This window comes from Astyanax mexicanus, chromosome 5 (genome assembly GCF_023375975.1).
Source record: "Astyanax mexicanus isolate ESR-SI-001 chromosome 5, AstMex3_surface, whole genome shotgun sequence".
Lineage (NCBI taxonomy): Eukaryota > Metazoa > Chordata > Actinopteri > Characiformes > Acestrorhamphidae > Astyanax > Astyanax mexicanus.
Genome location: NC_064412.1, coordinates 48,011,118 through 48,155,296, shown reverse-complemented (window position 1 = coordinate 48,155,296; position 144,179 = coordinate 48,011,118). Strand labels below are relative to the sequence as shown.

Sequence of the window (144,179 nt, the reverse complement as noted above, 5' to 3'; positions counted from 1 at the left end):
GAGATGAGACATTACGTGATTATGTAATGATGAATAAAATTGTCATGATTTATTTTCAGTTCAGTTAGGCTGACAAAATAACATCTTACATTTTCTTTGGCTTTTATTTGACTGCAGACAATATGAACTTAATATAATTCAGGTTATATCTGCACAACTTAACTAATTCATTAATATACATCCATTCCTGCATTCTAGACCTGCAGCACATTCCAAATTAAGTTGGGACAGAAATTTTAGGGTTATAATTGATGTAAAAATTAGGTGATTATAATCATGATTATAGGTGGCGTCTCTAAAAGGACTTAAGTCTTCAGTTTGAGAAATGTGTGAGAAAATGATTGAAATGTTTAAAAACAATGTTCTGAAAGGGATATACAGTGTATATATATATTTCACTCACCTTTGTTGATGTGATGTCCCAATAAATCGATTGACTTAATTTAAAGTTGAGTGTACACAATAACAGTTCTGTGTAACAAACTAATGACATATGATTGAGCTAACAGAGAACATTATAAGAACGTTCAGTGATGTTTTGAAAAGGTTCCAGGAAGGTTAATTTGTAACATTACAGAAATAATGTTTCAGGAATTTTCAGAAAACACATGACATAACAATGTTTAGAATCACAGGGTTATTAGAACTTTGTTGCACCCCGTTCCCAGCTAGATTTTTAAGAACATTATGGAAATGTTAAAAGTAACATTCCCAAAACTATGATGTACGAAAATCCAGAGAACTTGACAGATTGAACATTCTAAGGACGTTAATTGTAACATTCAGAAAATGTTCAACACAAAAGTTGTTCCAGTGATACAGTGTATCCATGCTGATAAACAATATGATACCGCATGTAAGGAACATATTGTTACGTACACGGACTAACTGCACATTTTCACAGAACAAAAGTGACCCACTTCCATCATATTTACTAAACAGAACCGGGTGCGGGTTTAACACTGTCTGCAAACAGCTTCAGAACAGAGGACTGGAATGTGCTGCTGACTTACAGAGCTGGTGTTTACGCTCCAAACAACGGCGCTCTATTCCTGAAGGCCACAAACTGTAAGAACGGCTTTTCCAGCCAATCGGAATACTTTTCCGCAACACTGATATCATGGAATGCCTGACCTTCTGCGGGTGGCATAAGGGCAAGTCCTGGCATTGCTCGTTTTTCGGTATTCAGCACTGACACTGTTTTCCACTGTTTTCCATTGTTTGTTGCACTGATAACGCAAAGGTTATCAGTTTTGTTAGCTTTACCTGGAGGTTAACGTATAGAGCCATAAACATATAGCATATTATTGTCTGTAAACACAAGCTACTATGTATAGAGGTGCCTGAAAGCGTGTGAAACCTTTAAACCTCATTTTTACACACACCAATCATGCGTAACATGCGTAACATCTGTTTCTCTGTTTTCTTTATTATTGTCCTTATTACACCCTGTTCTTCAATACTCAGAACCCCACAGGAGAGAAAACCACCACAGATCAGTTATTATTATTATTATTATTATTTGCGTGGTGGGTCGTTATTTTCAGCACTGCAGTGATTAGCACTGATTATCATGGTGGTGGTGTATGAGGTGTTATTGTGTGTTGTGCTGGTACAGTGAGTGGATCAGATACAGCAGTGCTGCTGGAGTTTTTAAACACTGTGTTTAATCTCTCACTGTCCTCCACTCTATTACACACTCCTACCTACAGCTGCTCCACCTTGTAGATAAAGTAAAGTCAGAGACAGGATGCTGCTCACAGGATGTTATTGGTGGACTATTCTCTATCCAGCAGGGACACTAAGGTGTTTAAAAACTCCAGCAGCACTGCTGTTTTTGACTCTGATTTTAGGTGATGTTTTAGGTCGAATGTATGCAGAAATATACCATTTTAAAGGATTCAAAAACTTTCAAGCTCTACTGTACCTGGACAAGTGGTGTGCAATATCACATTGTACTTAATTGCATCATTATATATATTTTCAACTACATAAAAAATAGTTTTAAAAAGTTGTGATGATAATGGTATACTGTGGTATTGTGTGTAAAGCTGTGTGTTTTGAATTTGTTTTGCTATTTACTGTAAGGTTTAAGGATATTTTCTTTATACTCATTAATGTTTGCAGTGTATATGCATGCACAAAATGTTCCGCTCTAAACTGTTTTAATATTCCGTTATTTATTTTGCCCACCTCTAATCTGGGCTGCATACATTCTATTCTCCTAGAGAGTCTGTCATTAAAAATATACCTGTCCACACTTGCCGTTAGTGCTGTTTAATGAAAAGTGGCAGTAGGTGCTGATTAGGTCTGTGTTTTACTGTGTTTTACTGTGTTTTCTTAGTAAATGTCGTGCAGTAATCTGCACCAGTTTGAGCAGCAGTCTTCAGCCTAACACACAAGCCAGGCCTTTGTTCCTTGTGTGCGCTCGGAGGCGCCGACCAAAGCCTCCATTGTGTTCTTTACAGCGGCGGGGAAAGTTGTAACCTGGCTTTGAAGGTGGCTGTCAGTGAGACATTTGGAGTTCAATTAAAAACCCAGGGCAGACGTCACTGGTGTGTCACAGAGCAGGAGGAAATGAAGCCAGAGTGAGCTCAGTGACCACCTGCATAACCGATACCATTCCTAACATTCTGGGCCAACACGAATGTCAAGAGGGCACTGTATTATGAGATCTATGGTGAAGCTTCCAGTGGTGAAGCTTCCCCATACAGTTTATACTATAGTTTAAATTGTGAGTTTTTTAATATACAATAAAACCTTTAGATATAAGACACAACAAATCATGAAAGTTTGGGTATTAACAAAAATGTGCAGGCCAGTCCTGTACCAATACACTGTTCTACCACAGCCATGTTATGTCATGTAGAGTGTGCAGGTGGTTTTGCATTGTCTTGTTGAAAACTGCCTGGATGTCCCTAGACAAGATGTGGTTTGGGAGCACCTACACTGTAAACCCATACGTTGTTTGAACTCAAATGATTTAAGTCTGTTTTACATGAAATTGGATATTTATAAACAATACTCAACTAATTTGGGTTAGGTAAACGTTTGTGGACACATTTACATTTAAACTGAGATCTTTGAGTTGAACCAACTTATAATAATTGAGTTTAGTCTGTTGCCACTGGCAGCTTCTTTTCCATTGGCTTCTGTCAAAATCTATTTGCATACTGGGTGTGTCCAACAGTTTCTGACAGACACTCACCATCAGTGTGTAGTGATTCCCCCTGGGCTAACTTAGAAATAAAAATCAAGTTCCCCTTCAGTTGTAAAAACCTGATGTTTTAATTTATGTTAACTCAAGTTTTCATTGCTTAAAAAAATTGAGCAAACAATGCAGGGGTGAATGTATATTAATAAATTATGTTAATTTGAGCAGATAAAACATAAAATATATGATTTGGATTTGTAGAAACAGCATGTGTTTCCATTATGAAGTGCAGTGTTCACTGATTTCCCATCAGTATTTCTACTTAGGCTTTAAAACAGAGCTCATGACATGTGGGACAGTGGTATGATGAGTGGAGCATGAGGCGCGTAACTGAGTGGACAGCTGAGGGACTCATCCAGATGACCCAGAGTGTGGCCAGGACAAAGGAGGACAGTGATAAGGATGGTCACAGATAATTACGTGTGTCCAGGACGTGTGCAGCTGTCATGTTGGTCTGTGCGTGCATTTGTGTGGGCAGGGGTGGGGTTCATTGAGCTATTAGGGGGCTGTTGCGGGCTGCTTTGGGCTGTTAGGGGCTGCTGTGGACTGTTGTGTGTCTGCTTTAGGCTGATTGGGGGGTGCTGTGGACTGTTGGAGGATGCTGTGCGCTATTAGGGTGCTACAGTTGGCTGTCAGGGGGCTGAAGTGGGCTGTTTTAGGGTTGCTGTGGACTGTAAGGGGGCTACGATGGACTGTTAGGTGGCTGCTGTGTACTGTTGGGGGCTGCTGTGGCTGTTAGAAGGCTGCTGTGGACTGTTGTGGGCTGTTAGGGGGTTGCTGTGGAATGTTAGAAGGCTGTTGTGGGCTGCAGTGGGCTGTCAAGAGGCTGCTGTGGACTGTTTGGGCTGCTTTGGAGTGTTTTTGGCTGTTGGGGGGCTACAGTTGGCTGTTAGTGGGCTGCTGTGGAATGTTTGGGGCTGCTGTGGCTGTTAGGGGTAGCTGTGGACTGTTAGGGGGCTGCTGTAGGCTGTTGGAGCTGGAATGGGCTCTTATGGGGCTGCTATGCACTGTTACGTGGCTGTTTTAGGGTTGCTGTGGACTGCTAGGGGCTGCTGTGGGCTGTTAGGTGGTTGTTGTGGACTTTCTGGGGCTGCTGTGGGCTGTTAGGGGGCTGCTGTGGACTGTGGGGGCTGCAGTGGGTTGTTAGGGGGTTGCTGTGGGCTGTTGAAAGGGCTGCTGTGCGCTATTAGAAGCTGCAGTTGGCTGTTAGGGGGCTGCTGTGCACTATTACGAGCTGTAGTTGGATGTTGGGGGGCTGCAGTTGGCTGTTGGGGGGCTGCGGTTGGCTGTTGGGGGGCTGCAGTTGGCTGTTATGGGGCTACTGTGGAATGTTGGGTGCCGCAGTGGGCTGTTTTGGGGGCTGCTGTGGCCCTCAGGCAGGGATGAATTTGGTTAGGCAAATGAAAGGTCAATGGGTCAGGGGGAAATATGGGCGATAAGGATCTGCTCCAGCAGCTGCACTCTGACCCCTGATAAGCTGTGACCCCTGGCTGCTGCCGCTCTAACTGATGAAGCTGACAGTACAGGGTGGTGATGGGTGGTGGTGGGGTACTATTGAAATTGATGAGCTGTTCTGCATTTGTTTTTTGTCTTTTTTTATCATTAAATTGTTCTTAGAACAGTAGAACATTTGGAGGTAAGTATAAGGTAACCAGGGTGTTTTATTTTACGGCTTAGAAGCTTTTTGGGTTTAGTCAACTGGTATCAAAACCTTTTTTCCAGGTTAAATATTGAGTTTATTGGCTATTTAAAGAGGCACCAGAAGTCCAAACATTTCCTTATCGGGTTTTAATTCGAGAAATTAACCTATATACATTATAGTTATCAGTGGAGATGACAAAAAGCATTCTAGAAGGATGTTAGTATCTCCAAATTTCTAATTTTAGTAAACAAGGACAATCATTGTTCCTAGATTTTTTATTGGCAGTCAAAGTAAAATTTGATGTTACTTTTAAGCAGTTATATTGGTCCATTTATCATAACATTTAACCCACATAAACTAAAAAGAAAACTAGAAAGAATAGAATATAAAAAAGAAATAACAGAAAGAAAAAAAATATAGTAAATAAAAGCAAAAATGATTAGCAAATATTTTTTCTGGATAGTGAAAATTCCAGAATCATTTGATTTTACTTAAGACAATGAAACATTTAAAATAGAAAGATGTGCTGTGATCCTGCACATCAAAAACCAAAACAAAATATTCATTTTTATTATATATATATATATATATATATATATATATATATATATATATATATATATATATATATATATATATATATATATTTCTTTTGACTTTTTTCAAAAAATTAAAGATGTTATTTAATGGGACTGGACAAAGGTCTATGAACTGAGCGTAATCTACTGTGTAACTAGTTAACAGTATGTGTAGTTATATGTATGTAAGTGGTATAATTAAACTCTAAGGGTTAAAGAAGTATTACAATAAAGGCTTTGTTTATTAGGTCAATATAAATACTTACATGTTTATACTGTGTAATTGCTCTGCGTGTCTCATTACTACAGATCTGTCAAAAGATCCGAGACTAAACTGACTGTGTCCCCCCACAGGAAGCTGGTCGGGGGGTTGTTTGTTTGTCAGTGGTGCGCTGGTGAGGAATTTGCTGCAGGCAGGTGCAGTTGGAGTCTGTCTAACAGCACACACTAGGGGTAAATACAGCGTAACGGCTGCTGTTCGACACACTCCTCACAGCATTCGACTGTTTACTGTTTGTCTCTTACTGGCATTCAGACAGCAGCAGCCCTGTCACAGTGTTCGCTTAGTGCGGTCAAGAGCAAACACCCGCCCTCAACGTTATACAATCATTCATCCTTTAAACTGTAGGTTCTAATGCAGAAAGTACTGTGAAGTCCTGGAGTCCCACAGGGTTCTATTTTAGGGTCTAATGTTAAACTAAATGTTAAATATGACAATACTACATTTATAAAGGTGAAAACCTGAAGTATGCACTTACAAACCAAAAGCTCAATGGGTCAAATTCTACCTAGACACTGATCAATCTTAAGTACACAGCTCTGGAAAAAAATAAAAGACAACTTCAGTTTCTGAATCAGTTTCTCTGATTTTGCTATTTATATGTATATGTGTTAGTAAAATAAACATTGTTGTTTTATTCTATAAACTATGAAATTACAATATTTGGTGGAATAACCCTGTTTTTTAATCACAGTTTTCATGCATCTTGTCTTGTTCTCCTCCACCAGTCTTGCACACTGCTTTTGGATAACTTTATGCCACTCCTGGTGCAAAGATTCAAGCAGTTGATCTTGGTTTGATGGCATCTGATCATCCATCTTTTTTATTATATTCCAGAGGTTTTTAATTTGGTAAAATCAAAGCATCCCATCATTCTTAAGTGTTCTTTTATTTTTTCCAGAGCTGTATATATTTCAAGATATGTATCTGTCTGCTCAACTTTATTTTATTTATCAATATAACTCTATTCCTGCTTTTCAAACCTGCTACACATTTCAAAGAAAGTTACCACAGTAAGGCATTTATCACTTTATAATGTTGCCATTTCTTCCCATAACACTTAAAAGACATTTTGGCACTGAAGATACCAAGTGATGAAGTGTTTGAGGTGTTATTTTGTCTAATTCATACTCATCTTAAGGTGTTTAACATGAGTGTAGGCAGTCTAGTCCAGTACTCCAGTATCCTTTTTCCCTATTCCATGCCTTTGTAAAATGTGCAGCATGTGGCTTTGCTTTGCATCGAAATGTTAAACCCTGTTATTTAGTAATTTTAACATCATTACTAGCTTTAAATTGTACCATTCCACATTTTTTAATACAACCACGAATGTATATCTATTTTATTGAGACTTTTTAAGTGATAGACCTATAGAAATAGCACATCATTGTGAAGAGGGAAGAAAATGATACATGGTTTTCAAACATTTTAATCAAATAAAAATCTGAAAACTGTGACGTACAAAGGTATTCAACCCCCTTTACTCTTAGACCCCTAAATAAAATCCAGTGCAATCAACTACCTTCAGAATGAACTTAATTCATGATTGGGTTCCTACTATGTGTAATTTAGTCTCAGTATAAATACTCTTGTTCTATGAAGGCCTCAGTGGTTTGTTACAGAAAACCATCATAAAGACCAAGGAACTCACCAGACAGTTCAGATATAAAGTTGCGGAGACGTTCAAAGCAGGGTTAGGTTATAAAAACATATCCTGAGCTTTGAGAATCCTATCGAACACTGTTCAATCTATCATCCAAAAATGGAAGAATTCTACAACTGCAACCCTACCAAACATGGCCATGGTCCTCCCAAACTGACAGACCAAGTAAAAAGAGTACTGGTGAGAAAACAGCCAAGAGGCCCATGGTCACTCTGGAGGAGCTGCAGAAATGCACAGCTTGGGTGGGAGAGTCTGTCCACAGGACAAGTAATGCACTTCACAAATCTAGCGTTAATGGAAAAGGGGAAAAAATAGGAAAACTATTGTTTGCAGTTTGCCACAAGCCATGTAGGAACACAGCAAGCATGTGAAAGAAGGTGCTACGGTTAGATGAAGCTGAATGTTTTGGGCTAAAGAAAAAAGCACTATGTATGGGAGAGTAGTAACACTGCTAAACCTGATCTAAACCTGATGAACTGAGATGGTGATTTGAGGTGATTTAGGATGAGCTGGAGCTTCACAGCGTGAAGGAAAAGCAGCAACTATTGTTCAGCACCTCCAGGAACTCCTTCAAGACACTATTACAAAATTATTCCAGGTGACTCTACCTCATGAAGACACTGAGATTAAATATCAAGAGTGTGCAGATCTGTCCTCAAAGATTAATGTGTTACGTAGAAGAATCTAAAGTATAAAACATATTCTGGTTTGTTTAACACTTTTTGTTTATAAGATAATTTTAATTTTTTAAGCATGTTTTCCTAAATTACTGTAATGTCTTTAATGTTAAATCTATGATGTATATGTAAATGTAATGTATATGAAGTGGGGAACACTGTCATTATGTCATTTCTCTCCAAAGAATAAACACACATACACAAACACACACACACACGCACTCACACACACACACACACACACTGCTTCCATTGTGTGGTATACATGTGGTAGCTCGGGCACTCAGGCATGTAGATGTGTTGTTTGTAAAGAAAAGTCTAATTAAGTAGAAAATGCGAGACCCCCCCTTAACCCCCCAATCCCCCGCCCCCCTCCCCCCGCCATAATAGCTGACACACCCCTCCCATTGCTCATGCTAATGTGTGGAATGCAGCCATTTCCTCCCTCCGCAGGAAGACAAAGGGAGTCAAGGTCGAGGCTGGCAGTCCGGCAGGCCCAGCTTTATCTCACCTCTGGCCTGTTTTACCAGGGTAAGCTCTGACTTTTGAGCCCCACTGGTTATAAAGCCATATAACCTACTAATCTAATTTCATATACAAACTTCATAGTGTCATATTCGACACATCACTCCTAACAACCCAAAGAATGCAGGTTCAGCAGGTCCAGTTTGTAATGGTTGGGCAGCTGAGACCATCAGAACTTTTCACAGCCATTAGCATTGGCCATTCTTACTTACAGAACTTTATTCGTAAATTTCTTAAATGTAAGGGTCTGCATGTGAGCCTGAATTTAAATTTCTCATTCTTTATCACATTCACATTAGTAACTTTGCAGTTACACAGTAGTGGAATGTTTTAAATGGACAGTAGATAAAGTGTATATAGGGAGGTGTTTGGAAAAGCCTGTCTTATTGCAACCTAAGGGACCAGTGGTCAGTTTTACTTAATGCTTTTACTTGTGCTTAATTGTGCATTATCACAGATAAAATTCCAGATTCTAAACCAATGCTGATGTGTTTGTTACATTGTATTCTGCTTATTTAGTCTGGTTAGTTTTGATTAGTTTCACACAGCAGTTTAGTGACTGAGCGACTAAGCAACTTAACTACATCCTGACGTCATCAACTACATGGGTAGAGCCTCCCTATATTTTATTCTGGTTTGGAATGTTGTCAGTTTGACACACTGGCTTGCCAAATAAAGTCTCCCTGGAATCCTTTTAAGTGCGCCTTTTGAGTCATGCAGCAGAATGATCAGATTCTGTAACTGTAGATTGATCTACAGCTACAATAGATACAGAATCACCAGCACCGTAATCAGTTGTACTCATACTGTTGCGTAACGCTCCTGCACATCCCCAAGGGAAACATATTTTAGCACAACAATTCTTCTTTTACTTCTTCTATTGTTTTATGGGTGACGATAGTCTGACTCAATTTTCTGTAATTGTTCCAAAAGCCTGAACCATTTACAAAAGAGTTTTTACACTGCAAACAAACCAGACCATGAATCAATTAATCTATTTTGTTGGACCACATTTTGATCCTTTGGTCTCTTTTGTTCAGGAAAGCTTTTCACTGGATTTTGGAGCATTGCTGTGAGGATTTGTTTTTGCTAGTGAGGTCAGGTTTGTGGATGATCACTAACCCACCCCGATCCCCAACTAACCAAAGTATTATTTAAAGCAACATAATTTAGTGAGCCTCACTGTTGAATCAAAATCACAAGCAGAGAGTTTGTATTGAAGTCAACATCACCTTCAAATTAAAATAAATGAGTGGGATAGAGAAAATGGATGATATACTCAGCATTACCCTTAAACATAAAAAGGAATCTGTTTCATTTATCTGATACAGTATATTGTATATAAATTTTATGATGAATGGCGCAATAGAAATGGCTTTGTTTAGCTCTATTTAGCTTTGAGCGTTATGTAAAAAACATTCTAATAATGTTGTAAAGCAAACCTTTATTATACATACTACTACTATATCACACGGGTTTAGAACATTTTTGAACATTTTGTAATATTATTTTATAATAACATTACAGGCTAACCTTCCTAGACCCTTTTTAAAAACATTGCCAAGCGTTCTCATAGCGTTCTCTGTTAGTGAGTACAGCTGAGTTAGTGAGTACAGCTACTAATAGTACAGCTACTAATAATACTAATAGTACTTCCTGAAAAATAGTACTAGTAATAGTAATAGTACTAATAGTTCTTCCTGAAAAAAAATATATATATCCCTTCTATCATTTAATGTTAGTAGAATATAAATTATCTAAAATGTATTTAACACTGGTTTGTTATTTTCTTCTAGTCTATTGGCAATACATTACTACAGGGAAATGTTAATGATAAATAAACACTACGTATTACCCGATTTTGGATTAAAATCTCTTAGCTTAGCTTAAACAGCTTAGAGAATGCTATCTCTGTTAACTAAGTGATTTTTGTTATCTCCGGGCGTTTTCTGAGTGAAATGTTTGCTGATGATCCGGTTCTTGGGTGGGTTTAGTTTGTTAACTGAAGGATGTTGGTAAAAGCAGATCCATGTGGTGATATGATTGCAGTGGATCCACACATCCGGCACACCAACTGCTCACTAGCATCAACAAGCGAGGACATGCTGCTTTACACACAGCTGCCTCTCACTAACCATCTGGACTCAGTATTGGGTTAAATGGACTGATTTTACGTGCTGCAAAAACTGAGATCAGTCCTATTCTCCTTTTCACAAAGCACCTGCATTCTGTAGATTGTATAGGGGTGTGTGCGTGCAGGTGAGTGTGTTTACAGTACGTATGTAGTGTTTACGTACTTTATATACAGGCACTGTTATTGCCCTAGGCAAAGGTAAGCAGCTGCACAGGACATCTTATAAGCTAAGTGTCCTACAAAAAAGATATGGCCTATATTTGATCTATTCTGATTTTCTGAAACACACTTTTTGGACAAAGGTACTGGGACAACTGCACACTACACACTTACAGGAGCTTTTAAAATAATCCCAGGTGAACAGACTCTAGTGTGACTCTTGCACCACCAAAATTTTAATAGAAAGTTATTAATTATGTTGACATTGATGTCTATTAAACTCATCATAAACACTTAGTTCCAACCCAGATAATAGAGAATGTTATAAGAATGTTTATTAAGGTTTTGAAAAGGTTCTAGGACAGTTAGCTTGTAATGTTACAGTAATAAACTCACAGGAATGTCCTGAAAAGTGTGACATAATAATGGTTTGCATCACAATGCTATTTGAATGTTTCACCCAACATTCCCAGCTAGATGAATACTAGCATTATGAAAATGTTAATAAAAACGAAACATTTAAACATTGACACAAACTATGTTGCAGCAACGCTACCAGAATATCTAAAAGTGTAAAATTAAAATATTCTAAGAACATCCAGAAAACTTAACAGATTAAATATTCTAAGAATGTTACCTGTAGCTGCTCAATAATGCTAGATCTTTTTTTGCCAGATTTTTTCTTTTATAATGTACCAAATGTTTTCTGTTTTAAATGGCATGCTGTGTGCTGATAACAAGCTGGATGGTCACTATATGTATCATCAGTATTTTCTGTGTGCTTCAACATGTAAACAATAAAAAAAATACTTTGAATTATTTGGAATAAAATCATCATACATTCTTACAAAAACATACGTCATACAAAAACATTATGCACACATACACACACACACACACACACACATATATATATATATATATATATATATATATATATATATATATATATATATATATTTTTTTTTTTTTTTTTTTTTTTTTTTGGGTTGTGTAAAAAACGTTGATATATAGTGAGAGGGGTCTGTAGGGGGATGGTGTATGGTGTGTGTATGGTGTGGGGGGTGTGTATGGTGGTGTATGGTGTATGTAGGAGCAGATGGTAGACTCTCCCCTGTAATTCTGCTGTGGGAAGAACAATGCGTCTATCTGAAAGCTTATTAAGGAGGGGTAGACCAGTGCACTCCAGAGACAGCTGGCAGGCAGCATGCCTCTCTCACACACACACACACACCCCTCCCTCACTGTCCACACAGACACACACTCAGCAATTAACTGGCACGGGCCAGGGCTTAAATATTCACCAGCTGAAGGCAAACAAAAGAGCTCAAATCAATACTTTACCAGCTTTCTCATTCAACACATTCCACACTCACCATACACACTCCTGTTCAAATATACCGCTTTAATCTTACAGAGGAGGTTTCAGTATTCTTTAGTTTTTTTTAGATATGTGCTGCAAACAACATAATAGAATAAATAGATTAAATTGGTGAAAAACAGTGTTTTCTTTTTTTAATAATGAAATGAATAGGAAAATTGCACTGTGGCAAAGCATTCAGAATTCAGAATGTGAACTTAAACATTATCATTTTTATATTGGAATTTTATGATAATTGGACCAATAGAAACACTTCAAAATGGCTTGAAATAACATATTTTTACATTGACCTTTTTTCTTACTCCTGTAATTTTGTACAACAAAAAAGTAGCTGTTTGCGAGATATGATTTGTGTGAAAAGCATGTATCTCCATTTTTGTTGATTTTTTTTTCTATTATTTAAACCCATTTAAACTCAAATGATATGGTGAATAGACTAATAGAAATGACTCAAAGTTATTTGGAATAAAACAATTGGATACTTTTCTCTGAACCACTTCTAACTTCCAGTGGAAGTCAATGTAAAAACCTGGACACAATGTGAACGGCAGCTGGTGTGTTCAAATGCTGTAAACAATAAATAACTATTACTTACCCATACCTTGTGTAGATGTGTGTAAAATATTTGGGGGGTATAGAGCAGTGAAATAAAGGACAAATTATGTTGAACACATATGGCTGCCTTTGTCCTCATCCAACATTCTGCTCTCAGTAACACTTGTCACTGAAAGCAATTAAATCTCTACAGTAATGTTTAAAAATCTATGAGAAAACAGGAGTCAACATTCCTTCTATTCATGTTTACTCTATTCATATACATACACACACATATAGGCCTACATGCCAAACTAACCTGCACCCATTCACACCTAATGGAACATTCCTGCCATTCACGCTACAGATACACTATACTGTCCAAATGTTTGTGGACACCCCTTCTAATGAATCCATCAGTAGCAGAAATGCTTCAGAAATTATACAAAATATACTTTTAATAATTTCTGCTTCAAGAACCCTGACAAACTTACCATTTCACTACAGCCAGTGTAATTAGTGCTGTTTAATTAGATGAAGTTCAGCCACAATAAAAATGTATGTGTATGTTTGGCTGCATAATATTTTTATACAATACTTTATTGATTTAGCACATTTCATACGATCACCAATAAAAACACAAAGAAAACATATATGTAAATAAATGTAAACTTACAATAAAACATCAATAAAATAAGAGAAAATGATAATAATAGCAATAAAATTATGAAACGAAATATAAACTATACAAATATATTGAAAATAGATGGATTAAAGCTAAGTATAAATAAACTAACTATCTTTTTGTAAATCTAAGCTAGATCTACATAATTGTTCTAGAATTAATCTAAATATATATTTTAGAAATTCCTAAATAGAAGTTAAATATGTATAAATAAATGTTTTAGTTGCTTTGTTAAGTTGGTAAAAAACTGTTCATATATGAAAAAGTGGTTAAAAACTCGAGTAAATCTAAATATAATCATTAATAAACATGATTAAATAAAATATATCTCAACATATAAGCACTGAGCTCTGCACCAATCCCAGCAGAGGAGCGGGAACGCAAGCAGCCAATCCTGGTCCGGTGGGCGGGGCTTGTGTGAATCCCTGTGGGACCCGCAGCCTTCACATTCCTGACATTCCGGAGCCGGAGAACAATCAGCGCGAGCGCTTAATAAGCGCGGCTCCTCCCCCCGGCCTCAGTCCGCCGCCGGAGCGCAGCGCGAGCACAGCCCGCGAGCAGCTTTAACACGGATATAAACACAGCCGCCGAGCTGTACAGACTTCTAAAGGATCTAAAACTCAGCATTTACCCTCATAAACTTCATATTTCTGCAGGGATGCCGGAGTAACTCGGTGAGTTCTGGGGTAAAACAGCCACAAACTGCGGGTTTATGTGTATTTGTTTTCAGTTTAAGCTCATTTTCGCTTTCTTTTTAACATACATTTGTGTATCTTATCTATTTTCCTTTACTGGATTCCTATTTCTGTTCTCTCACTAAACTAGTTATCTGTTATTTCTGTGTTTTATTACTTCTGTTTAAAGAATGTAGCTTGCTGTGTTAGTTATTTAGCTAGAGGTGGACGATATGGTATATAATATTGTATCACAATACTTTTATTGCAATATTTTGACATGCACAAAAAATCAGATTTGTGAAAACTAATATTCAGATGCTTCCAATACTTTTAGCTAATATAGTTATTTTATTACAAATATACTAAACTAAAATCCAATTAAACACTAATAATTAGCTACACTTTCTGTAATGATATATCAAGTATGTTTGAAAAAAGAAAAAACGTTTTTATCCATTTTATTGCATAAAGTAAAGAAGACCTTTTCCTTCTTTTATAAAGACAATATATGGAATACATGATTTTCTTTGGACAGTTTAGCTATGATTTGCAGTGGATCAGTGTTTTTTAGCACTGCCAATATTTATTGTATGTTCATAAAACTATATTTATTGTGATACAACAAAATACTAACCTATTATCTAGTTAGTACAACATCTGTACCAAGAACTATTAAAGCGTTCCCATGTTTCCAATGTTTCCTATGTTGTCCAGCTTTTTGGACTGTTAAATGTGGATCTGGGGTTGTGTGGAATACTCTGGCACTATTTGCTGTAAATGAGGCCTTATTTGCTTGCTCAATAATGTGAGTTTGCTCAGTTGCGTGAAGGTGAGGCTACAGGAGAGGAATTTGGAGCAGGAAAAGACTGACGCAAATGCAGGTTCAGAAGTCTCACTCAGACTCTAGTAAATGCCATAAGGTCAAACTGCCTCAAGTTACACATACCTGGAGGTTTTGTTGGTTATGTTGGGTCTGTGTGTGAAACTGTGTTTCACAAGCTGTAATCTAGTGCAAAAAACCTTTATGAAATTAATGACAAGCAAAAATTGATAGTGAATGTGTGAGGATATTTGTGAAAAGCCATAATGTAGTTGGTTGAGGGGGTTTATGTGGGATTTTTATTGGCTGAGGTGGTGTTGTTGCTCTAGAGGGGGCATGTGGACTGGAGGGAAACCCATTTCACAACCTAAATTTCTCTTTTTGAATGATGCTCTATGATTAAACTACAGCTAAGCATTAAACAAAAACAACTGTTATGTAAGTTACACATTAAAACAACAGATATTACTTTTATTTAGTGCATTCCACACATTTTCTGAGGTCATCTGGTATACCAACAGTGGGACACAGACCACAGTTTAAGAACTACTGCCTTTACCTGCTGAAACATAGGCCAATTTTAGTTTGTTGTACTAAACTGAACTTAAGTGTGGGTCTACACACAATGTTTAAGAGTATAATCCACTGAACCACAGGCTATTTTTAGTTTTTAATATTATTTATTTACATATATATATACTTTTTATAATTTTATTATCATGCTATTTTCATTACTAATGTTTGTAATTGTTTTAACTTTTAAACCCAGGTTGACCGGTCAAGCCACATAATCGCTCAATCATCACGTCAAGTGTTATATTCTTTTGGCACTACACTTGAACCTTGACTGAGATGAGAACCGCGGAGGAGTCCTCGGGCACGGTGCTGCACCGGCTGATCCAGGAACAGCTTCGGTATGGCAACCCCACGGATACCCGCACTCTCCTGGCCATCCAACAGCAGGCCCTGCGTGGCAGTGGCAGCGGCGGGGGCGCTGGCAGCCCTCGCTCGTCCCTGGAGAGCCTAACTCAGGAGGAGTCCCAGTTCCTCCAGATGTCCACGAGACAGGAACCCCAGGGTCAGGAGCACCAGGGGGACTACCAGCACTCGGAAAGCCCCGTGTGCCACTTGTACCAGCTCCACACGGAAGAGCTGCCCACCTACGAGGAGGCCAAGGCCCACTCACAGTACCTGGCCTCTCAGAGGGGTCAGGCCGGCCTGCAGCAGGGTGGGCTGGACACCCCCGGCGCAGATTCGGGGCTCGAGCAGGACCAGGGCACATGGGACCTCAAACGGGAGCATGCCAGGTCACTAAGTGAGCGCCTCATGCAGCTTTCCCTGGAAAGGAACGGTGCTCATGATAACATGCCAATGAGCTCATCGCATAGTTACCCCCAGCTATTCGGGCATAGCCACGCTGGTGCTGCTGTCCTTGATCACGGGCATGATCAGCGCGGGCCACCTCCGGAGTACCCCTTTACCGTTAAATCCCCTGGATATATGCTGAGCCATTCGCAGGAGAACGGGCACTATTACAAAGAACCCCCTCCGGCGTTCCACTCGCAGCACCACAGGTAAATAATCAATATTTGATCATTGGAATAGACAATATTATTGACGTTATATTGACATTCATAAACATTCATAACAAAGTTAACACAACTGCCAGTATCACTGTCAGCAAAAATGACATTTTCGTATTCTGTAAGATAAATTGCTAACATAATTATTTTGACAGGTCTATCTTTTCATATCACATATAATACACGTTTTTTGCAAAAGTAAATTAAATAAGCATACCAACCCTGATTTTTGGTTTGTTTCTTCCAGATATGTACCAGCCCAGTCACAGGTGATCAGAAACAATACCCTGCCCACACTGCCCCCTGCTGGCCAGGAGGTCATCGTCGCAGGATACAGCATCCAGGCTCCTAATCCTCAAATGGAACAACTCATAAAGGAAAATGAGAAGCTGAGAAGGGAGGTGGAGAGCTACAGTGAGAAAGCAGTGAGACTACAGAAGGTAAGAGAAATCGATTGGTTTTGCCTTGACATGACATGTTTTGAGCTTTATACTAAGTATGGACATGTGTGTGAATATATATATATATATATATATATATATATATATATATATATATATATATATATGTTTATTTGGTCCGTGTTCTTTAAGCATTGATAATATCCATGATGTGCTCAGAAAAGTAGTGTATAGTGTATATCACAATACAAAAAAAAATCACGATTAAATAAAATATGCTACATTTTTTTTACACATTTTGAATAGGACAGCATTTGGGCTCCCTCCTGTTTTGAGCTGAAAAACAGCTTACAGTGGGTGTGGATGAAAGAAAGAAATCATAGAGTGCAGTCACCGCCAAAAGCTGCATTCCGCAGAGATTAGGTCTCTAGCCATGTCGGAATGTGTGCAGTGAAAGGGATCACAAGGATTTTCATTTCATTTTGAAGCGTTTATTCCCAGAAGCTGAGCAGAATTTCTTCGAATTTCTGTTTGTGTTCATGAAAAGGCATATTGAATTGGTCTGTGTCTGAAATGCCTAGCGCTTTTCTTATAATAGGATGATTAAAGAATTAAACTTGTTTGATTGGCTGTTCTTTAGAAATCTAAGTTTACTATTCATTTATTTGATTTGATGTAAAAGTCTACATGTAGTTCTGTCTCTTCTTTTAAAAAGCACATTGTCTGTAAACATTAGGGATTCTACAAGTCAGGCCCAGCTCCTACAGATCAATAGGCTATAAATTGAGGCAGGAAGCTGCTGGTGGAGGTGGGAGGGGGGGGGGGGGGGGCTTCCCTGGATTCCGGTTTCTTTTGTCTGCCAGTTGTAGCAGAGCAGATGTCTGTGCTCATCCCAGTTTCTCTGAGACTGCTGAAGGGATTCTGAGCTCCTAGCAGCTGATAGTAAACCCTACAGCTGTTTGTGGACGTCCAGACTGAATGGGTTCTTTCACTTTCAGCCCTAAAATTAGAATAACGTTCAAGTAACCCATTTAGTTTGTCTTCTATTATAGTGTTTACATTCTGCATTTTGATAGGCCTGTTTGTTCATTGTAATTGGTTTACACAGTATAATTCTGAAATGGATGTAAATATAAAATCAGAAATATTTAGTATGGATGTATTGATTTTTTTTTTGTAAACTGAAACAAAGAAAGAAATGCTAAAGCTAAGATACTTAGCTACCTATTACTAACATTACTATACTAGTCCTGAACAACTCATAGCTTTCTGCTGGGAATCAGTCTGCTCATACTCTGTGAATTCCTAATGCTAAAAAATTTAAGGATCAGAAATGCGTTTAAAACCCATATCATATTAAAATATTTCCTATCGTGCTGTACAAATATAATGTTATTAAATTGTCTAGCCCCTATGTAAAAGTGCACTAGTTCACTACTGATAAAGTGCAATTCTTCCTTTTTTGGTACAGCATGTATCTCTATCTCTCTGGATGTGTGGATATCTTTAGAATGGTCAACTTGTCTTCTTGTCTTCAACACATCCTTTTCCTTTGTTCTTCTCTGGCTTGTGTTTGGCGTCTCGCCATGCAGGGAGATGAATGTGCGAACACCTGGGACTCATAAGAGTTCGTTCTGGAATGTTGATTCAATTCCCAGTCCCCGAAGAGACCTGAGAGAGAGTGATTCACTTGTGGGCGAGCGTAATGATTAGCCCAGCCAAGCACATTCCTCCCAGTCTCTGGTTCTCACCCCTCACCCTGTCCCAGTTTACTCATAGGTGTAACATGTGAAGCTTTCTTTAAGATCATTGAAATGACTACTGAGGAATTCTTGTGATCATAAATATGTGAACATTTTATTACAGAAAATTATAAACAATTGTGTATTGCCCACTGAAAATAATGGGCAATAAAAATATTGCCCACCTCTTCACCTCCGCTTCACGCATGGTCATCTATAATATATACATATAATTTACAATGGGCCCTTTTCTCTTTTTCCTAGCTGGAGCTGGAGATTCAGAGGATATCAGAGGCATATGAGACACTGATGAAAGGATCTGCGAAGAGAGAAACGCTGGAAAAAACGATGAGAAACAAACTTGAGTGTGAAATTAAGAGACTTCACGACTTTAACAGAGATCTTAGAGGTAAGTGCCGCTCTATAGATTTTAGCATTTTGGTTCAACATTTGATGCATTCCTAATAATAAAAAAATGACTTACGCAATAGTGAAAAAAAATGTCAAAATCACTTTCCAGTATTCAACTTTCACCCAAATGTTTCATTTTGTATGGTTTAGTTTAAGTCAGATGTTTTCATTTTGGGGCATCCCTAACTCCCACATGTTCCCAATCAGCATATTAATCTGTTTGGCTTTAAGAAAAACATTTTTCTGCAAATTCATATTTCCACTTATTCCACCTCTGTGTCTTATTATAGATCGCCTGGAAACAGCCAACAAACAGAGAGCTGCCATGGAAGATCAGGATCACAGTCAGCACGTCTTCGCCAAACTGGCCGAGCAGAGTAAGTAAAAATTTCCCCTCGTACTTTTTCAGTTTACTCCAAAATACCCCTGCTAATGTGCTGCTGTTGAAGCTGCAGCTGTTTAGATGTTTTACCTCAGTTATATAGACATACCTCAGCGTTACATACCTCTACAGCACTGTGCCGCATGTTTGCGATGGCTGTGATTCCTGAGAAAGCTCTTGTTTTGACATATCGCATTCCAAGATTAAACAGCCCATTAGCATCGCAAAGGGCAGCTCGCTCTCCTGTGACAAATTACACTGGCATGTGGCATGTGAGTAGCTGCTCACAGTGGAGGATAAAGTACAAAAAAACATGTATTTGAGTTAAAGCTGAGATACTGAAGGTAAAATATTACTGCAGTTAAAGTTTAAGTCTTCCTTTTAGTCCTCCACTTCAGTAAAAGTACCAAAGTATTAGTAGGTTTAAAATGTAATAGACTGGAAGTAAAACAAATCACCCAAAAAATAATTACTTCAGGAAAGTAAAAAGAAAGTTTGCTTGCAATGCAACTTGAAGCTGTTCTCTCTCACTGGAAGGAGACCAAAGTTTGTGTCTTAGAGTCACACAGAGAACGCAGACACTGCATAAAGACACTGACCATAGTTAACCATAGTTGTTATAGTGGTTAAAAGAGGCTGTGAAATGAATGGCCACACTTAAGGTCGGTCTAGGGTGTGCCGGAGCATTCCCCGGGCCTCCTCTTCATTCTGATCCTTCACAAGATTCTCGTGAGACAAATCGTCCCTTCCCACAGCATTCTGGGACAAAAGAGTAAATCAAGACTGCCTGATTTACACATGCCGGTCTGGGCCGGAGGAGGAGGAGCGGCAGCATATTCGCCGCTGTCCTTTGACCCGGCATACCAGGGACCCGGCAAAATTCCCAGACTGACTACTAAAGCGGCCAAAGTGAATTATAATTTGGTACAGCGAATTCCACAACCCCAATTAGCACTTAACATCTCTCGCTCTCAGAGAGGAGAAAGAAAAGAGCGCACTTCAGCTTCAGTGGCTTGTTTATTCGGGTCGGAATGCTTTGCTGAGCAAGAAAACAAAAAATTAGAAAGCATTAGTTCTTGGACTCGGTACTCAAGCCCCGCTTATACAACCCAAAACTCCTGCCAAGCAGGGAATGGAATGCAGACTTCCTCTTATCCACTTACGCACACAGGCGTGTCTTTATATCCAGCAGAGCTCTGGAATGCCTTTGGGCCAATCGGTAAACAAGTAAGACAAATACCTCCTCAAGGTCATGCAGCGCTAACATACACACTTCACTTCGCTTCGCTTTAAAAGATATGCAGAACTGAATCACATGATCTCCTGAGCTAACACTTCATTCTGAGTAAAGGGATTGGGACCAAAAACATCTGAACATTATGACTTTTGATTCCTAGAAAATTCAATCTCTCAGGATTTCAGGATATGCCCACAAATTTTTTTAAAATAATCCAATAATATTTTTTATTTATTTATTCTCACATATATTTTACATTCAGTAGTTTTAAGTATTTAAAAAAACAATTAAAAGTAAAGTACATCATGTAAACTTTTTAAATGTAACTAGAAAAGATTCTATTCCAATTTATTCCTTTTCCATTTCATTCTTCCATTCATGCTTAAGTGTAAATATCCAAAGTCTTGATATTGCAATACTGTATTGATTTTCTTATAATTTTCTAATAACATTATGATTCTGTGACCCATTATTACAAGCTAAACTTTCTGTAAACAGAAATCTGTAAAAACGCTGATGTTAGCTCTGTTAGCTGGGCAAACATCACAATCAGTCATTTTGCAACGTTGCAACACTCCATTTCATCAAGTATTTACAGAAATGGAGACGCAAACACAGCCATTAAGCAAAGGATTCGAGTGCTAGAGGGAAAGCTAATTCCATTATGCAACAAAAGTAAATAAGTAAAGTAAGGATCACTTAGCTTAGCAGATTAGCGTCCAGTGCAAGGCCCAAATTAACATTCTTTTGAATCGAGAGAGAGGCTGTAATTCAGGAGGTTCATTATTCAAACAGCTTAACAATGGATGGCCAAACTGCCCCAGAGATGTGTGCTTAGCTTTAGCGTTTAGCATCTGAATGGCTCAGCCCTGCTGCTATTGCACAAACCCTGTTTACTTCATTTCTGCATTCTTTAGCACCTCTATGCCCAAACAAGGAAAGACACTAAGCCAAGGTAGTTCTCGCTTAAATCTGGAATGAGTGTCAGAGGCTCCGGAGAAGGGTAGCCACAGCCGAGCAGGGCTTGGGGGTAGAGTTATGTGGAGTAATGGGAGGATACATTCCCTGAGCGGCGATGTGGAATAGCCCAAAATACCTGAAAATATTCCAGGAATCCAGGCTGGCCACATTTACCAATGTTGTTAATTAAGGCTTGAGCTTGAGTTCTGAAAGCAGCTCTCCCTCTTACTCTCTTTCTTAATTCTCAGGATTGGGCTAATGTGTGTTAGGATATTAGCATGGTATGTTGCTCTGCAGTACTGGACTTTTAGCTAAAACAAACTACCAACCAACTAGTTTTGAACAGTAACAAGCTCTCTAACATGGAGAAGAGTAGGTTTGCTATAGATGATTCTGTGCAGCCAATGACAGCCCAGCATAATGACTCTTGTTTGATGCTAACTACTGTTCTCTCTCTCCATCTCTTTTGTTACAGATGAGGAGCACCAGCAAGAGCGTGATCGCCTGGAGCTTGAGATCCAGCGTTTGAGAAGTTCTGGAGATGATTGGTGTCGGCGACGGGAGGCCCTGGAGCAGGCCTTGGTGTCAGCTCAGTCCCGGAACAGGCAGCTGGAGGAGGAGCTGCGTAAGAAGCGAGCGTACGTGGAGAAGGTTGAGCGTCTGCAGAGTGCTCTGGCTCAGCTGCAGGCTGCCTGCGAGAAGAGGGAGGCACTGGAGCTGAAGCTACGCACCAGACTGGAGCATGAGCTGAAGAGTCTGCGGGCACAGCAGGTAGAGAGATGTGATACATCCCTGATTACTCATTATCTGTGATCTGAGAAACTTGCCTTGGGCAAGACTGGACAATTTTAAGACTCTCTGACTAACCGTCTGACTATCTTGTCATTGCTCTTCTTCCTCCTCCTTCAGTGGCAGTCTCAAGGCCAGCAGATGAGCAGCAGCACCACCATCTCGTCCAGCCTGAGTACCACCTCAATGCAGCAGAGGCTGAGGGAACGAGAGGAGCGCATCCTGGCACTGGAGGCCGATATCACCCGCTGGGAACAGAAGTACCTGGAGGAGAGCACCATGCGCCAGTTTGCCATGGATGCTGCCGCCACTGCTGCTGCCCAGAGGTAAGTAGCATAGCTACTTTGCATTAGCATCAGAATGCTTCTGGCTGATTGTGATTGTGGGCGAGCATTGTCCTGCTGAAAAATGCAATATCTGACCTGTTCTTTTCCCATTTTTAAACAGGGACACAACCATCATCAACCATTCACCCAGAGACTCACCCAATAGCAGCTTCAACGAGGTCCTTCCGTCGTCCAATCACAGACATCAAGAGATGGAAAACAGGTATGTAATATCCTGTTAATTCAACACATTTTCGGGGGGACAACTATATATATATATAGATATTGTTTTTGTCTGCTAAGAATGTGAAATTTAAACTACTTTTGTGTTGTTTTCTGAAGGATTAGAGCTCTGTATGCCAAGCTGCTGGAGAAAGACGCTGTGATCAAGGTCCTGCAGCAGCGTTCACGTCGAGAGCAGGGGCGCCCCGAACTCACCGGTCTCCGGCCTGCCCGATCCGTCCCATCTATCAGCACTTCCACCACCATGAGCATCGCTCTGCCCAAAGGTAGGGGGTTACAGATCATAAACAGTCCTAGGTTTAGAATTGCCCGAAAGAGCACATGTTTTATCTAGACAACTGGCGGCTCCGTCAGTCCACGACTATGTAAAGTTGTCTGGAAAGAATGCGCCATCCAAAATAATGTCACTGAAGCTGCTTACAGAGTGCTGCAAATAGGCCCAAGTCCTGTGAAGCGGAATGCGTTTTAACGCTCCTGTTCTGGAATAGAACCCTCCAGAATAGTTAAAGGGAGGGTGGGGTCTACAGGGGGCAGATGATTGGTATGTGTGTGTATTTGTAAGAGAGCTGGTAATTAAACTGCTTCCTTTTTCTGTCTGTGTTGGCAGGGAAGAGCCTCTCAGATGACCAGACAGCAGCCGCTATGCTGCCCCCCACTGCACCCCATCCGCTGTCCAAATCCCAGAGTCGAGACTGCAGCACGCAGTGTGACGAGACATCCGGCGAGACAAACCCCACACCAGAGCCCAGCAGTGTGCCAGCTGCTTCAGTACCCACACATGTGTCCAGTTCTGGTGTGTACCTGTACTCTTTAAATTGACTGCAATTTTGATAAAATCAGCAAATAAGAGTTTATTGTATTGAAAAGGTCAACTTTTGAAGCGCACCAGAGTACCCACTTTTTTGTGGGGGGGGCGTGTTATTTGGGGAGTTGAATTGGGGTTGGGTTGTTGGATTGGAAAACAATGCACTGAATATTTTTCCAACTGAAACCATTTTCAAATTTTTTTTTGTATCTTTTTACAGTTTCTACCACAGAGTCGATGTCACAGGGTCAAACTTCCATCAGTACGGCAAAGAGCAGCAGTGGCAGTGGTGCCGAAAGTGAAGTTGTGGAGATTCTTATCTAAAGACAATGGAACTGAATCCTGCTTCATACACGATCAGTTTTGGGCTTGACGGAGCTATCCGAACCCATGACCCACTTGGAATTATAGCCAAGCATGAAGTACCGTCTCATCTCTAACAGTGCTCAAAAGCCTGAGACAGTGCTTACCAGTGGTTAACAATGGAGCCAGTCTCTTTCCTGAACGAAGAGGCGAAAGGAAAGAAGACGTACATAAGAGAGGAGATAGCAGACATCCCTGTTCGTTCCCAGTGAGGAAAGGGGAGCTGAGCTCCTTTAACTGGTTTCTCTACACTTTAAAAAGTGCAAATCGGACACTCATCTGGTGAATCTCCCAGCATGCCTTGCTGGAAGCTTGCTGGAATCTGAGGTACTTGTACAGTAACTCTGTATGCAGAACTCCAAGAGGCTGCTGCTGTGATTATGGCATAAAAAAACAACATATATGTAAGACAGTATGTTTGCGCGTGTGTGCATATGTAAGTATGTATGTATTTATATTTATGACAATTGCTGCTGAACCGCTATTGTGAGGTTGTTTTTTTTTTGTTTGTTTTTATATATTTTATTTTATTATTTTCCCTCCTTTGAAGAGTGTTATTGTTCAGTATGTGAGGTGTTTCGGAAGGAATATAAGAATGTTTTTTTGAAAATGGTTTATTTTAATTTTTTTTCAATCCAACTGTGTTTGACACACCTGTATTTCATTCTTTGTTTTTTTTTTTTTGGTTCTGCAAATTCATCATTCATTTACTTAAGAAAGATTTTTTATTTTCACCGCAAGTGAATCATATCATATTATTATTTCGCCGATATCCTAGGCATTCCTGGACTAGATCACTACTAACTTGGTCATAGAAGGATTTAGTGGACATGTGCTGTCAGGCATGTGCAACTGCGTGAACCTAAAACAAAAAACGTCCCAAAATAAGATTAGCTAAATTTCAGGAAGGGTAGGGTGTCCAACTGCTGCACAAAATTAGCCCAAAACTCTAGATCTAGGATTACACTCTATATACTCTTTACCAGAATAGTTGGGTAAAAACTGCCTGACTGACTGAAGTGCGACACTCCCTCCGACTAAATTAACGTTACAGTTGGCGTTCTTATTATAATTGTCTGCCACTGGGCTTCTCTCCCCGATTTAAGCATCGGAATGAGAAGCCTCCTTTTGTGGATTTAGCTGCTGGGAACATTCTTGTCTCTTTTAGCGACACTTAAGAGACGTGTTACCCTCGGGACGGTCGGGGAGCGATGCCTCAGATGCCAGATTATCATTTTGTGCCTCTAACAGCAGCTCCCAGCGTGCCTCACTGTCCTTTGCTGACAGGCTGGAGCTAATCTTCTCGTGGTGCTGCGTGGCGGTATGCTCCGGCCTGGTGTAAAAGGCTATCTGCTGCCTGACCCCTGGCCTGTTTCACATGGCTGGCATTCATGCTACTATTCTCTTTCTGGGGCTATTTATTCCTTTGCTAGTACAGTAGCTGGTCCTACTGTACTAGGACATGGGAATAGGAGAGAGATGTACCATAGAATTCATATAGCGCCATGTATATAGAGACATCCTACCATATTTGACCATGCTTCATTGACCTTTTAATAATAACTAGGACTTTGATTCAGTTTCCAGTTTTCCAGGACAAAATATTATTAGATTTCCAATTCCAAATTTGATTCAGTTCAATACAGATTCATTTAGAGATTTGTTAGGCTACAACCTTACTCGACCGTTAATTTTATTTTATTAATGCATTAATAATAAGTTGGTCTGTATCACTACTGATTTTTGGAATTGCTAAGGTCTAAATTTGATTTAATTTCTAATTCCAATTTGATTTAATTTAATACCAGTTCTGGGATAAAATAACAAGTAAAAATATATATATATATATATTTAAAAGAGCAATCTTAGGTTAATATATACCAATACTAGATCATTTAAATGCAATAGATTTTAACCCAGTTGAATATCATTGTTGATACATGGAATACTATATCACCAAAATTATATTAATATTATAATTATGGTATTATAATAAGAAATGTTACTGTCGCAGCATACTTTACATTTTTATGGTCAAAAACGTTGGATATTGTGGGATGTAAATTCACGAGAATAGGCCTGGTGTGTAAAGGGTGAAGTACAGTGAACTGGTTGTAACTATAATAGACTGTGGAAAGCCACAGGAATGTTCTCTCTGAGTGACTCTGTAGACTGGAATTGTGGGTAATCACTATATCAGTATTGCACCATGTTCCTTCCTGAACACTGAACACAACTCTTTCTTTATTTTCTTTTTTTTCCCTCCCTCTCCACCTCTCCTAAACAAAGTATTTGCTGGTCAATGATTTGTCGAGGAGTCGGTCACATGCTTCCTGAACGCATTGTTGTTGTTTTGTTTTCTTTTTTTTTTTCTCTGTCCTCGGACTGTTTACAGAAAGGGCTGTTTGGAAAAGAAAAACATTAATATATTTTGTATATTATTTTGCATTTTATAGTATCTAGTGACACGAACATAATGCCAAAGATTTGCATTACGAGTAAGTTATATTGTAATGAGAATACAAGAACTGGTGAGGTGCGGTGTAGACGCCTCACTCGGTCAGACTGGTTGACCCATACTTAGATGTTGCTGTGAACTTCTGGAATGGGATTTTTTTGTTTTTGTTTTGTATGCCATTAACATTTCATTAATTGAATAAAACTTTAATATATATCTTTTAAAAAACATGCTCTGTGTTGCTCTGTTTATTTTATTTATAACAACGACTTTCACATGCATTCTCTACAATGGTGTTTTAGGGCTACATTAAAAAAAAACAAAAAAAACAGTTGACTTGAGGATAAATTTGTAATATTTTGAGAAAAAAGACGTACAATATGGCATTTTGAGAATGAAGTCTTAATTAGGGCTGGGCATCAAAATCAGAAAGGCACCGATCGAAATGTCTCGGTACTCGGTAGTCTAATGAATTCTGAATTTTAAAATGAATTTTAATTAATTCAAGTGATTGACACCACTAATATAAATAGAATAAAATTCTGCCAATCTAATGCTGATATTTCTTAAAAATAACTGTTAAAAACGGAACTGCATCCAGCAGTATACAAGAGGGAAAAGATTTATAGTTTAAGTATATAGGTATAAGTATATAGGGAAAAGATTTATAGTTTAAGCAGTTAAAGTAATGCTGTGGTTCTTGTTCTTAATAAAGCCAAAAATAAATGATCCCTGTTTGTTCCAACAGGATTCATAAAGATGGAGTCTCTCATGGTGACAGTATGAGAATGAGATTACTTATGCCGGCTGTTAAATAAATAAACTTTGTGAGAATAATTACCGCTTTTTGTATTTTTGGTTGCAATTTAGAAAAAGATATCAAACAATGAATTGGTTGGATATCGAATTTAAGGTATCGTGCCGTTATTGGTATTAAAAATATAAAACGATACATAGCCCCAGTCTAAATATTTCAAGAATAAAGATTAAAATAAAAATATTATAGGAAAAAAGTTGCAGTATTTTGAGCACAGTAATTGGGCTATTGTTCATTTCCAAACACATAGAAATAAGATTATTTACAGATCCAGCAAATGAGTGGGTAAGAATGTCTTCTGGACTCTCTAGAATGGAATGGGACCACATCCCCCAATATGTTGCAAGTCAGTGGCGTGCACAGACATTTTGGGGGGCAAGGGCTCAGGGCACTTTTTCGTGCACGTGAAACACTTCATTATAAAAAAAATTACATGCATGTTGAATTAAATTTGTCTTTTATTTGTAACATTCTCTAAATGTGAGTTTTCAAAGGAAAATGTCACACCACCAACTGATAAAATACATAGTAGTTTGGTGCTGTATGAGACATTTTACTGCCCAACAAAATTATTTCACGTTGGGCTTAGAGGGCAAACGGTAGGATTTTACTTGATGTGTATGTTACCTGGCTGGTGGGACTCGGGGGAGAAGAAGCCTATCTGTTGCCGTGCGTGCTGTGCTGAAGACTCGCTGAACTGAACTGCTGCTGCAGCACATCTAGTGTGCCTTGCGCGCGACCGCGTGGGGTCACGTGACAGAGGAAGAGAGAGGTCGGGTGTGTGCGAGCTGATTTCAGGGCATTCTGTTTTCAATTGTTTTTAATCGCTCAGGTTTTCAAAAGATCATTTCAAACCGGCCTCAGTAAAATCTTAATAAAAAAAAAATATATATATATATATATATATATTTTTTTTTTTAAACGAAGTTTCAAAAGGGCACTTTGGTTGATAAAGGGCAGAGTTGGTGATGTCTATGTCTGCCTCTGTTGCAAGGTGTTGCTTAGTGATTGCTATAATACAGTTGTTGGCTACTAAGGTATTACTAGGTGGTTGCTGTTGGCTACTAATGTGTTGTCAGACGGTCATTAAGGTGCTACTAGACTGGAACAGAAAGGCAAATGTACCACATAAGTAGGTAGTCTTTGGACCCTGGTTTCAAATTTGACGACATTGCTGATATTGTTTCTTAATTTCTGTAGAACAGAATAGAACTACGCCCTCCATGTTTATATACAGGCACTGGTTTATAAGCTTTTATGATAAACCACACCATTGGATGGATGCCATGCCTGGAGGTGCCAGGAAGAGGCAGATGCATCCAGGCGGTGAATGGGGCGGAGCTTGTGGTCTGACCTGCTGACATTTTTGTACAAGTGTACAAGTCTGTACACACTCCTCTAATCTGAGTCCCTCCATCGGCATGAATGGTATCTTTCATTCCGGGCAGAAGAAGGCGGCATTATTCCCCCCAGCAGAACAGCGCTGCCACCTGCTCCACTGCTGCCAGCCTGCACCCATCTCTGTGCCCCGGCTCTTCTTCAGGACAACTGGGAAAACAATGATGCTCTCATCATACTTATCAATTTATCTAATGCTATGCAAAACGTTTGGCACCCTGGTCAACAAAACACATCAGCTGCTGATTTGTTAAGTAAAATAGGTTTGCATCCCCTGTAGAAAATAAAAAATAGTTTCTACTAAATAAGTGAATAATAAATATATGGATATTTATTACTTTATATGTGAAACGCATTGCAAATACATTTAAAAGATACATTAATTTTAAATGAAATATTTCAAAAAATTGTTTTTTGTCAGAATTACATTTACATATATTTATTTTCTACATTTTAAACTGTGAGTTTAATTGCAGCTCTGTGGCATTGCTGAGGTTTTGCTTTGGTATTGGTGTTGGTTGCTAAGCTGTTGTTAGGTGGTTGCTAAGTTGTTGCTATGGTACAGGTATTGGTTGCTAAAGTATTGCTAGGTGGTTGCTAAGGTGTTGCTATCATACAATTGTTGGCTTTTAAGGTGTTGCTAGGAGGTTGCTAAGGTTTTCCTATGGTACAGTTGTTGGTTTTTAAGGTATTGCTAGGCACTCACTAGTTGTTGGTTGTTAAGTGGTTGCCAAAGTGTTGCTGTGCACATGAATTAAATGAAGGGTGTGCAGCAAGGGCTTTTTTATTGGTTGCATTGGTATTGATTTACTGTTGGTTACAGTGTATGTGTTGGTTGCTAATTTGATGTTAGGAGGATGCTAAGGTCTTGCCATACCTTAGTTGTTGGTTGCTATAGTGTTGCAAGGCAGTTGCTAAGGTGTTGATGGGTGGTCGCAGAGGCTTTGTTAGATGGTTGCTATAGAGCCATTAAAGCAGAGAATCATAAAGAGATGGAATTAGTTTTGACTGGATGTATGAAGAACAGAGAATGTGATCGGAACTACAATAGACTAACTAAAAGAAGAGAGACGTAGACACAAGGCTTCTTTTAAATTAAAATGAGTCTAATTTAATGAATTTGAGGTGAAATCCTACTTTTTTTTTGAGTACCTGTCTCTACTGAACAGGGAAGACTTCCTACTAGATTTTGGATTGACAGCATTGCTGTGAGGATTTGATTGGATTCATGTTATATTCTTGTCTACCCCAGAGAGACCTGTTCTATTCTTTTAACTTCTCTTAACATTGGGTGTAACTTGAAGTGGCTGAATGCAGCATTAATTATAAGTGTTGTCCACAAATATTTGGACATATAACGTAGCTCAGCAACAGTGGAATATTTGAAATTGAAAAACACTTTACTTGGATGGTAAATTTTTTGGCCTTGTTGATGCTCAACTGACATTCACCCAACAGTGAATTGAATGTCCATTAAATTTAACTTAACCCTATGTTGAATGTAAATGATTCAAAATAGAACCTAACCCTACACCTATCCCTAACCTTAACCCTTAATCAACCAGAAAATCGAACCCTACACCTAACCCTTACCCTAACCTTAACCTAAACTTAAAATCTAACACTAAACCCAATCCTAAAATATTAAGATAAGCGTTTGGGTTAGAGTTGAATGTAGGGTTATATTCAATAGAGAATCATTTACTTTCACCTTTTAGTTCATTTACATTTAATAGACATGTAGTTGAATGTTAGTTGAATGTCTGTTGAGCATCAAAGAGGCCATCAAATGGACCATCCAAGTAAAGTGTTACTGAAATTTCTTATATTTAATTCATTGAGATGTTTTACTGTCCCATTCCAAATGAGGAAGAACAGCAGTTTCAGATATGCAAGAACTCAAATGAGGCTTTATTTGATTAGATATTTTTATGACTGATCTTCAGTGCGGTGCTGTGGAAAGATTGCTGCATGTGCTTCTTTATGATGGTTGAATCCATTCCAGTGGTTAATATCTGAAATCTGTCTGGAGAGCATTTACTGCAGAATATCTGTTTCCAAGGACATTGAAACTGTAATTGTTCTTGTACCCAACAGAGGCTACAGTGCGTTGACATTACAATCTACAATAATCATAAAAAAAAATATTTTTGGGTTCATATTCATAAACGTAAGTAATCTGAATCTACAATATCTGTATTGAAAACAAATCTGTCCCTGTATTATACAGTCTTCTTCAACTTAGCATACTAAATAAATGTCAAATAGAGAATAATGAATTCTCACACCAGCTACAGCTTCACATCAGCCTTATTCAACATCGCTACTGCAGCATTAGCATTCTGGCAACCCTCCTTAATCCAACACTGGCTGATGACAAGCCTCGTACAACATAACTGTTGCAATATAAGCATGCAGACTACACGCCAACATCATCCAACATCCCTAACACAGTATTAGCAGACAATCTATTCTCTCAAACGTCTCTTAACACTCGGTGCAACTTGAAGTGGCTAATTGCAGCATTCATCATAAGTGTTGTCCACAAATATTTGTACATATAACGTAGCTCAGCAACAGTGGAATATTTGGAATTTTTTACATTTGATTCAGTGAGATGTTTTAGTGTTCCATTCCAAATGAGGAAGAACAGCAGTTTCAGATATGCAAGAACTCAAATGAGGCTTTATTTGATTAGATATTTTTATGACTGATCTTCAGTGCGGTGCTGTGGGAAGATTGCTGCATGTGCTTCTTTATGATGGTTGAATCTGTTCCAGTGGTTAATATCTGAAAACTGTCTGGAGAGCGTTCACCTTTCCTCCCTTTCTGACTCTGGTGAATGGCGTTAATCTCTCCAGAACTTTTACTCCCACCTCACAGCACCGCAAACATTTCTAACATACTTTCTTAAAGAATTCAGACAGTTGATTCACTAGCACGAACTGAGAACTACTTATGCATATGTGTGTGTGTTTGTGTCTGTCTGTTTGTGTGTCTTTCTATGTGTGAGTGTGTATGTTTGTGTGCACGTTTTGGTAATTTTGTGAGGACCTGATTTTCCCAACCAGCATAGTGGTATGTCATAATTTGTCTTCACATCTCACAAAAAGTTTTTTTTTATTAAATAAAAATTGGTCCTTAACAAGAAAATCTATAAAAGTGAAATGATTACTATTGGTCACTGAGGTTTAGGTTGTTAAGGTGTTGTTAGGTGGTTGCTCAGTTGTTATGGTTAGGGTTAGGTGCAGTATAAATTAGCTACAGGTACTTTTTATGTGAATAGAATGTCCTAACAAGAACAGCAAAACCAACATGCATCTGTGTGTGTGCGTGTGTGCGTGTGTGTGTCGGCTGGTTGAGATACTTCGTGTCTGAAGCTTTGCTTGAGGGAATTAGAAGTATGAGGTCAGTCCATAGGTCACCCTGGAGAACATTCCTGTGGCAGAACAATGCTGCCTTTATTGATCAGACATCTTCTCAAAAATGTTCAGATCTGATCTGTGATGATAAGTCTGATTACAGTAAGGATTAACTGCAGAATATCTGTTTCCAAGGACATTCTAACTGTAACTGTTATTGTACCCAACAGAGGATAAAGTGTGTTCACATTAGAATCTTCATTAATTAGATCAGATTTTGTTATTTTGTTAAACATACGTGATCTAAATTAGTTTGTAATGTAAACAAATCTGTTCCTGAATTACACTGTCATCTAACATGTTAGCATGTTAGCATTACCACACAGGCTACAGGCCTTGACCCACATCGCTAACACAGTATTACCACACAGGCTACAGGCCTCATTCCACATCGCCAACACAGCATTACCACACAGGCTACAGGCCTCATTCCACATCGCCAACACAGCATTACCACACAGGCTACAGGCCTCATTCCACATCGCCAACACAGCATTACCACACAGGCTACAGGCCTCATTCCACATCGCCAACACAGCATTACCACACAGGCTACAGGCCTCGTCCAACATCGCTAACACAGCATTACCACACAGGCTACAGGCCTCATCCAACATCACCAACACAGCATTACCACACAGGCTACAGGCCTCATCCAACATCACCAACACAGCATTACCACACAGGCTTCAGGCCTCATCCAACATCACCAACACAGCATTACCACACAGGCTACAGGCCTCATCCAACATCACCAACACAGCATTACCACACAGGCTACAGGCCTCATCCAACATCACCAACACAGCATTACCACACAGGCTTCAGGCCTCATCCAACATCACCAACACAGCATTACCAAACAGGCTACAGGCCTCGTCCAACATCGCTAACACAACATTACCACCCAGGCTACAATCCTCGTCCAAAATCGCTAACACAGCATTACCACAAAGGCTACAGGCCTCATTCCACATCGCTAACACAGCATTACCACACAGGCTACAGGCCTCATACAACATCGCCAACACAGCATTACCAAACAGGCTACAGGCCTTGTCCAACATCGCTAACACAGCATTACCACACAGGCTACAGGCCTTGTCTCACATCGCTAACACAGCATTACCACACAGGCTACAGGCCTTGACCCACATCGCTAACACAGCATTACCACACAGGCTACAGGCCTCATTCCACATCACTAACACAGCATTACCACACAGGCTACAGGCCTCATTCCACATCACTAACACAGCATTACCACACAGGCTACAGGCCTCATTCCACATCGCCAACACAGCATTACCACACAGGCTACAGGCCTCGTCCAACATCGCTAACACAGCATTACCACACAGGCTACAGGCCTCATCCAACATCCCCAACACAGCATTACCAAACAGGCTACAGGTCTTATTCAACATCGCTAACAAAACATTACCACCCAGGCTACAGGCCTCATTCAACATTGCTAATACAGCATTACCTTACAGGCTACAGGCCTTGACCCACATCGCCAACACAGCATTACCACACAGGCTACAGGCCTCGTCCCACATCGCTAACACAGCATTACCAAACAGGCTACAGGCCTCATTAAAATCGCTAACACAGCATTACCACACAGGCTACAGGTCTTATTCAACATCGCTAAGATAACATTACCACCCAGGCTACAGGCCTCATTCAACGTTTCTAACACAGCATTACCACACAGGCTACAGGCCTCATCCCACATCGCTAACACAGCATTACCATACAGGCTACAGGCCTCATCCCACATCACTAACACAGCATTACGACGCATGCTACAGGCCTCGTCCAGCATCGCTAACACAGTATTACCTATCCAACATCACTAACACAGCATTACGACACATGCTACAGGCCTCATCCAACATTGCTAACACAGTACTACGACACAGGCTACAGGCCTCGTCTCACATTGCTAACCCAGCATTGCCACAAAGGCTACAGGCTCATCCAACATCGCTAACATAGCATTACCAAGCTGGCCTCATCCCACATCGCTACTGGCATCAACAAGCATTGCTACCTTAGCATTGACATGTTCATTCTGGTCGTGTTAGCATACTAATAAGCAGATTTGTTCTGTCCTCGTCCAACATTGCTACAATAGTGTTAGCATTCCGGCACCAGGACTCATCCCACATCACTGGCGACTTCATCAAACATCGCTACCACAGCATTACTATGCTGGTGATTAGCTTCATCCAACACCGCCTTCACAGCGTAAGAACATATGTAAGATCTCATGTCACACATCCCATTAGCTTGCTAAGTAGGGGCCTTATCCCACATCCAGCCTCACAAAACATTACTGTCGCTAACTGGAACTAAAAATGTTAGCTTGAGTGTGTTTGGGTCACATATGACCAAAAAGATGGAACTTTAACCTGCTGTGTGAACATAGCCAAAGTATTTCCTTTCTGTTCTGCTTCTCTGGGTAGGTATGAGATGGCATTCTTCAGATGTTCTGCATGTTTCTATGCTGGTATGCTTCTCAGCTCAGTCAGGTTGAGCTGGAGGTAATAGAGGTAACTCGAGGAATATCTCACTCTTTTCAATTCATAGAGAACATGGTAGAACCCTACATTTTTCAAGGTCATCCAGTGGGTTAGCATACTATTTGATCATATTCTACTCTTGTGAGAACCTGGAAACAGCTAGGCATCTCATTTGCTAATGCTGTTCTTCAGGTGAGCCATCAATTGTGCACCGTGCAGCATGATTTAGGGCGTGTCAGTATGTCTTTGCTATCGTAATGACGGCAAAAGTCGTTAAAGCTTAAAGCGTGCAAAAGGCATGTACTAATTCTCTTAATTAATTATGGGTGTTCAAACCAAACACATGCAGTAAACCAATTAGCATGTTACTTGTCATTCCCTTTAAGAACCATGTGTGCACTGACTTTGGCTGATTGCTATTTTAGGGGTGCAGCTACCTGGACCTGTGCAACACTTCTCAGTGGAGGAAAGTGACATTTTCGTTTACGCTCATTCATTCTGTTTATTGTTTATGTAAACGTTTGTAGAGCTGGCAACAGGCACATGCTATGGGTTTGTGCACATGCCTTTCTTGACAGTTCACTGCCAATATAGCAATAAATGTCTAACTGTTAACATCTGTCTAGGTTCATTTCATTCAGTGGCACACCTGTGCTTTCCTTTGCCAAGTTAGCAATTTACCAGAAATGTATCTGCACGAACCTCATTTCCAGATCACCACAGCCTTGGACATATATGGACAGATATATTCAAAAGTGCCTTTGCTATTTAAACCATGCATGCACAAGGTGTGAAAACAGACTGTTGACGGAGTGTAAGATAGCGATAAGCATTGTGACGTGCCTTGTGTGGGATGTATGATTGTGTCCGAATGTTTGTCCCCTTCTAATGAATCTATTCAGGTACATTTTCACATTTGAAATAGTCAATGTTTTCACACTGCAAACTATGGTTAAGTTGATCCAGACCATGGCCACCTCTTTTGGCCGGACCAACTACCAAATAAGGTACTGCGGATATGGATGTGCGATTTAACACACACAGCTTGTTTCATCCCTGCAGATCAGAAGTACTGCCAGTAAACAAAAGTAAATCTATTGGCACCAGGCATAAAGCACCCAGTATTGAGCTGTGGAGCAGTGGACCTGTGTTCTCTGGAATGATGGAGCTCCATCCAGTACTTTTGGATGGGTTGAATTGGGGATGAGGTGGGGTGGTGATCATCATATTTAATTCTTGTGCAATCTTAACATTCTGTTTACTCCTCTTGTCCTACGGGTCAAAACTTACCCGCCCCAAAGCCCCAAAATAAAGCAGCCTAATTGAATTTTGAATCCTCCAAATTTGTTTCTGCAAGATGATATTTTCGATGGCTGGTGTGATGAACAGGAGAAAGGTGGATGGTCATTCTTATGATGTTTGATGCTGTGTGTATTAGAGAGAGTTTGTGTGTGGCCTTTTTTCTTAAATGCTTTTAACATTCATGGGTCAAAAATTACACATAAGACAATCTTTGTACCCTAGTGATGTACAGCTCACATGGAAACAAAAACAAAAACAAAGTATCACTCTTTCTAATGATTGGGTGCCTTCAGGAAAAGTCATAAAATTTCAAGTTGGAGAAAGATAGTTTAAGGTACTTTTTCTACAGCTGATCATGGTAGCGGGTCACTTTTGACCCGCAAAACAACACAAGGGTTAACATCCTGACCTTACTAACTTTAAGGTTTTGTTGCTGAATGCAATCAAATCCTCACAGCAATGTAAATACATAATCCTAAAAAATAAAGTCTTTACTAGTCAGAATTACATTGTAGATATCTTGAGTATCTACTGCTAAAAAAGTAGACCTGGATGATATAAGCCAAATTTATATTGTCGCTGAATACATTCAAACAAAATCACACAATCAAATGTTCTGAATATCCTTGAATGAGCATGTACTATTGGGACAATACTTTTCTAAACAAATCTAAATTTCAGTCTTGTTCTGGAAGGTTGTTAAGCAGTGCTTCAACATCTGTATATGAGTGTGTGTATGTATGTGTATAATGTGAGATCCAAGTCTTCTCTACAGGGAAATCTGATTTCTGGTGCTCTGCTTGTGTCAGCAGGCTGAATTTTCCCTTAAACCTCTGCGGAATGGGTGCAGAGCCTGGGCACATTCCAGAAATGTCTGTAGTTTTCCGGGGAACAATAAATCATATTACAATGGTGGCTCTGTGTTTATTAAAAATAAACAGCCAGATTCACTGCAGAATAATTGTAATAATTTGTAATAAAAGCAGTATCCATAAAAGGCAAAGTCTCTGAAGAGTAAAGATGAGCAGAGGATCTCTAGTTTGTAACAAATGTGTGAGAAAATTATTGGAATGTTTAAAAATGTTTTTTAAAGAAAGATTGAAAAGGATTTACATATTTTACATACTTCCTCTACAGCCCATATTATCATTTAACATATCAAGAGGAATTTCAGTGCATAAAGAATAAGAGCACAAGCCTAAAGCTACACCTCTGTATCATTAATCCTTCAGACACCATGCTTCAAAAACCATCATTCAACAACATCTGATAAAACCACATGAACAAGAGATTACTGTACTAACCTTCATCACCAACAATCTCTACAATACAGAGTTACTATATTCACTAATACCACTTACAACTTTACTGTACACAACACAAGCATTATGTTCACCATGTCCAGAAGCTCCACCCACTTCTCTACAATACAGAGTTACTATATTCACTAATACCACTTACAACTTTACTGTACACAACACAAGTCTTATATTCACCATGTCCAGAAGCTCCGCCCACTTCTCTACTGGACTGGAGGAATCTGGGATAATGGACCACCACACAGTGGAAACAGTGTACTGTGGTCGGACTAATCAGTTTTCCAGATTTTTTTGGAAAAAACAATATGCCATGAGCTCCAGCCCAAAGACAAAACGGCAGGTTCTGTGATTACACTGAGATCTTAGAGTAAGATATGATGTATTTTCTGCATTTTTCAACAAGATAACGCAAAACCACATACTGCACACATTACAAAGGCATGGATGTGAAAGAAGAGAGTATGGGTACTGGACTGACCTGCCTGAGGTTCTGACCTGTCTCCAGAAGAGAATGTGTGGAGAATTGTGTATGGAACGAAATATGTGATAAGGACTCTGTACTGTTGTAAAACTGATGTAAAATAAAATAACAACTGAAACACTTCATCACTTGGTATCCTCAGTGCTGAAACTTATTTTAACTGTTGTTATCATACAAACTTTTGTTGTGTAGCAGCTCCAAAATGCCCAAATTTATGTTTATGTAGATATAACATTAAATAAACTTGGGTTTATTGGAATTTAAGTTTGTAGAAAGCTCTGAGAGATGAGCAGAGTTTTGGCCCCTGATGTTGGCCTTTGCACATACTTCTGGCCTGAGATTTCAGTGAGAAATATGTGGAAAAATGGCTCAGTGCTGTGTTTTGCTTAGATTTCCATGGAGATTCCAAAACTTCCTGCTCGGAGCGTTCCTGGAATGCATTCTTCCCCCACCCTCTTTTCCTTTTCCCTCGGAGCCATAAGTATACCCTTATTAAAGACGTGCTGTTCAAGAACTGCTGTCACTAACTACATACACTATATGTCAATGTTGGCACCCATTCTAATGAATGCATTGATCTAAGGTGCAAAATCTTCTGGTCTAGTCGCTGTAGAAGAGAAGTACTGCCAATATAATAGGGTCCCCTAGGAACTTTTTTCTAATTGTTTCACAATTTGTAGACGCAGTTTTTGGCAGAATTGTGAAGTTCTGCTCTGATCCTTTGCTTCTGAAAGACTCTTTCTCTTTAAAATGCCCTTTTTATACCCAGTCAAGTGAAATTGCTACTTTTTTAGTCTTTTGTTGCTCCGAGATTCATTACAGACATCAAGTTCTAAATGGGTTTAAGCATTTGATTTGTGTTATTGTGAATAATATATGTGTTTGAGATTTGCAAATCACTGAATTGTTTATAATTAGACCTATTTACATTTTACACAGTGTACCAAATTTTTAAATTGTTTTAGGGACTCAGATTCAGTTAAATCACAGACTATAAAGGCTTTTTAATGGTAAATCATCATTATTGCTCTAGACTAAGCCTTCCTTTATGCCCACAAAACCAAGCCTTAGTGTTTTATTGTGTAACAACAGTATTTTCTTTTAAGAAAATTCACCAGCCTTCATACCAGCACTCATTAAAATGCCAAAAGCTCGCGCTGCATTATTTCTGAACCCAGAAAAATCCCTTCTTGTGAAACGAGCTGCTTGTTCTTGGAAAATTGAAGCGGTTGGAAAACAGTTTACTGTGTGTCACATTCGCCCTCAGACCAGTTCCCTCCAGAATGGCGTTCCAGTGCCCACAAAGGCAGCAGCTCTGACTCAGGGCCTTTCCAGACTGGCGCTGTTCTGTCTCCACAGGTGAGACATAAAGAAGGGGCAATAGGAAGCAGCAGAAGTGCCCGTCAACAGTGCCCGTAGTGCCAGCGGGTGTGAAAGTATTTATAACAGTGTGAGTCACAATGTTATGTGCAGGTGAGGCAATGAGGCAGACAGGTACATTAAAAAAGTGTGCAATTAGGACGGTTTATATAACAGGTCACCTTGATCAGAAATTTCATCATAGGGGTGTCGAACACCATAATAACATGCTTACATAACATCAAACCACACCAAATGAATCAGAATTATATGTATAATCTGTTTTAACTGAAAGAGAACAGAGAATGAGATCAGATTATCAGAGTGTGGCTAATATCGACAGATCTGACTATAACAGCCGAACTAAAATGAGAAAGCCAGAGGGTAACATAGACACACAGGCTCCCTCTGTAAAGCAACTACATCACAAAGAGAGTGTAAATAAATTTTACAATACATTGCGATTTGAACATCCTCTCATTGGACAGCTGTGGATGGTGCATTTGTTGAGTAGCTAAGAGATCCAGAAGCAGCATCTGAAGTAAGAGAAACTAAAATCTGAGGTGGTGATACTGGAATAATATTACAGGATTTTACACTGATAAAACTCGGGTTACACATTTCAGTTCAAATCAGATTTGTTCTTTTATGTAGCATCTTTTGTTTAAGACTGACTCCCAAAGCAGCATCCTTTAAACTTTCTTTGAAAAATGTAGGCCAGACAGGTGTGCAGCCATTACCTGGGAGCAGAGGTGGAAAGTAATGAATTACATTTACTCGCATTACTGTAATTGAGTAGACTTTATGAGTAATTTGTAGTTTTTAAAGTAGTTTTTAAAATAGGTAATTTTACTTTTTCTCAAGTACATTTTGACACAAGTAATTTACTTCACTACATTGGAAAACTCCCAATTACTGAGTAAAAAATAAAATGCTGAGAAAAAAAATTGTCTGAATTAAAAAAAAATAACTGGCGTGGATGCACTGGTGCACGGATGCTCACGTGTGGAATAACGAGGCATGTTGTATCCCGCCAGACAGAGCTGTCAGCTTTCAAAAATTCCAAATCAAACCTGAGAAAGCATGTAGTGGTAAGTATTTTTATCAATAAACAATCTCCTTGAATGTTAAAAACAAACATGTAAATAGCAGTTAAAGCATAGTAATGACATGTTAAAAAATAATAATGAACTGTAAAACTATAAAAATACGGTTTATAGTCACATATATTACCATAACTTTTTAACAGTAAAGAAAAAAATTTATCATAGAAACCTATAACACTTGTTCTTAAAAAAATGTTTTATGGAGTAGTCTGAACAAATACTGCCTAAAAAGTCAAAATTATTATGTGCAATAATAGCATTAAAACAATTTAAGTACATCAAATAATTAAAAGTAACTATGTAACTTTTACTCAAAGTTAATTTTAAATTAAATAGTTTTTTACTTTTACTCAAGTAGATTTTTCTAGATTGGTACTTTTACTTTTACTTGAGTAGAATTTTAGCAAAGTAAAGGTACTTTTACTTAATTACAATTTTTCAGTATTTTTTCCACCTCTGCCTGGGAGACAGAAAAAGAGATTAGTTCTGAATTAGTTGTGGGTAATGACTTTAGCAGATCTGACTATAACAGACTTACTAAAAGCAGAGAGCCAGAGGGTAACATAGACACGACGGCCTCCCTCTGTACCTATTTGTTTTTAGTTAAATCTATGAAGTTACACTGAAAAACAACTTAATTTATAAGACATGCCAGATTTTACAAATATTGTAAACTGGTCATAAAGACTTCCTAAATGGTAGATTGTTAGGTGTTATCTTGTGAGTGAAGTTGATTGAACACTGGTCAGTGTGCTTATGGTAAGGCCAGGTGAATTATGGGAGTTGTAGTGATGTAGGATAGTGGGTGCATACGGATGGGACATTCTGAAATTGTGTGAGTAAGATGACATGAATTTTAGAAGCTAACCATTGGTCATACATCAGACGGACCGTAACTAGGCACTATATTTGTGGTGGCTTAACTTTGAAAGAAGCTGTGCTGTTCATGCTAACATACACTCACTGGTTTTTACATACATCTTCACTAGCCGGATACACCAGTACTCTGTGTTACTTTGTTAATATTCTGATGTTGAGAAACAACTAATAAATATACTCACTTCTCAGCTCAAATAAACCCCTCCGCTGAGCTGGCAGTACGCAGCTCTTTGGGAATGTAGAGTGAGGTCAGGTGAGGTTGGTGAGTGACGGAAATGATTTGTAGGTTTGAAAATGATTCATAGTCTCTAAATGACCTGACAAGACCTGGCAACAAGTTCCAGAGGTGATGTGTGGTTTATGAGATTTACTTGTAGAACACAGTGCCACTAGGCTGTCCACACACACACTCTCTCACACACACACACACACACACACACACACACACTAAATTATTATTATCTGTATGCCAGGAGTATTCAGATCAATCAGCCAAGACATATTTAGCATCTGGAAATAATAGCATAATGGAAAACCAATTACTAGGATTGTGAAAACTGCAATATTAAACACAACTGTGTCAGATACAATATGTGGTAGTAGTATAGTATATTTCGACATTTCTCTAGCAAATACCATGTTAAAGAATCATGCCAACTTAAAGAACTATTTGCCAACTTAAATCATTCTACCTATTGTAAAAAAAAAGCTTTATAAGGGCAGTCAAAAAATGAATTGCTATTCAAAAGGATATCAGAAACAATATCAGGACAAATGGTTGATTCTCTTCATACATATAAGTTACCATCGGGCTGGGAAAGTTCTAGGAACCTTCCCCTAACATTCCCTTAACCTTAAAATGACTAACACACCTCAGGCGACTCTGTTTGTGGCGTGCTTGCAGAAACGGCTTCTTTCGCATCACTCTCCCATACAGCTTCTCCTTGTGCAAAGTGCGCTGTATTGTTGACCGATGCACAGTGACGCCATCTGCAGCAAGATGATGCTGCAGCTCTTTGGAGGTGGTCTGTGGATTGTCCTTGACTGTTCTCACCATTCTTCTTCTCTGCCTTTCTGATATTTTTCTTGGCCTGCCACTTCTGGGCTTAACAAGAACTGTCCCTGTGCTCTTCCATTTCCTTACTATGTTCCTCACAGTGGAAACTGACAGGTTAAATCTCTGAGACAACTTTTTGTATCCTTACCCTGAAAAACTATGTTGAACAATCTTTGTTTATAGGTCATTTGAGAGTTGTTTTGATGAGCCCATGATGCCACTCTTCAGAGGAGATTCAAATAGGAGAACAACTTGCAATTGGCCACCTTAAATACCTTTTCTCATGATTGGATACACTTGGCTATGAAGTTCAAAGCTCAATGAGGTTAACAAACCAATTTTGTGCTTAAGTAAGTCAGTAAAAAGTAGTTAGGAGTATTCAAATCAATAAAATGATAAGGGTGCCCATACTTATAGACCGGTCAAATTTTGGTTTAATGCATATTGCACGTTTTCTGTTAGTACAATAAAACTCATTTAAATCCATCAGTTATTAGATATATCAAACTGAAATGGCTGTTGCAAACACCCAAATGATTAAGATTAATAGGGGTGCCCAAACTTTTTCATATGACTGTAATGCTAGGGTTGCAAAATTTCTAAGTATTTTATGTTGACAGACCGAGTTGCTGCTGTTTCCAGTCACTTTTACTGTATTATAATATCACTGACAGTTGGCTGTGGAATATATTTTTTCTCTTCTTCTCTAAGACTGGATTGTTGCACAGGTGCTGGATCCTAATCACGATACTACACTGAAATTCACTGACCCCCTGAGAGAGACCCATTCCTTCATTCTTTCAATAGTGTTTGTAGAAGCAGTCTGCATGACTAAGTGCTTGGTGTATGTATATGTTTGTGTATGGGGGATATACAGTATGTACTTTTTTTGAGAATTCTCCTGTTCTTTCTGTCTCTACGTCTCTCTCTCTCTTTTTCTATGTCTGCCTTTCTCTGACAGACGGCCAGTGGTAAGAATCAGTGCCAAAAATGTGCATGCTGGTAAGTTTGGCGTCGGGCTGTATAATCTATGTTTTGACCCAGACAGAAATGCAGGGAGCTTCGACTGGAACAGAGATATATTTGTGTTGTTTTTAGTCAACCTTAGAATGGAATTTTATACTTCACTACTCGTACCATGACTTATGAAATGGCAGCTTTCAGCCGAAGGAAAAAAAAACACATTCCATACAAAAAAAAGGACAGCTGACCTTTACGGCCTTCGGGCCTCGTCTCTTAACATGCTTCAGATTCCCAGCGAGGCTCGGGAAGTTTAAGGGGTGCTGTGGAGACAAGACAAATACACACTTCAGGCTTCTCCCAGTGCTGTCTTTTCATCTATCTGCAGAAGGACACAGTAAAACACTTATCATAAAAGTAGAGCTGCACTCAGGAGGACTTATACTTGGTGGGTTGTCATGACAGATTGACACGGAGTCCTGCTTTTGTCTTTGTGAATATGCCCAACAAATTCATATGTGGAGGCACCGTGGTCAGTCCCAAGATCAGGAAGGACTGGTGTGATGCGTGTGGTGCAATTTGGTATGATGCCAGATCATCTTTGGTCTTCATAACAAGCTTGACTTTTACACCCCAAAGTGTTGTTAATGAGGTCCTGATGAGAGTAAATACCCATCAATGTCTTTTTAATTAAATGCATGTACACTTTTGCCCGTATGAGGCTTCAGACAGCTCTAACAGTCTGGGATTTTATATAAAAGTTATAAAAAACTATTATATAAAAAACTATTTCTTCAGATATTCTCTCTCGTTCACTCTCTCACTCAATCACACTTGCCCATTCACTCTCAGCATGCACAAATACAAAAAAAATTTGTGAGCACAAATGTGAGCTATGTGGCAGTGTGCCCACTCTCACCTGTCAGTGTTTGGCTGCAACAGAGCGGTTGTGAAACAGACATGTTGAACATTCCTGAGTGTAGAGTGTAGTGCAGGGCTACGCTAGGGGCCTAGAGTTGTTGTTATGTTGATACACTTATTATAACCTAGTTAAACAAACTGGTACAAATAAACACATTACAAAAAGATAAAATCTACAGGGAGCTGGAGCAAACCTTTCTATAATCTATATCTAAGTAACAAAAGTGGATTTTGATATGCAGTTACTATATATATATATATATGTATATACAGTAAGTACATATACACACTATATACATACAGTGGACAGTGGTGGCTCAGTGGTTAGAGCACTTATTCATTTAAAACAAGGTTATGGGTTCAATGCCCAGGTCTGTTATGTTGGACCCTGCCTGACCAGTGGTACTGTAGCGCAATGGCAGACCCTTTTCTCTGTTGGGGCAGTGATGGCTCAGCAGATAGAGCACTGGATCATTAAAAATAAAGGTTGTGGGTTCTATACAGGGATCTATTATGCCACAATTATTAAGCCACAGGGCAAGGCCTTTAACCCGCCCCTGCACTGCCTGGTTGATCTCTGGAGCAGTAGGAGCACTAGGTCATCAATAACAAATTTGTGGGTTCAATTCCCAGATCTATTATGCGATCACTATTATGCGGTCCACATAATTGCAAAGTCAGTTTTTTGGGTCTTCGGAGTTCAGAGTTGGATCCCATTAAAGCCCCTGTAGGTGAAATGTGTCCCAATATTTTTATTTGCGTAGTATAGCTGCAAAAGAGTGATAAACTCAACACTGATGCCTATGAGTTCAGAATGGAATGTCACAAAAACTCCTTTAGGTGTGCCTATTCTTTTGTCATTTTAGTATACTGTAGCTGCAGAAGGAAACATGTTCTAAATGAATGTCTTTGAGTTTAGAATGGGATGTCACAAAATCCCACAATTATAGGTGTCCCCATACTTTTGTTCACATAGAACATTTTCCTTACTTTTTACTACTGGTTTTAGACAATGTGTTTGGAATGAGAGAAAAAAATAGTGCAAATTTAATTTCTACTCCATCACAAGGTGAAAAGCCAGTGAGTGAGTTTAGACGAGGGGCCCTGGGGGCCGGTGGAATGTCCGACCGTTTTGGATCTGAAAGCCTCCGAGCACTGACAACAATCCTGGAGCTTTAGCGTCAGGTTACTGTCACATTTCTTTGGGTGCATTACATCATGGGGGTATCTGTGCTCCAGGCCAGTGCCAGGTTGATGTGTGACCCAAGGTGTCGTAGCTATTTTTCCAGGGGACCAGTGCGTTATTTCTGTCCTCCACTTTACCCTTGCTGAAAAAGAGTCTTCGCACAGCTGAGGCATGTGTCCAGGACGAATTTATAGGGCCACCTTAGTCACACATGTACGTACTTGTATTTATTGCCTGTAGTCTATTGCACTTATTGTCTATGCATAATAAGTGTTTTGTCTTTGTCATTTGTCATATGTCCTTTATTTAATACTGCACTACTACTGAATTTAATTGAATAGACCTGAATCACTACCAGAGATCTCAGTCTAATGATTCACTCTATTTCAACATCTGTTTTCCAGTGCATTGTAAAGGCATGATTAGCACTCAATGATCTCTCATTAAACTCTGAGAGCCTTTTTATAGGGCAGTAAGGGAAACCCTTTTATGTCCTCATGCGACCCTATTGCTTTTTCCTTAATTTTATAATTGTTCATGTCAAACAGAAATATATGCCTTTATATTTCCTTTTTTGGTATGGATTCTGGATTGTAGAAATCATTGGCCCTACAAAATAAACTCACCAAATAAAGGCTCACCCGATCATCAAATCCCCATCTCAAAGTGTGTCAACTAGGCAGAATGTTTTTAAGTGCACTGTAGAGGCAGGTCTAGCAGAAATGATCTCTCATCAAGAAGTGTACTACCCAAAATGTTAATAGGGCAGAGGTGGAAACTTTTACGCCCTGTTGTGGCAAGACCCAATGTTTTTTTTCCGTGCATATATATGAAAATACATGCCCTTACATTTATTTTTGGTATGGTTTTTGCATCGCAATAACCATCTCCGCTCAGTCTTTAAAGGGAAACATGAAAACTCATAAAATCACACTGTTCATTCAATCTGAAATTTACCAGCAATTCAGCTCTGAATAACAGATGGCGGTGATAGCACTGGAATGTGGTTTGGAGGACCTTGTCCGTGAGTTTTGCTCAGGCAGAGATTAGGACAGCGCATTATTTCTGAGCGGCACACTGCAAAGCAGCAAACAGACCATAACCCCCAGCTGTATGATGGCCGTAAACAGTCATTCACTGAGGAATGAACAAGTGCTGTGTGCAAGACCAGACCTGATAAGTAGCCATAAAACGATGGACGCCTGTCCATAAAGTTGTTAACAACAGCCATGATGTGTCATTCATGATAAAGAATAGCTGTAATTAGTGTGGACTTCCTCATCAGAAATAACACACGTAGTCTAGAACTGTGCCTAAACAATAAACAGCTCAACAATGTGCATTACACTACGTGTCCGGATATTTGTGGACACCTCTTCTAATAAATGCTACATTCAGCTCTTTTCTCCACAATTTGGAAAGTCAATTATGGTACTATATCTCCATTCACATGAACTCCTGCTATCACTGCAATGCTCTCCAAAACTAGGAGGGTGAAGAACAGTGCACACCTCCTTCCATACGACCTCCAACATCAGCCTGTGATGTCTGTGCTGACCAGCATCACAATAGCAGTGATAAGGGGAGAGAGTGCCACCTACTGTACCCACCCAGAGAGAAACAACATAACCTGGGATTCAAACCAGTGATCATTGGAGTATAGTGACAATGCCATGGTTCACTGGACCATTTGAAGTGGTGCAGAAGTGCTGCTGGAGGTTTTAAATACTGTTTTTAAACACTGTCCACTTCATTAGACACTCCTACCTACAGCTGCTGCACCTTGTAGATAAAGTAAAGTCAGAGACAGAAGCCCTGAATCTGTTGCTCATCCTCTAGTCCTTCATCAGTGGGCACAGGATACTGCCAGGGTGCTGCCCATGGGACACTGGGACATTTCTGATTGGTGTACTATTTTCAGTCAGTGACACTGAGCTGTTTAAAAATTCCAGCAGCACTGCTGTGCCTAAATCACTCATACCGGCACAAAACACTAACCCCTTATACAACACCACCATAAAGTGCTCCTATATGATCAGAGGAGCTAATAAGGTTACCAGAGATTAAAAAACTTCACAAGATAACCATCTCTGAATCATAGACATGCACAGACTGCTTGTTTCCCATACCAACATGACATCTGTGAGTTTTTGCAGTAAAAAATGGCAACCTTCACCTTCCTGACTGTAAAAAAAACTCCAGCGGCGAGTGTGTTGGTGGGGTGATGGATGCCAGATCTCTCCTGCAGGAATGCTCCTTTGCCCTACTTTCAGAGACAGTCATTTATCTATGAATGAATTACTCCGCGGGGCTGAGAGGCAGCAGTGTTGCTCAACGTCAGTGTTTGCGCAACACTGTGCTGCATGTCGGAAATCCTGACGGCTCCCACAGGAAAACATTGGACAAGAGCATCACAAAATGTTAAATTAGACACTCTCCAATTACTGGAAATGATAAAACGGAGACATAACGAGAGCAGGTACAATATTGTTCGTGAAAGGGCAAGCATACCCATAAGGCCTAGGCTTTTAAAGAGGTTTTGCTGTCCAAATATTTATGGACTGCCTTTATAATGAATGCTAACACTGCTGCCAAAGATGTGCAAAGAATGCACTTACACAGCTATCTAGTCCAGTCTAGTCAAGTATTGCTAATTGGTTCCAGCCCTGAGAAAGCCAGCTGTTAGCATTATGGTTGACCCTGCTGAGATTGGCTGTTAACATCATGGATAACCTTGCTGAGACTCACTGTTAGCATTACGTCTAGCTCGCTCCAACCATGACTAGCTGCTCTGTCTATTAACATTGTGACTCTAACTCTGCTGAGCCCAGCTATTAACATCTTAACCTTACTGAGCCTGATTGCTGTGACTAGTAGCATAATGGCTCCAACCCTGCTGAGGCTAGCTTTTAGCCTGGCTGCTGTGTCTTTTAGCATCTTGGTTCTAACCCTGTTAGCACTGCAACTAACTTCCTCCAAACATAGCAATCTGAGTACCATGTCTGTTTTTTTGCGTGTCACATGCCAACCCTGCTAAACACTGCCGTCAGAATTGCAGTTAACCCTCCCTAAACCTACTGAGCCTAGATCCTGCTAAACCTAGCCTAATTGCTGTGTCTGGTAGCATCACCCAGCCCTGCAGAGGCCGGCTTTTAGCATTGTGTCTAATCTGCTTCAACTCTGCTTACGCCACCTGTTAGCACTGTAGCTAACATCCTTATTGAGTCTAGCTGCTGTGTTGACATCACAGTAAACCGGCTCAGACCGTACTAAGCCTTGCAGGTAGCATTATGGCTAACCCAATTCAAAACCTTCCAAGCCCAGCATCTGTGTCTGTTAGCACAGCCCTTCCCCCAACCCTACCAGGTCCAGCTGTTAGCATTACAGCTAACCCTCTCCAAACCTTCTAAGCCTAACTGCTGTCTGTTAGCATCGCTCCTCCCAACATTGCTGAGGCCAGCTGTTAGCATTGCAGCTAATCCAATCCAAACACTGCCGGGGCCAGCTGTTAGCATTATGGCTAACTTAATCCAAACCTTTAAGCCTAGCAGCTGTCTGTTAGCATAGCCTCTCCCAACCAAGACTGTATATAAGTATGGACAGCACGACAGGGTTTGAAGAGTGAAGCCACTACATCTCTTACACCCTTTGGTGGTTGTCTCCAGTACAACTTTTAACCCCGCCTATTTCCATTTAACTGACTGAGAGTTTCATCTTTAACTGACTGATCTTTCATCTAAAATTACACATTCAGGATTTTTTTTAGAAGTTGGATTCTGTACATTCTGCAAGCTCCCCTCCTGTGTTATTAACCCCCAGTGGTTTTCTTTACAGTTAATACGTTTTATAGGAGTTATTCAAAGGGGTGTGGTGATGTAGTGATTGACAGCTGAGGGCAAGTTGATTGACAGTTCGCCTGAGAGCCTGAACGCGCCTCCACTGTGGCTCAGTCATGGAGCTCACAGTCAGATCTTTATGACATTCTGATTTTACTGTTAAAAATGACATTTCTGAAGTAAAGCAGTGGCTTGTTCAGCAGTTAACTGTTGTAACAGCCCCTTAGGAAAACGTTCTATGCAGTTTTTTCGGTAAGTGGATAATTTTCCCCCATCAATTCATTAGTATTCATACTTTGTTCTTCTTCCTAATTTTAGTATCTAGGTTAGGTTTTTAACCTAGCGTTAGGTACTTCACACTAGCTAACTAGTTAACTAGGTTAGCTAAGTTAGGTAAAAATGCTGGTTTTGGTAAACGGCAGGTCCGCAGGCTTAGCGCGTCCGTAAAGGAAAGGGTGGGGTTTGGGCAGTCACACGGCCCCGCCTTACGGTGGCCGAGAAAGCCCAGCGCAGTGCAAATTGAAAAGCGCTGCAAAAGCACAAAACACATTCATCAAAATTACAACACAGGCGCAGCAAATAGAAAAACGCGCTGCAAAAAGAAAAACGCGCTGCAAAAAGAAAAACGCGCTGCAAAAAGAAAAACGCGCTGCAAATAGAAAAACGCGCTGCAAATAGAACCACAACACAACGGAAGTGAGTCACAACACAACGGAATTTTCCCGGGGGACCTTAAAAGATGCTGTACCAGCTGTATACAAAGGACAATAAGTGGCAAACAAGCTTCTGAAAAGTAAGTTATGTTTATTACCTGTGATTACCACGGTTGTGTGCATATTATTAAAAGTTCTGCTTCACAAAACGCCTTGTTTGCCACTTATTGTCCTTTGTACACATAGTGAAGTCCGAGACGTTACTGAAGACGCAGCTTAGCTGGTACAGTATCTTTTAAGGTCCCCCGGGAAAATTCCGTTGTGTTGTGACTCACTTCCGTTGTGTTGTGGTTCTATTTGCAGCGCGTTTTTCTAGTTGCAGCGCGTTTTTCTATTTGCTGCGCCTGTGTTGTAATTTTGATGGATGTGTTTTGTGCTTTTGCAGCGCTTTTCAATTTGCACTGCGTTGGGCTTTCTCGGCCACCGTACCGCCTCCCACCTCTGCAGCGCCAGTTCTGGCTCCAATTTGCCTCTACTGCGCAAGCGCACGCAAGATGGCAGCTTCCATTTCGGCCATATTTTGGCTTCAAAACGCAGTAATGAGAGTGAATGGGGACGTCCTGTCCATATTTATGTACAGTCTATGATCCCAACCCTTCCAGAGCCAGCTGTTAGCATTACGGCTAACCCAATCCCAACCTTCCAACCCCCGCATCTGTGACTGTTTGCATCGCCCCTCCCAACCCTGCCAGGACCAGCTGTTAGCATTACAGCTAAACCTCTCCGTGCCATCTAAGCCTGGCTGTTGTCTGTTAGAATAGCTAACTCCACTATCATTAGATAGGATATAGTTGTATGCTGAACATTCTGTGCAACTGTTATATCTTAAAAAATGGACAAAATGAACAAAACACATATCACTTCTACAGAAAACTGGATGTGAGAGAAGCAGTTTTGTATTTTTTAACACACTGCATTACACTACACATTCACTGGAAGTAGTTCTTAATGAAAACAGTCTCTGACTGATGGTATGGAGAAGTAGAGATGAGGAACAGTCTATATCTGTTTGTTGCTCCACAGTGTTGCGTAAAACTCAGCCCAGAGTTGCTGAAATTTCTCTGGCCCGGGGGAAAACCCACAAAGACTCTCATACCATCAGATAAGATCCGCAGATTTGTTGAACCTGACAAAAGAACTAATTACGAGCGTGGCAGAGACAAATTACCGCTACAACGGTAATTCTGCAGAATTCAGATGCAGTGAGGCTAACTGCGGTGATTTTAGGGGAATATGGAGGAATGCCTGTGTAAATATTGGTGGAGGCCCCTGGAATGCGATCTGGACCGGAGCCAGACAGGAAGTCTGAAACATTTGTTCTTCTGATCCCAATTTCCACGGACAATCATGCTGAGAGATATTTTGGGACGCGGTTCTTTACCATTGGACCACAGGCAATGCCGGGTCAAACATAACAAAGCATCGGCCGGTGTCGGGTCATCTGACCACAGTACGATTTTTATATGGGTCAGTATTAATACAGGGTGTCTTCTGTGTCAGAGTATACTTGTTTACATTTCATAAAAACACCACATTACATGTACAACAAAACATTTTACATTATTTACATTTTACATTATTACAAATATAGAGTAATGTTATCTTTAATTTTAAAGAGTTTTTTTATACATCTTGGGATAACCTTTGACATCATCAGTGACCATCCTCATCACAACCTTTACACTGTTTATTATTTAAAGGACTGAAGACAGTTGCTGCTACATGTTCAGCAATTTATAATATTAATTTCACATCAGATTTCTCATGTTGTCTCCATACTAAGCTTAAAGAGGTGTATGGCTTATAAGCTTTGGTCCATCTTGTCGCAGTAAAATGTCACACTAATTAAAATGTGTTTTTTAAAAGAACAAGAAACAGTGTCTATGAACAATTCAACATGTCTGCAGGTCTAGAACAAACACATTTCCATCGAATGCCAATTTTTGCTAAAACTGTCCATGCTATCGCACTGCTTGCAGGAACAGGGTGGACACATGCATTACAGGAAATAAAAAAGTAAAACTAAAAATGTTACAGCAAGGACAGATTGTAATGTTATATATATATCTTATGTCAGGAAAATTCTAAAACCATGTGATATAATAAAGGTTTTGATCACAATGTTATTATAACAGGCTGCAGGATGGTGAGTGTGTGAAAGTAAATAGATCAGATACTGGTCTGCTGAAGCTGCTGTTTATAGTACTATTTAGCTCCACATGCTCTGTTAGTGTGGAATGAGGAAGTGTGGCAACACTGTTAAAAAAAAACACACACACACACACACGCACAAGCATATACAGGCTTAACTTACACTTTCACACCTTTACTGCTATTTTACATGTGCTTGTATTCATGACTGCAGCAGTAATGTCAGTTCTGACATTTTGGCCTAATCAACTCATAAACAACTACTCAACAATTACAGACTAACCTGTTGCATTTACTGCCATCTAGTGGCTACATTAATACAGGGTTTAGATTACACTTAAATCACACCTTTGCTGTTGTATTACATCAATTTATACACAGGAAAGCAGTCAGCTGGCTCTCATCAGGACCGTCCCAAGAAAGAAAGAGCAAGAGTTATCTCTGTTGCACAGGATAAGCCTCAGAAACAGCACAACAGATAAGAGCCACCTAAACACTAGTTTAATACATGATTCCTAATGTGTCCCTTCATAATCTGGATTACTTCAGTATTAATTTACAATATAGAAAAAAAGAAGAAAACATGAGAAGGTGTGTCCAAACTTTTGACTGGTACTGTATATCTCCAAATGGCTTTCCTTGTGTATATACGAAATGCTATGAATTTTGAAATCTAGAATAAAGAATATAAGATATAGATAAAGAATATAAGATATATTTTTACATACAAATAATATGGAAATATATTTGAATATATGAATACACTGTCCACTGTTTTAACAAACTGCTATTTTTGAGAGAACAATTTTTGGATTGTTTAGTTGTCTTTTCAAACACAGTAAAAAAAAAAACTTATAATCAAATTATTTTTCGTATAGATAATGATGTAAATTTTGTCCTGAGCTAATCCAAACGGAAAGTTAATTAATCTGTATATTTATATTGCCATCTAGTGGCTGCAGTAACACAGAGCAGCTACACGACTTTTATGTTTGAACTACAAACCATTTAAATTTGCCAGTTTTGTATAAAAAAACTGCCATATAAGTTACATTTTGTTCTGTATTGTTTTCTACATATGTTCAAAGTTTTGATCTGACTAATAGCTGCATTATTGTTGTACATAAACAACACAGCAATTTTTGCAATTTGTTGCTGTAATATGCATTCTGTAAATTGAATTACAGTAAATATAAAATACTGTACAACAATACTGTAATTTAAACGACAGTATTTTATACGTTTTAGAAAAGTGTTAAACAAACATGAACATGTTTTGTATTTTAGATTCTTCTAAGTACCACATTTATCTTTGAGGACAGATCTGCAAACTGTTGGTATTTTAATCTCAGTGTCTGTATGAGTTCACCTGGAATCGTTTTCCCAGCGTCTTGAATGAGTTCCTGGGGGTGCTGAACAATAGTTGCTGCTTTTCCTTCACGCAGTGAAGCTACAGCTCATCCTAAATCACCCATTGGGTGTAGACAAAATGTTTTTTTTTTTTTTTTTTTTACCGTTTAACACATAATTCTATATTTGTCCCTTAATAGTTTTCATATATTTAATATACAATGTAGAAAATAATTTTAAAAAAGAGCATGCGTGATGAAGGTGTGTCTAAACGTTTGACATGCTGTGTGTGTACATGTTCTCCAGTAAAACTGTGTGCATTGTAGGTACAACAGGATTGCAGTGAGAACAAAAATAACATTGGGACCTTTATTTTAAAGAGCTGTGTTGTAGTCTTCATGTCTCTATCCGGGTATGTGTGTACTGCTGTTTTCACTTCGCAGCGATGGAGCGGCGCTGAACCCGCAGTCCCGGTAATACCGAGCCGATACCGGGCTTCCCCTTCAGAACCCGGAGCGCAAATCACTAGATATTAATCATTAATACCTGCTCTTACAGAGACACAGCACGTGGGAGAATCAGAGCTCCAGCAGCGCTTAAACACGAGCTGATATCTGTAGTAAATAATAATTAGCAGCTAGGCTAAGCTAACCGCCTGTAGTCAGTTATCGGTATAAATCTGTAAATTTTAATGTAAATTAGTGTAAATCCTGCCTGTCCCCGTGTTAATCCGCAGTGTGCTGCATGGGTAATGTCTGGGTATTTATGAGGAAGCTCTGTAACTAGTTAGCAATGCTAGCTAACGTTGACTAGCCTTGTTTACTGTTGTGTTTTTAAAAGGGAGAGTACTCTAACCCTAAATATGTCCAAATAACAGTTATTTACATTATCTCACAAAAGTGAGTACCCCTCACATTTATGTAAATGGTTTATTATTATATATTTTAATGGAACAACACCACAAATATGGCACTTTGATACAGTGTAGTCAGTGTACAGCTAAAGTATAACTGTGTAAATATGCTATGCCTTTTAAAACAACTCAACACAGTTATTAACGTCTAAACCGCTGCAGCCCTAATCCTGACCTCACTAACGTTGAGCTTTTGTTGCTGTTTGCAATTAATTCCTCACAGCAAATCTAAAACAAGTCTTTACTAGTCAAAATGACTATGTAAATATCTACTAGTAAAAAAAAAAGAAGAAGTAGGGCCCTCATTTATATCACAATGTATTTGTTAATTGCGGTCGATACAATATTATTCTGATACGAATTTGAACAGTACACAATAAACTGTCTGCGGTTACACCACACACTGGCACTGCTAGGCTAAGGAGGTCTAGACTTTAGATTGAATGTAGTGAACTGATGGCATCTACCTGTAACAGTGACAGATTCTGTAATTAGTGTGTCGGAACATTGGGAAACTTTACAATATACAGCTCTGGAAAAAATAAGAGACTACTTAAAATGATGAGTTTCTTTTATTTTACCAAATTGAAAACATCTGCAATATAATCAAAAGGGAGGCCACAATCCATTAAATATCACTATCCAGCAAGATCACAAGCCATCAACCCAAGCTGAACTGCTTTAATTTTTGCACCAGGAGTGGCAAAAATGTATCCAAAAGCAGTGTGTAAGACTGGTGGAGGAGAACATGCCAAGATGCATGAAAACTGTGATTAAAAACCAGGGGTATTTCACCAAAAATGTATTTCCGAACTTAAAACTTTATGAATATGAACTTGTTTTCTTTGCATTATTTGAGGTCTAAAAGCTCTGCATCTTTTTTGTTTTTTCGGCAATTTCTAATTTTCTGCAAATAAATGCTCTAAATGACAATATTTTATTTGGAATTTGGGAGAAGTGTTGTCCATAGTTTATAGAATAGAACAACAATGTTCATTTTACTTATACCTATAAATAGCAAATTAATTCAGAAATTGAAGTGATCTTTTTTTTTCAGAGCTTTATATATTGATATTGAATTGTTATCCAGCCATATAAACAAAATAGTTATAGATAGCTGTGTAATTTTAGACTAAAACAACTCATTTCATTAGGTTGAAAATATGTTGTAAATATTGATATGCAAAACTGTTTTCATACAATATTTTTAAAAGGTCTGTATTGTAATGTCTCATTAGCTATGCAGATTATTTTTGTGTGCAAATTAATTGCAAATCAAGTACAACTAATGCCATAAAAATAGGCCTATCACAATAAAAAATAGTTTGTGGATGATAATGATAATGATAATAGAAAACACTAGCAAACAATAGCTAAACAAATATGACCTTTTAAAGACAAGTCATTTTAAACATAGATTGGGAAAATATGATATACTTTTTTTCTTTGTCTACTTTATTGCACACTGCGTGGAATCACAGGTCTTGAACCACTGGTCATTGCATGACTGGCCAAACATGTGACCATACAACATACAAATAAACGCAACAGACGATATAATGATTATCAAATATTATTGAGGTCATGTCCATTTGTTGTACGATAAGTCAGTAATGTAATTATCGTGACAGGCCTACATAGAAACATTGCAAATAGAGGTTCAAGTGTTTTTCTTCAGTTTATAACATAACATGACTGAGTCAGTAAGATAGTTTGAAATTCCTCATATATAAAATTTTGTCAATTTGCCCAGCCTTAGCCACACCCCTGAATTACTTCATGCCAGCTGTATAACACAGTGATCTGTATTTGTAGGTTATTGACGGAAGATGAGTTCTCAGCAGTTTCCTCGAGCACCATTGCCACCCTCTGGCATTGCCCAAGGCCTGGCACAGGCTGGCAGCAGTAACCTTCTGCCAGGAATTCAACCAGGTAGATGCATGTTGTTGCTAATGTTTTTAAAGTACTCTTTGCTGATTGATTCTGAATGTGATAGATTACTGCAGTATAGTGAACCCCTTTATTGCTTTCATCTAGGTGGTGAAGATGGCAGCAGAGAGGCGGATCACCCTCAGGACCCCCTGCCCGCTGGCAGTGCCGGCGGTGGAGCTTTACCATTCCGTGATGATAAGCAGGAGGCGGTAGTTGTCAGGCCCTATCCTCAAGTCCAGACTCTGAGCCAACCGCAAGCCTTGCCCCAGCATGTGCCTATCCAGCCAAGCCCCATGGTGACTGTGGCAGCTCCGCCAGCCCACCTGGCACAGGCCCAACAGCCTGCCTTCAATGAGGGGACAGTGAAGGTGATTCCCTTTCTAATTAATCAGGGGTATTAAAGAGATATTTTATCCTGCTATTGTTGGAGTAACTGTCTCTACTGTCCAGAGAAAATTCATATGGAGGTTTTTTCATTTATTTCATATGTTTAACATATGTAATCAGATAAAGTAGATGACTGGAAAGTGTAAAGTGTTTATGTAACAACTCGGTCAGTTTGTGCTGCAAGATTCCCTATAGATTCCTTTTATTTACGTCTATAAATAAGTATTAATCTACAGTTACAGTAGATACAGAATCACCAGCACCGTAATGTTTACCCATACTGCTAAGTAACTTGCCTGCATGGATGCCCAAGGATTTCGGCACAACACCTCTTTTTCTTCTTCTATTGTTTAATGGGTGACGATAGCCTGACTCAAATTCCTGTGATTGTTCTGATAGTCTGAACAGTCTAAAAAAGTGTTTGGATCAGGTATCAGTTAACTGAGACGGCCTCTTTTGGACAGACAAAAGTTTTGGCCATGGCCGTGGTTCAAACAACTTTCACAAGTGCTATTTTGCGATGTGTAAATAAGCGATATTAAGCGATAGGTTGTGGTGTAACGTGTAATATTGGCACAGCTGTGCTGCAGTCTTAGGCACTAGTGCTTTGGTTACAGTGAATTACGGGTGTTATCGGCACTCATACAACACTTCGCAGCCAATCACAATGCAGTGTTCAAACTAACTGTGGTGTAATAGAGAATAATGTAAATTTGGAAATGCTGATGTCTTTAGAATTCCTCTTTTTTCTCTGGCCATTAACCAGTTGATTTGGGCACATTACTGGTTGGTTGTTTGAGTATAAATTGTGTTTAGTTGATTTTAATGCATTTATTGTTTGTCATCGTTTTTTCATATAAAACTATACTGTTTCTCCCTCCAGGCTGGCCTAAAGCCCCCGATGCCCAGTCGGCTAATTGCCCCAGCTCCCGCTGTCAGTCAGGGGCACATTGCTGGACCAGCTAAGGTTCCTGGACACATCACTGTTACCCTAGAGAGCAGCATGGCTCCAGCGTCCATCCCTGTCGCTACCATCAGTGGTCAGCAGGTAGGTCCATTTGCCTGTTGCTGTGTTTATTCAGCTTTGGGGAGTGGTTCTATTTTCCTCATTGGGCAGGAAGTGGGGAGACTGGATATATAACGTGATATAAACCACTGATTTTAATTCTTACAGGGACAGGGTAACTTACACCATCTCATTCCGACCAATGTGCAGATCATCAGGAGCAGCACCCCTGCACTTCAGATCGGATCTCCCGCTGCTCCCCCTCATCCCTTCACCTCCCACCTACCCCGAGGTCAGACATTTACTACCAAATTTATCCCGTATGTAATGTATTTTTTGGAGCTAATGAGCCTTGTTTTTGCACATGTGGCACAGTTTAGCAAAGTAATAAACAATTACTCAGGCATGCCAGGCGCAAATACAGTACCAGTCAAAAGTTTGGACACACCTTCTCATCTATGTTTCTCTTCATTTATTAATTTCATTTATTTTTCTACATTGTACATTAATGTTTAAGACATGAAAACAATTAAGGGACCGCTATGAATTATGTAGTACACAATAAAATAAAGTGTTTATCCTCCACAATCCCCTGATCTAAACCTGATCAACTGAGATGGTGATTTGGGATGAGCTAGAGCTTCACAGCATGAAATAAAAGCAGCATCTATTGTTTAGCACCTCCAGGAACTCCAAGACGCTGAGTAAACTATTCCAGGTGACTCTCCCTCATGAAGATATTGATATTAAAATACCAAGAGTTCGCAGATCTGTCCTCAAAGCTAAGTGTCGTACTTAAGAGTTAAGGCAGCCAACTTGCCTAGATACTGCTGGTGTGTCCAAACTTTTGACTGATTTATGATATGTGTATATAATAAATGAATATTAAGTTTTGAATATGTTTGAAGTAGGATTGTACTGATACCAGTATTAGTGCTAATACTGGCACTTGGGGAAATGGTGTAGCTACAAAGTATAGTTTGTGTTTTTGAATGGTGGTCAGCTGATACAGTTTATTTGTTAAAGGTCAGCTTTTCAAATATGCAGTTATTTAATCCGTTAATGCTTTCTTTTTAAGCTTATTATATCTTATTTGGGATACTATTTTTGGATCTTTTTTTGAAAACCCCTATAAAATTTCCAACGCTATAGCCACATAATAAATAAACCATAAATTATGGTTTGTATCAGCACTCTGTATCAGCAGATACTCAGAAATGGTGTGGGTAATGATATTGAAAGGAAAAAAGTGGTTTTGGGGCATGCAACTGCTTTGTTTTTATACTCACAACTAGCAAACAGCACTAACCACACATAACACCAAGCACTTTAGAGCATATTTAACCACCACCAGGTGCAGCAGTCAGAAAGCTAAAACTATAGAAATCACGTTCAGAATATTTTTAGTGCTAATTATTTTTCTATTATTTTTAATATTTGTTATAATTGTTATTGTTATTATTGTTATTTTAGGTTTTGTTGCCACTCTGATTTCCACAGTATAGTTGTATACAGGGGATTCACTAACTCCCTAACCCTGCGTTCACACTGACTGGCAACAAGCGACACATGGATTTGAGATTGTCTCAACTTTATGCAAACCAATTTTAGTGAGGTGAAGTGACATTCTACACTGATTGGCCGAACAAATTCTTCAGTCCAATCACAGGCATAGAGGCACGAGGTCCACAGCTTCTGCTCTGTGAACTTTTCTCCTATTTCTGTTTTAAGTACTGCATTTTAGCACAAATACATGGGAAATTTGGAGAGAAAAAAAAAGCTTATAAGAAATTAGTGGATAGATCGTTTTACAGCCTTGAACAATAAAATAATAACTTACTTGTGTATTTTTAAAAATAAAGGTAGGCTATTTTAAGCAGAAAAGTTACTCCAGAAAACAGTCAGTGAGACCCGCCAATGTTAGGATACCTGTTCCTGTGGTATTGGCATTTTAAGCAACCAAATTATTGTTATATTAAAAAAAAAATACAATAAAGCAGTGTTAAGATATAAACGACAGATGATTACAGTGAATGTAAATACGATTCTTCAAATGTCTACTTATTTGTCTGCACACCGGTTACTATATTGATAAGGGTGCTGTATAAGTCATATTACACTGTGCTTTCATTTTGCTGCTGAAACTGTAAACAATCACCATAAATACCAGGCATGGCTTATCTAGTGCAATAGATCTCTCATATTCTACAATAACACTAAAGACCAAACTACCAGTAAATAATCACATTGGTCAATCCCATCACTTTTTTAATAAAAGAAGCATTTTTATCATTTTCTCACTTTTTTGTAGATTTTCAGTCATAATTTTACATTTTAAATCTATTAGTTAATTAATCTGTAGCCAGCAGGTGGAGCTGTTAATTTACTGTTCAGTTCTAAGATACTCATATTATAATGGGAGTCATTGGCTTGTGAGCTGCTGACTACTTTCTTCTTTTCTCACTATCAAAGCATCTGCATGGATAAGGGTGTGTCTCATGTAATCCAGCTCTATAGTGAAGTGTTCTGTTTACAAATTATATGTTGTTTGATTCAGCTCATGCTGGATTCTATGCAGCGTAGAAGAGCAGTGTAGATAACCAGGTTTTATTTTATTTAGATGAATTTTGGACTTTGATTGTTGATTGTTAGAGTGAGATGAAATCACTGCAGTGTGTGTGTGATGACCCTCTGTGTTTCTTTGTGTGTTTTGGGTTTGTTTGGGGGCGCAGGCGCAGCTGCTGCAGCTGTTATGTCCAGTACTAAAGGCCCCACTGTTTTGAGACCTGCATGCGGGGCAAACGCAGGCCCAGGGCAGCCTGCAGCCATGCAGCACATCATTCACCAGTCCATTCAGGTACGCTAGTCTGGGTATTTACTGATGTTAAATATGAGTATTTTTATTTTTATTTATTTATATTAGATTATTAAGTGATACATGGATGTCTGTACCTTCTGTATTAACGCATGTCAGAACCTCTTTCACCACTTCTAAACATTCATACGTGCCACATCTGGAATTTGCATCATACATGATAAAATCAGGAAGCTATCTACTAGAGATGGAAAGATCGATATGCTATGTATCGTATCGATTCATTTTCTCTAATGAAAGACTAATGTGACACATGGAGAAATGAAAATAAAGATTTTAACCCCACTAATTTACTTCTGTTTGAGTCTCTGGTGAACATTTAAAAACATGTAAATTCATGTTATATACTTCTGGTTTTTAACCTGGGACTTCTATATCTGCAGTCTCGACCCACAGCCACCACCTCCACTGCTGTCCTGCCCACAGTGGTTGCCCCAATTTCAGCAGCTCGTACCCAGTCCCCCGTCATCAACCCGCCGGTTACCCACGCTGCAGAGATTGTGCACGGGTAGGGCAGCATTCACACGGTTCTTCATACAACTCTGTCATGTTTCATTTAGGTTTATTATTATTTAAAATATGGCAAGATATGGTTTAGTGTTTAATAGTATATATCCTCTTTTGTTAAATGTTTTTGTTACTGTTTGCGTTCACAGGCGCCCTGGCCTCGCTCTTCATCCTCCCCCCACCACCATCAGTATCCAGCGCCCCCCGACTCCCAGAGACACAGCCACCCGCATCACGCTGCCCTCACACCCTGCCATGGGAGCCCAGAAAGCCCAGCCTCCACACACTATGACTCAGGTCAGTCTCTCTTACCGATATAATAATTCATAAATAAATCATTTCTATAATTATGTCCATAAAATGTGTTTAGTTGTACTGTAACAGATTAAGTTTGAATTGCATCACAGATTTTGAGTCACAGATAATTTATTTTGGTTCAGCTAAAAAGAAAAAAGGGGGACAAAATTAGATGGAAATTTGACTTTTTAAAAAAGATTTTGTAGCAGCTTTTGACTTATTTTGACATGAGCTGTTCGTTTGTATTAGGGATTTATTTTGTCATAGTCTCTTTGTTCGTTTGTTTTAGTTCATTTTATTTAGATGCAGTCTAAAGTATGTTGATGACTTTCACACAGTATTTTTGTATAGGGGACTTTTACTTTGATACAGACTGTTTACTTACCAGTAGGGGTTTAATAATATATATATATTTTTATGTCAAATATTAAATTGAAATATTATATTGAAATATTTTATTTGACTGGAACTGGAAAATGCAAAATTGCAGGTGCAATTAAAATTAAAAAAAAATAATAAATATGTACCGTATTTTTCGGACTATAAGGCGCACCGTATTATAAGACGCACTATCAAAGAACGCCTATTTTCTGCTATTTTTCCATACATAGGGCGCATCGCATTATAAGGCGCGTTAAGTGACACTAGAAAGGGTGCCTATATCAAAGTGAACAGGGGTGGCGCCATGTTTCCCTTCCCCCACCGGGGGTGGTCGCTTGCCGGTGGAGCGTCTCAGTATACAAATCTAGCTATTTCAAAGTCAAACGAGTGCTGGATATTAATCTACACAGATTCCTCTCCTGAAAACTGTTTATTTGGGTGAGTAACATGCTTCAGTTTATTTACAGTAAGCTTAGATTTCCAGATGTCCACTAAGGCTTGCTGCACCAGCGTTAGCATAGCTATCCGCTAGCACGCTAGCTAGTCACCTAAACTAGTAAAGTTAACCCAAACTTAAACGACAGCGTTACACTGAGTAATCCTGCGTGTTCTGGTAAGACAGTGAGATATTAGCTAGCGATTCGTCCCCCGTAGCTTGTTTTAACACGGTAAACAAGCAGATTACAGGCTGATAAAACTCACCTCTGAGAGAGTTAGCGCTTAGCATCTAGCTAATGCTAGCCAGGCAAAGCAGCACAGACTTACAGGCCGATAACTCACCTCTGAACGGTGAACGCTTAGCGATTAGCATCTAACTCTAATAATACTGCTCCAGCAGTATTAAAAGTGCTAAATTTAGAAAATACTGATCTCTGAACAGTGAAAAAGCTAGCTAGCTAAGCGGTTAGCATCTAGCTATTGCTGCTCCAGCCTCGGAGCGGCACGGCTCTGCACGGAGTGTGTGTTTACTGCTCCTTACACCTGACGGGTAAAATTTAGATAATACTGATCTCTGAACAGTGAATAAGCTAGCTAATGCTATTTGCTGCTCCAGCCTCGGAGCTGCACGGCTCTGGACTCTGTATAGCACTGAAACTCTGTATAACGCTGCACGGAGTGTGTGTTTACTGCTCCTTACAACCTGACGAGTAAAATTTAGATAATACTGATCTCAGTGAATAAGCTAGCTAGCTTAGCGGTTAGCATCTAGCTAATGCTATTGCTGCTCAGCCTCGGAGCTGCACGGCTCTGGACTCTGTATAGCACTGAAACTCTGTATAACGCTGCACGGAGTGTGTGTTTACTGCTCCTTACAACCTGACGAGTAAAATTTAGATAATACTGATCTCAGTGAATAAGCTAGCTAGCTTAGCAGTTAGCATCTAGCTAATGCTATTGCTGCTCAGCCTCGGAGCTGCACGGCTCTGGACTCTGTATAGCACTGAAACTCTCTATAACGCTGCACGGAGTGTGTGTTTACTGCTCCTTACAACCTGACGAGTAAAATCCATACAAAAGGCGCACCGTATTATAAGACGCACTGTCAATTTTTGTGAAAATTAAACGTTTTTAAGTGCGCCTTATAGTCCGAAAAATACGGTAATGGATGTCAATAATTTTTTACTCTGAATATGAATTCTGTATGATTTATAACATGCTGTAAAAGACAACAATATGCAAGTACTGCAGCTGGTTTTAACATAAACCCAACAACTACTTTCCTGTTTGATCACATGAGTCTTTTCAGATCCTAGAACTATCGTCAGAATCCACCAGTGAGGGTTCTGTATTTAACTAGCAATCCCCCTTGAGGGTTATATACAGACCTGGCAACCTATGGCTGAATCTTAGCTGCTTGCCTTCGCGTATGTCTGTGATTCTGCGTTGCCCTGCAGTTTAAACCGCTATTGTGAGACTATTTGGGAGGGAACACAAGCTTGGACCAGCATATCAGCGCTGCTGTTTGCTGCCATTATGACCAAGGTCTCTTTCACTGCAGCTGTGGGTCCAGATTGAGAAAACCACAAATTCTACATCACTCAGTCAAGTTGGTGCATCGGCATGTAGCATAGTTAATATTACTTATAAATGTAATATTGTTCTCATTTGTGTTTAATTATTTTCTACAGAAGCCAATTTTCAGCACTGTGACTCCTGTTGCTGCTGCAACTGTTGCCCCCATCCTCGCTACCAATACTGTATCATCTACTACTACAACAGGTACAGTTCCAGAACCAGTCTTTTTGAATATGGATTGAGGGTCAATAGTAAACATTTTGCATATTGACAGTAAATATTTTTTTTTTCTAAAAGGTCCTGCCCCGCATACCCAGATGACTAGCAGTACCATAGTTACCATGACCATGGCATCCCACTCCTCTCATGCCACAGCTGTAACAAGTTCTGCCATTCCTGTTGGTAAGCACCTGCACTACATTTATAGAGCAAAGATTAGCTGCTGGTTTCTGTAGATTAATTTATTCTAATAGTTTAGTTCACTCACAGTTGAAATGTCTGCAGATTTTGAGCAAATTTAATGACATTCTTATTAATGCACTGTATTATTTATCTACACTTCTGTAGAAGGAAGAAAGTGTCAGAAGGAAGATAGAAAGTTACCAGGAACAATAAATGGTTATAAAAATAGTCTGATAAGGGTATTTAATCTTTGCATAAAGAAGTTGTGTTGCACACAAGTTGTAGAGGTTCCTAATGGAGTCCTATGATAATCCATCTCATGCCACTCTAATATTCTCACACTGTTCCTGCAGATTGTGCGGTAGGGGTGGAGTGTTGATAGCATGTCTAATAGCACCTCACACATTTTCAATCAGACATAAATATGGTGATGCAGCTGGATATGCATTTTTTCTGGCAATTTTTCTTACCATTAGTCAAAAACAGGCCAAATTAAATAAAGTGCAGTAATATGCAAAGAAATGCTCGCACACTGTGCTTTATCTGCTGACCTGGTTCATCATACTCAATGCTGAAGCCCAAGTGGTCCCAAGCAGAGGATTTATAAGATGACGGCGCCTCTTCAAACTTCCTTTTCTCCATTTCGCGTTTACTCGCCATGATCACGGAGCTGAGAACGTTTTGTTTAATTAACACTCAAATCTTCAGCGTCTGCCTTCAAAGCACTGATTTGCTCCTGGGAAATTCAGAAAAATGTCTGATTGGTTGTTGCATGTTTGTAGAGAGACACGCTGAGAGAAATATATTTAAAAAAGTGTCCCCAGGGTCCTAAGCAGTCCTGAATGTGTCTAATCAATAACCACAACTTTATTTTATCAACAGCGAATTAGCAAACTCAAAGTGGGTGGTTGTGGGGTGGAGACAATTGTTTGGCAGGTACCAAGACAGATCTGCAGAGAAGATGATGGTTTAGTATATGTTTGGTTCTTTCAGTTCTCCCATAACCTTACAGTACATTTTTTGTGCAGCTAAGGTGGTTCCACAACCGATTGCCCACACTTCCCCTCGGATCCAGCAGGAGTATTCAGGAGAGAGGGCTAATCTGATCCCTATCTCTGGCCACCGCTCTTCCCCAAACCCCGTCACCATGGAGGGCCGCAGTGATAACAGGTGGCGCCTGAATTTTACACCGTCTACATAATAAAAGTGTTTAATAATTTGGATAATAAAGGGACCCTGAATTGTGAATTACCTACAATTACTGTGATTCCTGAGTAGTCTCTAATCCTGCAGTGTGTTTTACTGACCTGTTGATCACTTTGTTTTCCATAGGCCATCTGTGCCAGTCCAGTTCCAGTACTTTTTGCCAACGTACCCCTCGTCTGCCTATCCGCTGACACACACCTACACCCCCATTACCAGCTCAGTGTCCACCATTCGCCCGTACCCAGGTAAGCCTGACCAGTTTCTGTGCTATAGTATAGTTGCAGTATTACTGTCTCACTGGATCTGGGTGTAACTAATTTGGTCTGAACCAAAAGAGGTGATATCTGTCTGGATCAGCTAAACCATGGTCCAGTTTAGGCTGCAGTGTAAAAAAAAAAGTTTTTGGATAATACACACTTTCAGTTGAGGCAGACATATCAGACAAATCAGAATCCGTCTCCCCTTGGTGATGTGTTGGCATGTCACGCATGGCATGATTCCTGTATCTACTGTAACTCTAGATTAACCTTTATTCCTGGAAAGGAAATCCGCAGAATTGACAATATGCAGACATCCGACTCGCACCTTTCTATAAACCAATCAGTGTCAAATATACAGAGACTCCGCCTACATAGTTGATCATGACAGATTGTAGTAAAGTTCTTTAGTGCTGCTCAGTCACTAAACTGCAGTGTGAAACCAAATCTAACTGGATATAATGTACACACAAATATGACCCATGGTTTAGACTTTAGACTAGACTGTTGATTTTGTCTTTCTTTTTGGTCAACAGCACAAACGCCAAGCTCCGCCCTTCCTGCACAGGCTGGAGTGGGTGTGGCCACCACTGTTCATTTGAACCCCATGCAGTTGATGGCTGTGGATCGCATCGGCCTGCAGTCCGCCCAGATCAGCACCCAGAATATCCAACCAGCTTCTATGACTGCCCAGGGCATTCAGCCTGCACCAATTGGAGTGCAGGGTCTGCACGCCACTGCTCCAATCAGCACGCAAGGGATCCAGCAGGCAACGGTCTCCGCCCAGCAACCGCAGCCAGACGCCAAACCTTCTGGTAACAATTGACAAAAACATCCCAGTTTGTTTAGTTTTCTTGATTTTTTTTTATTGAATTTAATAAATAGAAGACAATAAAGCTATACAGGAACACATGCAGATTTTTTTTAGTAAACAAAACCAGAAAATGTTTTTTAGATTCTTCCACATTTATCTTTGAGGACAGATCTCCACACTCTTGGTATTTTAATCTCAGTATCTTCATGAGGGAGAGTCACCTGGAATAGTTTTCCCAGCATCTTAAAGGAGTTCCTGGAGGTGCTGAACAATAGTTGCTGCTTTTTCTTCACACTGTGAAGCTCCAGCTCATCCCAAATCACCTTAAATCACCATCTCAGTTCATCAGGTTTACATCAGGGGATTAATATGGAGGAGTAACACTTTTTTGTTTACTATGTAATTCCATATGTGTCCCCTAATTCTTTTGTTGTCTTTAATATTAATCTACAAAAAATAAATAAATAAATAAATAAATAATAAAAAATATAATAAGAAGGTGTGTCTGAACTTTTGGCTTGTACTTTATTTAATCTGATGTAACACTATTCTCCCTGTTGTTTATCAGGTGTAGTTTTGGCAGATACCACAGCGTTTGTGACCAACCCCATCGGCAGCACCTTCAGTGCTACTCAACCAGTCACCACTGTTGTTCAGACACACCCACAGGGGGTGGGAACTGGGGCACCAACGCTGGTCTCCTCCCCCAGACCCAGCATCCTCCGAAAGAAACCTGTCAATGAGGGGTGAGTGTTTCATCTTTTACATATAAACATTTTTCTCAATAGAAATATTTCAAATTTGACACTTAAATACTTAAATAATGTTAGAGCTTGTACACACCTGGCATTAAGGTGTATCCTGGGTGATTATCTGATTATAACTGTTTAGTGTAAAGTGTGAACGGGATATAGAGCTTCGTAATAATAATAATAATAATTATACATTTTATTTATATAGCGCTTTTCAAGATTCTCAAAGACACTTTACATACAAAATAAGGCACAAATTAAAAGGCAAAAATTACAACAACCAATCAATCCAATCACTCAAATCACGATCACATTCAGAGGAGAACAAAGTTGCAAATGACCACATTATTATTGTAGTGTGAACAGCAAACTAGCTGCTTATCTAAATTTTTCAAACAAAACTGCAAGACTCTTACAGTAACCAGAAGCACCTATAGCAGAAATGACTTGAGAAATACCATCATAAGTAGTCACAGGAGACACATTTAAAATACCAGGTGTGAACAGCTGGTATATGAGTTAGGAAATCATTTGTGATCTGATCACCCATGAATCATGTTAGTGAATAGGAATCATGTTGGTGAATGGGGTCTTAGTGTACTTTGGATATATCAGTATCAGACTGTTTAAAGCTGGGTATACAGTAAGTGCATGCCCCTATCCTGTAGGAAATGTATTGTGCCCATTTCAGGTTTTGGGGAATGTGGGGAGTATTTGTTGGGCTGTGCGTGAGTCTGGTTTTGGGGTGTATTTTTTAGGGCTGTGCGCAAAAGCCTGATCCCAGCGCAGCCGAGTGAGCCTAACTCTGGCAGAGTGGATAGTGGCGTAAGGCTGGCAGGATCCCCACGACCAGCAGGGTAAGCCCTGGCTGATGCTCCTTTATCTGGAATGTTACAAGATTTTTTTTTTTTTATCTATCCTTTTATCCCTGAAATTACATTCCTAATCTATATGTGTGTGTACTCTAATTGTCCTTGGCTTTATGGGTAGTAATAGGTAGTTATGGCCTTATGGGTATTAAATGAGCAGAATACCAAATTTGAATATGCTTTTCCACAGGTGTTTATGAAACTGACCCATTTTTTACCATTAAATAAGTTAAGTAGCATACATGTATTTTTGTTTTGCTTTTCAAAGAAATGATTATTCCAAAACACTATAATTTAAATATGTTTATTAAGCACAGAATGTTTTTAATATGCTAGCATACATACCAAAAAGCTCAATACATTTACCACAGCAGTGGAATTTTTATCATGAATTTACCTAAGTAGTGCTATTTGAGCCATACATTTACATCAGTAGGGCTAATCTATTAACATTTAATCTATTATCTCTTTTAACGTGTGATGTTACAGCCCATGCTTGACCATATATGTTATATACTGAGGAATTGCAGTTTAATACAGCTTCTTTTTCCTGTTTGGTAATTAGTGTGAAGCCCAAACCGGACGTTCACGTTGCGATGACACCCCCTGTGATGGCTGCTGTGGAGGCACTGCCAGCACATGGAGGAGAGCTGCAGGCACTGCCAGCTCCTGCTCAGCACCTATCACAGGCCATACCCACCCTTCTGGCACCGCCCATACCCGCACCATCCTCTCAGCCAGCTGCGGTTCTGTCTGCCTTGCCCGCAGCCATGGCCGTCACGCCGCCTGTGCCCGCCTCCATGGCCAATGCAGTGGCTTCGCCTACTCAGCCGGCTGCCAGCAGCACTGCTGCACTAAGCTCCGCCCTCTCAGAGGTCAAGGTGAAGCAGGAGGCGGAGTCTATGGACGTGTCACTTCCAGGTGGATAATCTTGTTTTTTTTCTGTTTGTTTAGTTACTGGAACATGTCTTTTACCTCATTACATTATTTTTAGTCCTTGTGCTACTGTAAGTTGACTTGTTTGTAGAAGTCCTTTTGTAATTGTTGTCATATTTATTTTGCTATGAGGGCTTTGCGGTAATATACGTAGCACTAGTGCTAACAAAGAAAATATGTATTAACAGTTTCATTGACAATTAAATTGTTAAATCTCCAGACTGGTCTGTATGATATGAGTTTACATGCATTTCGTAACCTGATTTCTACATCGGCATTTCAGTAAAAAGTATGTAATCATCCCGATTTCCAATCATGTGATATGGTCAGGTACATACCTAGTAATTAGTTCTTTTTAACTGGGTGAGCCACAGTCGATTTTGGATAAAAATCATGGTAATATAAATATATATATATATATATATATATATATATATATATATATATATAATATATATATATATATATATATATATATATATATATATATATATATATATATATATAATAGAAATCATGGTAACATATATATGTCGCAAGGCGAATTGTGCTCTCTCAGGGCTCCAGTAGCTGATGGCAAGCTACATGAACAGGATTCGAACCGGCAATCTCTTGATCATAGAAATTGCAACAATATTGTGTTGTGAAACTCATGTATTCGGGTGTTGTGTATAATGTGTTCTAAACAATGATATCAATGTGAAAAATGAAGAAATAAATTCTAGTTTTAAAAACAATGCTGTATGTAAAACACCTGTGCTGTTTCTTCTGCAGCTCACTCCATCCCCTTGTCCATGGCCCCAGGTTCTGGGTTCCCCTCCCAGGCCTCGAGCCTGGCCGTGCCCCCCCAGCCTGGGGATCTGCTGCCTGGAGCGTCTCCACGGAAGAAACCCCGCAAGCAGCAGCACGTTATCTCGACTGAGGAGAGCGAGATGATGGAAACTAACAGCACAGACGAGGAGCGGACGAGCAGCAGACCACCAACCAGCAAGGCCGAGAGACACGAGTCCCCACCTAGAGAATACGTGGGTGAGTGAAAGACTCAGTCTTACTTGATTTATTGAGTGTATTGTGAGTATAATAATATGTTGGATCATACACTTCTGTTACGATCTGTGAAAAAATATTTTTTTTATATCACTGACAAGAAAACTTTTCCAATGCCTGTTTTGTACACTGTCTTAAAAGCAGTCTGTTAATGTATGTGAAGTTTTAAAGGTATTTTTTGTATAAATGGTTTTCTTTAGTATTTTAGTCGATTTTACTAGACATTATTAATTTACCCAAAATTAGGTCTATAGGTTAACAGTATAAATAGAAACAAATTATTTTTTGTTTGTTTCTGATGAACATTTGAAATTGTTATTCTTTCATGAAATAAAATGCAATTTTTTTTTGTTGCAGAAGTATATTTTTGTCAGAAATATCTTTTTCATCTAGTCTAGTAAAGCACTTTATGAGAATGCTTTTCACTTAGTCTCATGCAGATACAGAGTGTGGTCAGATTGAAGATTGTTTTTTTTAACTTGTTCTTCAGATGAAGAAGGTGTGCGATATGTGCCAGTTCGCCCAAGACCCCCCATCACCCTCCTGCGCCACTACCGGAATCCCTGGAAAGCTGCTTACCATCACTTTCAGAGATACAGTGACATCAAAGTTAAAGGTAAGTGCTGTTGGTTTAGGGGGGGGACAAAAGATGTGATGTGAATTTAAACGCATTTATGATATTTTAATTAACATTATTTCCAGCATCCATCACTGACTGGCTAATTTTAAAGTTTGTAGGATAAGACATCTGTTGTAAGTCTTGTTTTTCAAAATTATATCCTGTTTAGTTTTGTTGGAAACCCATGTGGTAACATGGAGATTGTTTAGATCAGCTTTTTTTTATTTGCCACACTTTATTTACAGTTAAACAGAACCACAAAGGTGCATTTGGTCATTGCTCTTTAATCACTGATTATATCCACAGGATGTTAAGGTAAATATATTGTGTATCACAATTAAATTTGCTATTTTGTATTTCCCATGTCTAGGAGCAACCTAAATGATTACCCTTGTTTAACCACTGTTTAATCTTTGTTAAAACACATTTTTAAAGGAATTTGGTAACTATTTTCCAGAGGATAAGAAGAATTCTCTGCAGGATGTGGCCAATCAGAGGGGAGTAGCATGTCGTGCTCAGGGCTGGAAGGTGCATTTGTGCGCTGCCCAGCTCATGCAGTTGGTAAGACCCGCATCTAAAATCCATTTCAGAAAACAGTTAGATTAGTGTAAAATTTAAGAATTAGGGATTACTTGTCATTTATTTGTTGTTGAGTTTTGCACATCCTATTTCTATAGACCAATCTGGAGCATGATGTATACAGCCGCCTCACCACCCTGCAAGAGGGGCTCATCCCAAAGAAACGAGCTGGCGCTGACGACGACCTGCACCGCATTAATGAGCTCATACAGGTTAGAGTGAAAGACAAAACTGCACTGCTGTTTCATTATACATTACTCACAGATTTTATTTCTGCTCATATTCAGCATCAATTTCTCTTTTTATAGTTAGGTCTAGAAAAATTATCAGGTGACTAAAAAATAAAATTGCAATGGCAGATGTTTGTACACCAACATATTTTGCTTAATTTTCAGATCAAAGAATTTTAAGTTAAAAATAAAATAAAATAAGACAAAATAACGTTACAAAGTGCTGACAGTTTAGTGCAACATATGCAATTATATAACACAATAGTATACTGCTTTTAAGACAGAATACTGCTATTATTATGATATTGAGTATGATCTGGCACACACCAAATCACAGTTAATTTGAAGCCTATTATTGAGTTAAAATTATGTGTTAAAGCAGGAAAAAAACAAAATGTGCGGTGGGCCTCCAGGACTAAGGTTGGGAAAACTGTTACACCAAAATAATAAATATAATCTGTTCAGTCAGTAACAAATTGTTGGCTAACTGCTTGTGGGTGTTTTGACGTGTGTGCAGGGTAACATGCAGCGCTGTAAGCTGGTGATGGATCAGGTGACGGAGGCGAGGGACACCATGATGAAAGTGCTGGACCATAAAGAGAGAGTCCTCAAACTTCTCAACAAGAATGGCACTGCCAAGAAGAGCACCAAGTTAAAGCGCAAAGAGCGGGCATAGATCTCACCACAGCTCACCCTACCACTAGATCTCTCTATTCAAACACACACACACCCTCTCTCTCTCTCTCTCTCTCTCTCTACCACTTACTCTTTCCTCCATCACACACACTCTTCTCACTTTCTTTTAATCTCTTCCTTTCTCTTTTTCTTCCTCTCTCCTCTCTCTGTTTTTTGAACCAGTATAAGGTCAAGCGGAAACATTAGGTCCAGTATTTGGACCGGTCATGTTTGTGGTCTACCCCCTCATTTACATTTTTTGTTCAGAGAAGCTAGGTCTCTAAACTGTTGCATCTTGCAGACCACAGCTCACAGGAACTGCTGCTTACTATAGACAGCCAACAGAGAGATTTAACATCCCTGTTATAAGATGACTTGTGCAACCAACACCACCATCACCACCACCACAGTAATTTCTGAAGTATGTCTTTAGATCATGTTTATCGTCACTGTAGTTCTGTAGCATTTACCATAGTGAGCTTCAGAAGATCACATACACTCAAATCTGTGATGATTTGCTGCCTTTTCATCATGTTGATCTAAGATAATCTAATGCTGCATTTCATTTGGTTGAATTCACCATAAAACACTGGTAAAGGATTGACTGATTGATTGTCAAACCAATTGTGGTCAATTCCAAGGTCTTTGGATACGTTTTTTTGTAATAGTTTTAAAACTATATATTGTTTTTTAGTATGTTTAGCTGGACTGTCATCCACTCATATGTGACATCATCCCCAGCTTTGACTTACAGGCAGAATGGAATGCAGCATTAAAGCACATATTTATATCCCCATGTTAAATTTTGCTGAGCCAGCTGAAGAAATGTATATAAGAATGATACAGGTATGAATCTTGGTATTCAGCACACACCACATCACCAACTCCAGCAGTGTGTACACTGTCCAAGTTTCAGTGCCTTTTATCATGTGGTATTCAAAATAATATATAAAATAATTCAAAATTATAAAAACCTGGTCACTTCATTCGTATTGAGTATCAGGATTATATCTGAACTCAAACCAATTTTAAATACAAGTGTAAACACACTCAAGATGCACTTCAGGAGGTGGTCTGAGATGCATTTAAAACTGATATAAATCCTATCACTCAAAACCATTTCAGGAGGTGGTCTGAGACACATTTAAACCAGATACAAATCAGATTTATCGAAGCATTCAGTAAAAATATGCAGTACTGATTTGATGCACGCATCCTTTTGTTATTTTCCCTTTTTATTCCCTTTACTTTTAATAATCAGACTTGCTGAAGTGGTGAAGTTGGCGGTGTTACATAAAGAGGACAGTTATGTACTAGAAAGAGAACAATAGAATTGTGTAATAAGAATGTGAAGATTGTTTTACATTTCAGAATATGATTGTTGTGTAAATGCGACTGATTCGCTGTTTTTTGGTTTGTGTTTGTGTGCCCTATTGATGTGGCTCTTCTTTTACAGATTGTACGTGAATGCTGCGGTTAACTGGGTTTGAGGAATAATGTTGAATCTTTTGTACATTTTTATTTTCCTTTTTCGTTTTCAGTATACTATTCTGTGCTGTTGCAGTAAAAGGAAACTGTATGTACTGTACTTGTATCTGTGTCGTTATTTTGGTTTTTAAATCACTGCCTGACCAAAAAAGGTCATTACCTGATGCAAATTAGGCAAACAGGTTGCAGCCCCAATTGGATAATTACTACATGGGTGATTAAATTTCAGCTGGTAACAAGTATTTAATCCTGATTGATGCAGTGAGTAGCTTCTCATTTGTTAATGTGGAAAGATATATCTTGTGGTTGTGGAAGGGTCAAATCATTGGCATGCATAAAGCAGAGCAAAATAGCTAAAACTACTAAAATCAGGCTAAGAGCTATCCAACACATTATGAAACAGTGGAAGGACAGTGGGGACCCATCTTTAGGAAAGTAATGTGGTCGGGAAAAAAATCTTGAATTATGGTGATTGCCAATCACTTAAACATTTGGTAAGATCAAATGGTAGAAAAAACACTAGAATCCAGGGCTATGTTTAAAAGTGACAGTAAGAGCATTTTCACATAATTTTAATGGAATTCAAGGGATTGGGACTAAACGGCTGTGTATCCTTAAGAGAGTCTAACCGGAAAAACAGCTTCAGTCCAGATTGGACTCTGGAGCAATAGAATTAGGTCGTGTGGTCTAATGAGTCTAGATTTACCCTGTTCCAGAGTGATGGAGCATCAGGGTAAGTAGAGAGGCAGGTGAAGTGCCTAGTGTCCACTGTACAAGCCTTTAGGGGTGGAGCTATGACCTGGAATTGCTGTAATTTGCAGAAAGAATGAGGTCAGCTGACTTCCTGAATGTACTGAATGACCAGGTTATTCCATCAATGGATTGTCATGTTTTAATTAATCAGGTTTCAACGGTTAATTCTAATCCAATTTTCAGTCTGTGGCTGTGACCGAAATGGCTCCCTATTTACTATTTAAGGCACTATTTAGTTCATCAGCCATTTTTCAGTGACAGAATCTTAAAGGGAAATAAAAAACATGATTTTGAGGGAACTAAAAACTCACATAATGCATCAGGATTCATAGTAAACATCACTGCATACTATGCATTGAATGTGTCCCAGAATGCATTGTGAGTCTCGCTACCTTGCAACAGACTGTCAAACAAATTGAGCGGACAGCGAGCCAGCAGGGTTGCCAGATTGTTACAATGGGATTAAGATAAAAGTTCCAAAAATGCTCCATTACCGGACAGTCTTGTCCAGCTGGCAGCTCTCTGGAGGAGAGGTGAATGAAAGAGTTTGCAGTGTTTTAAAGGAACTCTATCCACAGTTGTCACGGGTGTACCAGGAATACGTCATAAAAGGCTCATATTACCACCCATAGTAGGCAGTGCATTGGGGGTAATGATGGTGACCTGAACCGTCTGTCTGGAGTTGTCTGTGTGAAGAAAAAGAGACTCGCAGGAATCACTTCCACATTCAATGCAGGAGACACTGCCCACATATCCCACAGGCCAGTGCAGCACCATTTAGGTTCCTATCCCTTGATTTTTGTCATGGAGGTATTGGGACTCCTGATGGTTCATTGTTTCTACTTTTAAACCCTCAGCTATTAAAGAGAATGTCCTGCTTTTTTTGGAGTAACTGTCTTTACTGTACAGAGAAAGATTTTGTCCTAAAAGATTTGCAACACTGCTGTGAAAATTTGATTAAATTGTTTGATCACATTGCCTTGCACACTCGCCAGTGTTTCAACATTACTCTCAAGATAACACCTAACCACCTATACAAGTGTAAGTGTTTCCACATACTGATGTCCATGACTTTTGGCATGGCAGTGTATTTTATGCACTATTTGTGCAGTATTTGCTGTGTGTTTTTTCTTGTTTTATCGGTTGGTGCACAGCAGAGTTATAAAATACTGCCAGTGTCAAGGAAACCTCGCCAAACCTCAGTAAACAACAGACCTCCTGTCCACCACACCTACAGAAGATGACGGATTCATACACCTAAGGGCAGACACTGTAGAGTAGAATTTCCAATACAGTAGGACTCTCTGGAGCAGATAAACAAACATGAACCAATTGTCACCATGCCTAATGCCATGTGTGCGATATAGAGCGGTATAAATAAGAGTGGGAATCACAGGGCATCTCACAATATATCACAATACATTGCCATGATGACAATGATATCACAATACTGTGATTTAGTGGTATTTAATATATCTCAAGACAATTCTTTACGACAATTAACAGCATCTGTGTTAATGAAGACGATGAAATACTCTAAAAATAAAATACTCCAAACAAAACATCAGGAATCATGGATTTAATGGTGTCAGTTTCACAGAATTTAACAACCAACGTTCTTCACCGCAGGTTTACCCTATTAAATTAATTATAATCATGCCATCATGTGGAGTAATGAAGCAGTAATTGATATTTGCAAGTCAAATTAGGGTGAGAGTCTTAGAGAGTTTAGAGCGCATATGTTTTAATAAATATAGCTCTGGAAAAAAATAAGAGACCACCTAAGTCTCTGAATCAGTGTCTCTAATTTTGCTATTTATATGTATATGTTTGAGTAAAATTAACGTTGTTTTGTTCTATAAACTACAGACAACATTTCTTCCAAATTCCAAATAAAAATATTGTCATTTAGAGCATTTATTTGCAGAAAATGAGAAATGTCTGAAATTTGCAAAAAAAAAAAAAATATTGCAAATAATGAAAAAAAAAACTCAAACAATGCAAAGAAAACAGGTTAATATTTATTAACTCAATATTTGGTGGATTAACCCTGGTTTTTAATCACAGTTTTCATGCATCTTGGCATGTTCTCCTCCACCAGTCTTACACACTGCTTTTGCATAACTTTATGCCTTTACTCCTGGTGAAAAAAATCAAGCAGTTCAGCTTGGTTTAATGGCTTGTGATTATCCATCTTCCTCTTGATTATATTCCACAGGTTTTCGGAATTTAAGTGGTCTCTTATTTTTTATTTAGTACTGAGCTGTGGAGCAATAGAACTGTGTCCTGATTTGGCTTAAATATTTGTTTGTTTTCTTTATATAGAGAAGAACATTATCAGTATGGAAACTATTTCCCAGCATGACTCCGCCCGCTGTACCTGAGGTGTGTGCTCAGTCATTTACTGCTTAATTACCCCCCTGTGATCTAACCACTACACTGCACGAGTGTCCAAGTCCAAAGGTCCAGCTTCCTTCCAGATCACAGCATCTGTGTCCTATCAGTGGCTGCTAATCCCTGTAAATACTGTTTACTCATTTTTGACAAAATTCAAAATAATATGTTTAAAGCTAATTAATGTGTCCTTATTTTAGAACTGTCCCAACATTTATGGCACTGTTGTGGTAGAACCCGCTATGTTCTAGAGTAATATATATATATGTAATAGGGAGGATGGCACTTCCTGTATGTCCAGCGCTGGCATTACGACTGGAGAGCAAAGTCAAAGTGCAATAAACGGCTGCGGGAAGGGAAACACCCAAGCCCACCATTTTATTCTGATAGTACCGGGAACTGGGACTGGGACGAGTGGACCGCTACAACTAGGCCACAGGTTTGTGCTTCTTTTCACTGTTTTGGACAATTAGTCAATAATTACAAGTAAAAATGATAAATTATGTCTATTTTTGTGCTTTTTTAACTAGAGAATATTAATTAGGTAACAAAAGGATATCTGAAAACCAAAATGATTCAGTTAAACATTTTGATGTTTAAATCATATATTTTACAATAAGTCAAAAAGAATTTAGCAAAAATGGCCTGGTTGTTAAAAATGCTCTGTGTTCACTAAATATGTTTAAAAAGTATTTTTTAATTGCTTGTAATTGCATGACAAAAAACATTTAGATTATTTAATTTGGGAGAAAGTTATGAAATGGCAAAATCAATGCAAACCCCGCAAAAAATGGTGTTCATCTTTTGTCCTTCGGTTTTCAGCCCAAAATGTCAGTTTTAGTGCATCCTTGTTCAGAATTCAAAAGTAGTTGTTATAGTTGTTAAAATATGTGCCAGTGCAATATGTGACAGTGCAATACATTATATAAAGTTCTGATTGTATATATCAGCTGCTGCTCATGCTGACTGATCATTAATGGTACTATACTAATGCTAATATTGTCACTCTCAGGACAAAACAAAAAAACATGACATAATGTGATACTGTTAGTTGTTATTTATATTAAATAGCAAAATTACATGACAAATGGACCAACAGAAAAATAAAAAAATAAATAAATTGATTCAAAAATCCATAAAATGTAAAAAAAGAAAACCCAGAATCCTTTTACTTAGAATTCCAAAGAATAAATGTATATATATTTTGTAAATATTTCAGTAAATACTAAAACTAAAACTGGTGAATAATTTCTTTTTTGTGCTATTTTAACTTAAAAATGAAAATGAAGTTCTTGTACACTGTACATATCAGGTCCAGCTTGATCATCAGTGCGCCTGCCACATATAATAATTATAATTTTATAATAATTATTTTGTTGATACACTGGTACATAAACAATACATCAATGTAACCTCAATAACACTGGCTGACCTTGATGTCATTAATGAGATTGGTGCAGTAGGTTGACTTAAAAAAAAAAAAAAAAAAAAAGTGGCTTAAGATTTATTTATATTTTATTATTATTTATGATTTTTAAATATTTCTATATTCCTAAATATTACATTATCTGAATATTCCCAGTAACTAAAATCTGATTGTTCCTTAAAGAAAGTGATTGCATTTTTATGCTGTTATATTCCTATAGTTTTTAGTGTCATTAAATTACTTTTTAACATTTACTTTACTTTTTCACAATTGTTATTTAAATGAGAATTATTACATAAATTAAAAATGTATGATTCTGTTTTCCCTCTCAGACTCGGGGAAGGAGGGACTCAGTCATGGTGGTCCTAAGAAAGGTGAGTAAATCTGGAAACAGGATTTTATAATCTGTCCTGTTTAAATTTAAGATGAATTACACTGAGCAGCTAATCTTAAACTACATTAAACTGTGAATCTGATCCACATTAATGAAACATGTTCATTTACCTTTATTTACAGCAAACAACTTAAATGCCATAGCAACCTCCTAATAAAAAAAACATATCAACCACCTTGCAACCACTAGATATACCATAGCAACCTCCTAATAAAAAAAAAACATATCAACCACTATGCAACCACTAGATATACCATAGCAACCTCCTAGGAAGCTAAAACAACCACTTAGTAACACAACAGCAAACACCTGGGATATCACTGCAACCACTACAGCAGCATACTATCAAAACCCTAGCAATCACCTAGAAACCACTATGCAACAGAAAGTACCATAGAAACCATCTAACAGTTACTTAGCAACACCATAGCAACCACTTAGGAAACCCTTGAAACTCTTATCCCTTATACAATCACTTAAATCCCATGGATATCATAGCAGCCACCAAGTAACACCCTGGAAACCACCTGGAATGTTATAGCAACTATGTAGCAACAGCCTAGCAGCTGCCTAAAAGCAGAATCCACTTTAGCTGTGCAGCCATCCTGCATGTCCTTTATTTTATCATCGTAAATCATTGTGTTCTGATTACTGTAAGGATGTGATTGATAGCTGATTGTTTTTTGATGGTTTTAGGGAGATTATGTGTGGGTAGACTCCAGCATTGGTGTACCGATCGGTGCTGAAGTGACCATCTCAAAAACAGGTCAACTCCAGCTCATCGATGATGAGGGCAAGGTAACAATATCCGTTCATCTGGTTCTGTCCATTTGTTTGATGTGGCGAATCTGAATGTTTTATTATCAATATATTGTGTCTTTTGTTTAAATTGCATAAAAATATTGTGTTACATACATTTATCCACATTTACTCTGAATGAACACATTATTACACATCGAGGACGAGTAACCTTCAATTTAAAGAACTATTTCTAATTTTTTACAGTTTTCTTTGTTGTAAGTTTTTTTTTGCCAGCATTTCTGTATTGTTGTCTAGTTAGGTTAATAATAATTATGTTATGTGGTTCAATAAGACATTTTTAAATGTTGAAAATTTTGTGGGAAAAAAATATTTTTGCTTTTTTTTAATTAAAAAATTAGGCTATTTAAGTTTTCAAGTGACATCAAAACCTTCATACTGTTTTATTTTCAGAACAAGACCAAGCCTATTAATTCAACGTCTGCAACTCTAGGTCAACCAAATTTTAGTCAAATGCTAATTTTCACATAAATTGTCCACCCCGTCATTGTCCACTCTGTTGCGCAGTTTGCCATAACAGTGTAACCTTGCTTAACTCCATGAGCTCTAGCTCCACTATGTTTCTATTATGTGGCAATTGTCAGTAAAATCGTCCATTCTGTTATTGTCCACCCAGGTTACCATAACAAGTTGGATGCATTCATGACAGAAAATAAGAAATTATTATGCTGGGCAATTTGATTTCTATGTAGTGTAAAGTCTTATAAATATGAACATTTTTTAAAAGTTATTTAATGCCGTAAGGATAGTGACTCTTAATGTTCTTCTCAGGAGCACAAGATAAAGAAGGATGTCACCCTGAAGTCAATGCACCCCACCTCAGTCAGTGGGGTGGACGATATGATCCGACTGGGTGATCTGAATGAGGCTGGGCTGCTGAGGAACCTGCTGGTCCGCCATCGAGACGGCATCATTTACGTAAGTCAGACAGAGCCAGATTCAGTAAAACCCCGTACACTCGTGATGTGTGTTTCTCCACAGATTAACAGACAGTGGTTTCAGACAGATCCAGTATGAATCCTGGGTCTTGGGCTGAATCTGAGGTCCGTCTGTGAGGAGTCAGCTGCCGGCTGCTCTCGGACTTTGGCCTCTGTCTCTGGTTAATAGCAGGATTGTTTGTGTACAAAAGCGAAAAGGTCTCTGTCTGAGGAGCTGAGCCAGCCTGAGCACTATAGCATCTCTCTGTGGGCAGAATGTCCTCTATAAAGTTTGATCGTTGAAGATGATGGCTTGTTAAAACATTTTTTTTGCATAATTACAGAAAAGACTTTTGTCTTTTGCCTTTGTTATAGGATCTGTCTGTCTTTAATAAATTAATTTAAACAGGGTCTTTCACAACAAAACCTCCTAAGACAATCCAAACCTTTCTATAGCATTATTACAACACACAAATGCATCACACTGATTGTTATGTTTTATTTGCATAGATTTAAATGGGTTAGTGTATTCTTTTTTTGCCATTTTTTAATTTACAATTACATACAATTAAGTTAACTGTCCAATAATCAACCCCTTTCAATACTGAAATATGGAAAAATATATGAATATATGAGGAACAATTAAGTATTATTTTAGATTTTTGTATTTATCTTGCAATACATTTACAGTATTTTTGCTAAATAATTATTTATTTTGATAAATAATTATTTGTTGGTTTTATGTCAAAATAAAAAAAAGAAAGTTCTTTTGAGATTTTGAGATACTAATTCACTTTTTTGGTACATTGTACCTGGTTTGTTTTCCACTATGACAGCTCGCCCAGAAATGCCGCCATTATGTCATCTTTAGAAAAATTATACATTAACAGTGGGGACAGCTGCAGGGATTGTGCTCCAGATTCTCTGTTTGGAGCTTTTTGCTTTGCGTAACATGATGATTCTCCCACCAATCTGCAAGAATTACATGTCACTTTTAGTCACTATTCAGTTCATACATACTCAGTGTAAGAGTGGGTACTAAAAAGTACATTGTTCCATGTATCAAATTTGCCATTAGTGGACCAGGCTACAGAATCCACAAGTGATAAACTAAAGGGCCCAATATCGGCTGTTTGATGAGTGTGGGAATTGAGCCCACAACCCTGTAAACAAAAAGTTGAATCCTAGATTGATGTACTGAATGGCCTAAAGGTTGTACCTTAGCATACTGAAGAATTGAACCCACAATCCTGTGAATAATAAGTTGCATTCTTGATTGATGTACTGAATGGCCGTATGATTTCAGACCAAGAACTTGATCCCTCATCCCTATGAATAATAAGCTGAATCCTTAATTGATGTACAGAATGGCCTTATGATGGCAGCTTACCACACTGAGGAATTGAACCCACAACCCTGTAAATAATAAGTTGAGTCTTTAAGTGATGTACAGAATGGCCTTATGGTGGCAGCTTAGAAAACTAAGGAGTTGATCCTGAACACCAGCAGCAAGCCTTGGTTTTGGCTGCGGCGCTGCTCACTGAGAGCCTTGCTCTTGCTAGCGGGAAGGTCAGTAGTTGTAGCCCTGCCTACTGTTCATTTACATGTATTTGCATGCTGGTGAAGTAGAAAAAGAAACAGAAAAGTTTAAAATGAAAAAGAAAAATAATCTTCCTTTGCGATTGCCTTTTTATTCTCGCACTTAAAGGGCCGTCCATGCCAAACACTCAGTCACAAAATGTTACTTTGCTATTGATTTTTCCATTTTGTGTTTTCATTTTAATTCTGTCAGACATGCAGCCCATTGCAAGGACTTATAAATAAAAACATTACCATTTCATTTTGATTTTATTTTTGACATTTATTATGCAGCTTTTATTTTTCTTTATACAGTTAGCTTATTAGATTTGCCTGTAAAATACCTGTATGGTAATGGAAATAAAATGGCAGAAGCCTTTTTAATTAAAATTTTATTTTTGTCACATATGACCTGTGCTCATGCGAAAAATCTAATTACAAATAAAGTGATTTAATTTTGTTTTTTATTTTTGTCATAATATTTTTACACGTTTGGAAAAAGAAAGTGCAAAACAGTATTTGCATTTTCATTTTAGTGTTTTCATTTCAGTTTTTGGCAGGATTTACTTCCCATATTATAGATCACACCTGGCATTTGGAATGGTGCCAGTAACTACATTTTTTTTTCTTTTCCAGAGAGACAGATCTGTGTCAGCAATGGGTGTAAAAAGACATAGCTGAAACTGGACATATAGTGCATTTCCAGTGTATTTATTTGTTTGTTTATAGACTGTTAGAGTTGTTTGCAGATACTAGGCCTGCACTATGCAGAGAAGAATTAAGTGTTGTAAATAATCTTTGGCTCTCTGTTATTCAGACATACACAGGGTCCATTCTGGTGGCGGTGAACCCGTACCAGCTGCTGCCCATCTACACTCCAGAGCAGGTGCAGCTGTACACAGACCGGCGGCTGGGCGAGCTGCCCCCGCACGTATTCGCCATCGCAGACAGCTGCTTCTTTAACATGCGCCGCAACCGCAAGGACCAGTGCTGCGTCATCAGGTCAGTCCTAAACACTGATGTATTGTAGCTGCCCATTAGCCAAACCCAGTCATCTAATTAAATAAAATGTATTTATACCGAACTTTTGTTGATGAGTAATGCTATTGCAAAGCAGCCTAAATATGTACACTACAAGTTGAATTTTAGCATTGAGGTTTACATGCTGTAAATGACATATTTAATTGTTATTAACTGATATTGCTAACAATGCTAACATGTGACAGTGCTAACAACGCTAACCTGGGACAATGCTAACCTGTGACAGTGCTAAAAATGCTAACCTGTGACAGTGCTAACAGCGCTAACCTTTAACAGTATTAACACTGCTAACCTGTGACAGTGCTAACAGCGATAACCTTTAACAGTATTAACAATGCTAACCTGTGACAGTGCTAACAGCGATAACCTTTAACAGTATTAACAATGCTAACCTGTGACAGTGCTAACAGCGATAACCTTTAACAGTATTAACAATGCTAATCTGTGACAGTGCTAACAGCGCTAACCTTTAACAGTATTAACACTGCTAACCTGTGACAGTGCTAACAGCGATAACCTTTAACAGTATTAACAATGCTAACCTGTGACAGTGCTAACAGCGATAACCTTTAACAGTATTAACAATGCTAACCTGTGACAGTGCTAACAGCGATAACCTTTAACAGTATTAACAATGCTAACCTGTGACAGTGCTAACAGCGATAACCTTTAACAGTATTAACAATGCTAACCTGTGACAGTGCTAACAGCGATAACCTTTAACAGTATTAACAATGCTAACCTGTGACAGTGCTAACAGCGCTAACCTTTAACAGTATTAACACTGCTAACCTGTGACAGTGCTAACAGCGATAACCTTTAACAGTATTAACAATGCTAACCTGTGACAGTGCTAACAGCGATAACCTTTAACAGTATTAACAATGCTAACCTGTGACAGTGCTAACAGCGCTAACCTTTAACAGCATTAACAATGCTAACCTGTGACAGTGCTAACAGCGCTAACCTTTAACAGTATTAACAATGCTAACCTGTGACAGTGCTAACAGCGCTAACCTTTAACAGTATTAACAATGCTAACCTGTGACAGTGCTAACAGCGATAACCTTTAACAGTATTAACAATGCTAACCTGTGACAGTGCTAAAAGCGCTAACCTTTAACAGTATTAACAATGCTAACCTGTGACAGTGCTAACAGCGCTAACCTTTAACAGTATTAACAATGCTAACCTGTGACAGTGCTAACAGCGCTAACCTTTAACAGTATTAACAATGCTAACCTGTGACAGTGCTAACAATGCTAACCTGTGACAGTGCTGACTAAGCTAACCTGTGACAGTGTTAACAATGCTAACTCTTAACAGTGATGTGTGATATATTTTGGTTAAATTACCCATAAAAAAATCAGAAATAATTGTTAAAACACTTGTGGTAAACTCACACAGTTTTTGGAAATATTTGGAAATACAGTAAATTTATCTTAAGGTCTAACTGGAATGCAGTTAACTTGAGTGTGACATTATTCCCAGCTAATTTAGCTACTTTGTTAGTAAGCTAAGCTAAACTAAGCTAGGCCAAACTAGCGTTTGTATAGATGGCTGTATATTAAAGGATCCAATATATCTTGCAAAACCCAAGTAATAGTGATGTGTGTTAAACCAGATTCTTCATCTGAACTTCTGGAATCTTCACTAGCATGTTATCACAGTTCCAAAAGTCAAATAGCTGAGCAGCAAGATATGATCTAAAAGATAACAAATTGAACTGGTGGTGAGAGATAGAGTTCAGCTGCACAAATAAACGTGGAAGTTTCTGAAGTGGCTTATAGCTTTAGAACTTTAGCGTAGCTCACGTTTATTCATGTATATGTCATGCTCTCAGTGTGGGTTGTGTATATTTGTGTATATTAGTGGGGAGTCTGGAGCGGGGAAGACCGAGAGCACCAAGCTGATCCTGCAGTTTCTGGCAGCAGTGAGTGGACAGCGCTCGTGGATCGAGCAGCAGATACTGGAAGCTAACCCTATACTGGAAGGTAGTTTAAGCACTTTACATTAGAATTAATAAATACATTCATAGACAACAAATATAATGCACTCCAACAATTGCTGCAAAACTTGGCATGCAGTCAGATATGTAAATAATTACAGATGTGGTCTGATTAGACGGGTATTGCTTTTTTTGGGTCTTGCCACAAGGGGGCATTAAAGTGCTACTTTTGGGTAGTGTACCTCTTGGTGAAATGTCTGCTAAACATGCCTCTACAATGCACTTACAGTTTACCCAGTTGACAGACTTTAAGAAGGGTGCATTATTAAACTAAGAGAAGCAGAAAGGTTGATTAGATGAATTGCCCTCCATTTAGACCAACCGTCAACCAGGACATTGCATATGACAGTCGGTCACCCCTAGTAGTGATACAACGGACACTAACAGCTTAGCAATATGTACAGGACATCCACATGTGTTAAATGGCAATTCTTCCAACTGGCATTTCTCAGCAGGCTATTGCTCACCAACACACAGCCAGTGTTGGGAAGGTTACTTTTAAAATGTAATCCCTTACAGATTACTGATTACATCACTCAAAATGTAATTTGTAACGTAATCAGTTACATTACTTCAAGTGAGTAACGTAATCTGATTACTTTGGATTACTTACAATATTGTCGTTTTTTTAAGCCTGAATGAATGTAGCAACCACATATTGCATATTATCCTTTTATTTTTCTTTCCAGTTAACAAATAGATAAACAAATAAAAAAGCCTTTTCAATCACTCTATAAAAATACTTATGAAACCATTTCATCAAACAATTTTATGAAACACTTCTATAAATTGATAATAAAACAATTTAAAACCAAACAATGTAACAACAACTGTAAGCTATCTATTTGCAGGTTTGCCACCAGTGTTAATTTTGACAACAAATTTTGATTTAGTCTTAGTTAGTCTTGTGACGAAAATAGCATTTAGTTTTAGTCACAATTTAGTAATTTAGTCAACTTATTTTTAGTCGACTTAATGTCATAAGAATATAGTCTACTAAAATTACAGTAAATTTAGTCGACTAAAATGTAAAGGGTGTAAATGTAAATGCTTTTTCATCAGTTCCCTTGAATTATTAACTATACACTTATATGAAATGAAACGTTTAATAACCACTTGAGTAATATTGTTAATGTTTGAATGTGAAATATATTTATATATGATTTAATGTATATTATTATTATTATTATAGGTGTGTGACTATATATATTTTACATTTAAAATTTTGCTCTAGAAATCAGGTCATAAAACAACTGAATAGTTAAATTATAGTTTAAACAGAGCTGTAGATGCAAAAACAGCTTTTAAATGATCTAGTTTTATCTCCAGCAGTAACCCAGCACACCTACTGGAGCTACAGTCTATAAATGAGATCAAAAACACACCTTCACACACTGTCCTGTAGAGATGCTCTCAGGATGTACTGAGAGACTTCATGAGTTAAAGTGAGAAACTTATGAGAAAGTGCTGTAAGGAACTTTACACAGACTTTTGGGTTCATAGATTGACTTATTTTATTGTTTTATTTTGGATATATTATTGAGTTCCTTTCTGACCTGTTCCTGCTTTAACACTAGCTATATCTTTCCCACTGTGAGACTAAACAGATGATCTGATCTTAATGAGTTAGGGTTCTGTATCAGTTCTGTGTTTTAGTGCACTGCTGAGTTAAACACCCCATCAGCTCATGAAATAACATCAGCATTAAAACGCGGATCTCTGCATGGAGATCTGTGTGACTCTGGTCTGCAGAAGCTGAAAGATTAGTGGTGTTTTTACCGGAGATGGAGTCGCTCCACGCGGTTTACACGTTATCTTGTTTTTCGCGACGTCAAAGGAGAAATATATCGCCCCTCTCTCTCTCTCCCTGCTGAACACTGTCGAGTTAACTTCCAGTCGAGCTCCGTAACGACAGTTTAATTCCCGGGTTTGTAACTGAGCGCGCGGTGCTACTGCAGGAGAGGCGGGTACTGATTGGATGAGTACCCCGCTTATCCCGCCTCTCCACCTTCGCTAAAGTAGCAGTGATTGGATCTCTTCCTAACTGGTCCCTACCTTTCACAGAACTAAATCAGTTCTGATTGGATTTCGTCCCTGCCAAACATTTTCGTCTTGTTTTTATTCGTTGACCAAAATGTCAGTTAATTTCGTCTCGTTGTGTGTGCGGAGCCGCTGTCTGCCCCTCCTCCCTGTGTGTGTGTGTGCAGCGAGATGGGACGAGGGGCAGACAGTAGTTCCCTTTCATATCAGAGCGATTTCACCGCAAAATGTTATTTGCGTTTTGTCAGTGTTGGAAGAGCAAAAATAGCAAAGTACCGCAATGTAATCCTTTAATTTTAGCAGAGTAACTGTAATCTGATTACCATTTATTGAAGCAGTAACTGTAACGGATTACAGTTACTTATAATTTGTAATCTGATTACGTAACGCCGTTACATGTAATCCGTTACTTCCCAACACTGCACACAGCAATGGTTTCCCAGGAATGTCTCCACCAGATTAAAACACTTCCTTGTTCTGCCAGGTCTTCAGATTTATCATCCATCCAGCATTTATGGGAGCAGCTGGGATATTAGCTTCAGTAATATACGAGTGTAGACAACCGTATCTCATCTTGTTCTTGTTCTTGCTTTGTTAAATTTTTTGTCAATGACGGTTTTCTACAAAATAATGAAAGAATTAATATTAAAATGTAAATGAGAATCTTAGGATGGATTTTTTATGGATGGATGGTATAAAATGGTGGTATAAAATATAGATTTTCTGTGTTTTTTCAGCTTTTGGTAATGCAAAGACCATTCGCAATGACAACTCCAGTCGCTTCGGGAAGTACATCGATATCCACTTCAGCAAAGGAGGATCTATAGAAGGAGCTCGTATCGAGCAGTATCTGCTGGAGAAATCCCGTGTCTGCCGACAGGTATATCATAAATCATAAAATCATAAAATACACTAACACGCCAAAAATCACAGGACAGGAAATGGTATCACATGACTTTTGCCATATCAAAGGCGAGATAAAGTACATTGCACTGACCTGTGAAAGAAGTGGGCAGTGTCTTCTGCATTAAATATGGATGTGTATTTCTAGATTTCTGTCAGAGTGGCTTGCCTGTTAGCATAAATAATTCTAGTCAGACACCGCCTGTTACCATCATCAGCCCCCATTGCACTCTCCACTGTAGGTGGTAAATCAGCCTTCTATGGTGTATTCTCTGTATACATGTTACCTACAAAAAGAAATGGAATGTCCCATTCATCTGCACGCACCATCAGAACTTACTCCAACTCCCATACATTCACTTGGCCTTATTGTAAACACCAGTGTTTAGCCGCACTCACAAGATAACACCTTATAACATATACAGGTGTGGCTGTCTTACAGTGTTGTGTGTACCAGTTAACATGATTGGCAGCATTACCACCCACAGTGGGCAGTGCATGGGGGATTATTGGTGGTGACCGGGAGCGTGTAGCTTGAATTGAACAGATTTGAACAGACAAGAGAGCGGCATATATATTGGCATTATAGCACATAATGTACTGGCCAAAATTCAGATACGTTCAATTATTGTCTGAAAATGATTTTAGGCTCAAGAAGAAAGGAACTACCACATCTTCTACTACATGCTGATGGGAATGCCAGCTGAACAGAAGAAGATCTTGTCTCTGGGCAGTGCTGCTGAGTATAACTACCTGACAATGGTACTGTCTCACCCTTACTTATCACTCAATCTATTAATCACTTTAATAAATAATCAACCTATCACCTAGTCCCATCCCTTACCTCCAGTACCAATGACTGTATAAAAGCGTAGACAGCGCATTGTCTCTTAAAAGTGAAGTCACCCCAGGTGCCTCTAGTGCCTGTGCTGGCTTGTTGCAGTATTATGTTTAGCTTCCCATATATTTCAATGTCTAAGAAAAGTTTTAACCTCTAAACTGTCTTTTCATCGTCAGTGTCTATTTTAAGCATTTAGTTTTTCTGTGGTAATATTAACACATTTTAATTTCTCCCAGAAATCAGTGTATTTATGTTGACTCTCTGGGGGTTAAACTGGAGCGTAGTAACTTTGGTTAATCTCAGCAGTAACAGGACAAACTAAATCCAGGGGTAAAATCTGTGTTGTAAACTCAAAGAAGGCGGTATGAGACAATCATGTTGGTCTAAGTGAAAGGGGTATAACCAAATGTATATGTCTGGCTCCACCGGTCTCTGCCTCGCGGATTCTAGTTGCCCATTTTTACTACACTTCTATAGAAAAGAGGGTAAAGGTACCACAGCTTTCATGTTTCTATACAGTCATCAGGTGGTACTAATTCTAATCATGGCTCTCCTAATCTGGACTGTAATTCTGTTCAGAATAAATTGCCTACAGGTGGTGGCATATGAACCCATGTAGAATAACGCCAAAGTGGTAAATGTGTTTATTGAATTAGGGTAAGTGTACTTCCTGTGAGGGACGGGACGACATACAGGAATACGCCCACTTCCGATCAGCCATGAAGATCCTGACATTCTCCGAGAACGACTCCTGGGAAATCCACAAGCTCCTCGCTGCCATCCTCCACCTCGGCAATTTGGATTTCGAAGGTCAGAATGAGTATTAATTGCGATTCTGAACAGTCAGATCAGAATTCATGTGCCGTTTATTTTAAGGAAAAGGAAAAAGTTCATATGAAGTGAAGGGAAAATGGATAACAGCAGTGAAGGAGGAGTCCAGTGAAGTGATGTTTGGACTGATGTCTCTGTTCAAACTAAATTACACCCATATCGAAACCGTTCCATCTTTCAAAAGAAATGCATAGCAGCATTAACTGAAAATTAAAAACTGAAAAGCAAAGTTTAAAGAAACCAAGTAAGAAAACGACATGAAAACGAAATGAACATGGCTGACTAACATGCCGTTTATACAGTAAGCTGGAATGCATTTTCGGTGATAGGCCCAGCTGCAGACACTGGAACTGCTTGATAGCTCCTGCGATGCTAGAGAAGGTGAAACCGAAACTTCACATAAAGTGCTGCACTTTAGCGCATGATCGTCAGTTTATCATGAGCATGAACTGTTCAGACCAATGTCGGATATCGATATATTAGAAAACAGTGAGAATCAACTAAAACAAACAATGGATTTGGTGGAAAAATCAGATTTGGACCACTTTAACATTACATTACATTACATTACATTACATTTGGCAGACGCTTTTGTCCAAAGCGACTTACAATATTGAAGTGCAAATAATAGAAGAGGTTAAGTACAAAAATAATAGAAGTTAAAAATAAAACATCTATAGATAGGGCCTTAAGGAGGTCAGAGGGCAATAATGGGATAGAGGAGTAGAGAAGAGGAAGAAGGAGATGAGGTTAGAATTAGTTAGTTTGTTAGAGGTGTTAGGAGAGTAAGTGCTCTTTGAAGAGCTCTGTCTTCAGGAGTTTCTTAAAGATAGCGAGAGATTCTCCTGATCTGGTAGTGGAAGGTAGTTTGTTCCACCATTGTGGAACTCTGTATGAGAACAGTCTGGATTGCTTTGTGTGAGTGTTTGGCAAAGCGAGGTGACGTTCATTGGAGGAGCGCAGCGGCCGGGAGGTAGCGTAAGCCTTCAGGAGCGAGTGCAGGTAGGAAGGAGCCTGTACTGTCATCACCTTGTAGGCGATTGTAAGCGCTTTGAATTTGATGCGAGCAGCAACCGGTAGCCAGTGGAGCTCAATGAGCAGCGGAGTGATAATCCATGTAAACTTTTACATGCTGTGTGAATGCAGCCTGTGTGTTTCTCTATTATTATCTGTGCTAGGATATGGAAAAAGCATAAATAATCAATTTTATTGTTTTAATTTCTTCTAAAGCCACTATTTCCAATAACTTGGAGGGCTGTGATATTCTCTCTTCTAATCACTTCAACATGGCTGCCCAGCTGCTGGAGGTAAAGGCCTTTATTACCTGTATTCTGTGAATCTGGATTATCTTAAGGAGTTTAAATTCACTTGTCTGTCTCTCTGCAGGTTGACACAAAGGCTCTGGAGCTCAGTTTAACTCAAAGATCATTCATGACGAACCGAGAGAGTGTATCAAAACCTCTGACCTCAGAACAAGCTCTTGGTGGCAGAGATGCCTTTGTGAAGGTGACCTAAAACTATGTTCTCATCTGTGTGAATATATTGATATGTTGAAGTTTCACAATATTATATTTGGTAATACAGTATACACAATATTGATTTTTAATTACTAGTTTACATAGAAAGATTGGTGTTGGATGAGGGTAAGTGTATGTAGTGTTGTGTGCTAGATCCCACTGATCTGAAAAAAAGAAGATTTAATGCACATGATGGTGGAATTTGGTACTAAGACAGTAAAATGATCTTGCTTACAATATCACAAAAAATAAAGCAATACACTTGAAATATAACTCTTGAATCATAATATGTATTGTATTGTAAGGTTCTTGCCAATACACAGCCTTAGTGACCCTAAACTAATATGAGATTCTGATCATGTACCAGCACAATTATCTAAAGGACACAAGTCTAATCCAAGATTTTCTGATATTATGTTTGTAATTCAGTTAAATTTTGTCATCATACTAATACAGGGTGCAAAACTTGATGAAAAATACTATTTGGCTAAAAATTCAGTGCAGTAATAAATATAAGAACATTGGAAAATAGTGCAAGAAAGAAAACACAGGGCAAGGTTAATAGATAATTAACACAAAAATGTGCATGCTGAAATGTATACATGGAAGCAAAGGGGAAAATTATTTTGCCATACTAATAAATACATTGTAATTAATTTTAATAAACTAGAATACATTTTTAAACAGTGGATAAATAAACCTTTTCAGCAGTTCTAAAGCTAAGAATAATATTTTATCCCCACAGGGCATCTATGGAAGGCTGTTTATATGGATTGTGGAGAAAATAAACAGTGCCATTTATAAGCCTCCTGCTGAAGGCTCCACCTGCCAATCGATCGGCTTGCTGGACATCTTTGGGTTTGAAAACTTCAAACAGAACAGGTTAGTAATAGTATTTGGTTACACTATATGGACAAAAGTATTGGGACACCTGTTTATTTATTTCACTGATTTTCTTAATATCAAGGCTTAAAAATACTATCCTGCTTTTGTTGTAACTGTCTCTACTGCAACCAGAGCTTAGGTGAGTGAGAGCCCATCCAAAAGTATTGAACGAGTATTGTACAGACAACACAGTTCTACTGATTTACAGGTCAATATTTATATATATATTAGTGATGTGTCCCATAATGATTTTATTTATATAATTTTTTTTTTCAGTTTTGAGCAGCTCTGCATCAACTTTGCCAATGAGCAGCTTCAGCAGTTCTTTGTGAAACATGTCTTCAAACTGGAGCAGGAGGAGTACGCCCGTGAGAACATCGTATGGACCCACATCGAGTATAGCGATAACCAACGCACTCTGGATATTCTGGCCGTCAGATCTCTCAACATTCTCTCACTCATCGACGAGGAGAGTCACTTCCCCAAGGTAGATGCTTACTTTTATTACACTCACTGAAAAAATGTATATCACAGTAAGAACTTGACTGAATGTAATTAATCTTTGTATGTGTGAAAGTAATTATGATTTACTGGTATTAGAGTGATTACAATGTTTATGTGAAAGGATAAAATTATTAGGAAAAACTGTACTCTAATTGGAAGGAAGCTCTAGTACCCTTTTGGAGCCTCTAATCTGGATACAAGATGAGATTGAGACAGTTGGATATGAAGGTGTACAGGTTCTGTATGGCATCCTGCACCACATTTACCCACAGATGTTGTAGCTGGACCTGTAGATCCTGCTCCACAAAGCTTGCTGATAAATCAGAAGATCGGGCAGAACAAAAGAAGTGTTGCCCCTGGGACATTCCTTTTAAATGCAAAATATGTATAGGTACTTAAGAATCTATTAATATAATATTTACACAATTTTTCTGTCAGGGCACAGATTCTACGTTGCTAAACAAGTTGGATAAGACACACAGCAAGAGTACCATCTACATCTCTCCAAAGAATGACCATGACACAAAATTCGGAATTCAACATTTCGCTGGGCCAGTCTTTTACGATTCAAAAGGTAAATTTTAATGTAGTTGTGTCAGTTTTATTAGTTAGATATTTTTTGCTGCTTGAGTACAGAATTATTGCATAATTACTTAAAAAGCTTGAGTTTGATTCACAATTCTCTGTTATCAGGCTTCCTGGAGAAGAACAGGGATGCTCTCAGTTTAGACCTCATCCTATTGGTGGAGACCTCAACTAATAAGCTTCTCAAAAAGATCTTCCACAGTGAGCTCTCCAACAATGACACGAAGGGCAGAGGCAACTCCAAAATGGTCATCACTCCACAAAATTCCTTACGGGTGAGTTAGAAATTTCCACCAACATTTTCTTGCAAATCAATTTCAGAATATATTTTAAAAATGTAACGTATCAAGCAGGTCATAGATCATCATAAAACAAACTTTATGCAAAGATACAGTGGAGGAAAAAAGGAAGTGGATTGGCTCTATGTTGAAAGACAGGACTTTATCTGTAAACAGACTCCAAACATTATAAAGTTCCTAATCATAATTCAGCCAGCAAGCAGCTTCCTCAAAAACTGCTTATAACAAAATTCACTGCACACAAATTCTCAGTTCTGAAAGCATCCCAAATCAGAATGAATTAACATTACACTATTTAAAAAAAAACTATTGTCAAATGAAAAAATAATACCTCATAGTTACCCTACCATCTACAATAATTGGATAATATGTTAACACTGTATATACGTGTGTGTGTATGTGTGTAGGTGTGTGTAATAAGTGATGTGAATATGAGAAAGATAAGGATGAATAAACCTTTGTTTTTTTCCAGCAAATGACAAATGACTCTAAGAAGCGAGTGCTGACTCTATGTGGGCAGTTCCGGCTGTCTCTGGACGCACTGATGAAAACTCTAACTGCCTGCCAGCCGTACTTCATCCGCTGCATCAAACCCAATGACTTCAAAAAGCCCATGGTAATTTCATAACCCCTTATTCATCCATACATTCAGACATCTGTCCATTCATCCATTCAGCTAGGGGAGGGCAATAATGAGTATATTTTCTAAGCACGTGATGGATATCATCAGTGTTCATTATAGAAGAAATTCAATATGAAACATGGGGTGTAGTGAAACATGATAATGAGTACAAAACTTTGTTGAATAGCCCACCTCTACTCGCCAATAAGTCTGTGACAATAAGTTGTCTGATGAGCATATATGAATAGGTAGGACAGGGAACAGATATTAGAATTAATTGCATGGAAATGCTTTAATTTTTTTAACTTCTGTTGCACTCCAGTCCAAAACTACTGTCAGTTTATAGTTTTGTGCTCGTCAGTCAAATTAATATGACTTAATTTCAATATGGTGGCACCCAGAAAACTACCTGAAGGTACCGTGTGTAGAAACAGTGTTTAGTAAACTACTTGTGCACCTACAAAGCTCTCAGTGCCTCGTTTTAAATGTCAGTGCCCTCAGAATTCTACCAATGAAGTGTGGAGCTACATAGTTAGCTTGTTAATGACGTAAAATAGCGATTTCTTTGCATGAGTAATGCTATGCCCCTAAAAAAACTGGGAAAAAACACTGTATATCTCATCCCAAATCACCATCTCAGTTGATCAGGTTTACGTCAGGGGATTGTGGAGGACAAAGACTTTTTTACTGTTTCCAGTATGTGTACATATGTGTTCATAAATAGCTTGTCTTTAATATTAATCTACACTGTATTGTAAAAAAATATATAAATAAAGAAAGAAAGACAAACATTAAACAAGAAGGTATGTCTATTGACTGCTACTGTATAGAATAGTAACATTGACTTTATTATGACGCTACATTGTTATGAAAAATGTACATACTTTTTGTACTCTCTGACGTCTTTATCTTCTGATCTGAGATGTGTGTATCTGGCCTGCAGCTGTTTGACAGGGAGCTGTGTATGCGGCAGCTGCGATACTCTGGTATGATGGAGACGATCCGTATCAGAAAGGCTGGATACCCCATCCGTCACACCTTCCAGGAGTTCCTGGATCGATACAGAGTTCTACTCAACTCCACCGTCTGCAACCCAAAAACTGTGAGAACCAATACTGTTACACCTGAAACTGTAACTAATGTTCGACAGGGTTTCTGACTGTTATTTATTTTTTTTTACTTCATTAATTTTGTGTTCTAAACCTTTGAGATAAAGAAATCAGTGCATCTTAAGATTTTAAGATTTTAACACTGAAGTTACCATCTGAGCCTACATTTTAGATACATACATCAGTTCAAATCCATCTACTGGATGATGCACATTTGGTCTACATTTATATTCCGGAGTTTTGGATCAAAAATGTTTATGGATGAGTTAAAAACACAAAAAGCATTGCTAAAAATCTAATTTAACAGTTTAAATTAAATACTACTAATATAATATAATTTATATACTTATGTCAGCTTTTAAGTTCCATGCAAAAAATTACCAAATAATACAGAATGGAAAAAAGAATATAAAACAAGAAAAAATACTTTATTAGCAGTAAAGCTTTCTTTTAAGAATTTTGCTTTGTTAAGTGTGGTTGGTAAATAACTCAATTCTAACTATATTTAAAAAAAACTTGAGATCCAAAATTTCTTAAATGAAAATTAACTGAATTGTGTTGTTATATTGCATTGGATGTTTCATACTCTTTATTTTTCAGGAAAGTGCCAAGAAGTGCAGCGAAAGCATTTGTCAGAATACATTCAGCACTGAAGATGACTGGAAAATTGGCAAAACAAAAGTATTTTTTAAGGTAATATTAATAATATACATATAATATAGCATATTATGAATGAGTATTACAGTACAGAGTGCTGTTCAGATTATAGTGTAGTATTTATCACGTTAATTTATGTTGCAGGATTTCCATGATACAATGCTGGAGCTGAAGCGGGACAAGGCCCTGAATGAGAAAGCACTAATTATTCAGAAAGTGCTGAGAGGACACAAGCACAGGTAAACAAAGCTCACACACACACAATGGACAAGCATATAATGTCTGGATTCCATCCTTATCTTAAAGCCATCATGCTTTCTCCCTAATTATAGGAAACAGTTTCTGAAACAGAGGTCTGCAGCTGTGGTGGTGCAGAAGTATTGGCGCGGACACAAAGGCAGAAAACTCTACAGAGTGGTGAGTTATTATCAACTACTGGATGATGAACTGAAGTGCAAGTGTCTGTAACAATAAATGAGCAGGTGTCCCAATACTTTTGGCCTCATTACGTATTCCGTTTAGACCTGTAATCCTGGAGTGTTTCTTATTCCGATGTTCTTGTGTTCAGGTCCAGTTAGGGTTTGCCCGTCTGCAGGCCACAGTCCGGTCTCGTCAGATCACTCGTCAGTATGAGTTGGAGCGTAAGGCTGCGCTGCTGCTGCAGACGCAGATCCACGGCTACTTTGCCCGGAAGGAGTGGAGGCGCAAGAGAGACGCTGCCATCCTCCTGCAGGCTCATATCAGGGGCATGAACGCCCGCCGAGCCGTCAACAAGATGAAGAGAGATGTAAGTTAAATGTCTTCATTGTTATTATAGTCCAATGGCAACATTAGCTACACCCCTGGAACCAGCAACCATCTGGAATATCATAGCAACTGTACAAAATTCCACATCTAGCAACCATGAGAGATACTATAGTGTCCACAAAGTGGTGGCATAACAATCAACTTACAACACATTAGCACTTAGTGATACCATAGCATCTACATACTGTAGTAACCCCATTGCGAACATGTACAATGTACAATACCAATCACTTAGCAATGCCCAAGCTACCACCTCAAACACCACAGGAAGTTCTTAGCAGCCACCAGAAACACTATAGGTGAACTATCGCAACATAGCCCTTCAAACCACCTCCAGTACCATAGCAACCCATAGCAAGCACAAGATTTACAATACCAACAATTTAGATATAATCTAGCAATCATCTGGAATCTGCAAAACTAAACAAAATCTAGGCATTAAAATAGAAAAACTAATAAAATATCAAACCTGCTCTAAAAATGAATAAAAACTTAGTCAATTAGAAAAAGTCATGACAGAATAAAACTAAACTATAATGGAAAATCCAAAAAAAATTCTTATAATGTTCTGTATTAGCTGGGATGCTGGTCAAAAGTTGGACCCTAAGCATCATGGCTAACCCTCTTCGCCTCTGTTGAGACAGACTGTTCCTGGTACCATTGCAGCAAAAAATCTGCTGAGCCTGGCTATTAGCTACCCTGCTCCAACTTTTCAAACTTTTGAAGTTGTTTTCTGCTATACTAATGTTTAAATGTCTGAAGAATTGCTTTTAAAGGAGAAATCTGGATGAAACAGGGTTGGGTTATAACAATATGAACTTTTGTGTAATAGCCCACCTTTGTTCATTTTTTAGCTTTTAGTCCATGCTCCCAACAAGCTTACAGTGCTAGTAATATGGGGCATATCATTGCCCATGCAAAGCAATCACTATTTTTACATCATTAACCAGCTCAAAGTAGCACCACACTTCTTTGGTAGAATACTGAGGGTCCTGACATTTAAAACAAGGCTCTGAGCATAGTTTATACACACAGTACCTTCTGGTAATTCTGTGGGCGACTGATGAGCACAAACAAATATTTATGCAGGACTGGGAATTGGTTTCACTATAGCAACCACCTAGTAACACCAAAGGAACGACTTTGTACACATTAGCAACAGGAAATGCACTTTTGAAGTCTATCATTATTTATATAATTTAATAACTACTATAAATTAAATACAAATCCAACAACTACAGGTAAATATTCAGGCTACATATAGTTACTGTTTGCTTAAAGCTTAAAGGGTTCTCTACTCTCTGTAAAAGCCAGTATTTAACTCAGGGTTCTTCTGGTTTGCAGGCGTTTCTGTCTCTGCAGGAACGCAGGGCAGAGGAACTGGCTGCTCTGGAACGACAGAAGAAGCTGGAGGAAGTTCTGCGGCAGAAGAAAGAGAGAGAGGCTGCGGAACAGTCAGAGTCCATCACCGACCAGGAAATGGTGGACACCATCTTTGGGTTCCTTCCGAGCCTCGTCGGAGGACAGGAGGGACAAGCGCCTACAGGCTTTGAGGTCTGAAACAGTTTCATTGTTTAATTAAGTGGCAGTCAAGCTCTCAGCAGTAGTTTTAGGTATTGTTTTGATATAATGAACCCCGCCTACACGATGCAGGGAGGAGTGGAACTGTGATTATGTTGCTTGGGGTACAGTTTGGAACCAGGTTCCCCCCGCAGCTAGGTGAGTGATTAAGATGAGGGTGGTGATGGGGTGGAGGCGGGAGGTATATATATATAGGACCAGTGGGAAAAGCTCGGGAAACTGAGGCGTAGTCCATATCCCAAAATTTAGTTAATTCTTAACAACACTTAAACTAGTGCTGTCAGGTGACTAAAAAAATCTAGTTAATTAGACGCAATTACATTCAATAGCAATTGTTGGTCTACGCCCTGATTCTAACTGTATTTAGGGATTATTTTGTGTACATTTTTAAAGCATTTTTTTATGACAGCCCTAGTTTTAACTCTCTAAGACTTCTACTTAAACATTTAAAAGAGCACATTTAATAGTCCATTATAGTAGTATTTGTAAAACCATCCATACATGTGAATTGCTTTTTGTAGATGTTTTAGCAATTAAGGAAAAAAGGAAAGTCCCACTTTAGGCATAATAAATAAGCTAAAGCTTTCACATTTTTGACAAGGCCATGAAGATAGGGTTAAGAAGGGTTAAGACAATATGCTAACTCTAATGTTCTGCATGTTTATTAGGATCTGGAGGGGCGGTGGACGGCGCTGGAGGAAGTGGATCTGGATGATGCTCCTATGATGGAGGATCTTCCTGAGGAAGACTATGATGATCTGGATGAGTACTCATTCTCCAAGTTCGCATCAATGTACTTTCAAGGCGCTGCAACACCAACACACATCCGCCACAGACTGCGCCAGCCCCTGCTGTATCATGAAGACGAGAGCGATGTGGTGGTTAGTGGACTTATGGTTTATGCCCTATCAACAATTTAAGACCAGTCTCAGGTAGTTTAATGCCTGGCTCACACTACAGAATAATCAGGCCAATTTTGAGGCCAGTTTGCCCTTTCCAATATTTGTGAAAATTCTCCATATTTCAAAGTATCTAGCTATGCTAATACAGCATTCCAATAGATAGCTGGTAAACCAGCCCTTGACCAGTGTAGTCTGTGTTGGGTTTGATTTTGGTCATATTTGTTCATGCTGGTTGTGTTGTTGGACCAACTTGGTGATGCTGATCATAATGGTGGAAACCCTTGGTCTTACAGATCATGCTAATTAACCATGTTTCTGCTGTCTTATTTGATTCTATAGGCATCTCTGACAGTGTGGTGGATTATCCTGAGGTTTATGGGAGATCTCCCGGAACCAAGGCCTCAGCGGATCCCCAGGAGTGGTATGGGCTTCGCTGAACGCTCTCTGCAGAAGGACGTGGCCTCCAGGCAGGACCGGCGCCTCAGTCACATGGTCGGACTGGACCAGGTGAGTTTAAAGTCCACTTGGAGACAGAGAGGTTGTAGCAGAGAGGCTGGTGTTTGGGACAAATATTATTTAGTGATATTTGGAACTAGTATTGTGTCCTATGACTTATCATATCCCAAGAAACTAAACAACACTGTAAATAGCTGTGGGATATGTCGGCAGCGTCTCCTGCATTGAATGTGGATGTGAAATCTGGATTTGTGCCTTGGATCTGGATTTGAGTCTTTTTACTGTTCACACATACAATTCTAGCCAGTATTCACTATAATTGCCCCCCCCCCCCCACTGCACTGTCCACTGTGGGTGTTAATATTAGCCTTTTATGGTTTAGTATTTAGTAATTTCAGAAATTGAATATCCCTCCATCTGCACCTACTATCAAACCTCATTCCATCTTCCATAAAAGGTTGATTAAACACTGTCCAACAAGTTCATGGTAAGGCCAGGAATCCTTGAATCCTCGAATCCTTAAATCACCTGGCCTTACCATGAACACGTTGGACAGTGTTTAATCAACCTTACTCACAAGATAACACCTCACAACTTGTACAGGTGTGGGCGCTCCCAGGCCATCCCCTGAGTTAATCAGTTTAAATAATGCAGTGCATGGATTTTGGTAAAATTCAGTTCAGTTTTGTTTGTTAATAATATCTAATAATGTATCTTTTCATTCTGTTTTAGAGAGTATTAAGAGGCAGAGGAAGCCGGAAAGAGTCTTCAGTTCCAGAAGATCCTCCCCAGAACAGAAAGGCCTCCACATTCACTGATCTGCTCTCACGAAACAGGAAGACGTCCACCATGCCAGAGGAAGTCATGCTCAACCGGAAAACTTCTGCTGTACCAGAGAATCCCAAAAATAGAAAGTCCTCTACCTTCACTGACCTGCTGACCCGGAACAGGAAGATCTCCACCATCTCTGAGGAAGGACCGTCCAATAGAAGGTCTTCCAGAAAAGCGTCTACCATTGAAGAAGAGGTACAAAATTCTGTCAGTAGCAATTTTAATGGCATAGTAGCAAAACTAAAGGTAACGCTAATGGCAAAGCTAACAGGACAGTAGCTATGCTGGGTGACGTTGATGGCCTACTGCTAACAACATGAGCATCAGTCATTTTGGTTGATATAGGTAATTTTCAAATATATCTTATTAATTTCTGAACAGCCAGAGGATGAGGGTCAGGTGTCAAAGCAACCTACTGTCCAAACCATCAGTGAGGAAGAAGAGATGATGCTTGGAGAAGGACCCACCCTGGACCGCCCACTCACTTCCCTTGAAAAGCTGCATATCATCGTAGGATACGCCATAGTCAGACGAGACCTCAGGTGGGTGACTCTAAATGGTCTCACCGTGAAATAGTCCAGTCTCTGAAGACCACCCTTACTATAAAACTGTATATTAAGCAACATCCTCTGATACATATAAATAAAAATGTTCGTAGATAATATTACTAGAAGTGTAACATAAGTAAAATTAAATTAATAATATAACTTCATATAATATCTTGCAAAAACCTCATATTTTTGTGTGACAACAACAATAAGTAGAGACAATAAAAACTTTATATATTGCTAATGGCTTGAGAGATATTTTGTTTATTAGATGCTTACTGAATAAACTTTGTGTTGTTCAGTTAATACAGCAATCTGACTGTATGTTAATATGTATATATTCTTTTTTTATTTTTATTTTTATATGCTGTGACATAATCCGGATTTGATTTAATTTTATTTGATCTGATCTGAGACTGGACTGTTGTTCCTCAGGGATGAGATCTACTGTCAGATCTGTAAGCAGCTCCAGGAGAATGGTAATCGCAGCAGCTTCTTCCGGGGGTGGATCCTGTTATCTCTCTGTCTGGGCATCTTCCCTCCCACAGAGCGCTTCAGCAAGGTGAGCCCTATAAGTCTGACTCAGGTGTGCATTCCAAACAAATGTACATCACATGTCATTAACGATGAGCAATGTCTGATTGTCCTGCTGGCAGTATCTGCAAAGCTTCATCCGTCTGGGTCCTGCTGGATATGCGCCGTATTGTGCAGAGCGGCTGCGGCGCACGGTAGCCAATGGAGTGCGTGCAGAACCACCCAGCTGGCTGGAGCTACAGGTGAGATCAGTTTTAAAGGTCTTGCTTCACTTAATACCTTAAACACTGTTAATCCCCCATATTCATAGCCTCAGTTTGATTAAAACATACAGTAATTACATTCATCTCATAATATTCTTACTAGTACTTCTTATGTGAATTTATGCACCACAGAATCACTGTTTTCTGTTTTGTGGTTTAACCTGGTTGCAATTCAGTTTTACACCTTGTTGCCAGTGAGCATTATCATGTGTTTGTCGTGTCAGCACTATTAAATATAATTCAATCTAAAACATCTGCTTTACTGTATATATATGTCTGCAGTGAATACATATTTTCCTTTTTCCATTTTTTTGTGTTTAATCATAGGCCACAAAGACCAAGAAACCCATGGCCATGTCTGTGACACTTATGGACGGCCGAACGATCAGCCTGCCTGTGGACTCGGCATCCACCTCTAAAGAAGTCTGTCAGATGTTATCCCAGAAGATTAAACTGCAGGACACATTCGGCTTCTCTCTGTATGTGGCTCTGTATGACAAGGTAGGACTCTCCAGACTCACAGACACATTTTATTGTCAAAAGTATTGGGACACACCTGTTAGTTATCGAGTACAGGTGTTTGATTTAGTTTCATTGCTACAAAATTAAAGTGCAGCATATTTATTGCATGCACATAAACTGCAAACAAACAAAAGTAAATACTGTAGTTAACAAAAAAAATACAAAATAGTCGCTTTCGAGAATATCACAATGTCACAGTATGGAGTCCTTTTTTTTTCGCATCAAAGATTTTGGGGATATTATTGCCTACAATATGATATGGCACATCTTAATAATATATTATCATTTAAGTTTATATTTCCATGATTGTTCTCAGTACATTAGGAAAAGTGATTAAATAAGTAACACAAAAACTATAAGTTTTAGAGACATTGTATGTGGAATAGGATCTAACTGACTCCAAAGGTACTCGGAGTTATAAGTTACTCACATTTCATTGTGTGTGTTGTCTTTTCTCAGGTGTGGTCTCTGGGCAGTGGGCGGGAGCATGTGATGGATGCCATCTCTCAGTGTGAACAGGAAGTGAAGCGGAAGGGTGGCAAGGAGCAGCACGCCCCCTGGCGCCTTTATTTCCGTAAAGAAATCTTCACCCCGTGGCACGACTGCAGCCAGGACAGCGTCAGCACCGAGCTCATCTACAGACAGGTCATCAGAGGTCTGAAGTTTGGAGAGTACCAGTGCGAGAGGGTAACCTGGCATTATTTTACATTGTTGACACAGATACACACACTGTCACGCCTGTATCTAGTCCCTATAGAGAAGTACTCATCCAAAAAAAAAAACAAGATAAACCCCCTTTAGTTCAGAAGAAACAATGAATGAGCAGGTGTCCCAGTACTTTTGTCTATATAGTGTAGTTGCAGTCTTCACACTTACTTTGAGCCAAATGAATCATTATGTGAATAATATGTGTAAAATATACCACTGCTAATGTTAAACAAAATTGTATTAAATTATACTCATATATGTCCTATTTTTGCCACTAATATATTTAAATATATATTTTCTGAGCTGTCTAATTAATCACTACAAAAACAGTAAGAATGTGCTTAAATTACTCATATAATACAACCACTGTGCTCAAAAATACAAATACTAATTAAGTTGGTAAAAGTAGTAGCTATGTTCTGCATATATTCAAGTAGATTATTGTTATATGACAATGTATATATATATTTATTTCCATAAAAAATATTTCTGTATTTTACCTTCTGCAGGAGGATGACGTGGTGAAGCTGGCGATGAAACATTTCTTTGTGCAATACGGATCGGACAGCAGTATGGAGAATACTAAGACTGTGGTTCAGGACTGCATTAACTCCAAACTACTGGAGGCCAAATCAGAGTCTAAATGGGTTCAGATGATCAACACTGCACACCTGGAGGTATTTACCTGTGGTTATCACTTCCTGAAGCTTAATAATGATTAAAGTGAGAGTCTCTAAGTTTTGTGGAATTTGGGGTTTAGAGACCTCTCTGTTCAAAATATGTAATTGCATTGGGTATGTGGTAGAGTACTTTTAAAACATGCATTGTGGTGTGTTCTTCTGTCTGCTGTCTTTTCTCTTTGATCTTGTCAGCTCTATTCAGTTCCAATAGACGGAGTTTGCTGTTCTGATATCTGCATGATCGCATTAGCTTTTGTTTCAGTGCCATCAGCAGCACTATGGTTGCTCCAGTAAGCAACAAAAGATGTTGCGGCCAGAAAAACTCCTGGGAAAACTTACCAGACACTCTGCATTCATAATTAATATATTTGACTTTGCCAATATGGTCAGATAAGCCCATTGAAACCATTTATTCTAATTTTGTCCATTTCCCACTTTGATTGAAATTTAATTTAATTAAATTTAAATTATGGATTCATTGAATGCAGTAAAATGTGATTTAGCTGGACAGTAAGTTATTCAGATCTTAATCTATTAATATTTTTTAGGGTCCTTACATCAACTCAAAGAACAGGGCTGCTGAAGTCAAAGCAGAAGTGGTGGATTATGCTCGTCAGAAGTGGCCCATGTTCTTCTCCAGGTTTTTTGAGGTTATCAGAACATCAGGTATGAACTGCTCTGAAGTACAATCCCAAATACGAAAATGATCAGTAAGGAAAATGCAAACAAAAAATATGTTTTTATTTGATTGTAGATAGTATGAACCCAGTATATTGGGTTAACTACATTTTATTTATTAATATACGTTTATTCCTGCATTTTTAACCTGCTACACATTCCAAACAGTTGGGATAAGGGGCAATTTATAACTAGTAATAAGGTAAAAAAAAAGGAAATAATAATATGATGTCAACAGCTGAAAGCATTTAAGGAATGGAGAGGAGTTTTAGTGTATAAGGGCGAGAGTACAAGCATAGGCTGAGACCTCGTATCTCCAATCCCTCAGACGCGCTGCATCAAGAACCATCATTCAACAACATCTGATAAAACCACATAAACAAGAGATTACTGTACTAACCTTCATCACCAACAATCTCTACAATACAGAGTTACTATATTCACTAATACCACTTACAACTTTACTGTACACAACACAAGCCTTATGTTCACCATGTCCAGAAGCTCCACCCACTTCTCTACTACAATACAGAGTTACTATATTCACTAATACCACTTACAACTTTACTGTACACAACACAAGCCTTATGTTCACCATGTCCAGAAGCTCCGCCCACTTCTCTACAATACAGAGTTACTATATTCACTAATACCACTAACAACTTTACTGTACACAACACAAGCCTTATGTTCACCATGTCCAGAAGCTCCACCCACTTCTCTACAATACAGAGTTACTATATTCACTAATACCACTTGCAGGAATGGATGTATATTAATAATTAAATGATGTTGAGCAGATGAAAACAGAAAATAGCTTGGGTTCATACTGTCTGCAAATAAATAAAAGAAAGTAAATGTAAGAAACCGCTTTTTTCTTCATATTATCCGAATTAGTATAATGAACAATTTCTGCTAATAGCTTAAAAATTAGAGTGTTTATCACTGAACTCTTCCAGGTCCTCCCCTTCCAAAAAACAAGTTCATCATGGCCATTAACTGGACTGGAATAACCTTTCTGGATGAACGTGAGCGGAAACTTCTTGAACTCTCTTACCCGATGGTGACAGGAGTGAACACTGTTAGGTAATATTTTTTTCCAGTTAATTTAAAAACATAAATGTTAAAAAAAATAAAAGACACTCATTGACATAAAAGTAGCGCACCAAGAAGTTCATAGTTTAAATATGATGAATCTTTATATGTGTCAATGTAATTATGATATATTCAAGTGATTACAATATTAGAGTGAAAGGAGAAGTTTGATTGGGGGAAAACTGTACTGTTAGAAAACTGTACTAAAGCTGCTCTTCCAGCTGCTCCTATAAATGCTGATAAATGGTGATAAATATGGAGACCGGACAGGACAAGGAAGTCTTGTAATTTGGTGGAGACATTCCTGGGTAACTCTTGCTGTGTGTGGGTGAGCATTATCCTGCTGAAAAATGCCAGCAGGAATCCCTGCCACGAGAAAGAGCAACACATGTGTCTGCAGTATGTCCTGCACATATCACTGAGATGTTAGTGTCCCTCATATCACTACTAGGGGTGACCGACTATCATATGCGATGCTCATCATCTCCAGATCATCACACCAGCAGTTGCGACAGAGTGTTGCTCCATAAAATCTACATACTCAAACCCAGGCCACACTAAAGACATTACTGTTTATTTCCTTTCAGTCTCGGTTTCTCTTTCTTACAAAATATGCGACAGTGGCTGATAGATGGACAATTTGATGAATTGAACATCCTGCTTCTCTCAGTCCAATGATGCATCCCCTCTAAAAGTCTTTAAACTGGACAAAATTTAAGTCTTCAAATACATCGTAGAGGCATGTCTGGCAGTCCAAGAATGACCTTTTACTCCCTCTTGTGACAAGACCCAGTGTCCAATCAGACATATCTGCCATATGGGAAGAGGAATTAGGCATGAACATTTCTGAGGATGTTTGGGAAGCTAGTCTTGAACACATTAATTCTTGCTCTGTTAATGCTAGGCACTGTCTAATTCAGTTTAAAATACTACATAGGTTACATTACTCGAAGGTAAAGCTGCTCAAACTGTTTCCAGATGTATCACCTTTGTGTGATAAATGTAAATCAGTGGAGGCTACCCTCTCTCATAGCTATGTACTGTGTCCTAAGATTTATCAATTTTGGGTTAATATTTTTGCAGCCTTATCTGATATGTTAAAGGTGCATTTGGAGCCAGACTCAGTTCTTATCATATTTGGGGTATCTGAAATATTACTGGAGCTCTCCTCAGCTCAGCAGCAGCTGATTTCCTATAGTTTAATTATTGCTAAAAAACTTGTTCTTAATTTCTGGAAACACGCAGGAGTACCATCGATTAAGCAGTGGATTGTAGAAATGACAAATACAGTGCAGCTGGAAAGAATTAGGTTTATGCTGATGGATAAACTTAAATTATATGACAAGATCTGGAGCCCTTTAATATTATTCCTTAAAGTAGACTGAAGTTCAACAAGATCTACTCTGTACATCCACATCTTGTAAGCAGCATTCATGGGAGGGTTGTGGGTTGGGAGTGTTTGTTTTTTTCTTTGTTCTTTCTGTGCTTTTTGTGTAATCATTTTCCTTTTATTGCAAATGTATAATTTAAAGCAACTAAATTGTACATGATGTGATTTTTCATGAAAACAAAATGCTTTTAAAATAATAAAAATATTGAATCAAAAAAGACATATCTGCCATTACTTTGCCATTTATCTGCCTAAGACAGAACTGCATGGCGAGTTTTACAGCAATTCAGGGTGTGTTATCTTTTTGTCAGTGAGTGTAGGTCTCTAAATAGACAGAGTATGTTATTGTCTGTTGTCTGGTTGACTCTGGTTGTCTAATGGCTTCTCTCTTCCTCTCACTAGAGAAGGGAAGCAGTCGGTGTGTTTACGGACCCTGAAGGGAGACTTCATGCTGAACGCAGTGATGGGTGGAGACATTGTGGACCTGGTAGCTTTGTTCCTGGCAGGTCTGGCCGAGCGCTCGCTGTACGCTGTGGCCCTGCAAGAGGTCAACAGGCAAGGTTAGTGATCTCTTACACGTGATGCCCTATTTAAGCAAAATTCAGGGGAACCATCAACTGCTCACCATGCAGCTCGATTTAGGCCGTGTCAATGTATCATTGCTATCGTAACAGACGTTGTCGTAAAGACATGTACTGATTCTCTTAATTAATCGTGGGTGAGTTTTGGGCTTAACGTGCAATAAACCAAATAGCGTGTCACCTCCCATTGTCTTTAGGAGTCATGTGTGCTCTGACTTTGGCGGATTGCTATTTGAAGGGCGCAGCTACCTGGATGAAAACTGACCTGCTTGTTCATGCTGTGAAGGTGCACAAGCTGCTCATTTATGGACCAGCGGGAATAATGTTATTTTATTTTGTGTTTGTTTTTTTGTTGATGTAAAAGTTTGAATTGTTGCCAACAAGCACGTGCTATGGGTTTGTGCGCTACTGCGTGTCCATGTGTGAGGTGTACATGCGTTGGGCATGCGCCTGTGTTAAAACAATATTTTTAACTTTAATGAAATGTTTTCCTCTCTTCTGTTTCAGATGATCCCACATTTCTCAGCTTCAAGAAAGGAGAGCTCATTCTGCTTATTAAAGACGACGACTTTTCACCGAGCCGTGGCTGGTTAAAGGGACAGAATGAGCGAACGGGACAAAAGGGGGCGGTACCTACTGAAACCATCTTAATTCTGCCCACTCTCACCAAACCCACCAATGAGGTTTTGGTAAGAAATTATGCTGTATTTAAATAATAATAATAAACCATGGAAATCATGTGAGCAGCTCTTGTTTTCTGATACCTAAAGCTTAAATAATGACTATGATGATTATAGCCTCAGTATATATATAATTATCAGTTTGTTTTCTGTAATGCATTAGGAGCTAAAAATGTGTCGTGGAGGGCCAAGAACACAGACAATGTCACATCACATTACATAAAGCCAAGCAATCACATGCTGCTTTCTGACAATTGCTGCAAGAGTCATTACAGTGACAGCCAGGTTTTCTTGTATCTCCAGAATTCTTTATTTATTCCAGTCAACTGTCATGGCTACGCTTGTCACAATAATTGAGTTATTGTCTTATTGTACAATATATAATATGTACATAAACTCAATTATTTCTACTATACTCAATTTTGACCATTGTGTATATTTAGCAAAATAATCATATTACTGTTCTTGAGCCAGTATGTCAAGTTGATAAATTTGTTAGGAGCAAAAAAATTGTCAATTTAATTAAAATTTTAATAAAGTTTCTAATAATAAATAATCCTGAGTACAGTACAATATTTGGGTCATATAACTCTGTGTTTTTTATTAATTTTTATTTTTTCAGAGTCTGATCAGTCTTTCTCCAGATCAGAGGAAGACCATCATTAACAACACACTTAGAGGAACTGCTGCTGAGAGAGTAGCTCCCGCCACACTTAAAGAGTACTCAATTGAGTATTTCAGGTATCTACAAATTTCTTACCTTAATCCACTGCCAAGCACCAGGCACTGCTTTATTTTTCCCCATGAGTGATATGTTGACCCTGATTAATTATTGATTGCTGTCTCTGTTTCTTCAGACCACCAACTAAAGATGTAAACAGACAAGTGATCTCTAAAAACGTGGCCCCTGAGAGGTTATGGGCCCACTCCAGAGAGCCCATCCGCCAGCCCTTCTTAAAGAGACTGCTGGGGAACCCTGAGCTCAGTCATCAGGCCTGCCTGGCCTTCACTGATACCCTTTACCTGCTGTATACATCCATATACATACTAGAAACATAGTTCTAATCAAATATTTTATGATTATTTATTGTAAAATGTCCAGGTTTTATGCTGATATTGCTTTTAATAAATGTACCCAGTAGGCCCAATCCTGAAGGGCACTGATATTTGAATGGAGATTCAAAGTCAATTGAAAAGAAAATGAAGAGTGTCCTAAGACATACTTTTATCTGTTTTTGCACACAACTCTTAAAATATAATCTACAACTAGGCTTGATCCCTGTCTAGAAAAATAATCAGACATTTGTCCAGTGGTTGTAATTCCTTGACCGCTCTCTGTGCACCGATCCTGAAGTACATGGGTGATTATCCGACCCGGCAGATTCAGAATCCTCTGGAGCTCACGGATCAGATCTTTGGCCCGGCCGCTCAGAACGAAGCTCTCAGAGACGAGATCTACTGCCAGATCATTAAACAGATGACCAGCAATAACAACCGGTAAGAAAACCCCAAAATCAGAATCCAAGATGGCCGTCCCACATATCAACAGCCGTAAAAGCAGTAGTAATAAGAGTCTGAGAGAGCACAACAGGCCTTGCTCTCTCCGGGTGGGTAGATGGCGCTCTTTCCCCTCATCATTCTTAGGGGGATGTTGAGCAGCACAAGGTGTCTGTGAGCTGATGTATCACAGCTGAGTTGCTGCGCTTTCCTCCGAGCGTGCTGTGATGCTACTTGCGCAACACTGCATCAGCAGCAGTTTAAAATGAGGTAACGTAAACATCACGAAAAACCTAAACTTCACACTGCAGATTTTTTAACACATTGAGCCCCAATATAATCATACATCAGCTAGAAGATGAAGATTATTTACCTCCTTCATTTTTTTAATTGCTCCCAAGTTTTCTGAAAGGTATCTCAGAGGTACTCCTGTTAAGAGTATATATGAGTATCATTTACATAAGTACACAAGAGTATACATGCACTCTTAGTGTTAATTTTACACTAAAAGTGTTGATTTAAAACTGGTAATTTACTGTACATTCACTAAAAAATTTGATTACTGAGATAAATACACCTTAATCTGATCTAAGAAAGCAGAGTATGCTGTTTACATGACTACATGAATAATCAGATAACTGCATTAATGCCATAAGCAGATTTTTTAGGTCATGCAAATGCACCTAATGCTAACCTGGCAAAAGAGTAAAAAGTGGGACATATTATGGTTGGATTTACCAAAAAAACACTGGTAAATTATTGTCAAATCACTAATTTAGTAATTTATAAAGTGTTTACATTTTTAATATTATAAAATTATCTGAATGTTTAACTCTTTAACCCCGTCAATTTGGATGTAACGTCATTTCCAGCTCCGACATCCGACTTCTAAAGTAAATGTACTGCAGGGAAACCGGGTCACTCTGTCAGTTACATATGGACTTAATAAAGTATGTTCAGCAGCTCTAGAATAAGTTCTGTTTAAAGGTTAACCTCTTGCACACTCTGTATTATGAAAGGACAGTTGCTCAAGATGATGCAACAGTTCTGTCAGAGATGGCTTGGCCAACTTGACTTGGCATGGTGTACCAATGTCACCTTGCTTTTTGCTTATTGTAAAGAACTCTTGGCCAAGTTATACATTTTCAGACCCAGCTGCACAAAAAATACATAAATAATTAATTAATAAAACAGTTCTTGCGTGTTAGCAAGAACCATTTTCACAGTGCAGGGGAAGTGGTGAGTCCCAAATATATTTCTGCTTTTAAGATTGAACTTTTAACATACTTGCATGTGTAGCGGCATGACATGCAGGAACGGATGTATATTAATTACAAAATTTAAAGTAAAATGAAGTTGAGCAGATAAAACATGAAATATCTAAAGTTCATACTGTCTGCAAATACATAAAAGTCAAAGTAAATGTGAGAAAATGTGTTTTTTATTTGCGATGAACTGTGTGGACTGTTGTTCCATGTTTCAGGTGTTACGTGTACAGTGTGTAGACTGTGTTTCTGACTGGGTTATGATGTTTTGGCGTTCTCAGGTACAGCATGGAGCAGGGCTGGCAGCTGCTGTGGCTGTGTTGTGGTCTCTTTCCACCCAGCACCTCTCTACTGAAACACATCCAGCGCTTCCTGGAGACCCGTCGCAGGGAGACGCTGGCATCGGACTGCCTGCTCCGACTGCAGGGAGCTCTGAGGTACATCACACTTACTGCACACACACATCAAATAATCATCAAATGAATAACTGTGTGCTAAGAATTTTTGGCATAAACACGAGATAACCACATAGCCTCCACATGGCTGGACACAAGCTTGTAAACACAGTGGTCGAAAGCTTTTCACCTCAGTCTGTCACAGTTTTGAGCAGATTTTTCCAAATACAGCTGAATTCAGACTTTTAATCCCAGAAAAAAAAACTTATTTACTCTTATTTACCATTTAGAAGTATACTGTGAAAAGCCCTATTTAAGTAATGTTCTAATCCATATTATGACAAGAACTACTCAACTATGTAAAAAAATAAATAAGAATTGGTCAGTGAATATGAGACTTTGAAAAACCAAGAACTTTAAAAGTATCCTCGAGTGCATTTCCAAAGACCATCAAAAACTTTATGATGAAACTGGCTCTCATCAGGAAAGGATGACCAAGAGTTACTTTGTTGCACAGGATAAGTGTAAGGGCTGGTGCCCGACCGAGGCATCCTCCGGGGCATCGGAGGGCGCGCCAGGCGCGCCACCTGCTTTGAACACCTCTTAAGCAGTCCCAAACAGCCACTCGGCGCTGGATCTTTGAAGCTCGTGAGAGCGAATCTATGCCGGTTTTCCGAGCGAGCCCCAGCTCTCTATCTCTATCCCTTTTTCCCTTCGAGTTTGGTGGAGCTGTGTAGAGCAGTGAGCTCCACGGCCGCCATCTATCTGTCTCTAGTTTGGTGGAGCAGAGCGGTGTGCTCTTTCTGCCGCCCCTCTCGAGTCTCTGTGTGTGTGTGTGTGTGTGTGTGTGTATGTCTGTGTGTGTTTCTCACCGCGAGGCACGTGGCTTGTTTACCTTCCCTCTCCCGCGCTGTTCCTCCCCTCTCTGGTGGAGCAGCGTTTAAATCCATAAGCACCTCAGTTTAGTTTTGTTTTCGTTGGAAGCCCCTTTTGTTTAGTTAATCCTTAACCTCATCTCATAAGAGGTAGCCGCTTCCAGGCAAGCCTTAGTTTACGTTTTCTCCCCCTCTCTTTCACTCACGATCGGCGCGAGGTTTGTTTTCACTCTTGTTTTCACTCTCCGCCCGTTTTCGTTGCTCCGCCCCTTTCGGCAGAGGCCCTTTAAAGAGTGATTAAAGCGGCCGCGTCCCAATCCGCTCGCTGGTTCAGCAGTTAGAGCATTGGGCCGCGACCGCGACAGCCTGAGTTCGATCCCCGCGTGGAGCGGGGCTTAATAATAATAATAATTATATATATATATATATAATATTATTATATAATATTATTATATATCCTATTAATATTAACGATTATATATTAATTCTTCTTCTTCTTCTTCTTATTATTATTATTATTATTATTATTATCCTTTTTTCTTGGGTTTACCTGCTTCGAGATCTACTGCTCTGCACTTGGATTCTACAACCTTCTGGGATGGAGAGCTATCGCTCCCCACCCATTACAATAAGTTCATCTTAATTTCAAGTTAATAGCATTTCATATAAGAGCATCTAAATGCTATGTTTTACACCTTTTAGTTACTACATGATACCTTATGTGTTCTTTCATAGTCTGGATTACTTTAATATTAATGTACAATTTAGGAAAAAAATAAAAACATTAAACTGCCCCAAAAACAAAGACTGCCCCAACTGCATTGTGATATGAGGGACAATAATAGCTCAGTGATATGTGCAGGACATCCCGCAGCCACACGTTACCTCTAATGGCAAGGCTTCCAACAGGCATTTTGTAGCAGGATAATGCTCATTTACACGCAGCAAGGGTTTCCCAGGAGTATCTTCACAAGCTGGGACGGCAGTTTTAGTAAACTATAAATGTAGAGCAGGATCTACAGGCCTAGCTGCAACATCCGTGGGTAAATGTGCTGCACAATGTCATTCATAACCAATAAACCTCCATGCCCATCTGTAACTTATCTTGCATCCAGACTAGATTCAATTACAGTACAGTTTCCCCTAGTAAACTTATCCTGTCACACTAATATTGCAATCACTCATTTATATCATCATTACACACCAATAATATATAACACACCAATTTATTTTGGTTCTATCAATTCTATCAATGAGTATAAATGCAGAGTTAAACATAGCAGTAGAGATATCGGATGAAATAAGATACGTGGTGACCTTTTCATATCAATAAACTTGTTGTGGTGGTTGAATGGCAGACATATGTATCTTTGAAGTCCTGGAATACGTCTCTCAGTGCATGCTGCATGTATTACAGCCAGGGCTTCATAAAAACAGGGGCCAGATCACTGTGCACTATTAGCCACTGTTATATCCACAGCATATGCTTTATTTAAACACATACACTTAAAGAAAAGGCCATAATATTATCATTAATGAGTTAACTTAAATCACACACTGTATTTTTAGTTGTACAGTGAAACTGGTTGTGTAATTTAGTGCTTCAATGTGTCGTGAATCCTATTAATACAGCAGTGCCTCGTGCCAAACTCGCACAAGTACCAGGAAAGTGTCAGGCAGTTATGATTAATGAAATAGAGGGGCTGACATCTGCCTGAGGAGGTGTGGCCAAACTTAACACTCATGGGAAACATTTTACACTACCGCATATTGAGCTTGCTAAGAATAATGGGTCAAAAATTATTCATTTAGTCTGTATGGCCATAAATGAATCCTATAGATCCTAATGTACTGGCAGTTTCAAATTAATGGCATTTGCCTGCTTTTACTAAAATGTAATATTACAGTACAGTACCTGAATCAAATGCATGGTCAAACTCAGTGCATGTCCTTGTTTATATCATTTTTATTTCAAATTTTAACTCATTTTCTACCCAATTTGGTACGCTAATCACAGTGCGCTTAGAGGAAAGTGCCGGATCCCCAGCTCTAATACATCAGCTAACAGATGCCTGTACAGTAGAACAAGTCTAGAAAGTTAGTTTGCGGTAAGAATGTGATGTGATCTCAGTCCAACCCAGTCCAACATGTACAAAACATGGACACTGTGGTTCCATTCCTCTAAGATCTACAGAAATAAAGACAAAATTTCCCACCATGCTGTCAGTTTTTTCAACCAGAATATGCACATAAAGACTAGAGGCAGAGCCAGACTTATGTACTCATTTGGTAGGTCTGCCCCATTCTCCCAGACAAGGTTCGTCTTACACTTTATTTATTGAGTTAATATAGAATTTGTCAAAATTACTTAACATTTGATGTCAAAATTGCCATTGTACAATGTTGAACAAAGTTTAAGAAACATCTTTGGATGATATTGGTAAATGAGGCCCATTATTTGTGTAAGAAGTTTATCTGTCCAGACCTTATGCTCTGCACATTAATTTTTTTTGTTTGTTTGTGTTCTCTAAACACACTTGACCCAGCATATGATGAAACCTACTTTTTAATAATTACTGAAGTAAATTTAGATGAGGAAAAATGTTGTGTAGATTGTGATTATATTTAAGCAATAATACATGAGTGAGTGCTATAATGTATAATATTGGCACTGCAATGCAGCACAGCAATGCCAATAATTCCACCAAAGTTCCATTATGACTGTTTATTGCAATATTGTGAGTTAAAGAGGATAATAAAATACAATCTGTTTGGTTATAAGCACAATGCGAGTTAAAATAGTTCCATTGTTGCTCTGTTTGTAGCTACGCTGTTTGGCTTGTAAGCACTGCATCGTTGCTAGGTTACCTGTATGTGGTGGAGTAATACATGGAGAGCTTTGGTTACAGTGCGTTACCAGCTGATAACAACACTCATAAAAGCCTCTGAGCTAATCACATTTGAGGGTCAGAACTAACTGTGGTTTATGTTTGTTCCAACAGAACTGAACCAAGGAAGCTTCCACCCCACCAGGTGGAAGTGGATGCTATTCAGCAGAACAGCACCCAGATCTTCCACAAAATCCACTTCCCCAATGATACGGAGGAGGTAAAGCACACTGGAAAGTTGCTGGAAAATTACATTAAAAATGACAAGAATACACTTTTTATTGAAATGTGTCATATGATTTTACCAAATTAAGAATTCTATATAGGTAGAATATGATTTTTTTTTCATTACTGTTATGCTGAAATATCCCTTTCATATACAGTTTGTAAATGCCAGAAAATTAATGTAAAAGTGTTTTTTACAGACATTTTCTGACAGTAGGGGCACAAGATTTTTTTTTTAGATTTTTAAAAAGTGTAATGAAAGCAGACTAAGTTCAGAAAAATATATAGAAACTAATACTTTTTTAAATAACATTTGTTGTGGACAGATATTTGAAGTTTCAACTACAACTAAGGTTAGGGATCTGGTCCGATCTATCGCCACTAACCTCAGATTGATGACTGAGGACGGCTTCAGTCTCTTTGTCAAAACTCCAGATAAGGTATGTACGAGCTCCACCCCTGCTGATATACAGTACAGTCTGTCTCTTATTTCACAATACGATTTTTGAAAATCTAACGTATTCCACTGTGTTCTGATCAGGTTCTGAGTCTGAATGAGACGGACTACATCTTTGACAGTCTGAGACAGATCACTGACTGGTCTAAAACCACAAAGATGGCGAAGGATGGTGAGTTCAGGGCACTTCAGAAGATTATCACCTGTCATAACATGTCCTTCTTATGACCCTTATGATGCTAAGAATATTATTCCATTCAGTTATTATATTCGGGTACTATTCAGCCAGTAATGCAGGAAATTATTCAGTAACACCTATAAATTGTTCAGTAATCACTTGTAATTAGTGAAAGTCAGTAGTAGTTATCTATTATCGAATTCTTACAAATTATTTAGTAAGTATAGTGGGGACTATAAATCTTCACAAACTGCTACAAAATACTGTAAAAACTATAAATTATAATCACTATTTACAACCTTATAGTAAACAGAATTTTTTATATACTACATACTATGAATTAAGTATTAACTACTATGAATTATACAGCGACTACTATAGCGAATTTAGTAACTATATGCATTGTCCCATAACCACTATTAATTATTTAGTAAAACTGTACCTTAAAGTAATAAAGTAATTATTTAAACTGCCATATTACCCACTATGAACTACACTTTATCGACCCCTGATTTTTTTCACTAAATACTATAATAAATAGTTAACATTATTCATTGTAGAGTAACAAATATGGGTTATAATTACTATAAAAATAACATATATACACTGCCTGGCCAAAAGAATGGTTGGACCACCTTTAGCTTTGATTGCAGCATGCATTTGCTGTGGCATAGTTTTCATAAGCTTCTGCAATGTCACAACAGTTAGTCCTGTCCAGAGTTGCTTTAATTTTTTTTCCAAAAGATCTCGTATTGATGATGGTATTGAGTCTGACAGCTGCAGACCCCAAAAATTCTCAAAGAGGTTAGGGTCTGGACTAAAATCTCTTTCAAAATCTGACCACATGAATCCTGGCATTGTCGTCTTGGAATATACCTTTGCCATCAGGGAAGAACTAATCAACTAAAAAGAATATTAAGTGGTTTTCATTAAGTGGTTTTCTTAAGTTACACAGCTTTTTATTTCCAATGACTTGAGTTCCTTTCACATTGTGCGTATAAAAATGCTTTTACTTTTACTATTAAACGTATCTAGTGTTGTTTTTCTGCCATTTGATCATTTACATCATTCAAGATCTTTACATTCAAGATCATTCCACTTTCCTTCTCCTTGTCCTTCTACCATTTAATAATGTGTTGGACAGTTTGATTTTAGTACTTTCAACAACAATCTCTTTAGATGTTTTCTCTGCTTTATTCATGTCAGTAATTTTACTCTTTCGAAACAGCTTAACGTGGATTAGTCTTTCCAAATGGTTGTTTCACAAATGAGAAGCTAATTTTTAGCGTCAGTTAGGGTTAAATAAATATATAAAATATATAAAAGTAATTTTAACAAATAATTCAAGAGTATAGGAACTGACATCTGGTTTAAGATAATAAAAGCACCAAAGGTAATATTTATGAAGTTTTATGAACATATTACTTATTAATTCATTTTTGTAAACTTTTACGTAATAAAAACCACTATCACGATGAGTTGATGGCATTTATTAAAAAAAGTAGTAGAACAGTAAAATGTTCAGTCTCAGTAGTGTGTGCTGTGCTGTTATGTTGCTGTGTCTGACTCACAGGTGGGCCAGTGAATGTGTCATACATGGTGTTCTTCATGAAGAAGCTGTGGATTAATGTGGTTCCTGGAAGAGATCTGGAGGCTGACCGCATCTTCCACTTCCCTCAGGTGATCAAACACCTCAGAATAAATCTAAATTAAAATATGATCTGACTTATATAGTCCTTATCTAACTGGACCTGTTATCTAATTCTTCTGATCATGCAGGAGTTGCCGAAGTATCTGCGCGGGTATCACCGCTGTACCAAAGAGGATCTGGTGCAGCTGGGCGCTCTGCTCTTTAGGGTGAAGGTGGATAATGATAAGACTCAGTTTCCCATGATCCCAAAGATGCTGAAAGAGCTGGTGCCCAACGACCAGCTCAAAGCCATGTCTGCTGATGACTGGAAAAAGGTATGAAAATCATTTACATATTTTGCAAATTATTGTCCCTTACAAAACCCTATTTTCTTCCTAAGCATTGATCCATGGTCCTGCAGAAAGAATAAATTGATCTTAAACTTAAACATTTTTAGATCTCTGTGAGATTTTTTCCTAGAAACATAATTTTTAGATCAGAAGAGAGCAGAGCACAAGTATCAAGAGACACGTCAAATGACTAATATGTTGCCAACACTCACTTTTCTATATATATACATTTCTTTATTGGGTTTAGAGTGATTTCCAGCATGTATCAAATACATTAAAAAAATATACAAAAAATAACCAAAAATATATATCACAATAATAAATCACACATCTTTGTGCACAACAGAAAGCAAACACTGGTATGGTAAACACAAAACCAAATAAACAAGACTAAGAAAACAAGACTACATAGACAAGGCCTTGTCCCAAGGAATCCAGATGTTTTTAAAAACAGAGGTTTTTGTCTCTATTTTGAACCTCCGTCCACTTTTCATTCACTGAAATCGGAACTTTTCAAAAACGCCTCCTAAGGAGAAGATTTTTTAAAACTCCGCTCAACAGAGCTTTGTGGATGGGGAAAACAAAGCTTTCTGAAACACTTAAGTGTTACTTGGTGGTTGCTAAGTAATGTATTTGCATAAATAAGATTATAATGTGTTATACATAACAGGTGGCGCAGCTATGGATGCTATGTTGCTCTGGGCGTGCGGGGTGTCCAGCTGGTTTATCCAGCAGATCCTCCATACACAAAGTACTGGAGAGCGGGGCACACAATACATTGTGTGTGCAGAATCAGCTGATGTGTGAGACGGACAGTTGGGTCCCCTATTAATTTTTGTGGGGCAAATTCTTATGACAATTGTATAAAAACTTTTTCATTGTTTCGACATTATCAAGTTTTATGTCTCAAAAATTGTGACGTACTGCAATCACACTAACAACAGATCATCAAAGAACACTGAAACAAAGGGGATCTATATACTCTGAGAGACTGGGAACCCCTGGGGAAGATAACGAGGGTAACAAATAATTACAGGTGAGATCACTGATGTCAGGGCGGGGCTAAGGTGGAGACAAGACAACAACACAGGGCCATTTGCCTAAAGAGCACATGGGAAAATAAACAAACAGGCTGGGGAAAAGATGAAAACAGACAGGCAGAAAAGCAAGACATAAACCAAAAGGTCAAAGAAAGAAAGAAAACAAGACAGACAAAAGCTAAGATGTAACATTTAAAGTAGGGTTTGGAATAAATCTAATAAAATATATATTAATGACACACAACATTCCTATTGTTGTAGCTAAGTTTGTGCTGAATAAAAACATGTAAATTTTAAGTGAATCCCAATGAGGCTATAAAGTGCCCAGCACTGAGCTCTGGACCAGTGGAACTGTGTTCTCGGGAATGATGAAGCTCCGTCCAATACTTTTGGGTGGGGATGAGGTGGGGTGCTGATTGTCATCCAATATGCTGACCTCACTAACACTCGCAGCAATGTTGTAAAATCCAAAATGTAATAGAAATTCCTCTCTGGTCAGTAGAGACAGTTACTCCAACAAAAACAGGATAAACTCTTTTTATTATCCTTGATTTTAGAAGAAACAATGTATAAGATGGGGTTTAATTACTTTTGTCCATATAGTGAATATATCATGCAAACACAGGCTCTTATATAATCTGTTGTTATTTAATTTTTCCATTGTAGAGTATTTTTGCTGCCTACAATAAGCAGGCAGGCCTGACGGTGGAAGAGGCCATGGTGAGCTTTCTGAAGGTGGTCTTTAAGTGGCCGACGTTTGGCTGTGCCTTCTTTGAAGTGAAGGTAATTAAAAATAACTTCTAAAATAACTAAAAATAATAAACTATCTTTTTAGATGTGATTTGTGTGTAATATTGGTGCATTTACAGCTGTTAACTGTTAAAAACTCTCTGTCACTGCAGCAAACCTCTGATCCCAACTTCCCAGATATTGTGAGAATTGCCATCAGCAAACAAGGAGTTACAATCATACACCCTAAAACCAAGGTAAAGACACTGAGAAATTGTAACAGATGAACTCTGACTAATAAATCAAAATTAACATGTAAAGAACTTAATGTGATGGACATGGCTGGATTACTGACCAGCCCAGTGGGGCCAGTGCCAAGGGCCCTTGCTTTTGGGGGTCCTAGCCATGCTTTTGGGCACCTTTGCTTTTGGAAAATGGATGAGGCGTTGTGGCACTGCTCTGACTTCGACTTCTGGCTATTAGGGGTCCTAGGAAAGAGGGGGCATATTTTCAAGGGCCCTGGGTTATGAGAGCCCCTACCAGGGGGCCCTAGAGAAGAGAGGGCATACCATTAGAGGGCCTTTGATCACGAGGGCCCCTGCTGTGGGTCCCTTAACTTCCATAGAAGTAATTTACCATGGCTCCTTGTCTTTCTAGGGACCTACAAATTTCCAGGCAAGCTATTCACGCCCTTACTTAATGTTTTTTGCAGTTAATTAAATGTAAGATAACTTGTCTAATGAATGTTAATTAAATTGAGTGAATTTGGCCAAGGCTGTGATGTGAAAACTTTTAGTTATCAACAGTAAAGAGACCAGTGGTCACTCTAGCTCTGAAGGAATGTATGAAAGGAAAAGTGCCTTTTCATACAACCGAACTGCAAGCTAATTTTACTGAGTCGCACAATTTGATTTGGTGACATAGCATATGGTTTTGTTGTAGCAGCTGTGGCTGCATGTGTGAAACCCTGATATTTTGTTTGAGGATTATATATTGAAAAACATTTTATTAGGCTTGTTATTCAATTTCTGTTTAATGACAGTTTGACATGACTTCACATGTTTCAGGGCAGTGTGAAAGGGTCTCAACAATGACTAAACTTGATTTAGTATTATTAACACAGCATTTTTAATATACTTGTGTATTATTAAATGGAGGGGATGGGGGCTGGACAACTCTTTGCCCAGGGGCTCAGACTATCCTTAATCTGTCCTTGGTGATGGAAGTAAACAGAATGTCTCTACTATAAATATTTATTCATTTAATACATACATTTAAAAAAAAAAAAAAAAATATATATATATATATATATATATATATATATATATATATATATATATATATATATATATATATATATATATATAATTAATACAAATATAAAATCAATTTGTTTTAGTAAAAAAAATTAACTGCAATATCTGACCAATCAGCTCCCAATGAACTCCCTACCTGTGTGTATGTGTGTGTGTGTGTGTGTGTGTGTGTGTGCATAGTAGTAGCATTAGTGGTACACACTCTGAACTAATGTCTTTTGTTGTTTATTGATCTACTGATGGGGTTTCTATAGCGCCCGTGTATTAGCATTAGCATAGGCCCCCACTCTGAATGCGCTGCTCTGTGCTGGTTTAATATAAAGAAAGCCATGAGGTTTTTCAGTAAAACAGAGCATTCGGGTGATAATTTTATAATATAGTTATAATATAGTTTTCGATATTATGGGATGTTTTCATGTTCCACTGTAAAGTAGTTTTACACTGCAGACTCTAAATAAACTCTTTTATTTACCTTCTGAGAATTCTCCTCAGTGGTGCCAGCTGGACAATAGTAATGGGATTAAGGGAACACCAGATGGTGCTCTGAACGCTATTATTAAAACAAAGACGATACACAATCTGTTAAAATATGTCTTTATTGGCCACAATCTTAAGTCACTGGTTTAGATTGGGACATTTCTAATCTATTTTACTAATAGTATTATTCTATAATTTCACTTTTTGTAGCCATACACTTTGTAAGTGCGTTCATTCTGAAGTCTTGAAGTAGTTTGTGATTTTTACAAATAATTAAAAATATCTCAATTCTTAATATTTTTAAGGATGTTCTCGCAACTCACCCATTAAACAAGATCGCAAGCTGGTGCAGTGGCAGCACATATTTCCACATGACTGTGGGCAACCTGATCAAAGGGAACAAGATCCTGTGTGAAACCTCCCTCGTGAGTATAGAAACAGTAATGAGCATTTTCCAGTGTTTTAAAGATGATTTCAGGACTCTATTCAGACCAATTACACTTATTACATGATCTCTATTCATTTATTCCAAAGGGATACAAAATGGACGATCTGCTGACGTCGTACGCCAACATGTATCTGAACGAGACCAGAGCCCAGAGACCCAGAACCCAGCGCTATTAATGAGAGACAGCATTTATAGTGCTATACTGACGCCGGGGCTTTACTCACATACACACCCTCATTAGATCTGAATTCATAAGAAGTACATTGTATTTGACAAAATATCTTTATGTTAAAAGTTATATAATATGTTTTAATACAGTATAGTATAGTATGAGTAGGGTCAAGTGTGAATGCTCTACTAAGACCTGTTTATATTTAATCAGCCATGAAAAATATATATTTATAGCTTATGATTTATGTGAATGTAATTTACAGTGTGTCACATTATTTTTATCAAACAATTAGACATCATTTGTCCATTTAATAAGTGTTGGAAGACATGATTGATCCCAGTTTTATTACATGTATTATCAACTTAGCAATGTTCTGTGTTTGTTTAATTCATCTATATAGCTATATTTGGTGATTAGTCCCCATTAATTACTGATAAACTTCACATTTTTTGGCTTGACTGCTTGTATCTGTTCTGTTTTTTTTAACTAAGGAAAGCAGGGAATGGTTCTCAGAGATGAGGATTTAATCTGTTATTTATTTATTTGTTTCCACATGTGAACTTAACTGTAGTTCAAGTTCCCATATTTTTCCAGTCACTGCATAAATTACACTGCTTATCTGATACCTAAATTATTCCCTATAAATGTTCTGACCATATGTATTTCACAACATTCTGAGATTTAGATTAACAAAAGGAATTGCTTTGATAAAAATAAAGCACAGATTAAAATGATGGTTTACTGGTCATTTATATGGTTTGTATGCTGTAAGGAATATACTATACTGAATATACTATATGCTATACTAAAAACTACTAAATACTATGCTATATACTATAGTATATACAGTATTGTATATCAAACTATATTGGAGACTTTAGACTGTACATGTGCAGTTTGTGTTTTACTGAATACTGTTAAATTAGTAAAAGACACTACTCTGGATACTATTTCACATGACATCATAAATATACCACTGTTAGCCACCAGCGTTCTGAGGACAGGGTCAGGGACTGGCTAGCTAAAACCAACAAAACCTGTGCAGTTCTGAATAGAAAGCTTAGATTGGTTGGCTACAATCAGTTTTAGATGATTAGCTTAGCTAAAAGTTAGCACCCATTTCACCAGGATAAAACTTAAATCTGTTTCAAGTTTAAGCTTTCACCAAGATAACATGCTTTTAAACCCAAATGCTTTCGTGTTTTATTGGCTGTACAGGTGTTTTTGCAGTGTGCTCTGCTAAACCCGTAAATAAGCCCCCAGTGCTATGTAGCCATGGCAAATAAGCAGCCATATAGCTAGCTTTTAATAAAAAGCACATATATTATTTATGTGTTTGCTACTGGTGGTATGTGTGTTAACTTATTAGCAGGGAAGGAAAGCTAATGAAATACCCATACCACAACCTGTTTTAATAAACACTTGACATGCTATTCATTGGTTTTCTCTACTGTTGAAATTGGCGCTAATTTGTAAGATAGGTAGTACTGTTGTAGTTCAGATGGTATACTGTTCTATTTATTTTATCGAGATTGCTTACATGTTAAATATTATTTATTGTAATTGCTTAAATGTATTTTATTGAGACAGCAAAAGGCTGGGATGGAGATGAACCTTCTAGCAAGACAATGACCCTAAACCTACAGCCTGAGCTAAAGAGGAATGGTTTCGATCTAAGAATATTTATGTGTTAGAATGGCCCAGTCAAAGTTCTGACCTAAATCCTATTTTGACAAAAAAGGCCATGGCAAAAATCTCTAGATGCGAAAAGCTGGTAGAGACATACTTTAAAAGACTGTAAATGCATTGGCTTTAGTATTTATATAGTAATGATGGGGGGTCTAAATACTTTTGTTGCCACGTTACACTTTTAATTTTTTTATTGAACATTTAAAAAACATGTATCAATTTCGTTCCATTTTACAATTATGTGCTACTTTGTGCTAAGTTTGTGGTTGTAAGATAACAAAACGTGAAAAAGTTCAAGGGCTATGAATACTTTTGCAAGCCACTGTACTGTTTATACTACTCTAAATACTATTAAACCATAATGGACACTGTTCGGGATGAAATTAAACTGCACTGGATATTATACTGTAGTTATATACTGTACTGTAATAAGTAACTGTAATATACTGGAATAAGGCATCACTCATGGTAACATCTGAAGAGCTTGTTTATCTGTGTGTGAATCCCCAAAACTAAACTGCATTATGACACTGCTGGGGGGCAAACATTGGGGGTCTGTGGTGTTTTTAATCGTAGACCCATCTGTCTTTGTGGGACTGAAGAAAACGCTTTGTATTCTGGGTAAACGCTCGGGTCACGCTGTGTTTAGCCACAGGGCATGGCAGGCGGCGGCGAGGGGAGGGGTGTGTGTTAAGAACAGAGGGTTGGAGTGGTCCCAATTAAGAGTTGGCAGTGTATTATCAGACTGGGTTCAGGGAGTGAAGGGGTGCAGATAGTGCCCTCATTCAGAGACATGGGCTGTATTTGCATATCGACAAGAGTGGGTCTGGGGCGAGGAGAATGGGGCGGTGTGTGCGGCGCACAGCTGTGGACATGTGGTATGAAAGCCAGATTATTAGCCCCCGCCGGCTCGACTGGGGGCCTTTCGGGCCTCCTTTACACATCTGTCCCGCGATCACATGACCAGATTATTTTTGCCCTATGGTGCCCCTGTCTCTGATGCGCCCTCCCTGACACACAGTGGGCACCAAAGCAACAAGACCCCCATCTTTTCACTGCCTTGTTTTTCTCTGAGGCTTCAGGCATTCCTTTGCTGTGAAGGGTCCACTGTGGAGGCTCCTTCGTCTGGCTTGTGATGGTGCACAATGGCTCATCTCTTTATCTCTTTATCTCTTTGACCTTGACCACCATGTCCATAAACTGGCTCATCATGTCTACTGGGACAAAAGAATAGTCGTACCCTGAAGGAATCAAATTAAACTTGGTGGGTAGTCGGACCAGGCTGTCATGCAGTGACAGAGTCCCACTTTTTTTTGTTGGAGACATTTATAAGATTTTTTTACCATGTTATACATACATAAGATCTGGAGTCATGGTGTGATGTGCAATTTGCTTCAATGCCTTTGCAGATCGCACACTCGGGTGCGCTATTCCAGCAAGACAATGAGCGTCCACATGCTGCTGCCATCTTAAGAGTTTTCTTGAAGACTCTACAGGTACTATACCATCTCCAGCTGCATCTCCAGATCTGTCCCTGATTAAAAATTTGTGGGATGCTATTGAATGCTTTATCAAGACTCCTACACCCCTACCGCGCAAAAATCTACAGGAACTCTGTGAGAATATTGGAGCAACCCGTGATGTATTACTACAGGACTCCATTAGGAACCTCTACAACTCCAAGCTAGACTTCTGGCATGTTTCAGCATTATACATGCTTTACACACTACTTCTGTATGTGTTTCTTAATAAATATTACCCATATCAGTCTAAACTGAAAATCGTTTATTGTTCCCAATAACTTTCTTTAGTCTTCTTTAACCACCACAATCCCACATGTCCTCTGGATGCAACAATTTCTTGATGATTTATGTATTTAATAATTTTGGTAGTTAGTAATGGGGTACGGTAGGGTTGCTATGGCACCATGCCCTCCCTACTCCACATAGCAAAGGCATGCCATTATTCTCATGCTGTCCAATTGCACCGCATCTTCTGACTCGAGCCTTTGTGGTGCGCACAAGTGGCTCTCAGAGGAGAATGCCGATCTGCAGAAAGACTGGGGTCAGGGGTCACTCCAGAGCCTCCCCATTGGGCTGCGTGTTTTGTAGTCAAATTTGTTGCGGCACGCAAAGATCCACAGTAAAACATCTGAAACAAGAGATGAGGCAGGACAGCGACGGTGCGGTGGATCTTCAGCGGATGATAGGGTCTTTAGTTTAGGCAGTTCCTCAAATCTTCACACATTCCACACACACTACACACTCCTCACACACTCACCCTGCAGGAAAACCCTTTGCTATCACAGCAGCTGCAAACTGACTCACGTCTGCAGCCAGACTGCTCCCACCCTGCACTCCACTCTAAACTACACTCCTCTACACTCCTCCAGTCCCGCTCACACCACAGAGCACCCGACACTGGTGAGTCTGACTCCAGTCTCTCTCTCTCTATGTACATATATAACTGATCAAATTCTGTACTGACCTAAAACTGTTAAGCTAATTTGTGAACTTTCATTGTTTTAATATTCAATTTAATATTTAAATTATTTGTAATTTAGTTTTACTCCTGTCTGTTTGATGCAACTGGCTTTTGGACTGCATTAGTCCAAGAAACCAAGTGTATTATGTTGCTAATTATTTTGACAGTAATATCATTACATATTATACTGGTTACTACTATATACAATACTGTATATTATACTGAATAGCCTTCACTGAAGACTATATACTATATTATATACTGTAATTAATACTGTTTAACCATACTGGATAATATATGCTGAACCCTACAAAACAAAAACTATACAGGATACTATATACTATATTATATAGTATGTACTATTTACTAAATGTAAACCCTATAAAAATATACTAGATACTATATACTGTATTATTTACTATACTAAACCATATAAAACTATACTGGATACTATATACTATATTATATAGTTTAATGAATCCTATTTAACCATACTAGATACTATATGCTGCATTATTTACTAAATTTAAACCCTATAAAACTATACTAGATACTATATTCTGTATTATTACTATACTAAACCCTATAGAACTATACTGGATACTATATACTGAACTATTTACTATACTGGATACTATATACTGTATTATTTACTATACTGGATACTATATACTGTATTATTTACTATACTGAACCCTAGAAAATATACTGGATACTATATAATGTTTTTTTCCTTGAGTGAAGTATCAGTAAGTGAGTGTCATATTACTACAAAAGTTCAAACCTAAACCAGCTTTAGATTTTACAACCAAAAAGTCGCACTTACCTTCACATTCTGTGTTTTTCTTTATGTTTTATTATTTTCAACATTGTGGATTAATATAGAACTCATCACAATCTTATGTATATGTAGATGTAGATGTAGATGTACATGTCTATTTTACCAATTCTGTGTGTTCCTTGATAGATTTGATGTATTCAATATTTAAAATGTGGAAACATACAATGTAAAAAAAACAGAATGAAAAAGAACTACCAAACTTTTGACAAAACTTTTTATTGAGGGAACAAATATTATACTTTAAATATGTTTGACAATGGCCAAAAATGTATATTTAATCATGTACTAAAAACATGTTATAGGCTATATGGCAGTGGAACTGTATTCTCCAGAATGGTGGAGCTGCATCCAATACTTTTGGATGAAGGTCCTTGGTTCTTCTCTGGACAGTAGAGACAGTTACTCCAACAAAAGCAGGATACACTTTTTTAATACCCCTGATCTCAGTAGTCCCAATATTTTTGTCCATATTGGGTATCATTAATGGGGATCTTTGGGAATTTTGTTCCCTTTTTCCACACAAGCCAGTGCATTGTAAAGTAGTTAACTTTGCAGGACTAAAGCTCCTTCTGCTGTAGAGCACGCAACACACACACACACACACACACACACACACACGCGCACACGCACACGCACACACACAGACACACACACACACACACACTATGGCATAATATCTGAACCGCCTGATGCCCAGGATTCCCTTTAACCCCATTGTTGGTGCTGCCGGTCCTGCAGAGTGGACCAGAACCTCCCCCCCCGCTCTCAGTCAAAAGGCAGCTTTTTTCCAGAAATTCCCAAGAGAACACAAGTCAATCTTATAGGATTCTCTTTCTGAGCCGGAGTTTCCCAGAGGACCGGACTATTCTAATGAAGATCTCCTCCTAATCTCATTTAATTCTCCCAGATCTGATTGAATTCTGTTGGAAATCGGAGTGTGACTTAAGAGTTTTCCTGTTTCTGAAAAAAAAAAACTTAAGTTAAAATAATGGCAGCATTCCATTTGCATGTTGCACACTATTACTATAAGGTATTGACTGAATATTAATAGTATTAGTGTAAGTGTGGCAGGTTTGTAATACTAATCTCTTCTTTATTAACAGGAAGTTTTAAAGCCAACATATGTCACTGCAAGTTGTTCAACTGCATCAAAACCACATTCAAAATTCTGCATGTGTTATTGTTGCAACTGAGTGTTCTCAACTCCCACACTTTTATTTACACTTAATGACAAACAAGAATGCACGCAGATACAAAACTCTGCATGCAGTTATGTCTCAGGCAGATACGTAAACAAATACAGGAGTGGTCTGATTAGACACTGGATATTTCCACCAATAGGCTCTCAAAGCTAATTTTGGGGAGTTTACCTCTTGGTGAGAGATCGTTGACTGCTAAACAGGCCTCTACAATTCTAAAATGCGCTCGAAGACTCATATTTTGCCCTGCTTACAAACTTGGAGAAGGGGCGCATCATTTGGGCTGAGAGAAGCAGGACAGTCATTTTAATGATTTGCTTGCCATCTATGCCGTACATCACCCAACCACCACTGTATTGTTTTTGTGAAAGTGAAACTAGAACTGGATCGTCTGTATCAAATCCAAGTTCTGGTTTGGTTTCTAACGAAAGTCAGATTCAAATATGCAGGTTTTGTGGTGATGCTTCAATCCTGCCTTTGTTGTGGAGCAACACACTGCCCCAACTTTTGGTGTGATGATCTGTGGAGCATCACATATGACAGTTGCTCACCCCTAGTAGAGATACAAAGGACATGAACAGTTCAGTGATATGTGGCCAAATATGTTGCCTCCACCAGATTGAAACATTTTCTTTGAATCATCCAATATTTCACAGGTCGTTTAACCCTTTAGGTAAGACTCAGCTGAGTAAGATTCACATCAGAAAAGTGTATGTGGACTTTTTCTCATTTGTCTGCAGAATGTCTGATGTGATAGTTGAGCGCTCATGCTTATCTTCTTCTCTTAATTGGAAAATAACTAAAAGAATAAATTCAGAGATCAGTGAGCTTTTTAATAGGATAATGCTGAGATCTGCTCTATTTCTCCTGGAACAAAAAGAAGAGAAAATACATTTTTCCTTTGGGTGAACAAGCAAACCAGACGTTACCCACTGTTACCCAGGGTTGTTTTCCCTGAGAAAGTGTGTTAATGCAGAGTCCCACAGATTGTTTAGGGTTCTTTCACACCATGTGCCCATGAAAAAAAGCAGCCATCTCTGTGCATCTGGAGCTCCGCTCGCGTGCTGCCCAGCTGCTCCCATTCAGATCAGTCGGGGCTAAAGGCTTCATCTGGAACAGAACTTCAGCACAGCCAAGTCCTGCAACAGTCTGCTTTAATAAATCTCTTAATAAATCTCTGTATTACTGAAGAAGGGCTTGGCAAGTTCGGAATGTGAGTGTTTGCCTCCCCCGTACTTCCGAGCGCCTCCACTTCCCTAAAGCAGAGACCCCAAGGAGTTAAACACTCCCTAATACACACCCTCTTCATTTTCTTTTACATCTTCTAAAAATATTGATAGTTGCTCTCCCTGTTTTCTCCAACAGCAGGAATATATGTGCGCTTTTCTTGGCAGGATTTTTTTATGATTAGATGGAAATCTTGGTTTTACTCCCAAGAGATTTATATGATTTTTATATGAATTTAATTCTTCTACAACAATTTAATTTAAAAGTCAACTTAAAATGGAAAATGTGTCTCATAAAAACATTTTGGGTGGTTCTTGAAGATTTTCCTGCTTATTTCTGTTCTTCCAAAAATAAACTCTTCATATTAGGCCAATATGAGCCTGATATGTTTGGTACAATGTTAACAACAATTAATGTTACTGGTAAGGATGTAGATTGAAATTACAGTCGAAGCCTTTCAAACAAGTGATTGGATGGAAGGGATTTGCATATTTCTCCTTTTACAGCCCATAATATCGTTAAACCATTCAAAGAATTAAGATGAATTTCAGTGTGTAAAGGGTAAGAGCTCAAGCCTAAGCTGAACCCCTGTGATCTCTGATCCTCAACATCCCTTTGCTTCCTTGAATCTGAGATGACCCATCACACAGTGGAAACAGTGTATTGTGGCCCCACTATTCAGTATTTTAAATCCGTATTTCTCCAAATCAAAGATGAAAAAGAGCCATCTAGACTGTTCTGAGCAACAAGTCCAAAAGTCAGGTTCTGTCATGGTACGGGGGTGTGTCAGAAATCGTATATCAACATGTGCTGCCATCAAGACCACATTTTTACAGGGACGTTCATGCAGTTTTCAACAAGATGATGCAAATCCACACACTTCACACATTACAAAAGCATGGCTGTGGAAGAAGAAGAGGGTACAGGTACTGGAGTGACCTGCCTGCAGTCCTGATCTATCTCTAGTAGAGAATGTGTGTAGAAGAATGAAAAAAAAAATTACACCTGAACCTTTGTATCACTGGGTATCCTTGGTTCCAAAACATATTTTAAGTGATGGAAAAAATGACTACATTACATAAAGGGTAAAGGCTTTACCATCTTAACTTCTTTTGGAATATATTGCAGGATTGAAATGTAGAAATGGGTGTATGACTAGACAAAATAGGGTTATATAACAACAATTTCAATTGTTTCAATCTCAAAACATAGTTCCATAGTCTCATAGTTCCTGGGAAAACATTTTGGGAGGTTCTAGAAGATTTTCCTTCTTATTTCTGCTCTTGCAAAAAAAAAGCTTCATGTTAGGCCAATAGAACCTGATATGTTGATAAAATCATTAACAACAAGTAAATATTACTGGTCAGGATGGAGAGTGGAATGAAAGCCAAAGTCTTTTAAACAGGTGATTATAATCATGATTTGTTATAAAAGCAGTATCAATTAAAGGCGAAGTTTCTGAGAAATAATGAAGAGCAGTTTGTAACAAATGTTAAAGAAAATTCAAACAAAAATGGCATTTTTCATATTGTCCCAACTGATTGTACTCATAAAGTACAGGGAAAAAGTTGACATTTGGCCAAGGGTCCCCTAAAATTAGCATTTGCTGTATCTAATAATTGCCTGGAAACATACAGTACATACACTTGTTGGAATTCCTAGGAACCGAACTGTCGCTACAGTCAGGCTAGGATGTTTAGGATAAGTTCAGTGATGGATGTTTTTCTTAGGACCTTATTTGCATGCCATGGAAATTCTCCAGTTTGTTACAAATTGTACAAGATGTATGTGAGATACAGCTGCCTGGAACAGCTAAAGTGGAGCTGTAAGGAAATATCAGGGCGTGGTGTTGGAGTCCTATAACACAGGTGTGGCCGTCAGATACACTACCGCACACCAACAGTCATCTGTTGGCATCTGCAGTTTCCCCTGAGCCAACGTGGCATCTCCTCTTTCTCAGAGTAACCATATCTCTGCCAGATGCCCAAACATACCACTCCCAATGTGCCCGACGCACACCGAGAACAAAAACAGCAAGAAAAAACACTCACAGACCTCTGTTGCTTCTAATGCACATTGGGCAGTATGTTGACTTGATGACATTCATCTCACTGAGCACTATCCTAGCTTACGGTTTCTGAAAGTTACAGTTAACATTCTTAGAATGTTCAATTTATCAAGTTATGTGGATACTTTTAAAACGTTTTATTGCATATTTTTAAATATTCTGATAATGTCACTGCAACAAATGTCAATTATATTTATTACAGGTTAACATTACTGAAACCTATTAAAAACATTTTTAAGACATTCTCTGTTTCTGGGTGGTTTAAAAAAGTCATAAAATCTTACATTAAATTTACCCATACCTGCAGTTACCCTGTGAATGTAGTTTCACTAACGACAAGTAAGTGCTGGGTGGGATGTGTATGATGTGTATGAAATCTTATTTTTTTATGCTAAAAAACATAAAAACGCTGATTGTAGATGTCTTAAAAATGTAACCATTAGAATTAAAAGACAAAATGTAGATTATAATGTGATATCTTACCATTTATTAACTGTTCGGCCATGTTGGAAAGCATTGTGTTCTTATTCTTGCTGGTGGAAAACCAGTTTTTCTTATAAAATCTATACTTTATACACGATAAAATGCAGTGTGTTAGGGCCACTGTGAAATTTATTATATAGTCATAATATTATATTCACCTGTATTATACTTTAACCTGCTGTTCCAGAGAGCAACAGGCCTTGCGTGTGTTTGAGGTACTTCTTAGGAAGCATATCACAGATACTTCACACAGACAGAAGCATTTAAAACCTTGACTTTGAAGTAGAAACTGTTGAAGAAGAGCCAAGTTCTTGCTAGTCCAATACTTGCGTCTGTTGGTGCAGTTCTGTAATCTTGATGTTGTGAAAGTGGGAGCATTTAGAAATGTGTTCCATAGGGAATTCCAGATTAAAGTTCAGCTAAGTGCATATGTTCTCGATGGTCTGTCTGATACAGTTGTCAGATAGCAGTGCTGACAGACTCAAACACTGCAGACTTTAATGTTACTCTTCATTTCAAAGAAAATTACACAGTTTTTACTCCTACATGTTTACTCCTAAATTCGCCATACTAAAAGTCATGGAACTGCATTATGCATGAAGCAAACAGATATTTGTCACGTTTGTTTGTCTGCTCCAGATATTCCTATTCTACTGGCAATACCTCTCTACAGGCAACATATGAGCTGCAACTTGAAGTAGCAAACTGCATACAAACATGAGGACATATTTTAGTGTACCAGCTGAACTGGTTTAATCTAATGTGACATCTTAATGAATGGACATCTTTCATCCCAAAAAGTTTAAAGTTTAACTTTACAAGTTTTGTCTCTGAAACAGCATAACGTCATTGTCTAGAGTCTACAGCACTGTCTAGATATGTGGAAGTTGGAACATCTGGTGATATATTGCTTTAATTATCAGTATAATGTATCACATATATATAATTTCTTTCAGTAACTCACTTTTGTTTTTTTCCTCTTTCCTTATTTAGTTATGAAGATGGAGTCATCTCCGACAGTGCTCCCCACCCTGTCGTCCAATCAGTCTATGGATGGCTGCACGCCTGCAGATGGAACAGTGGAGAACCTGCTGTTTGGTGTCTACTACATCATTGTCTTCCTTCTGGCCCTCAACGGGAACAGCCTCGCCCTGTGGATCTTCTCTCGCCAGAGAGGAACGTCATCTCCGGCCAACGTCTTTTTGATGCATCTTGCCGTGGCTGACTTGTCTTACGTTATCATTTTACCACTTCGGGCTACGTATCACTTGACGGGGGGACACTGGCCATTCGGTGAGGTTCCTTGCAGAGTTGCAGGCTTCCTCTTCTACGTCAACATGTACGCAAGTTTGTACTTCCTGGCTTGTGTAGCTGGTGACCGCTACCTTGCTGTGGTTCATGCCGTAAGTTCGCTAAAAGTGCGGCATGCTCGCTTTGCTCACATAGCTAGCTTTGCTCTGTGGGCTCTGGTGATTGTATCTATGGCTCCTCTGCTGGTGACCCAACAGACGACTGAAGTGGATGGATCTACAGTGTGCCTTCAGCTGTATCGTGAAAAAGCCTCTCGTAAGGCGCTGATCTCCCTCGCTGTCGCCTTCATGCCGCCATTTGTCGCCACGCTCTCCTGCTACCTGCTAATCGTGAACAGTCTGCGGAAAGGCTCTCGGCTAGAACCGGCCCTGAAGCTCCGAGCTCTGCGCACTATCGGACTGGTCATGCTCATCTATGTGGTATGTTTTCTACCCTATCATGTAAGTCGGGCCACTTTCATCCTCGGTTATGGTCATCCGGATCTGTCCTGTCAAATAAAGCGAGGGCTAGCACTAGCTAACCGCCTTACATCCTCTCTTACCTGCCTGAATGGAGCGCTGGATCCCCTGGTCTACCTGTTTGGAGCTGAGAAGTTCAAGGGCACCGTCCAAAGACTTCTTTGCAGGGATAAATCAGGGGGGTCTACAGCCACCAGTGGAGAACTTAAGGGGACACATGAGAGCTCCCTCAGTGCTAAGTCAGAGTTCTGAGCAGCAAATATTTTCATCTATCTTTGTGACTAGAAAACAACTTCATTTTGTTGTTGTTTAGACCTTCATGTCTAAAATCTGAACATGTATGATGCGTTTCTTTTGAAATTGGATGTCAGTACTTCCAAAGTTCGTAATTTCAACTGGAGCGCCCTATAAGTCTGATTTCCTACTCAGAAAGACTCTAGAGTGTTACGTACGCAGAGTTCAGAATCAGAATCACTTCTACCTATAAGAGTCTAATTAAATCATTTGTACACTCAGTACTCAGCCCATCTGTGGACATGTTTCTAATGTGTTTGGATGTGCAAAACATACTGTATAAAGCATTGATGTTATTTAGGTCAGATTCGCCATAAAACACCAGTAAATGGTTGTTAAATTAATTCTAAACATTTATTTGGATCGCAGTGGCGTCAAGCTCAGCTCTGACATCCAATTTCTGGGGTAAATCGAAAGCAGCATTAATTCAGGAGTAATACAATGCTCTTTGCCAGAAATTACAAAGGAAAGTGATGCAAAACCAAAAACTTTAGCTGATCTATTTGATAGTGATTTTAGTTTAAACCTGGACATCAAAAAAGTGAAAGGATTTTTCTGCTGAACAAAATGCTTTGATCACATTGCTTCAGTCTTTAGTCCTTATATTTACTTGTGACAGCAAGCAGGTTTCCAGTTATTTATTTAATTTCCAGTCAATATGAAAAGTAAGTGCAAGATATTCATTTTCTCTCAATATTTCTTTTTTCTAAAGAAATCTCCAGGCAACATATTCAGTTGCAGTATTTACTATTTTAGATCCTTCAAATATAATTTAGCGAAACACTTTATGTGACATTGAGGTCTTGACTCTGGGGTCTGTCCATTGTTCTGTCCACAGCTGCAGCTTCATCAGTTTGATTAACAAATGTTCCTTTTTGTATGTTTATTTTAGGATTTTTTGAGTGGAAGGATAATCAGAAACACCTGTCAGTTCTTCGTATTATTATTATTTGGGATTATTTGGTACTTAATGTCCTCAGAAATCTCTCCAGAAAAAAATATTGGATTCAGTTGTTATGTTGACTGAAAATTAAATATTTTGCTATGTAACATATTGAGATTTCTACAGCTAACTTTTGTATAGTGTATACTGTTGCTCAGTAACAGGGGCATCACTAGACAAGATTTAGTTTAGATTTGTTCTTTAATGTTTTTTTATTCAACAATACCTCTCCATTTTCCAAGTGATACAGCTCCTGCTGCTCCTCCTGCTACTGCTAATCCAGCTCTGCTTTACCTGCTGAGAGAAAGACAGTTAGCTTAGCAAACTCTAAATTCTTACATTACTGAAGTAAATTCAAGCTTTTTTCATTAGAATACATCATAAGATAACTATTTTCAATATAAATCTGTAGAAATTAACAAATTGGGTAGCTAACAATGCTTGTTTATTGGCTATCTAACATTAGTTAGCTAGCTGTTAGCTAGCTGTGGGCTCTGTAGGTTCATGTGGGGCACCAACTATTGAAGTAAAGAATAAAATAGTTAATATTCAGAGAGATAAAAAAAGGTTGTTGGCTCTTTAAATTTCATTTTTATTTTTATATATTTTTTATATTCTTCTATAACTCTTAAATGTTAGCTGGCTTGCCTTGCTAGCTTGTTATTTAGTATGTTAACTAGTTAGCTTGCTAGCTAATGTCATCAGTTAGCAAAGTTACCATAGCATTGATCACTCAATTTTTCAACATACAGTACCAGTCAAAAGTTTGGACACACCTTCACACTTAGTGTTTTTCTTTATTTCTTCATTTAATTTATTTACTACATGTTAGATTTATATTAAATAGATAAAAACAGTAAAGGGACACTATGTATGAAATTACGTAGTAAACAGTAAAAAAGTGTTTTTCCTCCACATTAATCCTCTGATCTAAACCTGATGAGCTGAGATGGTGATTTGAGGTGATTTGGGATGAGCTGGAGCTTCACAGCATGAATGAAAAGCAGCAACTATTGTTCAGCACCTCCAGGAACTCCTTCAAGACGCTGAAAAACTATTCCAGCTGATTCTCCCTCATGAAGACACTGAGATTAAAATACCAAGAGTGTACAGATCTGTCCTGAACAATAAAAATGTGCTACTTAGAAGAATCTAAATTGTAAAACATATTCTGGTTTACATGTGTTCCTGTAGAACTTTAAGGTTTTCAATATCAAATTTACAATGTAAAAAATCATAAAAAGAAAAAAAAAACATTGAATGAGAAGAGGTGGGTCCAAAGGTCTGAATGGTACTGTATGTAGGGATGCACCGATGTGGTAATTCTGGGCCAAAGCCGATATGTATCAATATTACAAATATGTATATTTTCCGATGCCGATACCTATATCTGATATACACTTAAATAACTTACAAATAGATTAGACACACTGGTATATGTTTAGAAATAAATGTAATATTTATATGTCTTATATTTTACCTTTCAATCAACTATATGCAACCAATATAATAAAAGGTTTCTCCAGAGAAATTTGTTTTCACATTTTTTTTGTTTCATATTTATGTAGCTAATTGGTAACATACCTTACGTAGACTGATCACAGTTTTTAACCTTCTATAGTAAATGAACAGGTTAAATAAAATTATCAAGCTATTAACACTGTTAAATAAAAATAAATAAAAATGAGCTTGAATCAATGAATTTGAAAGTTTTCGGTTTGTATTAATGCAGCCAGCATTGCTTAGTCTTTTTTCCACATACAATAAATACATCAATAAGTATCGGTTTGAAATACTGTACAAAATAATGGCAATTATTAAAAAAAAAATGGTTTCAATATTTCAATTTCAATATAGCTAGTGTTCCAATATATGTCAAGCTGTTTTATAATGGCACCACTGATACAAGTCCCAACTCAGTTTTAAAACTAAAAAAATGACATCTCTGATAGACGTTTGACTAGTAGAAACTCTTACTTCAGATATCATCTATAAAATGTTTACTAGTAATAATATCAGATCCACATATCTATAAATTCTTTATAACTAGTATTAGTTTACCACTGATTTACATGGAATTTCTCTTATCTTTTGGGTCCTGTACGAATGACTAAAACTATTACAAATGCTAAAGATATCTCTATTTAGTTCTGACAAGTAATGTGCATTTAGGATATGTACCGTTTATCTGCATAACATAATTGTAGAATTCTAGAGAATTTTGGATAGGAATTGTAATGTTGTTTTTACTTGTCAGAATTAGGAGTCGAGATTACACAATTTCTACTAGTAATAAAGTGGATTTTATTAATAAAATGTAATTATAATTTACTGAGCATTACAGGCATGCTGAACATGATATTTTACTAGTATAGATTAAGTTATTACTGGTATCACTGGCATCATTTTACTTTAAAAGTAAATTAATATTTAAATATGAATAATCTAGCATTGCTTAACTTCTGTACCTTTGGTTACTGTTGTGTCTGTTAGAAGTTAATGAATGGATGGATATAGTTTAATACAAATTATAAAGAGAACCATATGTTCATTTCACACATTCATGATGAACAGACTTATCCTTCAGTCCTCCTCCTCCTTTAACTTAACCCCCTTATCTATAACTCTCTAGTGATGCTCTTGTTCACTAAACCATGATTTTTTTTAAAGGTTAATGTTTACATGAATTAAGGGTATATATGAAGTGAATATGAACATTGTCAGCTGATGCAACTTTTCATTTATTCTACTAACAAAACGTGTCAACTTGGAAGTATATGAATTATTATTTAACTTGAATGTTTCAACTTTTGGCAGAAAAAGAAAAAACTTATTCATGCATTAATTTGACTTTGCAACATATAGTATATTGTATCTGATATCTAACCATCTAACCATATAAAATTCATTTTCTACCAATATAAAATCAAGCATGTATTCTCATTATGTAATAGCCATTGTTTTCTTTGTAATGGATCATTTGTATTGTGTTGTATTGTATGTATTGTATTGTATCTTATGCCTGTCATTTCACTCATGACCTGCTTTCACTTTTTATGTAAATGTAAGAAAAAAGAATGATAATTTCTTCATATTCATATTTTAATTTTCATGTATCTTTAGTTCTAATTCTAATATTAGGGCTAGAATAATGTACCACACTTTGTTTTATGTATTATATTATATACTGCCAACGTACGGTGCTATGCAATTCTAATTATGCCTTTTGCTAAAATTTGTCTTATATATTATGTCTTATATATTAAATCACCTCAATGTGCTTATTGTTTGTGAAAGGCTGATTATACACTATTTATTATTCTTTATCTCTGGGTGTGATGTTATGGGCTTTCGTGTTGTTGTATTTCAGTATTGCTTGTATGATACGTGCTAGATGCACTGTTTTGCCAATATATTTGTAATCATGGTGTAAATTAAACTCTTCTGTATTTTTACGTTGTGTTTGCTTTGATACTAATGCTTGCGGGTACATTTGTATTATGTAAAGTTTAGTTTTGCCAAGTAATACAAATATGTCAGGTTCCACCTTACATTCCATAGTTTATTTTATATACAGAAACCTAAGCTCATAACTCAAAACCATTTTCTTAGTAATTAGAGAGTTTTATCTGAAAGAAACACAATATATTAACGAATAAACTTAAATACAGTAAAAAAATTATGAAAAATTTACCTTTTTAAGACTGGAGCTCATATCCTATCAGCTAGTCTGAAGGTTAAAGTTTGGTTCCAGATTTATCCTGGATGCTCTGCCCTCAGCCAGCACCCCCAGTGAATGTGGATCCCATCAGCAGCTAACCTAATTTACCATCATTAAGCTCTGATATACCATACAGCTGCTGATATGATCAGAATATAAATAATACAAGACTCTATGAAGAGTAATTCTTTTTCTGACAACTTTTTAATTCTACTCCATACATGTTCACACAATTATCTGAACTTTCTACTCCTTACATTGTAAAAATAGCCTCCTATTACTCCTATGTCATTTCAGCTTGTTTCCATTCTGGCTCATCATCATAAAAAATCCCTATCCAGATGAATCTCTTCATCCAGATAGAGTGAATCTGATTGTGGTTGGATGTAGAGAAGTATAAACAGATACCATTCTGATATGCTGTTGGTTTAAATATGATCCATCACACCAGAACACATCACGCCCCCCACACTCCAGCAGACGTATCCTTGTATGAAGATGTCAATAGCAGCAAAATGTCCCAACTGTATTTGTCTGAAACAGGTTGCCTAGTGCATTCCAAAGTTTTCAAAGAAGTATTTTAAACTCTAGTATTTAAACTTATACCTGAGTAATTAGGATTGCCACCCATCCCGTAAAATACGGAATCGTTCCTTATTTGGCAACTAAATATTGCGTTCCGTATTGAACCAATGGCATCAAATCAAATCGTTTTACTGTCTTATCACAGTTATACAGTTGTAGAGGTAAAGGTAACACTTTATAATACTGTTCCATAGTTAATAGGTAACTAAGTAGGAACTAAGCAGTAACTAATTAATAGTGCTGCATTAACACCTAAATATTTGAAAGTTCTCCAGAAGGCATCTAAGACTCTAAGAATGACTGTAAGACTAATAATGTAACAATCATTGCTTTAATACTAGGTATCAGCCTTATAAAAGTGCATCTTCAGCGTTTGCAGTCTCACAGAGATTTATTTTTACTGCGCATTATTAGGGCAATTACGGTAATTTCACAGCGGACGCAGCTCTCCAGGGGCCTTATTTATAAAACTCTGCGTAGGTTCTGGAGTGAGAGTGTGCGTACGCACAAAAAACAGGAAATGGCGTTAAAAAAGCGTTAATGGCGAAATGGCGTTTAAAAAGTGTGCGTACGCACACCTGAACGCAGTTTCCTCTTTATAAATCACAATCTGCTTATAAATGTGCGCAGCTGACCAAGCCTCGCGCTCCGCCTCCGTACCGCCCACATTTACCCATAAAAGGTCCATGCAAATCACCCAATGAATAATTAAATGAGTGATTCCCCATTCATTCTGATCGGGATGATGGAGGAACGCAAAGCAAAGAAGCGCAATTTTGGAGATTGTGACGTGGAAGTCCTTGTTTCAGAGGTTGAGGCAAGGAAGGATGTGTTGTTTGGTGGCCTTAGTAGTGGCATTACCAACAAACGCAAGTTTGTTGAGTGGCAGCATGTGGCTGCAGCAGTAAACAATGTGAGCTCCACAAGCCGAACTATTGCAGAGGTAAAGAAAAAGTGGTCAGATTTAAAAGTCAACGCAAAGAAGCAAATTGCTTTGCACAGAAAAAAATTAACTGCAACTGTAATCAAGTAATGCCAAATTACTTAATTAATTACTCAAGTAATGCCAAGAGCGCCATTATAACAGACAGTGCCTCACTATTTTCTGCCTATTTATAGAGCTGTTATTTTATGCAATTAGGTACAGCTGTTTATGATCGTAATTATCTGCAACTATTACAAGCCCTTAACACTTTCCTCTCTATTTATTATAGAGTATAATTTGTTGCAATAATAATAATAATAATAATAATAATAATAATAATAATAATAATATTTATATATATATATATATATATATATATATATATATATATATATATATATATATATATATAGCACCTTTAGATTTTACAACTGTGAGATTAAACAGATAATACAAATAAAACTGAAATAAACTACAAAGCGAAATATACAAGTTAGTGGAAAATTAACACTACATATACATATAATACAGAATAAGATACAGAAATAATTTTAACTATACATGCAGAAAAAAAATATTGAAACAATTAGGTTAAATGTGTGTTAGTTAGCAAGCTAAGTTAGCTAGGGGAAATGTGTGTGTGTTAGCTAGGTTAATTGTGTTAGCTAGTTTAAATGTGTGTGTTAGTTAACTAGGTTAAATGTGTGTGTGTTAGTTAGCTAGGTTAAATGTGTGTTATTATTATTATTATTATTATTATTATTATTATTATTAATGTATATTTCCCTTTATAATACTGTGACATGATCTGCAGTAACTCCTAAAGAAGAACACAGTAACTCCTCAGAAATTAGTAATTAGTTAACATGTTTCTCACTTTATAATACTGTGGTATGATCTACAGTAACTCCTAAAGAAGAACACAGTAACTCCTCAGTCATTAGTAATGGGTTACCATGTGCTGCTGTTAACTCCTGAAAAAAGAAGACAGGGACCCCTTATTAATTATCTATGAAGAACACAGGGATGCCTAGTTCGTTATCTAACACAAATATTTATTCATTTAAACATGATTTCCCCCAGAATAAGGATGTAGGACACAACCTACAGTAAAGCTGTATGTGAGCCATCACTTCTACTGAGCACATCTCCAGGAGGACTGAAGAAGAGCACAGGTTTAGAATAAACACCTGTAACACACTGACAGAACATTACAAAAATGGGGGTTAAGCAGACTACTGCACATTTCAGTGTGTCTAACATTTGGAAGATATTGAGGATACTACGGTAAGTAAGGTTAATATATGATAGGTGGTGTCACTGACTTTAATATCACCACTGATAGAATAACCTGCAGCAGCAGATAAACACACTGATAGAGGCTAGCGGTCCGGCGCTGTGGAATTACCGTAATTACCCTAATAATGGGCGCTAAAAGTCTGTGAGACTGCAAGGCTAAAGATGAACGTGTATAAGGTTGGTGTTGAAAATTAAAGCAGTGACCATTAAAACAAAATTGAGTACAGTCAGTCTTAGAGTCTTCTGGAGAACATAAATAATGTCTACTCTGTAATAATATTACGTTATAAAGTTATTTTTTCTTTCAAAAATGGGGTTTAAGCAGATTACGACACACTGTAGTATTTTACTATATGTTGCTAATATTTGGTAATAAGATAATGATGATAATAAGGTGATTAATGTTACTACTACTACAAATGGTGTCACTCAAATATGCCTTTAATATCACCACTGATAGAATAATTGTTTGTGTAGACTGATTTAGATCTATAGTTCCCCAGGTGGCATGTAAGGGTTTTCAGTAGTTAATGTTGATTTGAGCAGTAATTAATAAGTAGTTATTATAAAGAAGACATAATTAGTAAGTAGTTCTTCAGGAGATATGTAAGTCTCAGTAATTATTGTGAAGTTAATAGTGAACTACTATAATCATTAGTTTAGTACTATCTACTGAGTAATTATCCAGTACTCCCTGGTAGTTAATAGAAAATATTTAGGTGTTAATGCAGCACTATTAATTAGTTACTGCTTAGTTACTGCTTAGTTACGTATTAACTATGGAACAGTATTATAAAGTGTTACCGAGGTAAATGACAATCTTGGGCGCCAGATCCATTATAGTAGAACACAATAAATACAAACAGAAATATAAAAATTTTCACACATAACATTAGAAATGCTAATGCATACAAGCTACTGGAGTGAATAATGAATATGGCCTGGGCTTACTGGACATGCTGGTAGACTGCACATTTATTGGCTTAAACAGAGTCCCAGTAGTCAATATTGTGTGTGTGTGTGTGTGTGTGTTTGAGTGGGTCACACTAGGGGGTAGAGTCAGGCAGTGTATGTATGGAGGTGAAAGAGTGCCCAGTGTTAACGTGATGCATCACATGAACACTTACAGAGGGACAATCAGCAGAACATTCACGCTTTCAGTCCCACTCAATCTGTCTCCTCAATGCTGTAACAGATCATGTGACCTGTCTCACATTAACAGCCTAAAAAAGTTTGTTCATTTTTAATTTACTACGCCATTTGAATACAGCAGTTTTACAACACCTATTTAATTTTGAGTAGACCAATAGAAATGCTTTAATATTTTTAAAGGTCTCATTCCATCTTTTTTTCATTCATTTTAAAATGTCTAGTTGTGGTCTCTAGTACGAATATGCAATGTGAGCCCTTTATTGAGAAAAAAAGGGCTCAGGTGTTTCTATTTAGCCCTGCTTTAGATCACTGAATTAGAGGTCTCTGAAGAAAGACTAACAGCACTGCAGCAGAGAATACCTAGCTGCCTTACCCCCACTGTCAATTTTACAGCTTTAAAACTCAAAGGACAAAATGTTTTCAGAGATACAGCCTTAGTTATAAAGATATAGCAGTGAGTGCTAGATAAAGTTAACTCTTAAACTTCACTTTTGCAAATAGAGACTGCCCGTCATGATAGCGTTCTCCCCGCAATTAACCTCCTACCCACGGCAGCAACGCCACTATCTCTGCTGCAGTGTGAATAACCCCCTACCCACGGCCGCAACGCGACTATTCCTGCGACAGGGGGAATAATTCTCTACCTGTGGCAACGCAAATAACCCCCTATCCGAGATGTCACTATGCCCACGGCAGCACGATTACCCCCGCCACCCTCCCAGTGCCATTGATTAAGTTTCTTTCAGCTTCACTAACGCTACTAAACTCTTACCTCAGACTTGGTGATTCGGTGCATGGGCAGTTTCACCACAGGACAGCCCCAGTTTCTGCTTTATATGATAAAATCTGATGCAAATGGTGCCCGCTTTGACCCCCTACCTGCAGCAGCGAGAATAACCCCCTACCCGCGGCAGCAAGAATAACCCCCTACCCGCAGCAGTGTGAATAACCCCCTACCTGCAGCAGCCATGCTGCTTTTCTCGCGGCAGAGTGATTCCCCCACCACCCTCACCCTCCCCCCTCCCAGCCTGACCGCGTTATTGATAATGTTTCTTTCAGCTAAACTAATGCTACTAAACTCTTACCTCAGACTTGGTGATTCGGTGCTTGGGCAGTTTCACCACGTCGAAGCCCCAGAGTCCGCTCCATATAATAAAATCGGACCTGAACGGAGCCCGCTTTCACAGTGTAAACTCCTGTAAACTGACCTAAAGATACTCGTATAGAGATACACTGCCTGGGCAAAAAAGGTAATTCATACACTGGCACACATTTGCTGTGGCATAGTTTCCACAAGCTCCTGCAATGTCACAATATTTATTTCTGTTGGGAGTTTTATTAAATTGTCCCCAAGATCTTTTATTGGTGGTGGGAGATTTGGAGTCTTTTCCAATAGATTCCAAATATTCTCAATGGGGTTCAGCATAGCCACATAAAGTGTACTTTTTTAAAGTATATTGTATGTATTTTGTATGTAGCTCAAGCTAACTTTTATTATATTAAAATATAACAAAATGCATTTGGTCAGAAGAAA

General features: G+C 38.3%; 4 protein-coding genes across 5 annotated transcripts; all 4 read left to right on the top strand.

Moving 5' to 3' along the window:
- Positions 1-13,972: 13,972 nt before the first annotated feature.
- Positions 13,973-26,899, top strand: amotl2a (angiomotin like 2a). Its single transcript, XM_007253670.3, has 11 exons — positions 13,973-14,146; positions 15,739-16,543; positions 16,800-16,992; positions 18,960-19,104; positions 19,397-19,483; positions 22,161-22,456; positions 22,595-22,800; positions 22,922-23,023; positions 23,143-23,309; positions 23,651-23,836; positions 24,069-26,899. Exons 2-11 carry the CDS (start codon positions 15,822-15,824, stop codon positions 24,170-24,172), a joined length of 2,208 nt encoding a protein of 735 aa, XP_007253732.3. The 5' UTR covers positions 13,973-14,146; positions 15,739-15,821; the 3' UTR covers positions 24,173-26,899.
- A 26,946-nt stretch (positions 26,900-53,845) lies between these two features.
- Positions 53,846-73,740, top strand: sap130a (Sin3A-associated protein a). 2 transcript variants are annotated; one of them, XM_007253671.4, is made up of 21 exons: positions 53,846-53,930; positions 56,186-56,302; positions 56,408-56,670; positions 57,573-57,737; positions 57,864-57,987; positions 60,428-60,552; positions 60,954-61,078; positions 61,227-61,374; positions 63,885-63,975; positions 64,069-64,173; positions 65,202-65,343; positions 65,506-65,624; positions 66,173-66,451; positions 67,019-67,196; positions 67,961-68,059; positions 68,637-68,992; positions 69,782-70,036; positions 70,545-70,670; positions 71,131-71,234; positions 71,351-71,464; positions 72,000-73,740. In XM_007253671.4, the coding sequence occupies exons 2-21, from the start codon at positions 56,200-56,202 to the stop codon at positions 72,156-72,158; spliced, it is 3,180 nt and encodes a 1,059-aa protein (XP_007253733.3). In that variant the 5' UTR covers positions 53,846-53,930; positions 56,186-56,199; the 3' UTR covers positions 72,159-73,740. The 2 variants fall into 2 exon arrangements, with proteins under 2 accessions (XP_007253733.3, XP_049335300.1); XM_049479343.1 differs by lacking the exon at positions 67,961-68,059.
- A 3,329-nt stretch (positions 73,741-77,069) lies between these two features.
- LOC103031634 (unconventional myosin-VIIa) lies at positions 77,070-122,700 on the top strand. Its single transcript, XM_022675477.2, has 48 exons — positions 77,070-77,231; positions 78,551-78,592; positions 79,309-79,410; positions 80,203-80,349; positions 82,744-82,928; positions 84,840-84,961; positions 87,753-87,895; positions 88,567-88,680; positions 89,416-89,569; positions 90,821-90,897; positions 90,977-91,096; positions 91,853-91,989; positions 92,269-92,479; positions 92,935-93,070; positions 93,190-93,356; positions 93,853-93,996; positions 94,946-95,104; positions 95,712-95,804; positions 95,913-96,007; positions 96,101-96,185; positions 96,337-96,555; positions 97,920-98,129; positions 98,825-99,037; positions 99,398-99,565; positions 100,247-100,540; positions 100,727-100,887; positions 101,329-101,455; positions 101,550-101,669; positions 102,018-102,191; positions 102,672-102,899; positions 103,430-103,597; positions 104,149-104,266; positions 105,238-105,364; positions 107,166-107,323; positions 107,852-108,033; positions 108,647-108,765; positions 108,882-109,036; positions 109,368-109,521; positions 111,068-111,223; positions 115,059-115,164; positions 115,496-115,609; positions 115,711-115,798; positions 117,378-117,484; positions 117,584-117,769; positions 119,491-119,607; positions 119,727-119,810; positions 121,652-121,771; positions 121,881-122,700. Exons 2-48 carry the CDS (start codon positions 78,575-78,577, stop codon positions 121,968-121,970), a joined length of 6,672 nt encoding a protein of 2,223 aa, XP_022531198.2. The 5' UTR covers positions 77,070-77,231; positions 78,551-78,574; the 3' UTR covers positions 121,971-122,700.
- Positions 122,701-125,875: 3,175 nt separating this feature from the next.
- gpr17 (G protein-coupled receptor 17) lies at positions 125,876-138,418 on the top strand. The gene is made up of 2 exons (XM_015606983.3): positions 125,876-126,078; positions 132,951-138,418. Exon 2 carries the CDS (start codon positions 132,953-132,955, stop codon positions 133,976-133,978), a length of 1,026 nt encoding a protein of 341 aa, XP_015462469.3. The 5' UTR covers positions 125,876-126,078; positions 132,951-132,952; the 3' UTR covers positions 133,979-138,418.
- The last annotated feature ends 5,761 nt before the right edge of the window (positions 138,419-144,179 follow it).

Coding starts and splice junctions, on each gene's coding strand:
- LOC103031634 (XM_022675477.2), top strand. Junction 93,071..93,189: donor AGTCTTTTACGATTCAAAAG/GTAAATTTTAAT, acceptor CTCTGTTATCAG/GCTTCCTGGAGAAGAACAGG. Junction 100,541..100,726: donor CGTCTACCATTGAAGAAGAG/GTACAAAATTCT, acceptor ATTTCTGAACAG/CCAGAGGATGAGGGTCAGGT.
- amotl2a (XM_007253670.3), top strand. CDS start 15,822: ATGAGAACCGCGGAGGAGTCCTCGGGCACGGTGCTGCACCGGCTGATC. Junction 16,993..18,959: donor AAGCAGTGAGACTACAGAAG/GTAAGAGAAATC, acceptor TCTTTTTCCTAG/CTGGAGCTGGAGATTCAGAG. Junction 22,457..22,594: donor AGAGTCTGCGGGCACAGCAG/GTAGAGAGATGT, acceptor CTCCTCCTTCAG/TGGCAGTCTCAAGGCCAGCA.
- sap130a (XM_007253671.4), top strand. CDS start 56,200: ATGAGTTCTCAGCAGTTTCCTCGAGCACCATTGCCACCCTCTGGCATT. Junction 57,988..60,427: donor CACCTCCCACCTACCCCGAG/GTCAGACATTTA, acceptor TTGGGGGCGCAG/GCGCAGCTGCTGCAGCTGTT. Junction 66,452..67,018: donor GCCAGACGCCAAACCTTCTG/GTAACAATTGAC, acceptor GTTGTTTATCAG/GTGTAGTTTTGGCAGATACC.
- gpr17 (XM_015606983.3), top strand. CDS start 132,953: ATGAAGATGGAGTCATCTCCGACAGTGCTCCCCACCCTGTCGTCCAAT.